Raw genomic sequence first — 142934 nt, 5'->3', positions numbered from 1 at the left:
ATGGAGCACAATAAAGTGAAGCACAGTAAAACTAGGTGCTTCTGTACTTAATCCCATGTGGAAGCTGGACAGCAGGGCAAAGCTCCTGACCCAGAAAGCTCCCAGGCTTCACGGGAGCTGGGAGCAGGGGCGGGGAGAATCTTTATACTCCCACACCTGTCAGCAATTGGGTAAAAGGTGCTTGGAGGGCAGGGACACACAAGCATATGGTTCCCAGGTGCTTCAGGCCTGCTTTTGCACAGACAGCACAAGGGTAGCACAGTGGCAAAGATGTAGCCATTGGAAGTCAGGCCCAAGTGACTAGAAATGATACAGGGTGTTACCAAGGCGTGTGGGCACGGGACCCACGATGATTATTCAGGCTTCAGATTGGGCTGCAAGCTCCATGCCTGAGTCCTGACCCACCCTGGAATTCTGATTCTCAGAGGAAAGGTTCCCTCATGGGGTTTCATGTAGAAACCATTGCATAGGGCAGTGGGCGATGTTCACCAATAGCACTTTCCTGGGAAGTGCAGTTGAGCATTTCATGTAACTGTTGTCTAGTGAAGACCTTTGATTTAAAAGTCAGAAGAAGGAAAAACATTTTGGCAGTTTCTCCAAAGGTTAAACACAGAATTACCATGTGACTCAGCAATTCCATTCCTGGGGGATGTACTCGAAAGAATTAAAAGCAGAGACTCAGACAGATATTTGTATAGCTATGTTCAGGGCAGCGTTATTTACAACTAGAGGCCAGGTGCACAAAATTCGTGCACCGGGGGCGGGGGGGTGTCCCTCAGCATAGCCTGCATCTTCTCCAACTGGGACCCCTCCAGGGATGTCCGATTCCCATTTAGGCCTGATTCTACCGGGATCCAGGACTGCTGGCTCCCAATTGCTTGCCTGCCTGCCTGCCTTTCTGATTGCCCCTGACCACTTCTGCCTGCCAGCCTGATCACCCCCTAACTACTCCTCTGCCAGCCTGATTGATGCCTAACCTCTCCCCTGCCAGCCTGATTGCCCCTAACTGTTGTCCACAAAGGCCTGGTAACCCCTAACTTCCCTCCCCAAAGGCCTGGTCCCCCCCAACTGCCCTCCCTTCCAGACCTGGTCCCCCCAACTGCCCTTCCCTGCAGGCCCAGTTGCCCCCAACTGCCCTCCTCTGCCAAGCTGGTCACCCCTAACTGCCCTCCCCTGCAGACTTGATTGCCCCCAACTGCCCTCCTCTGCTGGCCATCTTGTGGTGGCCATCTTGTGTCCACATGGGGGCAACCATCTTTGACCACATGGGGGCAGCCACCTTGTGTGTTGGAGTGATGGTCGATTTGCATATTACTCTTTTTTATTTATTTTTTTATTTTATTGATTTTTAACAGAGAGAAAGGGAGAGAGATAGAGAGCTAGAAATGTCGATGAGAGAGAAACACCGACCAGCTGCCTCTTGCACACCCCCTACCGGGGATGTGCCCGCAACCAAGGTACATGCCCTTAACCGGAATCGAACCTGGGACCTTTCAGTCTGCAGACCAATGCTCTACCACTGAGCCAAACTTGCTTTGGCTGCATATTACTCTTTTATTAGATAGAATAGCCAAAAGGCGGAAACAACCCAAGTGTATATGAACAAGTTAATGGATTCACAAAATGCAGTGCATACTTACAATGGAATATTATTCAACTATGAAAAGGTATGAAATTTGATGTATGCTACAACATGGATGATAGACCTTGAAACCATTATACTTAGTAAAATAAGTGAAATATACAGGACAAATATTACATAATGCCACTTGCATGAGGTACCTGACAAATAGATAAATTCCACAGGGACAAAAAGTAGAATAGAGCTTAATGGGTATAGCATTCTTGATGAGGATGATAAAATAAGGTTTGAGTGTACATCATGCTGATGGTGATACAACCATATGAATGTATTTAATGTCGTGGAATTGTACACTTAAGAATGATTAAAATGATAAATATTGGGCATATGTCACCATGATTTAAAAAGTTGGAGCAGAATATGAAGACACACTCAGGGATGCTGATCTTGAAAGAGACTGGTGGTCAGACTTGAAGCAAAAATGAATTTTGAGCCGAAACCGGTTTGGCTCAATGGATAGAGCATTGGCTTGGGGACTGAAAGGTCCCAGGTTCGATTCCGGTCAAGGGCATGTACTTTGGTTGCGGGCATATCCCCGGTGGGGAGTGTGCAAGAGGCAGCTGATCGATGACTTTCTCTCATCTATGTTTCTAACTCTCTTTCTCTCTCCCTTCCTCTCTGTACAAGATCAATAAAAATATATTTTAAAAAAATGAATTTTGAAATCAACCTACAACTCGGAGTAGAAGATTGGCACTGTGACTGGTGAATGATCCTTCTGTGAATGTCTTTTCTCTCAACTATGCTCTTGGCAGGGGTTTGCTTCTGTGTGTTGCCTGTGTATGTATAAATCAGCTTCTGTCCCAAAAGGATCTGAGATCTGTGGCATATAATTTGGTCATGGCAGGCATAGGCATTAGGTTGCCCCTTAACACGACCAGAGTTTATTCACACACATAGCCCACTGTGGGCCTTAACTCCCAGGGTAGCCATCTCCCCGGTGGCCCAGGCTGTTTTTATCTTGTGGCCCAAGAAGGGGGAGAAAGAGCTGAAGAGTGTAAACCAGCAATCAATTGGTCACCACCTGGAAGAGACTCACGTCACCTTACAGACATGTCATTGGCCAAATCAGGTCACATGGCCACACCCACATGCAAGGACACTCCTCCTATGAGTGGATATTGGTGAACAGCACAGACACCTACCCCCCCGCCCCCCCGCCCCGTACATGAGTGCCGTGCACTAAACGGGTACAGTAATAGAGTTAAGACATTGGGGAGATGAGAAGAATAGCAGGATAGGACCCCTAAGCCACAAATTGTCAACACACACAGGTAGCTGCCAGAAGGACCCGCGTCATTGCCAAAGGTGAGCCCTGCATTTGGCTCTGCGTTTTCCAGTTGTCACACTATTAAGAGGTGCAGATAACTACTACTCCCCTTCCCCAGGCTGGCTGCTTGGAAGGCGCCCAGCTTTTTCAGACTTAAATAAAAATTTCTCCTAGAGATTGTCCCGGAGGGGAGTAGATAATGCGGGGAGTCACCGCCTCCACAGCATCTGGGCCGTAAACATGAAAGAGAACCGTGTGTTCCCGCATCCCTAATGCAGATGCGGGTCAGTAACACCCCTCAGCCAAGGCCCAGAGCTACGCGGAGCAAGCATGCAGCTCCCGGTGGCGTGGCCCGGCAAGGACATTGAGAATTTTCCACTGGTGGTTCCCAAGCGTTGGTGTCCATAAGAACTCACCTGGGGGAAGTGTGCTCGTGAAAAGGCAGGTGAGGGGGCCCCTTGCATAGCTCCGGGTGGAGCACCACTTCCCCAGATGGCTCTGGCTCAGGCAGCACAGGGCGCACACAGGAGGCACACATGGTGGGAGGTAGCGAGGGCTGAGCACGGGGATCACTCCTGAGGATCCCGCTACCTGAGAATCTGCGGTACCGGCGGCAGCTGGGGCCTTGTTAGACATGCAGAGTCTCAGGCAGCCCCACACGCACTGAACGCACCTGCTCTTTAATAAAACACCCATGCGAGGTGAGTGGCAGTCCCACTAAGGTTTGATGTTTTGTGATGTGGCTGCCGGGGACAAGATGCCCTGTGCTTCAGACCAGAGCACACCGGTGGCCAGGCGGGAGTGCAGGGGAGGGGGATGTGCTCATTGGTTGCCTCTGTGGACCTCGCCACCCCCGCTGACAGGTTCCTAGGTGAGGATCAACAGCAGCCTGCCCTGGCAAAGGGTTTTGGGTTCAAGTTCCAGTCAAGGGCATGCACTTGAGTTACAGATAGGATTCGGGAGGCAAGAACTCAATGTGTCCATTTCACATCAATGTTTCTCTTGTCTCTCCCTCCCTCACTCCTTCTCCGTCTCTTCCTTTCTCTCTGTCCCCTTCCTCTCTCCCTTCTACTGTCTCTAAAAAAATCAATGGGAAAAATATCCTTGGGTGAGGATTAACACACACAAACACACACACAAACACACAAACACACGAAATTAAGAGCAGCCTATTCAGTCATAGGGATGCACTGGGCTCAGGCTGAGAAGGTGGCCCTGGTTCGTGTGGATCTGAGGAACCCAGACGCAGAGATCCCAAGCTCCAGCTCAGTGATGGGCCAGTCAAGATAGACGACCAGATTTTCAACAACAGTTTTATTCATTTTGATTAAGCAGAGAGAATGGCACTGGTGCCTCTCTTTAGCCCCGGGTGTGGCCGTGATTGGCACTTGGGCAGCAGCATTCTGCATGGTTCCGCGGGGTGGGAGGTGGGCTGACAGGTGTGTGACGTGGCCTGGTCAATATGCAGAATGAAGGGAATATTGTTTTCAGATTCTGTTTGTTCCTGCATGGAAATAAGACTGAGGAAAGAGCTTTTGAAATCAAGTTATATCACATTCAAACAGTAACCTATTGGAAAACACCATTTTACAGTATAAAGCTACAGACTAACATCAAAGATAACCAACAGGCATTCAGAAAGAATAAGACATCCCACTAACACATTAACAGATGTCACACATTAATGGATGCCATACGAGTGTCAATATTTAAATCACTCGGCGAATAGGCACTTTACATTTTGCAAAGCATTTGCACACACACCTTGTGTAGTAGGCAGAGAAGTTATTAATTCCATCTTGGGGATAAGGAAACTGAGAAACAGAGAGCATAAATATCTTGAGACTACACATCTATGAAGTGACAAAGTGAGGAGTAGAAACGGATTTTGTTTTGTTTACCCTCTGGTGATAAGAGAAGTACATATTCATTTTAAAAGACTGGGAATACATGGGAACAAATGGAAAAGAAGGCAGACATCCCTCGTAATCCACCATCCAGCGAGAACCCTCCCACCGGTTTGGTGTATCATAATATGTTGAACTTAAAGTACTGAAGATTTTACTGGATTTAAGATGAGTCATTACTTTAAGTACCATTAAGAAAGAAAAGTATGCTGTCATTACATTCTGACACGAGCAATTGTGAGACCATCCTGATTTAAGAGATACATTAGCGCTGGGAAAAGGCTCATCTTGAAATCACGGAAATAGATCATATCTTGTAAGTTTTCCATATATTCATTATACATGGGAATATTGTTCTATTTAGATAAAAATGGATCTCACGGTAGAACTTCTTTTGTTTATGCTCATATTGACTCATTTTAAATATTTACTTAAAAGACTTCTAGTTCACCCTAGCCAGTGTGGCTCAGTTGGTTGATCATTGTCCTGTGCACCAAGAGGTGGCTGTTTCCCATCAGGGCACACGTCTGGATTGCAGGCTTGATCCCCAGTAGGGGGCGTGCAGGAGGCAGCTTATCAATGGTTCCCTCATCGTTTCTCTTCCTCCCTCTTCCTTTCTCTCTCTCTAAAATCAGCCAAATATATTTTTCAAAAATACTTACAGTTCATATTCTTATTCTTTTTCTCTGGGGAGCAAGGTGGGGGGGGGGATATGTTAGTCATTGTATACGAGTGCTTTTAGATGTTAAGGATTTTAGGCCTTCGTCATCTTGGTCATGCTTTTTACCCATTATTACTTTCTGTTCCGTGTTTATGTAGACACTAGGAGCCCAGTGCATGAATCCGTGCACCTTGAAAGGAACTGTGGGCCGCGAGGCTGCGGTGGGCACAGGAGTGCGTCTCAGTCCATCCTCCGTGCCTCCACCTGGCCCCTACTGCTGCAGCACCTGGTCTACTCCCACCGTGGCTCTTATGCACTCACGACACCAGCCCCACTCACACCTGCTGACGGCATGGAGCAATTGAGGCCAACACTAGCAGTGGGTGTGAGCAAGGCCAGTGCTGACAGCGGGTGCAAGTGGCAGCTGCTGCCCCAATCGCCCCTCACACTCCTGCAATGGAAAGGTCAGCTGCAGGACAGAGCTCGCTCGCTCTCTGCTGCCCAGCATTCCGGCACACACACACTTCATCTCAGCTTGTTGCCTTAAAAATTCTTGTGTATATGACAGAACGTGGCGATTTCCTTTCCTTTATCCTAAACTCCATCCTGTTCTCTCTCCTCCTCCATACCTTTCTCTATGAAGGAGAGAGGGGTTTGGCCTGAGTGTAACCCAAATCTCGCGCTCTTTGGGGTCCTAAGGGTAGTATTCTGTTCCAAGAAGCACAGTCCATTTGCCCAACATAATGAAAAAGTAAATTCAGTTTTTGCTTGCATATCTCCAAAGAGTCTTAGGGTCACCAATATAACACAAAGGGAAGTTCCCTCTCTCCCCTCTCTCCTCTCCGAGCCTCTCGGATCTCAAAGGAGTTCTGGAGCCTTTTATCCCTAATCCTTCCCCTACCCTCTCAGCCCTCAGTCTCCCTGCCCACCCCCCAAACCTGCACCTCCATCCATCTCTCTTCAGTTTCTTATAGCTTTCCATCTTCATCTCAAAGGACCGCCTTGGGGTTGATCCAGCAAGTAATCATCCCCTGGGGAGGAAGAGGGAGAAGATTGGGATCCCCAGTGCATTCCTGATTTTATACGGCATGGGGACGCGCTCATATGGGGACATTCTCGGCCTGAGGAAGGCATTACTATGCTCAGACACAGAAGTGCAGTCCTGCTGAGGATGGGAGACATTCCCATCATTGCACTGCTCCCTCTCCCCCTCGCCCTCCCACTTCCTTCTGAGCAGCCTGTCCACATTGTCAGACTAGACCCCACTTTTCTGCAATGCTGCTCCTGTAACACCACACACACACAAACACACACACACACACACACACACCGCCATCTTCCTTTGGCCCAAGAGCCACCCGTAGAGGCCTAATTATGGGTCCCGATGTTGTTGCCGTTCTCTCATTAATCCCTGCCGTCTCTTCTACAGATCACCTGCTTGGAAAGGAAGCCCTGTGGCCGGTGAACCCAGGGGTCAGACCACGGTGACCCTGGGTGTGACCCAGGGTGTGTGGGTGTTAGGGGGCAGCGGGGCCATTCAGATTTTAATTGTAGAGCAGTGTTGCCGGGGCCGTGCAGGTCTGATGACCGCTGGACTGGCGTCCGAGGGTCCCAGGTAGAGGAGCTGTGATCACCTGTGAGCTCCAGGCTTCCTTCCCTCCAGAGGGAGGAGGTCAGGGCGCTCTGCACATTTCCTGACCAGGGCAGTCCCTGGGTGTGTCCAGTCCGCTTAGTTACCTGTCTGTGCGGGACTCCTGATCACCCCGGAGGAGCCGAGCCCCTGAGCCGTTTCACTGTGTCCCCACTCGTTTCTAAAAGGAGCCACGGCAGCTATCTCTGAACTCGTCTCATTCTGTGCCTTCCTGTAGGCGTTGCAATCCTCAGTGTTTGCATTCTGGTTTCTTCTTTCCTTTTACCTTATTACCACACCCTTCCTCGAGAATTCATGTATTCGTGTTCCTGTGGAAGAGTTTAACCAGACTCAACCAGTTGGATGGGAGAGTTACGTGTGATTTTGTTCACGCTGTGTGTGCTCCCCGGGGGTTAAACACTCACACGCCTGTACATATATTTTGTTCTAACGACACCATGAGGATAGGTCCTGTCCATCCTCCCAGGTCACAGACCAGGAGTCTGAGGCCCAGAGAGCTTCCGTGTGGGTCCGAAGGTACCCAGCGGGTGGAGTGTGAGGCCTTCCTTCAAAGCTTACACTTTGCATCACCCCTCCTTTGCCAATTCTTCCTTTGGGGTCCTTGTGGGAAGCGTTGCCACCTACAGTACTACGACCTATTTTTTCTGCGCAGTGGTCCTGAGGAGGTGGGATACTGTAAGAAGACTGATGGTCTGAAGAATCTCAGGGTTTCTGTGATTTTGTCCTGTCTGATTCCTACCTCCTAGGAGTCCATGGATATGGAGACTTACATCACCACCCACTACATACTTCACAGTCCCCTCAACATCACTGCACTCCTCCCATCACCATGGCAACTAATGTACCTCCCCCCAGGACTTTCATCTCCCATTTGATCCCAGAGGTCACACCCTGACTCTGCCTGTGAGCTCTGGCAGGTCGGCACCAAGGTTGTCTGTGGCTTGAGTTCTTCCCTCGTGTTAAGCAATCGATGAAGATCACAAGGCCTTGGTCTTACAGCCCATCCAGGGCTGTGGTTGTCCAACTGTGCTCCAAAGAGCCACTGAGGTTCTCTGCAGTGTCTTAAGGGCTGTCTCAAGGGCCCCGGGGACCCCTCAACTTCTTATCTCTTACATATTTAGGGTGCCCCCAAAAATGTATACACACTGCCGAAACCGGTTTGGCTCAGTGGTAGAGCGTCGGTCTGCGGACTGAAGGGTCCCGGGTTCGATTCCGGTCAGGGGCATGTGCATTGGTTGCAGGCACATCCCCAGTGGGGGGTGTGCAAGAGGCAGCTGGTCGATGTTTCTCTCTCATCGACATTTCTAGCTCTATCTCTCTCCCTTCCTCTCTGTAAAAATCAATAAAATATATATTTTTAAAAATGTATACACACTTTAAAGCTGGTAGCTCAATATTGAAAATGAAATGTATTTTAGTAAACACCATCTTTATAATTATTCAATATATGTGAATATATTTTTGGGACATCCTATATGTATTTATATATGTTCAAAATATTTATCCTGTTCTGTTACCTTTTAATTTGTTATTAAGTTTTTTTGATATATAAAATAGATTTTTATAGCGCCATATACGCTCATTTAGACAGGCAATTTTTTTTCTTTACAGTTTTTCACGAATTCGGGTGCTGTCCGTGTTTGAGATAAATATTTTTTTTCTTAAATATATTTTATTGATTTTTTACAGAGAAGAATAGATAGGGGTAGAGAGTTGGAAACATCGATGAGAGAGAAACATCCATCAGCTGCCTCCTGCACACCCCCTACTGGGGATGTGCCCGCAACCAATGTGCCCTTGACCAGAATCGAACCTGGGACCTTTCAGTCTGAAAGTCGACGCTCTATCCAAACCGGATATGGCGAGATAAATATTCTTATACATTCTTCGTTTAGCTCTAACTCATCTCAATTTTTGTTCAAATGACTGCTTAAGTGGTTTTGTGTTTGGCTATATAATTATGCTTTGATTTATTTCTAAAATGATCTCATAATGACTTGAGAATGTGCATTTCCCAGAATTCTCCTTCCTGTTTGAGTGTTTCTTTGTGTCCTTATGTCTATATATATTCCAGCTGGGTTTTCTCTTACATTACTGAATTTGGGAACGAAAGGGAACAGAATCTCCAAGGCTAGTGGACACACCCAAAATAACATTTCAGTTGTGTGTTTCAGGACATCTAAATCCAGTGTGATTGATTTCATCACTTGTATGACTTATTAACACTTTTGTGTATCTCTTAATGCTTTATATGGTGACATCTATTTTTAAACTTAGATATGATAAAATTCCTGCAATAGACTAACAGATATTTGCTAACTTTAGATTGTCTTTCTAGTTGTGATTTTTAATAATTTTTTTTTAGTAAACCAGTTAATACATTTTTATATTATTTTTTAATCAGTTTTGGACTTTTCCCTTTATAAGGGACTTTGGCACATATGTTGGGTCTCATTTGCATTATCTTCCTTTCTTTTCCTATTCTCTTTTCAATTCTGTACCTTCCATTACAATGGGCTGGGTATCCTTTTTGGCATTTTAAGTATGATCACATGAAATTTATCAAAATGTCCCTGTAGATTTAAAAAGCTCTGTTGGCCATTGTTTTTCATGTTTATGAATAAAACTAAGACCGCTTTCTCTGGGTGATGACGGAGCCTTGCGACTTTGGGGTCAGCCCCATTCTCTCCGCCCTCATGTGTCCCCCTCGTTGGTGTATCTTGTTCTCTGGAAACACTTTCTGAAATTCCCGTTTTTCCTCTAGAACCTGCCTCACATCTGGTGTCCGAGAGCACATCACCTCCGAGCCCGCTTTCTCCTTAGCGATCTTGGTGCACTTCCTTCTCTTCACTTCCAGTTTGTTACAGTCCCGTCTTCTCCTGCCTCCGGACCTTTAGGCTGTGGTCAGTCATGAACACCATCGAGTTGTCTCAAGCCTTGCTTCTGCTTTTAAACAGAAAAAAATGGCAAGATAACCCTCTAGAAATCGCTTTCCTGTGTGTCTGAAATAGCATCCCATGTGACACTGAGGGGGGGGGGGGTAGGTAAAAGGGGGGGAAGGAAGCAACAGTTTTGTCACCTGCTTCCTCTGTGCTTGGTGCTGCATGCTTCTCTTATGCCCGATTCTGCGCTGCTCTTATTAGTACTCCGTCTTGAGGTGGAATGATTGCTTTCTGTTGCCTACACTGCTCCTTCTTTGTCTCAGTAACTAGAAAGGAAAGGGACCACTAGATCAAGGGCGGGTTGCCTCGGGCAGCTGGAGCAGGAAGCCCGTGTCTGAAGCGCACAGCAGGAAGCGGAGAGACCTGCAGGCCAGGCCTACGGCCGCCCAGTGCTTTCCAGTCTGTGCCCTGGCAGGCTTACTGGAGGCTCGCTCCCTTGTGCTCACAAACAGCTCCTCCAGTTCCAGACACCATGACTGCCACCAAGAAAGGGAGAGAGAGGGAAGAGGAGAGGCAACAGTATGAACCAGCTGAAATGGTCTCTCAGAAAGAACTTTCTTGGAAGCCTCCACTTTTGTTTATTTCTCACGGCCAGAGCCATGCCAGAATAGAATACCCTCTGCGTAGAAACTCATCGCTGTCATGGACACAACGCAGGGTCCTGTACCGAGGCAGGAGGGAAGGACAGTGTTGTGTGGCAACAAAACTGTGAAGGCAACTAATGGTGTATCTCCTGAAAAAGCATTATCTGGGCATTTCCTTCTTTTATGGCTGAACAATATATTCCATATTATGTGTGTGTGTGTGTGTGTGTGTGTGTGTGTGTGTGTGTATATATATATATATATATATATATATATCTACTACCGTGTTTCTCCGAAAATAAGACATCCTCCAAAAATAAGACCTAGTGCATGGAAAGATAAGACATCCCCTGAAAATAAGACTTAGCGCAACTTTGGGAGAAAAAAATTAATATAAGACACTGTCTTATTTTCAGGGAATCAGGGTAGTATATGTATAGATATTAGGTCTAGTAATAATTAATGTCGTTTTCTAATACTTTTTTAAATCGAATTTATTTAAACAATACAACAAAATTTAATCAACAATATAGTTGCTGTTGTTTTCTACTACTTGTGCCCAACGCTCAGGAAGCATTTTAATCCCTCTGTTGTAAAATTCTTGTGATTTTGATGCAAAAAATTCGGTCAATGCATTTTTGAGGCATTCTTCATTATTAAATTTTTTTCCAAGAAGAAAGTTTTGCAAAGAACGAAACAAATGGTAATCGGAAGGGGCAATATCTGGAGAATATGCAGGTTGAGGGAGAACTTCCCATTCCAACTGGCGCAGTTTTCAGCAGTGATTCTTGCAGTATTCGGTCATGCGTTATCGTGGTGAAGAATTACGCCCTTCCGATTAATCAGCGCGGGTTCTTTTTCTCTTAAAGCTTGGGCTAACCTTTCCAATTGGGCACTATACACTGCACTTGTAATGGTTTGGTTAGCTGGTAAAAGTTCATAATGAAGAATTCCTTTAAAATTCCACCAAACACACAACATCACTTTTTTCGCATGCAAGTCAGGTTTTGGCGTGGGCTGTGGAGCCTCATTTTTGTCCAACCATTGAGGCTGCCTTTTCAAATTAACATACAGCACCCATTTTTTTATCTCCGGTAACAATTTGCTCTAAAAACGGCAAACGGTTTTGACGAGAGAGGAGCGAACTGCAAATTGTGATTCTTTGATTACGGTTGTTGTTGGTCAACTCATGAGGAACCCATTTTCCAAACTTTTGGACTTTGCCAAGTGCACGCAATTGATTGGAAATTGTTTTTTTGTGAACAATTTAAAGTTGTCGCAAGCTCTTGTTGGGTAATTTGAGGATTTTGCACCAAAAGAGCTTGAAGAGCTTCTTGATCAAAATTGGACACACGGCCTCGACCACTCTTGTCATCTAACAAAAAATTTCCCTCGCAAAATTTCTCAAACCAACGCTGGCATTTTCTGGCGCTAACTGCATCTTGACCAAGAGCACTACAGATGTTTTTTGCAGCCTCACTTGCTTTTCTTCCTAATTGGAACTCGTAAAGTATGCAGTGCCGAATATGCTCTTCATCCGCCATCTTCTTAGCCCTAGTTTTGCAACAAAAACCAAACCAAACACAAACTTTTTCAAGCAAAACTTGTTAATTGCACTTCACACGTTCTGTAGATACCACGTGTTTGAAGGTTATGTCAATACAAGTCAATGCCAAGCAAGATTTTAAAGGAATGTTTAAAACGACATTAATTATTACTAGACCCAATATATACATGCTTACCACATTTTACATTTGTTGATGGACACTTACATAGTTTCCATGCCTTGGCTATTGTAAATAATGTTATGCATATGGGGGTGCAGCTGTGTTTTGAAGTTAATGTTTTTGTGGAAGTAGAAATGCTGGACCATGTGCTTGTTCTGTCTTTAATTTTTTGAGGAACCTTCATACTGTTTTCCATAGTGGCTGCACCCATTTACATTCCCACCAGCAGTGCACAAGGGTTCCCTGTTCTCCACATCTTTGCCAATGCTTGTTACTTCTTCTCTCTTTGATAACAGCCGTTGTAACAAACGTGAAGCGATAGTTCACTGTGGTTGTGATTCGTGTTTCCCTGACGATTAGTGAAGTGGAGCACCTGTTTCTGAATAGTTGGCCATCTGTCTTTAGAAAACTGCCTGTTCAGATCGTCTGCCCAGTTTTTAATCAGCTTGTTTGTGTGGGTTTTGGGGCTTTTTTTTTTTTTTTTTTTTTTTTTTTTTTTTTCTGTTGACTGTTCTTTATATATTTTGGATGTTAGTCCTTATCAAATACATGATCTATAAATATTTGTATAGATATTTGTATAGCCATTTGGTTATAATTTAATTTTGTTGATAGTTTCCTTTGCTGTGCAAAAGCTTTTTAATTTGATGTAATCCCACTTATTTATTTTTGCTTTTGTTCCCTTTGATTTTGGTGATTTTTATTTATTTATTTTTTTAAATAATAAATCTTTATTGTTCAGATTATTACAGGTGTTCCTCTTTCCCCCTTCTTCCCCCATAGCTCCCCTCCATCTGATCCCCAACTTCACCCCATGCCCTTACCCCCGCCCCTGTCTCCATCCATAGGTGTAAGATTCTTGTCCAATCTCTTCTCTCACCCTCAGACTCTCTTCCCCCTGAGAATTGTTAGTCCAATCCCTTTCTATGTCCCTGATTCTATTATATTCACTAGTCCATTTTGTTCTTCAGATTTTTTATTCACTTGATTTTTAGGTTCGCTTGTTGGTAGGTAGGTATTTTATGTCTTTTTGTTGTTCATAATTTTTACCTTTACTTTTTTCTTCTTCTGCCTCTTCTTAAAGAATACCCTTCAGCATTTCATGTAATTCTGGTTTGGTGTTGATGAACTCCTTTAACTTTTTCTTGTCTGTGAAGCTCTCTATCTGACCTTCAATTCTGAATGATAGCTTTGCTGGGTAGAATAATCTTGGTTGTAGGTTCTTGCCATTTTGAATATTTCTTGCCACTCCCTTCTGGCCTGCATAGTTTCTGTTGAGAAATCAGCTGGCAGTCGTATGGGTACTCCCTTGTAGGTAACTAGCTGATTTTCTTTTGCTGCTTGTAAGATTATCTCTGTCTTTTGCCCTTGGCATTTTAATTATGATGTTTCTTGGTGTGTCCCTCCTTGGATTCCTCTTGTTTGGGGTTCTGTATGCTTCCTGAACTTGTAAGTCTATTTCTTTTACCAGGTAGGGAAATTTTTCTGTCATTATTTCTTCCATTAAGCCTTCAATATCCTGCTCACTCTCCTCTGGCACCCCAAAAATCCGGATGTTGATATGCTTTAAGCCGTCCCGGAGGCTCCTTACACTATCCTCACACTTTTGGATTCTTCTTTCTTTCTGCCTCTCTGGTTGGGTAATTTCTTCTTCCTTATATTCCAGATCTTTGGTTTGATTCTTGGGGTACGTTGATCTATAGTTGAGTTTCTGTATATTCTTTATTTCAGAGATTGTATGCTTAATTTCTGGCTGGTCCTTTTCCATTTTTTTGGTATTCTCTTTAAGGTCCTTGAAGGTCTCACCAAGCTTCTTGGAGGTCTCATCAAGTTTCTCAAAGGTTTTTAGAAGATTCTTGAGTAATCTTATAAATGTGATTCTGAACTCTATGTCGTCCAGTAGTTTATAATACTTTCCCATTCGTGACCTGTTTCTATGTCTCCTCATTTTGGCTGATGGAGTGGCTTTGTGTGGTAGGTGACCTACAGGGTCCAGTAGTTCAGCTTCCCCAATCACCTTGGTATATCCCTTTGTGGGCTGAGTGCAAAGTCTTGGTGTAATTAAGCCTTGATTGCTGTTGGTACACTGGGAGGAATTGATCTCCAGGCCAATTGTCTGTGAGGACCCGCTGTGTCTATAAAGGAAGAACTGCTGTGCTGGAGACACGGTTTGTTTCAGTGGGGACTTTGGTGCTCACTAAGTCCGTCCCCCGAATGCGTCACTTATGGATGTGAGGGGTTGAAACTGACCACTAGGAACACTGGCTTTTGGATCACCAATGGGGTACAGTTCATTTGCGTGTCAGTTTTGTTGCTGGAGCTGCAGTTTATTTTGTTAAGCTGCCACAATACCAGCCATTTATATGCAAAAGCAGCTGTATGGTGCCTGGGTCTGTCTGTAGAGTCTGTGGGCGGGACCTCAGGGCAGGGTCTCAGGGTGGGGCGGGCTCTCAGGACTTCACTAGGTTGGAGTGTGGCTAACAGCAATGGCTGTGCCAGCCCTCTGCGTTTCCAAGTCCCCACTTCCCTGCGATCCAGCGCAGTAAACAATGATTGCTGCGCACACCTCTGCAAGAGTCACCCTCACTTCGACCAATGGCTGACAGACCAGCTTCTCCCCATAGGCGGCTGGGTCCCCCATGTGACCCCAGAAACTTGATTTCAAAAACGATAGGGAGCTTGTTTCTTTTCGGGTTGAAAAGAAAAGCCGTGTGCCCAGTCGTCCACACCAGCCCAATTCGCGTGCCTCCGTACCTAGGCTCCTCAGCTTTTCACCGCTTGCACTCTTTTATCTTTCAGCCAACCTTTCCGTGGTTTTGGATGATAGATGTCCTTTATATTAGTTTTAATTTTTAAATTGTTGTGGGAACGGCAGACCAGTTGCTCCCCTACACTGCCATCTTGGTTCTTTTCTCGATTTTGGTGATTTTTAATTCTTATGTCTCTTTTCTCTATTACATCTCTATTTAGATTGTCTTCATTCAAGCTTGTGCATCTTCAAGGTTCCCCCATCTTAGCTTCCTGTCTATTTCATAAAAGCCATTCCTAGCAGAATCTCCAGGACTTTCTTTGGGACTTAATATTTAAAAACAGAATTGATGTTACATTTAGCATTTTCCTCACCAAGGCCTGTTTTGTTAATTCTGGCTGTTGATATTTTCTGCTCCAGATGTTATATTTTGGATATCTGGTATGGAAGCATGCTCTATTACACATGTGTCAAACACAAGGCCCGCGGGCCAAATCCGTCCCGCCAGGCCTTGCAATGTGGCCCGCACCGCGCTGTCATCACTGCACTCCGCTGCGTTTCCAACACAATGACAGTTTATGACTGTTCAGTAAACCATTTGGCCCGCGATTTAGGCTGGATTTTAGATTTTGGCCCCTTTTCTGATTGAGTTCGACACTCCTACTCTATTACTTCTGAGTCTCCCAGAGAAAGACTTTGTGTGTGTGTGTGTGTGTGTGTTTAATTTAACAGCCTATGTATGACCAGTACCAACACCTATACAGAGAAATGTCTGAAAGGCATGCATTGACCACATTGGGATATACTTGTGTTCCATTGGATGGAATGATGTTGAAGACTGAATTCTGAGAGTTGATAATGTAAGGGGGAAAAATCACCACTTTTTCTTCAATTAATTAAGACAATTCCCTGGAGGATATGGGGTCTGGGCTGGTTGGGAAGAACTGATGATCTGTTCCTTCTCTCAACAATCTTTTGAGTTAGGGGGGGAGGGAAGGCTCAGAGAGAGTTGGTAATTTTCCCAAGTACACGCATCTGGTAAATAAGGGAGTCTATCAATTAGGAATTTTGTTTAGCTTCAAGGTACAAGACCTGAGAAGCTCACAAGGCTTTCCCGTATATCCCAGAAAAGAGGTCTGAGCTGCATGTAGGCTGTCAGGACTGCTATGGTGACTGTGCAAGGTCAACAGGGGGTCGGGCCTTTTCAGCTCTGCTCTCCCTGGACACTGCCCTCAGCCTCAGGATTCGGTCTGGCTATGGGACCTCTGCCCATCACATGGGCACCTTAGGCCCATTCAAGGCGGTAGGATGGGAGAAAGAGAGAGGAAGATGTGTCTTTTCCTTTGCAGGGAGCTTCTTAGGTCCATTTCTCTGAGAAGCTGACTCGGAGCTAAGGGTTCGGCTGGGAGCAAACAAGGAGAGGAGACAGTGGGGGAGTGAGGGTGAGAAAAGGGAAGGAGCCAAGTAGAAGGGTATTTATGTACTTGGACATGAGTTACACCTTGGAGTTTGTCCCACCTTGAGTCAACGGAGCTGGGCTTTTATTCCCACCCAATCCCTCGTTGGCTGGGGTGGGAGGGACCTGACCCTCCCAGGCACGGAGCGATCTGTGGTCACAGTATGGGCTGTTCGCAACCAAGCCTGCAGCACCTGCGTGTGGATCCAGGCCACACCAAACTGGCCCACGGGTCAAACTGGCCCAGGGGTCGAAGGAGATCTGAGTGGGGCACAAACAACGTCCACTACAGAGGGCTGCCCAGAAATCCCGGGCACTGCCCTTCCATGTCATTGTCCAGAACTTTGTCATAGCATCATACCCAGCTGCAACCGTGGCTGGGACATGACATCTTCACTCGGGATTGTAATGTGTCAGGAAACAGCTCCTGAGGAATAACGAGGGAAAGAACCCCGGCGGCAGCCAGGGAGCTCACCACGGGGCTGTGTTCAATGACTGAGTCATGAAGGGCCTCAGCTCTCAGGCCCCGGGATGGGCACTCCACCCACCTGGGGGGACCGGGAGCATCGCATAATAAACAGTGGAATGTTGGGAAGTGAACCAGGCTGCGTGGTCAGATCTCTTCTAAGGAGAGTCCAGGAGCAGGAGAGCAGGGAGGAGTCTGACTACAGCCCAGGGTGTGGAATGGAGGCAAGGAGACAGCAGAGGAGGCCGAGGAGGGGCAGTTGGAGGTCCACAGGGGTGGCCTGGATGCCTCTGCTTCACAGGGAATGGGGCACAGCGTGGCAACGGCAGGATGTAGTGGGAGCTGCCCAAGGCTGGTGGGAGCAGAACCGGTACACGGGGGTCCTTCAGGGCTAGTGGGTGCCATTGCTTCAGCCAGACTTAGCTCTCCTTCCTTCCCTCATCATTCCCCTTCCTCCTTTCCCTTCTTCTCCCCTCCCCTTTTACTCCTCCTCTTTCCTCCTACTCTTCCGCTTCCCTTTTTTCCCTCCCACTCTTCTTTCCTTCCCTTCTTAACTAAGGTCGTGACTAATGTTAGTCCCCAAAGGAAAAACAGTAATGCAAATAAATATTTAATTCTTTATTCCCTGTTAAATCAAGGCCATTAATAAAGTTAGCTCTCTAACTCATGGAAATGAAAAATAACTTATTGACACGAATAACTGAAATGCCCACCTCAGGCTGAATCTATGGGTTCAAGCCATGTCAGTGGATCTCTCTCTGTCACTGTCCTAGCTTTGCTTTTTTCCTGGGCGCGCCCATCTTGGCATCTGTGTCAGAGCAGTGAGGTTGGTCCCAGCCGCTCCCAGCTGCCGTGATGCTTGGCATCTGGAACTCAGAAGAAGACCCTGTCTTCCCAGAGCCCCTGGACAGGGCTCTACAGGGCCCTGCATGGTCTTGTTTGCATGACAGACATCACTAACAAGCATTCAAGTCAGGTCGCACACCCACCTCTGCTGTGGGTGACAGAGGCCGTGTTGGGCTGGCATGCCAGTGAAAGTGAAGACGGGAACTCTTCCTAAAACGATTGGAAGAGAAGGAGGAAAGGAGACAGAATGGGCCCACACTTACACCATCGTGTGTCCCTTAGTGGAGGATGCTTTTCAGAAACCGGGTACCATGCCAAGACCGGTTTGGCTCAGTGGATAGAGCATCTGCCTGTGGACTGAAAGGTCCCGGGTTTGATTCCGGTCAGGGACATGTGCCTTGGTTGCGGGCACATCCCCAGTGGGGGGTGTGCAAGAGGCAGCTGGTCGATGATTCTCTCTCATGGATGTTTCTAGCTATCTATCCCTCTCTCTTCCTCTCTGTAAAAAATCAATAAAATATATTTTTAAAAAGAAAGAAAAGGAAGGAAGGAAGGAAGGAAGGAAGGAAGGAAGGAAGGAAGGAAGGAAGGAAGGAACCAGTACCAAAGTGGGGCCAGTTGAAGGGATCCTGAGTAGAGTTTTGAAAGTGTTGAACTTACAGAGCCACAACCTTGCGACAGCTATGAGGTCACTAGGCAATAGGAATTTTTCGCCCGCATTATGGTCTTATGAAACCACTGTCATACATTGACCTCAGTGCCATTCTGCAGTGCGTGACTGCATACTCAAAAGAGATGTTCACCTGTTTTTTTTCTTTTCTCTTTCTTGTGATACCTTGGTCTTGTTTGGCATCAGGATGATCCTGGACTGTGGGAACAGGTGGGAAGGGTTCACCTATGGCTTTTATAAGATCTGAGGTCACCCAGGATATATGGCGGTTGTTTCTAATTATTTGCTAGTACAACAGCTCTATAAAGCATGTCATTAATTTTTGAAATTAATGTTTAAGTTCTTCATTGTAAATATAGGTACTGCCAAAATCTTTTAAAATATAAACATTATCTTAACTAATTCGCAGGAACCTTGTTATTCTTGCAGGTAACATGCACTGTATTCGCCCTCTTCCTTGGTACTATACTAAACATTCTGGATACATAATATTTCATCCTATGAGACAGGACTATTATTTTCCTCATTCTATGAGTGAAAAAATGGAAGCCTAGGGAGTTAACTAGCTTGCCTGAAGTCACACAGCTAGGAAGTGGTAGAACTTTTTCTTAAAATATATTTTTATTCATTTCAGAGAGGGAAAGAGAGGGAGAGATAGAAATATCAATAATGAGAGAGAATCATTGATTGCCTGCCTCCTGCACACCCCACGGTGGGGATGCCCACAACCCAGGCATGTGTCCTGATCAGGAATCGAACCATGACCTCCTAGTTCACAGGTCGATGCTAAACCGCTGAGCCACGCCAGCTGGGCAGAAGTATTAACACTTGGATTCAAACTTTGTTCAGCCATGATCTAAATTTTGGAGAATAAGTAAGTCAGCCTCTGAAACAGTGAAAGTCTTATGGAAATGGAGTAAAAACCTAGGCCCTAGATCTGTGTTCACTTTGCCATCAATGGATTTCTATTTGATGTCACTGGAGAATACCTTTTGCAAGCTATTGTTTTTGAAGAAACTGGGCTGCCAGCCTGTATAATTAAGACAACATTTAGACGGTCTCACGCTGAGTTTGAACTCGGTCTTTTCTCCCCTCTGATCTCCTTAGGACCACACCGAGTGTCCATCTCCTATCAAATGTAAAATCCAGTTTGGTTCCGTCGAATGTATTGAGTTCTTTGTGCCCAAGCTGACTATAGACTAGGGGGGTTTGGATTACAGATCCATGAGTAGAATTCAAAAGATCTGTCAATTTGAGTGAGAAAATAATTCCATCTTTATGTGCACTGACTTCTAACTAAGCAACGCCCAGCATTTCCCCTAGAAAAGGAGGTAGGCAACAACCCTGGGGTAGCAGAAGCAGCACCTGTGGCTTTGTCACGTGTAGGAATCACAACTGTATTCTTCTCACGTGACCATCTCCCCTCATCACTACGTCAAAATTACCAGACCAGTTCTCCTTCATAACGACGTACATGTACACACATCTGGGTTGTCTTTTAATAACCGCGTTTTCCTAGGGTTGCTTTTGTAACCCTAGGCATATTATTTCAATCACTTGAAAACATTTCGAGAAGGGGCCCATCGGCGTCCCCAGACTGCCCACGGCTCGCCTAACAGAAGCAGGAATTGAGAACCACACATGCGTTTAGGCTGCTTTTGAATGAAGAGAAAAAGGGGAAGGCCTCTGCTCCCAGCATGATGAGCAAAAGAAATCAGTCGCCTGCCGTCTGAAAACTGACTTGAAACACTGTGGTTGCTCAGCCACTGTACACTGGCTCACAGTTTTCTGCTGATTCAGAAGACATTGCAGAATGTTGCAGCGTCTTGAGGGTCAGGTTGGGCATCAGTTGCCACACTCCCTCTGAGCAGTGAGGAAGAAGCTGATGTCCTGTTTAGGGTGCTTGCCTTCCAGGGCAGTAGGCATGGCCCAGAGCTGCCCGCCTGTTCCTTTATCTCTTTGTTCTCAGCCGTTATGATGTCCCTCCCACACTTAGCCCATCGCCTCCACTGTGGTCACAGTGTCACGTGAACTGTGTGTCATACAGACAGACTTGGAAATATACAACATTTCATGGTCATTTAGCGCTACTTATTGTTGATTTTTGTTTTGTTTTTTAATTTATTGATTAAGATATTACATATTGTATATGTCCTCATCCCCCGCTTCCCATCCCAAACCCCTCCCCACGTATGGCCCCACCCCTTGTTGTCCGTGACCACTGGTCCTTTGGTTCATCTCTCCCCCTTATCCCCACCCTCCCCTACCTTCCCTCTGAGGTTTGACAGTCTGATCAATGCTTCCCTGTCTCTGGGAATGTTTTTGTTCATCAGTCTATGTTGTTCATCATTTTCCCTAGATGAGTGAAGTCATGTGATACTAGAAATACACTTATAAGAACTGAAAATGAGACAAGCAATAATGGTTATGCTGAGAGGCAAATGAATCAGTCTGTAGTGTGTTTCTTTCTGGGCCAACAGTTCTTTTGAGTCCCAATTTCAATGTCAAACAGTTCCTTATGTGTACATGTCAGCAATGATATTTCAGTTCTGGATGGTGGACAAATGGTGGTGATGCAGGTCCGACCCTCTCTGATTTGGTCCTGGGCAACCTGCAGTGACGCACAGCTGCTAACTGCTAGTATGGCAAGGCGTTGTCAGCGTCTTCCATCTCTAGACTGTTTCTCTTCTGTCTTCATGGCTGGAGTAGTCCTGTCAATTCCTCTCTGTTTCAGGAATCCACATGGTCTTGGAGTTGTTTTCTGAATATATACAAACATATTCTCGACCAAAAGTTAATAAAGGAACTACTTCTTGTTTAATATTTAAATCAGAAACTACCACTTGGGCCCAAAGCAACATGCTTTGTTCGGCCTCTAGATGGCGATATGCTGGTAAATGTGAAACAACCAGATTTTTTTTTTTTTTTTTAATCCCAATCTGTAGTGTTTGCCTATTTCTGTGATGTAAATGTTCCCCACTGTGGCTGATTTTCAAGCTATGAACATGACATCACTGAAGGTGGAGGCCTAGCAGAGGAAAGGTGTGCAGAATGGGCTCTGTGGGCCTCTCCAGCCACTACCTCGGCCACAGAGTGTCTGAGAAACATACTGTCAGTGTTTAAACATCAGACTCTCCAATCAAAATCTAGATGTCTGATTTCTCTCCGAAAAACGAGGAATCTGGGTATTCTAGGTACACATACCTACTAGCCAACTGCGTACAGAAGAGGAGCAATGGATGCTCCCTCTGGGGGAGCCCCCTGGTCCCACCCCACTGAGGCCGAGTGTCCCCTGCCACCTGTCACCAAGCTTGACTTCTTCCCTGGCTCCTGGCTTCATGGCTGAGGTTCCTCTTGTCCCGCTGAGATACAAGAACCAGGTGATCTCATCCCCTGCCTCCTTCAGATATTTCATCAGTGAGAATCGAGCCAGGAAAGCATGGAGTTGGAGACAGGCTAAAGGTTCTGTGGGAAATGAAGAACCAGTAACGGGAAAAGTGCTGAGTTCAGAGGAAACTTGGAGAATGAGTAAAGACGGAGCACACCCTGTGTGTAGGTGGAAGAAAAATGGCACCTCTGGGGTATCACTGGGCTCTGTCCTGGCTGACTTTGGATCACACCCATGTGTCCTGGGGAAGACTTGCTCTGAAGCCTGGAATGCAGACCAGCCCCGCCGGGGTGACTGTACCATAAATACCTCATTATTTATGGGCACGAGGGGACCCATAAAGGGTATTAGACATTTTAATACCCTGTTCTTGGGTGGGGTGGCGTGCTTCTGCACATGATTTAGGAAGATGAGGTTCAGAAAGGGACTGAGGGAGAGTCTGAAGAGTTTCCAGTGCTGGAGGGTTAGGGGGAAACGGTCAGAGAAGCACTGGGGTGAGGAATGGCTGTGCTGACTTCAACATTGGCAAGGGTGTTACTTGAGAATAAAGTCAATTTCACGTTGGGAAAGGGAACTCTGTTTTAGTGAACATTAACCCAGTGCGTGTTTTTAGTGACTCCTCTGCAAAAACCCCACGTCCTTCTCGCCTGTGTCTGGGGGAAGGTAGGAGCTCGGGATAGAGGACACCCATCCATTCAGGTTCTTCTTCCCAACCATATACGTTAAATAAAGAGAGGAGCCCTAACCGATGTGGTTCAGTGGCTAGAGTGTCGGCCTGCAGGCTGCAGGCTGGGCTGAGGGACCACCCCCACCCTGGGGGTCTGTGCATGAATTTCGTGCACCGGGTCTCTAGTTAAATAACAAAAACCACCCATTATCTCCCTAATCAGAGTTACTGCTTTCATTTTCATATATTTCCAAACAGTGTGCATAAGGTTTTCACATAGTTAGACAGATTATTTCTAAAGTATGTTAGTTAGTCCACCGTACTGAGTTTTTGGGCTTCGGTTTGGCCTCCAGCACCGGTATGAACGCTCTCCACCTCATTCGCGCGACCCCGTGGGTGCCTTTGAGAGTGTCCTAGATAAACCGGATGCACTTCGTGTCTTGTTAATGGCCTCCTTTCCCAAAAGTTGAGTATTTTACAGACCCCAAGAAAAATAGAATGTCCATTAGCTGGGTTCCAGGAAACTGAGAATTGATTCATCCATCCGCATTACTGGAAACATTGCCTTTGCCTCCCCTGATGGCCTCATATGTACCATCGAGTTTTCTGTTTGAGACAACGGGGAAAGGAAAGCTGGTTGTGGAGGCAGGTTTTGAGGACCCTGGATCCTCAAATGGATAAAGGCATGATGGTCCCCAGAATATTTCAGAGGGGGCTGGAACATCTGCTTAAGAGAGTTAAGTTTCCGATCACATTTTCTCCCACCCCAACAAACATGCTTTTGCTTTTTCCCTTCCAGGGGAGGCAATTTGTGAGAATGGTCTAAGAATTGTGTGTATTTGGTTTTTGACATAGCAGAACGGTTTCTACCCCCAGCAAATTTCCTTCCCTGATAGGTCACTACACCTGACCCAGGCTTTCCGTTTGCAACTCAGGATTAAAATGAATTTGTGCCCTAGCTGGTTTGGCTCAGTGGATAGACTGTTAGCCTGTGACTGAAGGGTCCCTGGTTCGACTCTGGTTGAGGGCACATGCCTGGGTGCTGGGCTCAATCCCCAGGAGGCAGCCAATCAATGATTCCCTCTCATCATTGATGTTTTTATCTCTCTCTCCCTCTCCCTTCCTCTCTGAAATCAATACAAATAACAAAATTAATTTGCTTTTTTTATGTTGGGAAGTACCTAAGGGCTGGGATACAGTTTCTTTGGAGTTAACCACACTGATGCATAGGTAGTATAGCTCGCCTATACCTGGCTAATTAGAGATTGGCCACGGTAAAAAGGAACTTAAGAGAAACGAAAAAGGGCTTCGTGTAGAAACCCTGATGAAAAAAAGTGAATTCACTTTTTACCCTAAAAACTCCATAGCAGGTGCCGTGGCTGCATTTTTGTGACTTGATATTTTTTGTCAATTGGCCCATCCTCAAACCTCAGCATTGTTAGATCCCTGATGAAGCCTACACGGGGAGTGGGTTCTGCATCATGAAATTAGATTTAATAAGCCACTTGGTAGCTGGCGTGGGTGACCTCCCGGACATAAGACCTTTTCTGTTTCCTGGAGAGAAAATTACGTGCGTCAGAGAAGACAAAGGTCTAATCAACCCAGAGTTATTTAAGCATGAAGCGGTGGATGGGACAAAGAAAACAGTGATTTCTTCACGTTAGCGGTGATTATTTTCAGCGCTTTGATTTGTCCTCGTGCAAAGTAGAATGACTCTGAAAAATACCCCGAAAATGCTGCCACTTTGAAAACCGCATCTGCAGCTCAAGTTAGATATTTCATTCCTTACACGACGGAGGGCTGCAGCTTGCCAATGGAGTTACCTTGCAAGTGCCACTCCCCTCTGTGCCTCAGTTTCTCCCCCTGTAACGGTGGGGGGCGGGGTTGAGAGTAGTAATAGCACCTCACCGATTTGAGCTGAGGAGCAAAAGAATGATGTAGGCAAGGCGCTTTGAGCCTGTCCGCTGTCCAGTGAGCACCCAATTCCTATTAGTTTCGATTGTACTCTCTTACTGAAGTCACTGACCGGGTAGGGGACTTGATCAGAAGTGCCCACTTGTCTCCACTCTGATACCTGGATGGGATGAGATGGATGAGATTGCCCTGGATCAGTGATGGCCAAAGCAGCGCTGAGACCAGGGGACTGAGTCTCACTCAGGAATGGCCCATGACATAGGTTTCTCGGGATGGATGTGGGTGCTCCATCTGGGTAAAGGTGGACGCGTACCCCTGTGGTGTGGTACTGCTAAGGACCCATGAAGAAAGCCCCCCAGATGCCAGGCTCAGTGCACAGCTCTTCCATCTGCTGGAGCCGAGGTCGGCAAACTGTGGCTCGCGAGCCACATGCGGCTCTTTGGCCCCTTGAGTGTGGCTCTTCCACAAAATACCACGGCCTGGGTGAGTCTATTTTTGAAGAAGTGGCGTTAGAAGAAGTTTAAGTTTAAAAAGTGTGGCTCTCAAAAGAAATGTGAATCGTTGTACTCTTGATATTTGGCTCTGTGGACTAATGAGTTTGCCGACTGCTGTGCTAGAGCATCCTCACAGGCGGATGAGGAAACTGAGGCTTACGGGAATTAAGGAAGAACTCTTGCATTTGCTCAGATGCCTAGTAGCAAAGGCAGAATTTTTTTAAAAAAATATATTTTACAGAGAGGAAGGGAGAGAGAGAGAGTTAGAAACATCGATGAGAGAGAGTCATCGATCAGCTGCCTCTTGCACACCCCCTACTGGAGATGTGCCCGCAACCAAGGCACATGCCCTTGATCGGAATTGAACAGGGACCCTTCAGTCCGCAAGCTGACGCTCTATCCACTGAACCAAACCGGTTTCAGCCAAAGGCAGAATTTAATCCTGGAGGGTGGAACTCGGAATCCATCCAGACATTTGCAGAGTGTCCTCTTCTCTCCCGCCCCCTCCCCCGTTATTTGGAATCAGTGACGGGGACATATATTCTTTCCTGTGTGCCTCCGCCCCCCATGAGATGCCCCCTTTGCCTGTGCTCAGCCCCTGAAAGCAAGTCTCTCCACGGAGCTTCTAAAGCAATGCGGCCTGTCTTATTAGATTACATTTCATTACATTTCTCCCTCTGTTGGCTTGCTGTTTTCCTGTTGAACTGGGAAGTTTAGTCTAAGGTCTATTGGAATTTGAGAAAGTTTATTTCTATCAATACTTGGGGAACTTTAAGGCAACCTGGGCTATTTTTAAAAATATATATTTTTATCGATTTCATTGCCGGGACCGGTTTGGCTCAGTGGATAGAGCGTCGGCTTGGGGACTGAAAGGTCCGGGGTTCGATTCCGGTCAAGGGCATGTACCTTGGTTGCGGGCATATCCCCAATAGGGGGTGTGCAAGAGGCAGCTGATTGATGACTCTCTCTCATCGATGTTTCTAACTATCTCTCCCTTCCTCTCTGTACAAAATCAATAAAATATAATTTTTTAAAAAAATTTAAAAAATAATAAAAAATAAAAATATATTTTTATCGATTTCAGAGATAGGAAGGGAGAGGCAGAGAAACATCAGTGATGAAAGAGTATCATTGATCAGCTGTCTCCTGCACACCCAATACTGGGGACTGAGCCCACAACCCCGGCACATGCCCTGACTGGCAGTGGTTCATGACCTCATGGTTCATGGGTTGACACTCAACTACTGAGCCACACGGGCTGGGCAACCTGGGCTATTTTATCCAGGGTCTTTTCCCATGAAAAATAATGCAGGTGTTTTGGGAGATTGAAAAAGGTATTGTCTTGAACTTGGGAAGTGACTGCTTTCCAACTCCATTTTGCTATTTACAAGTTGGGTCAGGACACTCACCGCTGCTTTCCTCTCTGTTCTTCTGGTCCTTCAAGCTCGCTCCGCGTGGGGCCCTTAGGACTTGCCTTTGCTTCTTTGAGCTCTTTGTGAATCCGGGTCACCGGTCACCATCCTTCAGCCTCACCTGCAGACACCAGAGCTTCTCTGAACCCCTGTGGGGCAGTGTCCCTCCCCTCACTAGCTCCTCTGCATGCCAACCCAAAATGATGGGCATTATAGAGGCAAAACCTGTTGTCCCTTCGTTTCCATATTCAGAACAAAGCCAGTGGCAGAGCAACCCATGTTTGGGCAACGCTCTGTGTATGCAGGTGAGGCCCACCCGCCCTGGGGCCCCGGGGCTGTTGTCCTTAAGAGTGATAGTGTATGAACAGGCTTAGGATCTCAGGCTTTGGGTCTTTAACTATAAAATAAATGGCCTTCCAAAATCCAAAGTTGTTTTTTGTTTTTTTTTTGTTTGTTTTTTTTTGTTTTGTTTTGTTTTTTTTTATCTTGTCATTTCTTTTTGAAGGCCAACACCAAACAAACAAGGAAGGCAGCAATTTGTGTCCAAAGAGAGCCAGGAACAAGGGCTCCATTTATTTGTAATTTCTTTGCCTATAAGGAAAATATTCTGGGTAAAATAATAATTGAGCTTCCTTGTGGTGCTATATGACATTACTGGAGTATGAGAGTGGTTTACACTGGAATTCACTGAGAAAAATCCTTTCTCAATGAAATGTTCTCCCTGCTGGTAAAATTCAGATTAAAACCTGTAAATCCTGCCCTGGCCAGTTTGGCTCGATGGACAGAGTGTCAGCCTGCAGACTGAAGGGTCCCAGTTTCAATTCCGGTGAAGAGCACAGGCCCCGTAGTGGGCTTGATCCCCAGTGGGAGGCGTGCAGGAGGCAGCCAATCAATGATTCTCTCTCATCATTGATGTTTCCATCTCTCTCTCCCTCTCCCTTCCTCTCTGAAATCAATAAAAATATATATTTTTAAAAATCTATAGATCCATAAAGATGGAATTAAAAATGTGTTTCAGGGCAAAGCGCCAATGAGGTCAAATCAAGTCTCCAAAACATGGTGAGTTCCAAAGGAGGCCTGAGGACTGGGTGACGGACCCACGTTGTTGACTGGATCCTGGGGAACAGGAGAAGCACACTGGTGGGAAAATGGGTGAAAGCCAGATGAAGTTTACAGTTCAGTGGCTGGTAATGCACCGAAGTTGGCTTTCATGATGGACCAACGTGCTGTGGTGCTGGTGAGCAGCCTCCTCTGGAGCTTGCCGGCTGTCGTCTGCACCCAGCCCCGCAGGGGAGGGCAGGGAGAGAGGCAGCCTGCCCAGATGCTGGGGCAGGGGTACCACGTGAGGGGACATCTGGAGGAGGTTTGTCTTGGACGAAACCAAACGAGTACAGTCCTGGGCTGCATAACAACATTTCTGTCAACATGGGACCATATATATGATGACAGTGGTCCCATAGATGAGATGGGGCTGAATTTCTGTAAGAAATGGAAGGATAGCCGAAACCAGTTTGGCTCAGTGGATAGAAGGGTCCCGGGTTCGATTCCGGTCAAGGACATGTACCTTGGTTGCGGGGGGGGGGGGGGGGGGGGTGTGTGTGTGCAGGAGGCAGCTGGTCGATGTTTATCTCTCATCGATGTTTCTGACTTTCTATCCCTCTCTCTTCATCTCCTCTCTGTAAAAAAAAATCAATAAAATATGTTTTTTTAAAAAGAAGAAGAAAGAAAAGAAAGAAATGGAAGGATATGTGGTGCAGGAGGAATTTTTCTCTCCGCTGGAGTAATATTTGTGGGACTTGGCAGCAGGTTCCCTCTCACTCGCTGTAGGTTGAGGCACAGACGACACCCCAGCCCGCCAGCCGCTGGCCTGACTCAGCCCAGAGGAGCCCGCCCCCAGCCCCCCACGTGCAGAGGCGCTGTGGCCTCCTGATGCAGCCGGCTGGTCCCCACAGAGCATTGCTCTGAGTTCTTTATGAGGACTAGGGCCCCGTACACGGACGCAGGGCCATGGAGCTTCCTGCACCAGTATGCCTCTGCCACTCGAGTGAAAGCTTTCTGGGGTGGTGTGGGCCAGCCTGCCCTGTACCCTGGAAATATTTTCTGTTGCAACGATGTAAAGCAAGATAAGTCTCATTCCTCCCACCTGCTCGCTGCCAGAGAGAGCCCTTTGGGCCCGCCAGGGTCAGTGGAACCAAAAACAAATCTCCAAAGTCTATAAATACAGAGTTCTCGCTGCTACACCCCATCCCTGTTAAACACACACTCTCTCTCTCTCTCCCCCTCCCTCCCTCTCTCTTTTTTTTCATGAAAGCCACCAAGTTCCTTAATCTGACCACCGCGCCCACATGCAGTAGCCAAAACCACGTTGCCATGGCAACCCCCTATGTTCCTTCATCCTCCCATCCTGGTTTCTCATTCCTACTGATCCCCAGGCCACCTGTCACGCCCTCCTGACGGTCACCGTCGCCACGATCGACGTGTTACCCAGCCGGCTTGTCCTCGGCGTTTCTAACCAAACCAGCCCACCTCTCGTTCGCGGAGCAGCACCCACAGCCCGTGTTCTATTTCTGACCCTGTAAGAGGAAGTGGGGGCGGGCCTGGGGGACAGTGTTGTGAAGTCGCCAGCCATGCACCGGGATGCCCTGGGCCTTCGCACTCCCTCACCGTCGCTCAGGACTCAGAGCAGCCTCCAGGCCCGAGGCTCTGTTCCCGGGCAGTGCCCTGCAGTGGCACGTCATTTTTACCTTTTATGTCATTTATTTACTCCCCTTTTCTGTGTTTAGAGACACACATACCACTGTGTTGCAACCGCCCGCGGTATTCAGTACAGCCACGTGCTGTGCAGGAGCCATCGTCCAGGCCGGCGATTTTCCGCCGGTGTGCCGCAAGAATGTTTAAACAGGCAGCACCTGACCGCGCAGTCAGGGCACTGACCTCTTTCCCTTAAATCACATGTGTCAAACACAAGGCCCGCGGGCCAAATCCGTCCCGCCAGGCCTTGCAATGTGGCCCGCACCGCACTGTCATCACTGCACTCCGCTGCGTTTCCATCACAATGACAGTTTATGACTGTTCAGTAAACCATTCGGCCCGCAATTTAGGCTGGATTTTAGATTTTGGCCCCTTCTCTGATTGAGTTCGACACCCCTACCTTAAATGGTCAAATGAGAAAAATGACAAGGGCCAACCCAATAGCTGTCCAGTGTGAATGCATCAAAATGAAACCTGTATTTAATTTTTTGTCAGATCATATATATATATATATATATACATACATATATATATGTGTGTGTGTGTGTGTATATATATATATATATATCCTATATAATAAGAGAGGAGTATGCTAATTTGTCATTATGCCGAGCCGTAACGAGCAAGCGTGTCACGACCAGAACACGGATCAGCAGGAGGGTAGGCCAGCGAAGAGCTATGGAGAGCTACAGGAGGGGGCAGGGCAGCAAGCTAAGAGGTGGGTAGGGAAGGAAGGGGAGCTACAGGAGAGCGGGGCAGTGGGCAGAGAGCTACAGGAGGGCAGCAGCGACCTACTGGCGTACAGGTTCATGCACAGGCCTATTAGTATATACGTGTGTGTGTGTGTGTGTGTGTGTGTGTGCGCTGTGGAACTTCAGTAATTAGTTCATGTGTGCCACGAGATGGAAAGCGTCGGACGTCTCCGGGCTGGACCACAGAGCCTGGGTGAGGAGCAGGCTGTGCCACCTGGGCTTGTGCAAGTGCATGTGGCAACGTCCGCACGATGACGAAACCGCCGGCGATGCGTTTCTCAGAAAGTCTCTCTGTCGTTCAGCGGCTCATGGCCAGTGTTCCGCACCCACCCGCCCAGTCTGGGAAGTGGAATCGGAGGCCCCGGCTGGGTGCAGTCACACACCAGGGCCTTCGCTGGGGCTGGTCCACACGGATCAGCACCCCCTTTCCCTGGAGGCTGTGTCCTCGGAGCTGTGGCTGGCGCAGGAGAGGCAGCAGGAAGCACAGCCCACGGCACGGGGAGGGAGTGGGTCCAGCTTGGGGGTCACACCAGGGGTCACATCTTGTTGACCTTCCCCAGCACACGGTGATGTGGGATGTCAGCATCGGGGGAAACGGGCAAGGGGGGCAGGAACTCTCTGTGCTCCCGCTGCGACTTTCCTGTAAGCGTAAAGTTATCCCCCAGAAGGTGGTGGGGCCAGAATGCCCTGGACAAAAGAGAGAAAAAAAACTCAGTTCCCACTGACTCTCCGGTGAGCACGGCGGCTCACTTCCCAGTGTGGCCCGGGCTGTGCCACATGGATTTGTTCCATGGGGAGTTCCGCCTAATGCCACACCGGCCCCTCAGCACCCCTGTGGACTTCTGTGCCCTGCCGGCCGCCAGCGTCACCCCCGTCTCTCCTCAGGTCCCAGGCAGCTTTCTCTCGCTCATCCCCAGAGCTGGCTCCCTCGGACCCCACCCGGGTGTGCACCAGGGCCCTGGATTCGGCTGCACAAGGGAACGCCCCGAGGAGCTCTAGCTGCCACCCCCACAGAGTCTGATTGAAGGGGGCGGGGTCACGACCTGGGCTTCTGGATTTTAAAAAAATACCCCAGAAGCCCTAGCTGGTTTGCTCAGTGGTTAGAGCACATGTGTCAAACACAAGGCCCGCGGGCCAAATCCGTCCCGCCAGGCCTTGCAATGTGGCCCGCACCGCGCTGTCATCACTGCACTGCGCTGCGTTTCCATCACAATGACAGTTTATGACTGTTCAGTAAACCATTCGGCCCGCGATTTAGGCTGGATTTTAGATTTTGGCCCCTTCTCTGATTGAGTTCGACACCCCTAGGTTAGAGTGTTGGCCTGCAGACTGAAGGGTCTCAGGTTCTATTCCGGTCAAGGGCATGTACTTCCATTGCAGGCTGATCCCCAGCCCCAATTGGGATGTGTGTGGGAGGCAACCAATTGATACCTCTCTCCCTCTTTCCCTCCCTCCCTCTCTCCCTCTCCTTCCTTCCATTTTCTCTAAAAAAAAAAAAAAAAAAAAAAAAAAAATCAATGGAGCCCTAACCGGTGTGGGTCAGTGGATAGAGGATCGGCCTGCAGACTGAGAGGTCCCAGGTTCCATCCCGGTCAAGGACATGTACGTTGGTTGCCGGCACATCCCCAGTAGGAGGTGTGCAGGAGGCAGAGACCTGTTGGTCTCTGCAAAGCCTGGTGGAGCCCAGCCCTTCTCCGTCCTCCTCCTCAAGTCCCTGGAGTTCACACGTGTTCCAGCACCCGATGCCTGCACATATGGGCATGACACACCCACTCTCCACCACCAGGAGGTGCTCACTCCTGCCCTCAGGATATTCTTGTGAGCCGGCCTCCGGAGCGAGTCTGGCTTGCTGGTTCCCCTCTGAATACAGGTGGCCATGACGTTCCTGGGGGCGCTCATTGCCTTGGCCCCCGGGGACAGTCTGTCCTCCTCTGACCACTCCCTGTGCAGGGCTGAGTGGTTCAGGTGCTCCCCCCACCTCAGTCCCCCTTCCCTCGGCCTGGACTGAGCCTCCTCTCTCGTTGGCTTTCATAGCCAAAGTCAGATCAAAGCCACCTGACCCCACCTGCCCACTGCACCTCCACTTCCAGGGAATGTGCCTCTGAAACATCGGGCTGGGCCAGGTGCATGTCAGCCCTGGATGTAAGAGTCCCGGGCCCCTGGAGGAGTGAGGTGGGTGCTTGTTTCTCCTATGGAGTGGCCAGTCTTACTGACTCCCACTCTCTGAGCCACATGTGTCAAACACAAGGCCCGCGGGCCAAATCCGTCCCGCCAGGCCTTGCAATGTGGCCCGCACCGCGCTGTCATCACTACACTCCGCTGCGTTTCCATCACAATGACAGTTTATGACTGTTCAGTAAACCATTCGGCCCGCGATTTAGGCTGGATTTTAGATTTTGGCCCCTTCTCTGATTGAGTTCGACACCCCTACTGGGGTGGCGGCCGGGAATGCGTTGTCCTAGTTCCTCGGGCGAGGCTGGGGGAGCCAACCCACGGCTGCTGGGAACCGCATCACCCCAGAACATCAAGGCCGCCTCTGCTTCAGAACTAGGGGTTCCTCATAAAAATCTGGAATTTACAAAGAAGCCGTGCCCCAGCCCCGTCCCCGGAGCGTTGGCGTCAGGCTTCCCGGGGGTGCCCGCTTTTATGTGCGTGTTTACGAACTCCCCGGGGGCACAGGTGTGCGGCTGGTCCGGGTCTGATACCACCCGCCCGGCGTTGTCACCGGAGGGGGGGAGGCTGTCGGTGTGCACACCGGATGCTAGAGGCGACACTGCTACAGGGACAGGCAACAGGCCGACCGAGCACGTGGGCGTGGTGTGTGCACCTGACTCGACACCTGGGGAGAGAGAGACACAGTGGCTTTCTCTCCCTGGGCAGTTAACTTAGCTTCTCAGTGGGTGGTGCCCAGGCCTCGGTGTGTCTTTTGTTTGTTTGTTTGTTTGTTTGTTTAAATATATTTTTGTTAATTTCAGAGAGGAAGGGAGAGGGAGCGATAGAAACATCAATGATAAGAGAGAATCACTGCCCGGCTGCCTCCTGCACACCCGCTACTGGGGACCGAGCCCCCAACCCCAGGCATGTGCCCCCGACCAGAAACGAATCTGGGATCCTTTGGTCTGCAACTTACTCTCTACCCTAGGGGTGTCGAACTCAATCAGAGAAGGGGCCAAAATCTAAAATCCAGCCTAAATCGCGGGCCGAATGGTTTACTGAACAGTCATAAACTGTCATTGTGATGGAAACGCAGCGGAGTGCAGTGCCGACAGCGCGGTGCGGGCCACATTGCAAGGCCTGGCGGGACGGATTTGGCCCGCGGGCCTTGTGTTTGACACATGTGCTCTACCCACTGAGCCACATCGGCTAGGGCCCTTGGTGTTTTGTTTTGTTTTTTAAAGCTCTTCAGGTGAGTTTTCCATCACCCAGGATTAAGAACTGTCATTGTAGCCCTGGTCAGTTTGGTTCACTGGATGGAGCGTCAGCCTGGGGCTTGAGGGGTCCTGGGTTCGATTCTGGTCGGGGGCGTATGCCTTGGTTGCAGGCGAATCCCCAGTAGGGGGTGTGCAGGAGGCGGCAGATCGATGCTTCTCTCTTGTCGATATTCCTAGCTCTCTATCCCTTTCCCTTCCTCTATGTAAAAAAAATCAATAAAATATATATTTTTAAAAGAACTGTCATTGCATAAGAAATTCTAAAGAGCAGTGTCTTGCTCTGATGTAAGGTTTAGTCTGCTCCTTCATTTAAAAAAAAAAAAAAAAGTATTGAGATGGAAGTATTCCAAGAATATTGTGCTACGCCTGCCTTGCACCAGGACTTTTGGGATGTGCCCATCTGAGCCAGATGTTCCGCCCTGAAGTAGGAAGTGTCCAGGCAGCACGGACACTGATGAGAATGCAGTGTCTAAGGCATGTTCATCTTAAAGGAAAATGGCTACTAATAGCCATTAGGATCACTTGAAGTGCTACTTCATTCATTCCTCACAACCGCCTTATGAGGTAGACTTCCTACTCTATATCCGAAGCAATGGGCATAAGGAAATTAGTAACAGAGGTTGTAAGTGATAGAGCTGAGACAGAGGTCTCACTGGGATGGCTTGGAGCCCCACAGCCCTTTCCATTGCTGCCCACGTAGGTGAAGAAGTCGATGTGGATTCAGGAAGTGTCCCTTGGCTTGGAAATTTCACTCCCTCTACTCTTTGGTACCCCTACCGGCATAACTGGCCATCTGTTTTTCCTTTTGTTAATTGTTGCGTATGTTTTTCAAGCCCACCAGGCATGCATTCCACTCCCACTGTGTGCTCAGAGCCCCCGCGTTGAATGCACTTTGATTCTTGGTTTCCATTGTTCATTCCTCAGGTAGATGTGTGTGTTGTATTGTGCCGTGTGTGCATACTTGCACTGTTCCACTGAAGATGATGAAGTAATCCCCTCTGAGAGTTTACCTCACCTTGTATCTACTTCCTTTTACTCACAATAATCACCTTATGCATATGATACGTATAAAAGTAGTGCCGCTGGCTTTGTGTTGCTTTGTTTTTCCGATGGCGGGGTTGGCAATGTTTGTCTTTAGCCCTGTGGCAGCTTCTGGTCAGAATGTAACATTTGGAGCCATTAAGAGACCTTTCTTATGGCCAGGCACCCATGTTGACAGCCAGAGTTTTGGATCTTGGGCCTGATGAACTGCAAACAAACACCTGTGGCCGGGCAGTGCAGGGAAGGGAATGAATGAGCTGGGGATCGAGGAGTCTGGCTGTTTTTCCTTGTCACTTTGGTGGCGTTGGCCGAGCCATTGAAAAACTCTCTTGCCCTAGCTTCATGGATGGCAAACTGCAGCTCACAAGCCACATGCAGCTCTTTAGCCCCTTGAGTATGGCTCTTCCACAAAATACCACGGCCTGAGCGAGTCTATTTAGAAGAAGTTGGAGCTTAAAAAACTTGGTTCTCAAAAGAAATGTCAATTGTTGTACTGTTGATATTTGGCTCTGTTGACTAATGAGTTTGCCGACCACTGCCCTAGCCTGTTTGGCTCAGTGAATAGAGCATCAGTCTGCGGACTGAAGGGTCCTGGGTTCAATTCCAGTCAAGGCCACATGCCCAGGTTGTGGGCTCAATCCCCAATAAGAGGCATTGATTCTCAACATTCATGTCTCTCTCTCTTCCCCTCCCTTCCTCTCTGAAATCAATAGCAATATGTTTTTTAAAAAAAACAAAAAAACATATTTGTTCTATTGATTTTTAGAGAGGAAGGGAAAGGGAGAGAGAAAAACATTGATATGAGAAAGAAACATTTATCAGCTGCCTCCTGCAATCCCCCTCCTGGAGATTGAGCCACAACCAGGGCATCTGCCCTGACTGGGAATCAAACTGGCAATATTGGACGACGCTCCGCCAACTGAGCCACACAGGCCACGGCTGTGTGCTTTTTTCTAAGTGGCAGTGGTCCCAGTTCTTTTCGGAGGCTCTCCTACTAAAGAAGTAGGGGAGGATGGATGAAAAGGAAGGCGGTCGCTAGCTCAGAAGGTTATTGCCTTTGTGCAGGGAGAGATGGTGGTGGCCTTGGCCACAGCGGGACGTGGGCTGTTGCAGGCATATTTGGAGACTTGCAGCAGCAGCACTCGGAGGGCTGGTGGGGCCGTGAGGGCAGGGAGGCCACGAGCTAACACCTGCTCTTCTGGCTCGTGGAGCGGAGCGGGTGGCTGTGTCACTCCCGGCCCAGGTAGGGGCTGCCACGGAGAGCCTGCTGCAGAGGGTAGGAGTGACGTATGTGCCTTATCAGGATTGCAGGCCTAGGGAAACTGTGCCGACCATCGACAGGTTCTGGTAAGTTCATTAAGGAGAATGTTTTGCTAAAGGCATAGAAGTCGCTGAAGCAGCACTTGGCAGCTCCTGCCCTTTGCCTCCCTCTACGCACCCTGACTTCCTTCGGATGTGCCTCCCACCCACACCAGGAAGAGGGGCTGGGGAGGGTCGCCTTCATGCCGGGCCCGTCCCCAGCTCAGCAGCATCCATCATCTGCGTGTTAGAACAGGAAGGCGGACTCCCCACGCCACACGGTCAGAGGAGGGCCCTGGCACAGGTATTTTTTTAAAGCTTCTTGGTGAGCCTGGCCGTGGTGGCTCCGAGGATTGAGCATCGTCCTGTGCACTGAGCAGTCGAAGGCTCCGGGCACATGCCTGGCTTGCAGGCTTGGTCCCCGGTGGGGGCGTGCAGGAGGCAGCCGATCAATGTCTCTCTCATCAACGCTTCTATCTCTCTGCCTTCCTCTCTCTCTAAAAATAAAATAAGAACTTTTTTTAAAGCTCCTTGGTGATTTGAATGTGCACCCAGGACAGAGAATCTGTAATTGAAACACTGAAGACGCCTGAGTTGCTCTCATTATTCCAAACTGTCATGCTCCCTGCCTAGCAAATGCTTAGCTCTGCTTACAGAACACCTTCCAATGGCAAAATATCAAAATATCAGTGCAGCCCTAACCAGTTTGGCTCAGTGAATAGAGCGTCAGCCTGTGGGCAGAAGGGTCCTAGGTTCGATTATGGTCAAGAGCATGTACCTTGGTTGCGGGCACATCCCCAGTAGAGGATATGCAGGGGGCAGCTGATCGATGTTTCTCTCTCATCGATGTTTCAGACTCTCTCTCCCTCTCCCTTCCTCTCTGTAAAATAATCAATAAAATATATATATTTTAAATATATCAGTGCAACAGCTCACTTTCGAGTCTCCGGTTCACATCCGCGTGCAGCATTCTTTTGCTCTTTCACTCATTAAGATTGTCATTAGTGCCGAAACTGGTTTGGCTCAATGGATAGAGCGTCGGCCTGCGGACTGAAAGGTCCCAGGTTTGATTCCAGTCAAGGGCATGTACCTTGGTTGCAGGCACATCCCCAGTAAGGGTTGTGCAGGAGACAGCTGATCGATGCCTCTCTCTCATAGATGTTTCTCTACCCCTCTCCCTTCCTCCCTGTGAAAAATCAATAAAATATATTTTTTAAAATGCTTCTACAGAGGAGAGCTGGGGTCCTTGCCATCCTATGACCCCAGGCCCAACCTTGTGGCTGCCACCGGCCGCATGTGTTAGGTGCTGAGGCTGTGGCAAAGAGCACGGGGTGCAAGCCAGCCCCTGCCACAGAGCATCCTTCCCTGAAGACATGTCTCATCCCGGCTAGGATGGCTCAGTGGTTGAGCGTTGACCCATGAACAAGGAGCTCATGGTTGGATTCCTGGTCAGGGCATAGGCCCAGGTTGCAGGCTGGATCCCCAGTGGGGGGACATGCAGGAGGTAGCCGATCCGTGATCCTCCCTCATCATTGATGTTTCTATCTCCCTCTCCCTCTCCCTTCCTCTGTGAAATCAATAAAAACATAGTAAAGGACCAAAACCGGTTTGACTCAATGGTAGAGCGTCAGTCTGCGGACTGAAGGGTCCCAGGTTCGATTCCAGTCAAGGGCATGTACATTGGTTGCGGGCACATCCCCGGTGGGGGGTGTGCAAGAGGCAGCTGGTCGATGTTTCTCTCTCATCGATGTTTCCAGCTCTCTATCTCTCTCCCTTCCTCTCTGTAAAAAATCAATAAAATATATTTTAAAAAAAATACAAAACAAAACAAAAAAAACATAGTAAAGGAAAAATAGAAAGCAATGGTCCCTGGGGGCACTTTGTGGACACAGTCGGACTGGGGAGTTTGAGTGATGAGCTCTTCACAGGGGCGAACCCAGTGGCCAGGCCAGTCCCCCCGGGGGCCACCGAGCCCTGCTCTCTGTGGCTGCAAATGGAGCCTCATTCCAGACAGCGTTCCGGCAAAGCCCGTGCAGTGAGGTAGGAGACTAGATAAGGATGTGTACGGTTCGGGAAAGACACGTCACTGCCTGTGGGGAAATACGTGCAGGTTCATGTCCGCGTGGCAGGCAGGAAAGATTCCCGCACACACAGAGGTAACACTGCCTCGCTTCATTCTCGTTCTTCCTCCCAGTGACACGGGGCACAGTGTGGAAGCTTTAGTCAGAACTCGACTGAAATTGGACACAGGTAGGGATTTTCAGAGAAGTTAAATTTCTCTATCAGAAAGGCCCAAAGGGCCGGAACTGGTTTGGCTCAGTGGATAGCGCGTCGGCCTGCGGACTGAAAGGTCCCGGGTTCGATTCCGGTCAGGGGCATGTACCTCGGTTGCAGGCACATCCTCAGTAGAGGGTTTGCAGGAGGCAGCTGGTTGATGTTTCTTTCTCATCGATGTTTCTAGCTCTCTATCCCTCTCCCTTCCTCTCTATAAAAAATCAATAAAATATATTTTAAAAGAAAAAGAAAGGTCCAAAAACGTAGTAAAAGCACGCGTGCCAAGACTGAAAAGACAGGCGTCAGGAAGTTATCAGTCACGGCCGCTCACAGGAGCCAGCTCCAAAGTACGTACCAGGTTCTCTCCACACTCACGTCACCCTCCCGCCCTCCTCCTGCTGTGGGTCCCCACTTTGCCCGCGGAGGGACCCCAGTCTGCGCGGGCTTCCTGTTCTGCATGGCACGGTCACGAGTGCTTTTTTAATTGCTCCTCTCCGCTTGTCTTTGTGTTTCGAATTTCTTACCGTGATATGTCAAAGATTAGGAATAACACCTATTAAACGCTACTATAAACAAATTGTCATTTAAAAACAAACCAAAGAAGGCACCCTGGCTGGTGTGTTGTTCGGTGGTTAGAGCGTTGGCCCCTGCACCAAAGGGTCGTGGGTTCAATTCCCGGTCAGGGGCCTCGTACCTGAGTTGCAGGCCAATCCCTGGTCGAGGCACGTATAGCACATGCTAGAGGGAACCTGTCCGTGTGTCTCTCTCATATCAACGTTTCTCTCCCTCCCCCTCTCTCTCTCCTCTCTCCCTCTCTCCCGCCCTCCCTTCTCCTTGCTCTGAAAACCAATGGAAAAAATATCTTCGGGTGAGGATGAACAAGACAAAACAGAACAAAGAAGGTAGCCACTGCTGGACAGAAATGCTTTTCCAGGTGGCGGCTGCCTTGCACTGGGAATGGGGGCTCACGATAGCCCGTGAACCGACAGCGGGACTGACCTGAGCATCTGACCGCGGACTCATCCCGGGGGCCCCTCCCTCCAGCTGCTGACCCAGGTCTTCCCATAACAACCCCGATCTCCGCCTGCCCTCCCCCGGGGACTCCTTCCACCGAAAACAAAGATAAAGCTGGAGAGGTTGATGACTTCTCGGCACAGGAAGGACGGGAAGTGTGCGGCCGGCGGGCGCCTTCTCGGGCCTCCCCGGGCCCGTCCCGGCCATGCAGCGTGGGGTGGGGTCAGCATTCCTCCCTGAGGTCCACGGGAAGGGAGGTGCTGGGGTTCACTCACACCCAGGCTGCTTCCAGGCTGATAAAGGTGCCGGGCCCGTGGTTTCTCAGGTTTTCCAAACACAGAGCCGTGGAGGTTACATTGTTTTACATCGGAGGACCGCCGGCTGTCCAGGGTCAGGTCTGAGGAGGCCTTCCTCCCTCCGGCCACCTCCGGGGAGCGCTCTGCACTGATGCACAGGCGGGCTCTGAGGAAGCCAGCCTGTAAGGTCATCGGTGGGGCACGGCCCCTGCCTCCCAGGGGGGCATGAGACATGGCTGGCCTATTCGGGGGCACTTGCTTGCACCTCAGTTCTACATCGTTTCTGCCAAGTCTTAGGAAGGTCCACGTCGCTGTGATAGAAGGGGCTGCAGACGAGCCACCTTCTTCCCCGAGGAGGGGTAAGAACATGCATCCAGCCGGAGCAGGTGTGGCTGCGCGGATAGAGCGTCGGCCTGCAGACCGAAGGGTCCTGAGTTTGACTCCAGTCAAAGGCACGTACCTCGGGTGCAGGCTCCTCCCCGGCCCAGAGTAGGCAACCAGTCAATGTGTTTCTCTCACATGGATATTTCTCTCTGTCTTTTCTTCTCTCTTCCACTCTCTCTGAAAAGCAATGGAAAAACATCCACGGGTGAAGATTAAAAAAAAAAAAAAAATCTGATCTAGCTGTTGAAAGTTTTCCGCATACGGGGAACCACGCCACTGGTGCTGGAAGTGCAGGCGGGCCTCGGGGTCACGCACCGCGGCCTGCGTCAGCCAAGGCCAGGGCCACACCTGGGTGAACAGACAAGCCAGGTGGCGCCTGGAAATAGAAGCCTGTTACCCAAGAGGGAGGTTGGTCTGAGAGTCATGAAACGTGATCAGGCTGTGGATGAGGGCAGATGCGTTGGGGACAAGCGAAGGCGGAGCATCTGGGAAGTCTGTGCCCGTTGGGCCAGTGCGCACACTCTGTATCTCTGGCCAGCCCTTCCTCACTTCCTGCAAAACTGAGCGGGTACTCTAGACCGGTGGTTCCCACATGGGGGGAGGGGGGGGATTTGATTTTTAAGGGGGACAATTCGAGAATGAGTTATGAACAGTGAGTTTTTTTGCATTTCTTATGGTTCTAGGGGCCTCATATACAGTATGTAAATGTATTTTGTGGCATATCTATGGTCTCTATTACATGTTCTGAATCTTTATTGGCTACTTTTTTCATATCACTTCATATTATTATTATTATTATTATTATTTTTAAATATGTTTTATTGATTTTTTACAGAGAGGAAGGGAGAGAGATAGAGAGCTAGAAATGTCGATGAAAGAGAAACATCATTGACCAGCTGCCTCCTGCACACCCCCCACTGGGGATGAGCCCGCAACCAATGTACATGCCCTTGACCGGAATCCAACCTGGGACCTTTCAGTCCGCAGACCGACACTCTACCACTGAGCCAAACCGGTTTCGGCCATATTATTATTTTTAAAACAATTTCGTAGTGATTTCTTTCTCCGTACTTAACTGCCCTTCCGTTCTTTTATTTTTCTCGTTCCTGGATGCCATGTTCTTTGGAAGCCTGTTTAGACCAATTCACTGGCCTTTTAGGCTTCCTCCGCGTGAATAGGAGTTCGCTTTTTGAATAATAAAATTCTATGTCACGGCGGGGGGGCAGGGAGGGGGGCGGGCATCAGGATGATAGAGATGCTTAGGTGGGGCGTGGCCACAACAAGGTAGGGAACGACTGCCCTGGAGGGTCCCGATCTGTGTGCAGGTCTCCTGCTTGCCCATCGCTGAGCTGTGCTTCAGCACTTGTGGGTCCAATGCAGCAGGCCACTTCTGAGTGGGAACAGGCAGCTGGGAGCAGGAGACAGAGACCGAGGTGGGGTTTGAAGGACAGGGTATCTGGAGACTCTTTTAAAAAAAAATTATATATATATATATATATATATATATATATATATATTATTGATTTTCCACAGAGAGGAAGGGAAAGAGACAGAGAGTTAGAAACATGGATGAGAGAGAAACATCGATCAGCTGCCTCTTGCAAATCCCCACCTGGGGATGTGCCCGCAACCAAGACACATGCTCTTGACTGGAATCGAACCCAGGACCCTTCAGTCCACAGGCCAACGCTCTATCCACTGAGCCAATCCGGTTTTGGTGGTATCTGGACACCCTTATCGAGCAAATCCTGAATCCAGAAGGGAGTCCCCTTTAACAAGGGCCCTGTGGGGAGCACTCCATCCACAGGCCCCTCCCTTAGAGCAGGGGCACAGACTTAGTGATGACAGGTTTGTTTTTAATCTTGCTAAAACTTGAACTGTCTAAGGTTCTACTAAAGATCAAATAGTGCCAATGGTTGTCCTTGGAATAAACCCAGCACACAGCATCGTTGGACAGAACGGTTCCTTCCTTGGCTGTCTGTCTGTCCAGCTAGGTCCTGAGCTGTTTGAGGGCAGGACCTTCCCTCTCCTTCCTCAGTGTCCAGCGGGACAGAAGTTGGAGGAAGGCTCCAGGATGGATGGAGACAGGGAAGGTACTCCCGTCTCTGCTCCCCTCATCCCAGGCTGAGCCGAGGGTGCCTGCAGGCTCTCTAACACCCCTTGGGATGCTGGAAGGCTACCACAGGCTACGTTCATTCGTATGTTCGTGTGTACTTCCCTGGCCATGACGAACAGTGAAAGAGAAATGAGAAGAAGAACAGAGCCCGGTCACAGGTTGTGAAACTGGCAGCGAAAGTGATTGCTAGCACGCGTGAGAGGTCACGGAGCAGTTTTGTGGGTTCTTCTGACTCACGTTTCTTCTTTTTATGTTTTCGCTCATTTAAAAGGAGCCAACGTAAACATACAGAAAACAGGGTGAACTTCCTGCTGGCCTTTGGTTTCCTCCCTCCGAGCTGCAGGGGGGTCATCGGCCACTTCATCCCACATACGTTTTCCCGCCGGTAATGAGGTCCACACTCCACATTCGCCGAGGCCTCTTTCGCCTGCTCTTCTGCAGCGTGGCCAGCCCTCCTATTCTTGTTTTATTTTATTTTATTTTTTTAAAATATATTTTATTGATTTTGTACAGAGAGGAAGGGAGAGAGATAGAGAGCTAGAAACATCGATGAGAGAGAGTCATCCATCAGCTGCCTCTTGCACACCCCCTACTGGGGATATGCCCGCAACCAAGGTACATGCCCTTGACTGGAATCGAACCCGGTTTCGGCCTATTCTTGTTTTAAAAAAACAATACATGGGGGCCCAGCTGGCGTGGCTCAGGGGTTGGGCATCGAGCTATGAACCAGGAGGTCACAGTTTGATTCCCGATCAGGGCACATGGCCAGGTTACAGGCTCCAACCCCAGTAGGGGGCATGCAGGAGGCAGCCAATCAATGATTCTCTCTCATCATTGATGTTTCTATCTCTCTCTTCCTCTCTGAAACCCATTTTTTTAAATTGTTTTTTAAGTTAAAAATGACACATTGGGAACAAATGAAAGGCAACTCGTAATTGTGAAGTTATTCCTGAACACGGAGGGGAGAAATGAGCTGTGAAAACGTGAACACTCTAATTGACTGTGAGCTGTGTGCTTACCGCGTCAGAATTGCAGATGTCAGAATCCATTTTCCCGCTCAGTGGCCTGACGCAGTGGTAATGAGCTGCTTACACACACAACTGTGCGTTTAAAAAGCCTGCCTCGTCTCATAATCAGAGGCTGGCTTCGCTGCCAGCCTGGCGAGCGGTCTGACTTCCTTAAAGACGGACGGCTTCGGCCTTTGAGCAGCTGCTGTCCTCCGGGCGGAGTGGGAGGTTTTGGGCCTGATTATTCAGCCCACGGCGGACTCTCCTCTCCGACCTGGGTCATTTGGGGTCATTTCCCTGCTTGCCAGCACCCGTGGCAGAAAATAAAACAAGAGACTTTACTTATAGTTACTTTTATTTTATTTATTTAAGAGCTTGAAGTTCAAAACAATGCATTTGACTTTTTACTTACAGTTTTTTAAAATAATATTAAGCCCGGCCAGCATGGCTCAGTGGTGGAGCATCGATCTATGGACCAGGAGGTCCCAGGTTCGATTCCCAGTCCGGGCACATGACCAAGTTGCAGGCTTAGTCCCTGGTAGGGGGCGTGCAGGAGGCAGCTGATCAAAGATTCTCTCTCATCATTGATGCTTCTAACTCCTTCTCCCTCTGACTCCTTCCTCTCTGAATTATATATATATGTTCCTTGAAGGCCCCCTAACAGGCAATGAATTTAAACATTTTCACATGCCATAATTTAGATCCTGGGGATTCGGGGCCAGGGAATAGTATTATTCATTGTCCAGTGTTGGTGGAGGGGCTCAGATCCTGGGTTACCCTCCCTTCCACACCAAACCCCTCTCTCCAAAGAGATAAATCTGGTGCTACGACTGGACAAGCACCGAAATAAGCTGAAACCCATTTCACTGTAATGTTTCTCCTGTGGCAGTCCCACTGGATTCCCTGTCAGATCCCTCTGCATTCTCTGAGAAATGAATGATATCCCGTAGAGTTTGAGGGTTAAGGATGTGGGCTGGGAACTGGAGATAAATTTGCCAGTGACTTCTGCAGGTAACTGGTTCTGTGGTGAGCAATCAATCAGCAAAGGTTCATGCTCTCCCTGGGCCGTGCATTTCTTGTGATCATTTCTCAGGCCACTTCTGGCCAAGCTCTGGCACCTCCTGGAGAGTGAGTAAATGATAGCAATGTAGAAGCAGCATGGGGGGCCCTGACCGGGTAGATCAGTGGGTAGGGCATCATCACAGTAAGAGGAGGTTGCCATTAAAGAGGAAATAAATCATAAATTATTTTAAATGTTAGGACCATAAGTGAATGTTGGTGTATTTCTGAGGTGAGGAAGGACTTCTCTCGCCATGAATCCCAAAGCCAAATGCCAGTAAAGGAGAAATGGATGAATTTGCCCACATCAAAAATAAACTTTGGCTTAGCAACAAAACATTTAGGTAAAAAATAAATGGTCCAGCCTCATGTGTTAGCCATGAAATCTGACCCCCTCAGCATCGGCAGCATGATGGACAAGAAGCACATCCAATGTAGGGTGGACCTGGACCCTGGTTTGCACTGGGTGCCTAAGACTTGTTCTGATTTCACATTTCATTTTTTAAAAATAACTTACTAAAGCCCCTCGCATTTGGGTTAGCAGCCAGAGTTCAGGGGAGGTGTGCTTTAAAAAAAAAAAAAAAAAAAAAATATATATATATATATATATATATATATATATATATATATATATATTTATATATATTAATTTTTTTCACAGAGAGGAAGAGAGAGGGATAGAGAGTTAGAAACATCAATGAGAGAGAAACATCGATCAGCTGCCTCCTGTACACCTCCTGCTGGGGATGTGTCCGCAACCAAGGTACATGCCCTTGACCGGAATCGAACCCTTCAGTCTGCTGAGCCAAACCGGTTAGAGCAGGGGGAGGTGTTCCTGTTCCTCGGTGGGAAAATAAAGCCTGGTGAGCCAGCCCGTTCTTTCCCCGTGACCAGCTGGCATACCATGGTGGTGGTACTTTCAAGCATTTCCTTCAGCAGTTCAATATGTGCTGTTGGGGAAAATATCACAACATATGTAAAAGACAAGTTAATTAAAAATGCATATAAATGAAGAGCTCTCACAAATCAATAAGAAACACAATAAATACTTTATCAGGAAGATGGACTAGGCATGAATAGGAATTCACAAAAGAAGACATACAAAAGGCCAAGAAACACATTCAAAAAATATGGGCAGTGGAACACTGGTGGAGAAAGAAAGAATAAATTCTAGAAGAAATACAGTGGAAGGCAGCTGAGAGGCGATGTCTTCTTTGCTGATAACGATTCGCTCAGAGTCTGGCACAGGGCACGCACTCCACAAACGTTTGTCGGATGAATGAGTGAGCAGAGATGAAGAGCACGGGAAGAGGCTGTTTTTAAGGGGGAAAAGGGCAAACTGGGTCAACTTTTCTTGGAGAGCCTGTTTTGCCAGTAAAACTAGAGATGACGTCATCCGAAGACCATCCTTCCTGTGGGCTCCTGGCGGCCTCCAGGGAGCATGCGAGCCTCAGAGCTAGCACTCAGGGCTCAGACCGTCCTCCGCAAGGCCTTTTGTCTGGGTGTGCAGCTGCTCGTCCTCGTCCATTCCCCGCGGATGACAGTGACGTGGCCCTTTTCCAGCCTCGTGTGTTGGCCATGAGATCCGACCCCCTCAGCATCGGCAGCCTGATGGACAGGAAGCACATCCGATGCAGGGTGGGCCTGGACCCCGGTTCGCACTGGGTGCCTACGACTTGTTCTGATTTCACATTTCTGGTTTTTGTTTGTTTGTTTGTTTGTTTTTAATATATTTTATTGATTCTTTTACAGAGAGGAAGAGAGAGGGATAGAGAGTTAGAAACATCGATGAGAGAGAGTCATGGATCAGCAGCCTCTTGCACACCCCCTACTGGGGATATGCCCGCAACCAAGGTACATGCCCTTGACCGGAATCGAACCCAGGACCCTTCAGTCCCCAAGCCGACGCTCTATCCATTGAGCCAAACCGGTTTCGGCTGATTTCACATTTCTTGTTTGTTTGTTTGTTTGTTTGTTTTAATCATTTACTAAAGCCCCTCGCATTTGGGTTAGCAGCCGGAGTCCAGGGGAGGTGTTCCTGTTCCTCGGTGGGAAAATAAAGCCTGGTGAGTCAGCCTGTTCTTCCCGGTGACCGGCTGGAATACCACGGTGGCGGTATTTTCAAGCATCCGCTCTGGCAGTTCACTTAGGACACTGGTTCCCTCTGGGCCCAGGGTGTCCCAGAGCTCCCTGACATGGGTTCTTCTCTACTGGCTTTGAGCAAAGATAGATATATATATATGTCATATATATATGACTGCTTCCTGGAACTCACAATGTCAAAACTAAATGTCTTTAAGGAGAGGGCCCAATAGAGCCCCCTCGAAGAGTAGTTTATGCAGAACAGTGGTTCCTTCAGACACAGCCCAGAAGGAGCCTCAAAAGAGAACAACGTCTGCCTAGCCGGCACGGCTCAGGGATTGCGTCAACCTACGAACCCGGAGGTCCCAGTTCGATTCCTGGTGGAGGCACGTGCCCGGGTTATGGGCTCAATCCCCTGTGTGGGGGCATGCAGCAGTTGATGAATGATTCTCTCTCATCATTGATATCTCTCTCTCCCTGCAGTAATATATATATTTAAAATTAAAGAAATAAAAAAGAACAAGGTTTGAGTGGTAGGTCTCTAACGAGCCTTTTAAAGAAATGGAAGGAAGCAAGGAAGAGAGGGAAGGAGGGAGGGGACTGGAAGGGAGGAGGGGAGAGGAAAATTGGATTTTCCACAGGAAGCTTTGGTTTCCTAGAGCTGATTTCCATAGCAAACAGGAGACTGTGTACCGACTATCTCTAGGAAGCTCTAGGTAACGTAGAGTTCGTCTCGATGCCATGGCAACATACTGTCTTAGCTCAGGCCGCAGCAGCCAGTTCCACCGGCTGGGTGACTAATGACCAGTGGAAGTGTGTTTCTCACATTCCGCAAGGGCCAGGTCCGAGGCCCACACAGTTGGCTTCTGGGTGCGAGCCCTGTTCTGGGGGCAGCCTGCCAGCGTCTGGCGTATCCGCACGTGGCAGAGAGGGGCAGAAAGGCCACCCTGCTGACTCCAAGGGCACTAATCGCATCACGAGGGCTCCCCCGTCATGACCTCAGCGAACCCTGCTTACCTCCGGAAGGCCGCCTCCGCACGCATCGCGTTGAGGGGTCGGCTCCCAGCATACGCACTTTGGGGGGACGTTATATACAGGAAATGTCACGAGTTAGTAGAGAAGAGGTGCAGACTGGGGAAGGACCCGGATGATGATATTATAAATAACATTTATTCCTTACGTCCTAAATGATCTGTCCCTTAACTTACCCAGGTCATGCTTCATTCCTTTTTTCCTTTTTTTAGTATGTTCTTTATGGATTTCAGAGAGGAAACTGAAAGGGGGGAAGAGAGAGAAGAACATCAATGCCCCCGCGACTCTGTTTCTCAGGGAAATGATGCCGTTTGTAACATTTCCTCTTCGGAAGCTGGAGTACTCTGATTCCCTGGAGGCTGATTTCTGAGTAGGATAAACGTGACGGTGGCTTGTACTCATGCACACGATGTAAAGAGGTCTCTGTCACCCCTACGTTTTCAACGTGGCAGTCCTTGGTTGCTTCATTCCTGTCTGCAAGGACCCCAGGGAGTTCCCTGGGGGTCATGGTCACATAAAACAGGCCGGAAATGGTTCCGGGGAGCTAGACTGCTGTGGACTGCCAGGTGAGCTTCCGCGGCCTCCAAACCAGACTTGTGCACCTTTGGTCCCCAGTCGGCTGGCTCATCTCCTCCCAAACTCCGGGGTTGGACACACATAGATGCCTCCGGCTGGAAGCACGGGGAATAAACTGAGCATTCAGAAGCAGCTCCTGTGACAATCCGTTCATTTCTGTGCCTGTGAAACACAGGGAGACCGAAATGCACGGAGCATAACAGGTGTTTAAACTGGCGTGTCTACATCACCTGTCGGAAGAGGCACGCCTACACGCTGAACTGTGTGTTTTAGTAACGACTATAGGGTTTTCGCTTCTGACGGCAGCCAGGCTCCTGACTTTGGTGCCAGGTTTGGCAGCCGCTGCAGCGAGGGTGTCCGTGTGGAGCATGGAACTACAGGTGCTGGGTCCATTTCCCTCCCTCAGCTCCGCTCCTCGCGTGTACTCCTGACCGTCGCCTGCACTCACTCAGCAGAGTCAGATGGGGAGAGCACAGGCCTGGGAAACGAGACACATCGAGGTCCTGATTCTGGCTTCCCACCTTTAGGCAAAGTGACTGTATTCCTCCTTTTCTCTTTTGTCCCACGAGGCCAATAGACTGGACACTAACACCCAGCTCCCCAGCGTGGGGGGGAAGGTCCATGGCACCTGGCAGAGCACAGGCCTTGGCCATCCTTGTGTGCTCTCCTTCCGCCAAGGAGGACCCTGAGGCTGGTTATTCTCAGTCCAAGGCATCCTCCGTGCTCAGCATTCTGATCTCAAGAAAGGGGTGGCTTATTGTGGGAGAGCCTGCATTGTCAGCTTACACACGTCTAAGCCCCGAGGGGGTAACAGCTATGGAAACACCTCCACGTGCACACCGAGGAGGCTGTCTGCCATTGCTGCTGGGAACACCCCCATTTTCTGTTATTTTTCAAAAAATATATATTTTATTGATTTTTTTTTTACAGAGAGACGGGAGAGGGATAGAGAGTTAGAAACATTGATGAGAGAGAAACATCAATCAGCTGCCTCCTGCACACCTCCCACTGGGGATGTGCCTGCAACCAAGGTACATGCCCTTGACCGGAATCAAACCTGAGACCCTTCAGTCCACAGGCCGATGCTCTATCCACTGAGCCACACCGGTTAGGGCCATTTTCTGTTATTTCTGCTGATTGAAACAACGGCAGTGATCAATCAAATACAGTAGGTGATCAAACGTCATGGATTACCCTTTCTTAAAAAAAAAATTGAATTCTTTAAAACCAAATAAACAAGGTCAGGTCTAGACATTTTAAATCCCCAGAAGACATCGCAAAATCCTTGAACGTCTCATTCACGGGAAGATCGGTTTGTCAAGCTTGTGCATGGGCTTGAGCAACACACCTGTGTGTGCACAGGTCACTTGTCCAGAGCGAGGCTGCGTTCAGGACACCGATGCCAGGGAAGCCCCCTCACGCCTTCATACTGGCCCTACACTCTGTGCCTAGTTCTGTAGACGGCAGTTTATCTGTCTCGGCCGAGAAGCTGCGCTCCTGGAGGTCCAGGACCTTGGACAGGTCATCTTTGTGTGACCCAGACCCCTACCAGACTCTTGAACTTAGCAGATGCTCAATAAATTACTGCTGCCCAGCCAGTGATTGAGCATAGACCCCTGAACCAGGAGGTCATGGTTAACTTTCCCGTCAGGGCACATGCCCAGGTTACGGGCTCGATCCCCAGTGTGGGGCACGCAGGAGGCAGCTGACCAATGATTCTCTCACATCATTGATGTTCCTATCTCTCTCCCTCCCTCTCCCTTCCTCTCTCTGAAATGAATAAAAGCCTACTAATAAAGTAATAATAATACATGATTACTATTACCGGTGGCTGAGAGCTCCTCATAACACCTCTGGCTGCCCTGCTCTCTTTCCACATGAAACATAATTGTCACCTTTGGGATTGGACGGGAAGATTTCGGAAAAGGAAGCGTGCCCACTTGAATCTCGTGCTACATGAGAGAACTCTCTTCTGATTCTCAGCAAGTGTTATCACTGCTCTCTCTTCTGTTTCTCATTCTTCTTAGTGACATCCAGTGTCCTACAGCTGAATTCTTTTTTAAATATATTTTATTAATTTTTTACAGAGAGGAAGGGAGAGAGATAGAGAGCTAGAAACGTAGATGAGAATCATCGACCAGCTGCCTCTTGCACACCCCCTACCGGGGATGTGCCTGCAACCAGCGTACATGCCCCTGATGGGAATCGAACCTGGGACCTTTCAGTCCGCAGACTGACGCTCTACCGCTGAGCCAAACCGGTTTCGGCCTACTGCTGAATTCTTAGTAACATGTCTGTGTGCCTGGGTAGAAAGGTCAAGAAGGTGGAAATCGAGAACAGGAAAAGACAAAAGGCAGAGAGCCATTTTATATTTTGTCAACCAACACCTCGGTGTTCACTTCCAAAGCATGAGGTGTGCATGGGAAGAATTTGTGTTTAAAAATTGAGAAAATATTGGGCGAATTTCTCAAATCAATATATGCTGGTATCTGCTGTGTCTCTGCCTGGACAGCCCCATCCCCACCATCATCACCCTCATCATCACTCATTCATACACACACAACACGTACACACACAACACGTACACACACACACACGCACACCCTCCTTTTCTACCTAACTCCTCTTTAGCTTTCAAGTCCCCGTGCTTTGTCTTTCCAGAACCCCAGTTCTGAATTGGGCTCCCCTCTATGCAGCTCCCATGGGATCCTAAACCCCCTCCAGCACGAGGCCTACCACACAACAGCCATCACCTCACTGGACGAGAGCTCCCTGAGGGCAGGGCCTGGGTCTGTCTTTTCCCCAGCTCCATCTCTCGTTCCTGGAATGGCACACCACACGCTTATGGAATACGTGAAGTTCGATGAATCTGTATAAACCCTTTCTTTGTAGGAACTTTTGTTTATCTCTCTGAACAACATCGGTCGAGGACAGCTGGTCGGGTTGTGCTGTACTAGGATGTCCCGCAGAGAGGGGAGAGGAGGGGAGGCGGAGATCAGCCCACCTGCCCATCACCAGGCCATTTGCACGGGCCCCACCCGCCTGGAGGACAAGGTGCCTTTTTCCGATTTGCACTGTGGCTCCATCTCTGAACAGCACGTAGCGTCTTCAGAGGCAGTGAGGACTCGCCCTCATGTTCCTAGGAGGACGAGGCCTGGGTGCTTTGATGAAACTGTTCCTGTGGGCCGAAACCGGTTTGGCTCGGTGGATAGAGCATCCGTCTGCGAACTCAGGGGTCCCGGGTTCGATTCCGGTCAAGGGCATGTGTGTTGGTTGCGGGCATATCCATGGTGGTGGGGGGAGGGGGAGTGGGGGGTGGCATGTGCAGGAGGAGGCTGGTCGGTGTTTCTCTCTCATCGATGTTTCTAGCTCTCTATCCCTCTCCCTTCCTCTCTGTGAAAAATCAATAAAATATATATTTTTTTAAAAAAAGAAAAGAAAAGAAACTGTTTCTGTGGGTCCTCGGACCCCATCAGCGCCGAGCCCCGACCCCACCCACGGCCCCGCTCTCCCTCACGCCTCTCTCCTCTGGCTCTTGTCTCCCTCAGGGTTCGGGATGACGACCCCCGCGACCGTCGGAGGAAAGATCTTCCTCATCTTCTACGGCCTCCTCGGCTGCGCGAGCACCATCCTGTTCTTCAACCTCTTCCTGGAGCGGCTCATCACCGTCATCGCCCACGTCATGAAGTGCTGCCACCAGCAGCAGCGGCTCCGGCGGGAGGGCGCCCCGCCGAGGGGGAGCCCCAAGAGCCAGGGCTGCGGCGGGGCGGGCTGGAAGCCCTCCGTGTACTACGTGATGCTCATCCTGTGCCTGGCCTCCCTGCTCGTCTCCGGCTGCGCCTCGGCCATGTACACCTGCATCGAGGGCTGGAGCTACTTCGACTCCCTGTACTTCTGCTTCGTGGCCTTCAGCACCATCGGCTTCGGGGACCTGGTCAGCAGCCAGCACGCCGTGTACGAGAGCCAGGGCCTCTACCGCGTGGCCAACTTCGCCTTCATCCTCGTGGGCGTCTGCTGCATCTACTCGCTCTTCAACGTCATCTCCATCCTCATCAAGCAGTCGGTGAACTGGATCCTGCGGAAGCTGGACGGCGGGTGCTGCGGGCGGTGCCGGGGCGGCCTCCCACGGGCCCGCAGGAACGCGGTCACCCCGGGCCACGTCCGCTCCTCGGGCGGCGGGGGCACGGAGGGCGAGGCGGGCGGGCGGCGGCCCTCGGAGGAGGTGGTCTCCATGAAGGACTTCCTGGCCGCCAACAAGGTGTCGCTGGCCGTCCTGCAGAAGCAGCTGTCCGAGACGGCCAACGGCTGCTGCCCCCAGGCGGGCATGCAGCCCCGGGACAGCGAGTTCTCCGGGGGCGTGGGGGCCTTCGCCATCATGAACAACAGGCTGGCGGAGACCAGCGGGGACAGGTAGGGCCAAGGAGGCCGAGGGGAGGGCGGCGGGGGGAGGAGCGTCACGGAGCTGGCTCTGCCCGGGGCTGGGCTTCCTGAAGCCCAGCTGGAGAGATCTCCTCGTTTGGGCTCCAACAAACAGCTGAAGCCTCGATGCCTTCCTCCTGATCTGTATTCTTTTCGTTTAAATTCAGTCTTTCAAACACAAATCGCAGAGCAGCCCAAGACCCAGAGCTGTTTCTTTGCTCCTCCTGCTCCAGGTTTTTCACTACTTGCTGGAGGGGAAGGGGGAGAGTAAGCCTTGGTTTGCTGCTGCTCTCCTCTTCCTTTGGAAATGGAGCCCTGCATGGCCGCGTTCACTCCAGCAGAGGAAGGGCGAGGCCGGTCTGGGCTCCGGCTGCCTTCGGCGCAGGTTAAACCCTCTGTGGTGCCACGGTCAAGGCAACCATCTGGTTTAGTCTTTACCTAGGTCTCTGCTTTTTTGCATTTTCTTTTCCTTTTTTTAAGATCTTAATGCTTGGCCAAAGTATCATTGGAACTGTTATGCCCAGATTTCATGATCCCCAAAGACCACCAGGGAGCCAAGTCTGATGCAAAAGCAAAGAGCCTTTATTTGAGCTAGCCCAAGCTCAGTCACACACACACACACACACACACACACACACACACACACACACACACAGCAGTGCAGCGGCAAGGTGGGGAGAGAGAGTGAGCTTCAACAGAACAAAGGTTTTATAGGGGTCTGGGGCATGGGGAGGATTGGACCCCTGAGTTGGCTGACCCGGATTGGCCAGTACCAGGTCAGGGTTTTATTCCAGGGTTTTTCAGCAGGGACTTACAGCAGGTTCTTACGGAGCAAAGGGCAGGAAATGACTAACGGATTCCTGGGTCTGAGCCATACCCTGCTACCTCCTGATTGATCAAGGATGGAGCACAAGGCCAGCATCAAGATAACCACTAAGTGCACATAGGGCTAGCTCTTCAACAAAAAGGAAGTTCTGCTTTATAGCCTTGCTCTGCCCTTTTAGGATGTCCGTGTGTTAAGAACATGAAATTCAGCAGCGAAGAGGTTGGGGGGCCTCGCCTTTGAGACTAAAGAATGCGGTTGGACATTCTCGCTGTCTGTGGTCACAGGGACCCCTTGTTCTTACCAGGCCTGGGGGCAGAGATTATGACTGACTAGTTGTTAGAACTGGAAACTCAATAAACCCTCATTTTATTAACTAAGAGTCCATGGCTGCTCACTGGGGATGGGCAGGGGGGAGGCGAAGGGGTTGTCTACAGAAACAGGCCTTGCTTGCACACAGAGGAACAGGAAGCAGGGAATGACTCTTTGGGGACAGGAGCCTCATCTTGGATTCGTGGCTGGAGAAACATTCTGGGCCAGAAAATGAAATGTAGCTTTCCTTGTGGCATCTGCCTCAGCTCTGCCTTCTGGGATTGTAACGAGCCCAGTTGCACAACCTCCCAAGCAGTTAACGTGTCCGCGCGAGGAACAAGGGCTATCCATCTTCACGGGGGCAGGGGGGGACGTCGTAGGGATGGGAGCACAGCGGAGAAGAGACAGCTATTGTTTTTATGTGATAAGAATGGGGCACACGCAGTTCTTCCAGACGTGATGAGGAAAGAGCCGGTGCAATAAAGAAGATAAAGGGGCCCTGGCTGGTTTGCTCAGTGGTTAGAGTGCCGGCCTGCACACTGCATGGTCTCAGGTTCCATTCCCAGTCAAGGGCACATTGTACCTCAGTTGCACGCTCCATCCCCAGCCCCAGTCAGGATGCATGCAAGAGGCAACCAATTGGTTTGTCTCACATCAGAATGTCTCTCTCCTTCTCACTCACCACCCCCCTTCCTCTTTCCACTCTATCTAAAAGCAATGGGAACATATTCACAGATAAGGATTAAAAAAAAAAATGAAGAAGATAGAGGGGGAAACTGAAACTGATGAAACTGAAGTGTTGAGCAGAAACCATCAGAGCTGGGAGGACCGTCAGGGACCATCACATCCAACCACCTTGTTTCTCACACAGGGAAACGGGCACGAAGGGGTTGCTCCATGTCTGAGCGCTCAGGGCCGATGGGCTACACTGCACATGTGTCAAACACAAGGCCCGCGGGCCAAATCCGTCCCTCCAGGCCTTGCAATGTGGCCCGCACCGCGCTGTCATCACTGCACTCCGCTGCGTTTCCATCACAATGACAGTTTATGACTGTTCAGTAAACCATTCGGCCCGGGATTTAGGCTGGATTTTAGATTTTGGCCCCTTCTCTGATTGAGTTCGACACCCCTAGGCTACAGCGAGGGGAGCCCAGGCTTCCGTGCGGGGAAGCCGGGCTCTTCGTCCAGGCTCCATGCAGCCGCGGAGCCTCCTGCAGCCGCTCCCTCTTCAGGCTGACTTGCCTTTTCTGCCAGCCGGCAACCCCAGACATTTCCTCCACAAGGTCAGGCGGGCCCGGCAGCAGAAGTGTGTTGAGTAGCAGCCCGGAGCTCTGCAGCTCCACCATCAGAGGTCTTCAGCCCCAGGAGAAGCACCTCTTCCACGCAGAAGCATTCCCAGGGATAAGCACAGGAGGAACGAGGGAAATAGCTCCCATCAGAACATCAAGGTGACAGGTGCAGTCAGAGCGATCCGCTGGCGGGCGCTGAAATGAGTGATGCGCACATTTAAAGCCGAGTCAGGACACATGTAACCTCAATGGGTCGCCACCAAAACATCTAGTAATTACAAAGGGAAAACAGAGTTCATGTCGAACTCTGGCAGACACCACAGGAACCAAGAGTGTTAACATCACCAGTCTCACAGGCCCACGTCACACATCACCTGACACGGTGCCCTGAGCAGGGCACACCACCTCTGTGGCATCCTTCCCAGGAGCACACACCTCAGTCCCCTGGTCGGCAAACTGCGGCTCGCCAGCCACATGCGGCCATCTGGCCCCTTGAGTGTGGCTCTTCCACAAAATACCACGGCCTGGGCGAGTCTATTTTGAAGAAGCGGCTTTAGAAGAAGGTTCAGTTTTAAAAAAATGTGGCTCTCCAAAGAAAGTTCAATCATTGTACTGTTGATATTTGGCTCTGTGGATGGATGAGTTTGCTGACCGCAGCCTTAGTCTAATAAAGAGAAAACCATAGACCAAGTGGGGCATGCTATCAGGCAAAGCTATCAAGCTAACGAGACACAGGAAGACGGGCGTGCTGTCCCAGCGGGGAAGAGACCAAGGACAGGGAAATTCAACATGGGAGCCGGGACTGGGTGGATCTTGACTTACGGGAAGAACGTTAGTGGGAACGCTGGGGTGGAAGCCCACAACTTGTGGTCTAGGTGGGCATCGTCTTCACTGAGGTTACCTTCTTGGTGTTGATGGCTGCTCTGTGGGTATGTAAGGTGTTAACATCAGGGGAGGTTGGGTTGACAGTGTATGGAAAAGCTCTGTGCTACTTTTGCAGTGGGACCAGACATCCAACATTCTCTCAAAGAAAAACGTTAAAAAAAAAAAATTCAAAACTCTCAGGATTGCACACAGTCAGTCACACCTTCCGCCTCTGCTTACATCCAGGACGCCAACTCATCACCCTCATCTAATGCCTCCTGAGAGCAGCGTCCACGGTGGAGGTCTTGGCGTCCGGGCAAGTCAAGTTCATCAGCCATGGCTCCGAGACCTGAGCACACGCGTGGGACTCCAATTCAGATTTCACATCCTCCTGAGTCGTGGCCAGTGGCCTCCAGCAGTCGCCCCGAGAGTGTGGTCCCAGCCCGGCAGCAGCCCCTGGAACTCGTGGGAAGTGCAGATTCTCCACGCTCCAACCCAACGGGAGGAATCAGAGGCACGAAGGGCAGGGCCTAGCGATCTGCATTTTAAGGCGTCCTCCGGGTGATATTTTCCAGGAAAGAATGTTGTCCTGAGTGTGAGCTGGGACGGACAGGACAGAGGCCCTCCCCCGGAGCCCAGCTCGTGTCCCCGCCATGTTCTGCCGCTGTGACCAGACCCCAGGGCCTCCCAGACTGACTCTCCCGTCTGCATCTCGGAGCCATTGCTGATGAACTTGACTTGCCCGGACGCCAAGACATCTACCGTGGACACTGCTCTCAGGAGGCAGTAGGCGAGGGTGATGAGTCGGCGTCCTGGATGTAGGCCGAGGTGGTGCTGTGCTATGTGGAAGGAACTTCTTAAGAATTGTCACCTCGTGATGGTCCTTGGGGAGAAGATCTCTGTCACCGTAGGCTGTTGGCTGTTGGCTGATTGAATGTTCAGTCTTCCGGGCAGCGGCCTTGGAATTTGAGTCAACGCAGAATCACCTGCCAGAGGCCCTGCGCACCCAACATCCTCAAACCCCGAGAGGCACCGAGGGGCGTTTTTTTATGCATATTTTCAGGCTTTTCCTAGACCTTCTCAATCAGAACCTGTCTGTCTGTCCATCCATCTCCTATTGGCTGTTTCTCTAGAGCACCCTGACTAATGCACGTTCCCACTCACTTTCTCATTCCCTCCTGGATTATTCTGGAGAACATAAACGGTCTTCTCACCGTTTATGAAGAACCATCCTTCCCTTTTTAAAAAAAAAAAAAAAAATTTTTTATTGCCGAAACTGGTTTGGCTCAGTGGCTAGAACATCAGCCTGGGGACTGAAAGTGCCGGGTTCCATTCCGGTCAAGGGCATGTACCTTGGTTGCGGGCACATCCCCAGTAGGATATGTGCAGGAGGCAGATGATCAATGATTCTCTCTCCTCAATGTTTCTAACTCTCTATCCCTCTCTCTTCCTCTCTGTAAAAAATCAATAAAATATACGTTTAAAAAAATAAAAAATAAAAAAATATATTTTTTATTGATTTCAGAGCGGGAAGAGGGAAAGGTAGAGGGAGATGGGAACATCAATGAAGAGAGAGAATCACTGATTAGCTGCCTCCTGCACACCCCCAACTGGGAATCAAGCCCGCAACCTGGTCATGTGCCCTGACCAGGAATCGAACCGTGACCTCCTGGTTCATAGGTGGATGCTCAACCACGGAGCCACGCTGTCCAGGCCCTTTTGAATTATCCACCTTCAAGGAGAAGAGGCCTGTTACTGAATGTAACATGTCTAATTGGCTTCACCAAGGAGAATTCTTCAAAATGATTGCTGGTAAGGATACCAGTATATATTTTAAAGTCAAAGAACTTTCTAGTACGTGGAGTTACTGGGTGCGGGAATATCCAGTTACAACTCTCTGGTTTTGATCCAAAACATTTCTTCTTTCTTCTACTTTTTCTCAGATTAGTGATGGGGCTGGAGGCTGGAATCCTGACGCAGTGTGGAACCCCCGGTTTGAAACCCCCGGTGTGGAACCCCAGTGTGGAACCCCGGTGTGGACCCCCAGTGTGGAACCCCCGTGTGGACCCCCGGTGTGGTGCCCCGGTGTGGTGCCCTGGTGTGAAGCCCCCAGTGTGGAACCCCGGTGTGGAACCCTGGTGTGAAGCCCCCAGTGTGGAACCCTGGTGTGGAGCCCCTGGTGTGGAACCCCCGGTGTGGAGCCCCCGGTGTGGAGCCCCCCGTGTGGAGCCCCGGTGTGGTGCCCCGGTGTGGAACCCTGGTGCGGGGCCCTGGTGTGGAACCCCGGTGTGGACCCCCGGTGTGGAGCCCTGGTGTGGAACCCCCGGTTTGGAACCCCCGGTGTGGAACCCCAGTGTGGAGCCCCCGGTGTGGAACCCCGGTGTGGAGCCCCCATGTGGAACCCCGGTGTGGAGCCCCCGTGTGGAACCCCCGGTGTGGAACCCTGGTGTGCAACCCCCGTGTGGAACCCCGGTGTGGTGCCCCGGTGTGGAGCCCCGGTGTGGAGCCCCCGGGTGGAACCCAGGTGTGGAACCCCGGTGTGGTGCCCCGGTGTGGTGCCCCGGTGTGGAACCCCCGGTGTGGAACCCCCGGTGTGGAGCCCCCGTGTGGAACCCCGGTGTGGAACCCCCCGTGTGGAGCCCCCGATGTGGAGCCCCCCGTGTGGAACCCCGGTGTGGAACCCCGGTGTGGTGCCTCGGTGTGGAACCCCGGTGTGGAACCCCGGTGTGGAACCCCCGGTGTGGAACCCCCCGTGTGGAAATCCCGGTGTGGAACCCCCGGTGTGGAACCCCGGTGTGGAACCCCCGGTGTGGTGCCCCGGTGTGAAACCCCCGTGTGGAACCCCCGGTGTGGAACCCTGGTGTGGAACCCCCGTGTGGAACCCCCGGTGTGGAACCCCCCGTGTGGAAACCCCGGTGTGGTGCCCCGGTGTGGAACCCCAGTGTGGAACCCCGGTGTGGAACCCCCGGTGTGGAACCCCAGTGTGGAGCCCCCGTGTGGAACCCCCGGTGTGGAACCCCGGTGTGGAACCCCCGGTGTGGAACCCCGGTGTGAAACCCCCGTGTGGAACCCCCGGTGTGGAACCCTGGTGTGGAACCCCAGTGTGGAACCCCAGTGTGGACCCCCCGTGTGGAACCCCGGTGTGGAGCCCCTGTGTGGAACCCCCGGTGTGGAACCCCCCGTGTGGAAACCCCGGTGTGGAACCCCCGGTGTGGAACCCCGGTGTGGAGCCCCGGTGTGGAACCCCCGTGTGGAACCCTGGAATGGAACCCCTGGCGTGGAGTAGACAGACGGCTTCCTGTGGAGAGTTTCAGGTGCCCATTCTCTGCGCTGGAAGTGTGGCCACAGCTGTCCTTCAGCCACAGAGACTGCCCTCCCCCAGGCCTGCAAAGGAAATGTCAGACACCTCCTCCATCCGTTCCCTGTGCAAAGCAGACCCTTAACGAGAAGCCTCAGTTGCCCCGTGAGTAGGAGATTTGATAAACGGGCCAGGGGTGTGGGTGCTGACATGACTATTGTGATGACTAAGCTGCTTGATGAGTTTCATGCTGTGAGCCGTGGTCACAGCTCATCGCCAGGCCGATCCCCCGGCCCCTTTGGGTCCAGTCAGGCGGTTGCCTCTCACTGAGCAATTTTGGGGGCCGGGGAGGGAGAGGAAGAGACGGATTTGAAGGTACACCCTTTCTACCCTTGGACGCTCCATTTTCTTACTCAGCTTAACCCCCGCGATCCCTCACTTCTCCCCTTCTCTTAATTACCTGGTCCTTTGACCGCTCCCTGACACAGGGCAGGGTCAGCTGGACCTTCCAGGGGACCCTGGTCAGCTCCCAGCTACTGGCCCTCAGGAGCCTGGAACCCACCACAGAGTGCTGAGGCGGGCCTGGCCTGGGCCCCCAGGAGGGATGATGGGTAAGGGAGGTGGAGGTGGGGGTGTGACCGCTCCATCTGCTCCAACTCTGACCATTCCTTGTCACCCTTTTCTGAATGTGAAGGGACCCGTGTTCAAGTCCTGGTTCTGCCCCTCCCTGCTGTGGCGCCCGGGCCACTTACAGGACCCTCAGTGCTTCAGTGTCCTCAGTTTAAAATGGGGTGAGCGCCCGCGTCAGAGGAGGGACCCGATACTGAAATTTAACCAGCGTGAGGCCTCCGAACACTCCATTTGCCAGTAAGGAGCCAGTACTTCGTGACACCTACTATGTTCCAGATGCGATTCTCAACCGCTTTCCTTTACTACTCAAAGCAGTCGTGGGGAAAACATTTTTATTCTCATTTTACAGGTGAAAATCTGAGACAGAGATTTAAGGAGGCTTCCCAGGTCATCTGGTTATTAGATGCTATTTACGTGGCCATATTCTCAACCCCCAAACCCCCGTGGAGGCTCCAGGGACTCCCTCACTATTTGAGCCCCACTGTGTGTCATAGATCCGGGTGACTCTAGGAATATATGGAAGTTCTTGGGTTTTGGGTGTAGCTGTTCGCTTTGGCCACAATAATACTACACAGCAAACAACATGAGAACTTCAGTGGCAAACCACAGTGAGCTTTGATTTCTGGTGTCTGCTGTCTGCAGCCATGGGGGTTGGCTGATGTGGGCTGGGCTCACTGGAGGTGGCTCTGCCCTCACAGTCTCTCCTCCTCCCCCTGGGATCAGCAAGCTACCCTGAAACAAGCTTCTCCCGCTGATGGCAGAGGCCCGGAGGGCAGGTAGAAATCGGTAGAAATCGGTGAGATTAAGCATACCATCACTCCATCCCATTCTATTGGCCAGTGTGAGTCACATGGTCAACCCAAAGGCCAGGGCAGGGGCGAGGGAGCTGCCAAGTCACGTGGAAGAGATGACTTGGCCGCCCGTTCTTCCCTCCCTCTTGCCCGGTACCTGGCGGCCTCTGGTGACACCAGGAAGCAGCAGGACCATGTCAAGGTCCCCGCAGAAGACAGCAGAGCCCTGGACCTCCCACCGCCCTCTCATCGGGATGAACGGGTGTGGCTTTGACTAACCCCCTCCATGGGCTGTGGGGAAATATTAGCTGTAGCTTTTCTTCACATCATTGTCTCTGATCATGTTAATGATAATATACTTCACAGCTGTCTGGGTCTTGAGATTGCACAAGGTACTCATTATCTTCCTGATCGAAGGGTGCAGAGGAGGGAGAGAGCCTAGGAGAATGTATAATTAATAACAACAGTAACAACAATAGCACCTTTTTCCGCTCTCTCCGTGTTCCAGGCACTAATTCACACAACTGACTCATTCAATAGAAGAGGAATGGCTCTGGGGTCGGAATCTGCTTTGGAATCTCAGGAGTTCTGCTTCTCAGCTGTGCAGCCTTGGGCAGCTTACTGTGTATCAGTTTCCTGAAGCTGCTGGAGCAATGGCCACACACTCTGAGAAATGCACTCTCACAGAGCTGGAGGACAGGGAACCGGGAGGGCTCCTCTGGTTGGGCGGATCTGCCCACCTCCACCTGCTCAGCTGTCTGAAAGCAGCTCCTTTTAAAAAATTTTTATTTTATTGATTTTTTACAGAGAGGAAAAGAGAGAGATAGAGAGCTAGAAACGTCAATGAGAGAGAAACATCGACCAGCTGCCTCCTGCACACCCCCTACCGGGGATGTGCCCGCAACCAATGTACATGCCTTTGATCGGAATCGAACCTGGGACCTTTCAGTCCTCAGACCGACGCTCTACCACTGAGCCAAACTGGTTTCGGCTGAAAATAGCTTCTAATCCCACTGCTGGTGCTGGCTGGGTAGGGCTGACACCCCTGGGTAATGATGTTTAGTTTTTTTTTTGTTTTGTTTTTTAAATATTTTAATGAGTTTTTACAGAGGAAGGGAGAGGGAGAGAGAGTTAGAAACATCTATGAGAGAAGCATTGGTCCAGGAGGTGGATGAGCAAAGAGTGTCAAAGCCATTTGGGAGCGAGGAGCAGGCAGGGACCAGCTCCACAGGAACTTAAATAGGACCACGGCGCAGTATTTGGCTGTGGCTCCCTCTGCTGGTGAGTGCGTGTACTGCACGTGCCCACCGGCCACCAGGAAAACTGGCCACAATTCATTCATTCATTCCTCCTGGATCACCAAGCAGAGGAGACCCACGGACAGCCAAAGGGATGCTGGCCGTCTTCCCGATGTCCTGGTGGGAATGCGAACCTAACCAACGAGGTGCAAGATGAGGACTTTATTGGCGTCATCGCAAGACACAAATCATCCGAAAGGAAAAAAAAAAAAAAAAGATTTAGGTTATTCACCAGACAAAAACATATTCTCAGGTGATTCGGGTTAATGCCAGAGGCCAAACAATAACTTAAATGTTGATGCAAAAGCATACGTCAACCTCGCAGTTCCGGATGCCCGTCCAGTTCTTGGAGCAGTAAAGGAAAAGTTCTTCCCGCTTATGGTTTTTGCACGTTTGAAATAATTTATAGTCTCCCAATTAATCTTGGTTCTCTGACAGTCGAGGCTATTCTTTCCAGTGGTTGAGACAGCCTTTAAACTGCGATTCAGACTTTTTTTTCCCCAAGTAAACTATAAGGTTCACGCGTTATAAGATACCGCGGCCCCAACCCTCCCGCGCTAAGCCTCGGCGCGCGACTGCATCCCGCGAGGTTTGGCTCCTGCGGGCCTCCGTAGCGCCCCGGGCAACTTCCGTTTCTGACGCCAGCCATGCGAGTGCACTTCCGGCAGCGGCGGCGGCGGCAGCTTCTGCGGCCGAGGCAAGATGGTGAGTGACTAAGGCTTTTGGATGGTGGTCGTGATGTGACGGGGTCCGAGCGGCCGGCCCGATCTCCTTGGGGGATGGAGGCTCCGGGCGGCGGTGCCCGGGTGCCCGCGGGTCGTGCCGACCTGCGGGCCGGGCTCGGGGAGCTGGGGCCGCGGCTCGGCGCGAAGGGTCCCCCAGGAGGACCAGGAGGACGGCGGGGCGAGGCGGGCCCGGCCGCCCGGCTCTGGGGCTCTGCTGACCGGCCGGGAGCCTCCTTCAGCACCTGGGATGAGGGGTTTTGAGCCGCTCAGCCGGCGGGATGTTCGCCCTGCGGAAGGGAGGGCTTCGGTGCCGCCGAGCGGGGCCGTGGAAGGCCGCTCCGAGCGGGGCATTTGAAGGCTGACAATTGTAGGGCGGGTGGAAGCCGGAGGGAAAGGCCCCGGGGTGCGTTCTTAGCAAAACACCCAATTCCCTTAGCAAATGTTTATGGAGCACCTGCACTTTTGGGGCGCGGACGAGGCTCTCTTCTAGGCGCTTGGGATGGAGGGGTTGAGCGTGATGGACCTTCTCTGCCTTCGTGGGGCTTCCTTTCTAGGAAAGGCAGCCGAACCGAGAGAAAGATGTACGTAGGTGAAGCCAGAGAGCGGGATAGAGAGGGTTCGTGGAGTGGCCGTGGTTACATGGCCGTTTGATAGGGCAGCCTGGGGTGGGGAGGGACCTCCGGGGATGAGGGTTGAGCTTAGAGCTCAATGAAGCGGGAGAGGAGCCTGTGCACAGAGGGGGACGCGGCCCGGGAGCAGGGACAGCAAGTGCGAAGGGCCGGAGGCGGGACTGTGCAGCCTGCGTCTGAACAGCACGAAGGCGGCCCACTGAGCCTCGCAGGGCTTCTAGGACTTGGGGTGCTGTCGAAGCGAATGCCAGCTACTTACCCAGCATTTCCTCCTCTTCCTCAAAACCGTCCCTTGAGGCAATTCTTATCCTGACTTTACCTGGGAGGAAACCGACACCGGAAGTGGCTGTGCTAGAGCAGGAACCCTGCCCGGCTCTCCTGGAGCCCCTTCTGTGCTGGCCCAGTGGTCCATGTGGTGGAGACACACACGGATACTGTGGACCCGAGTGCGGTTCCCGGCTACAACTCTGACATTGTAGCAATATGTGCTACTTCTCTGGGCCTCGGTGGTTTTGTGTGTCCATTCGAGGGGATGGTAGTGCAAGCTCATGGTGTCTGTGAGAATTGAGGTGATACCCTGAGGCCTTCAGCGCATGGCTTGGCATATAGTGTATCTTTTTACTGAGTCCCATCATGTGAAATGCCCCCGGCGTGAAGAAGTGTGGGATCTGTTCAGGAAAGCGTCCTCTGCTGGGGCCGGACCGGCAGCATCATGAGGAAGGTCGAGGAACCTGGAAAGTTTATCTGAAAGTAGAGGCACCTGCAGCCGCTTTGTCAAGGGCCCAGCATGCTAAGCTGAAGAGTTGGATGCTACTCCTTAAGTCAGTGTTTCCCAAACTTCTCTCATGATGAGAATCACCTGGTGGAGTTGTTAAAATATAGATTCCTGAATCCCAACTAACTAGTGCTCTAAGACAGAGCACTAAGTTAAGTATACAATTTTACCTATATGTTCCCAAAAATTCTAGGTTAGCACTTCATAGTTGGGATTCAAGAATCTATTTTAACAACTCCATCAGGTGATGCTCATCATGAGAGAAGTTTGGGAAACACTGAAGTGCTAGGGAGAGCTGCAGGTGTTTAAGAATTAAAGGATCAGCTGATGGTTTTCAAAGGTCGTGGGTGGATAGGGGAGGGGAGAAACTGGAGGCGGGAGTCTCAGTGGAGAGGCTGAGTCCAAATAAGACACAGTGACCTGGACGGAGACAGAGATAAGGGCTAATAGACGGGGGAGAGTGAGCTGGAGCGGATGGAGTTCAGTGTCCGGATTTGTGACCAGACCAACAATTAAAATGCTGACCCTGGCATTTCTGTCTCACCAATACTGTATTGGTTAGTAGTTCCTGAATCACGTAAATACTCGGTGGTTTATTACGTTACCTCATTTTCAGCAACAGGAGCTAGGATCATCCAGGCTTTCCCGTTAAGGACCCCAAGGCTCTGTCTGGTAGGTGACCTGACTTACCTGAGGTCATAAGCCTATTAGTGATGGAGTCAGAATTCAAGCCCGGATGCATCTAATTCCATGTTGTTAGGCTTGTTGTAGTTCCTCATCTAAAGAGGGGGAATAATGACCCTGCCTGGAGGATTGTGTGGAATTGAGTTAGTGAAGGAAAACGTCTGTACAGACGGGCACATAGTAAGGACCCCACACACATGAGCTGCCCCAGCCAATAGCAGATTTCCTTAAAAGTGATTGTTAAAGACTATCATTTGGACAGCCTGTGGCAGTATAGCTGTTTCCCAAAATTTCTCAGAGCCCTAGTTACCTTCTTCGGAATAAAGCAGAGAGTTTTAAAAAGGCTGCACGTGGGATATATATTGGACTTTAATTCCTTTGGGTAACCCATGATATGGTAGTTTTGTTTGATAGTGAAGCTGGCAGTGAATTTAGATTCCAATGTAGAAGTGATTTGAGGGGATTGAGGCAGTGGACCCCCAGTTAAGTAAGTTCACTAGTACTTGTTTAAAATGCAGTCTTTTCTGAGACATTGCTTTTTGTTATGCATTGTCTTGTAACTGAAGGATCTTTTATTTATTTATTTATTTATTTAAATATATTTTATTGATTTTTTTACAGAAAGGGAGAAGGATAGAGAGTTAGAAACATTGATGAGAGAGAAACATTGATCAGCTGCCTCCTGCACACCCCCCACTGAGGATGTGCCTGCAACCAAGGTACATGCCCTTGACCAGAATCGAACCTGGGACCTTTCAATTTACAGGCCGACGCTCTATCCACTGAGCCAAACCAGTTTCGGCTGAAGGATCTTTTAAAATCAGAAATCCCACTGAAGCTTATTAAAACACTTAAGTTCTTGATACCTTAAGTTGCTTTAGCTTTTCTGGCTTTAGGGGTGATAGGTGTGTAAGCTGCTATTAAAAGGAAGTCTCCTGGATCTGGTGTTAATATTAATAAGTGTAATTAATAATTTACACTAATAAAAGAAATATGCAAATTGTCTGTTACTTTGTGACGTCCACCAGCCATTTAGGAGCAAGTATGCAAATTAATCCAACAAAGATGGCCACGGCCTCGCCCCCCAGCTGCTCAGGGCCTCTGGACAGCACTCATGCAGGCTCGGAGCAGCCAGGGGGGACAGAACATCTGTGAGGAAGAACATATGAGGGGTAGGACGGGGGGCCGGGGGAACTATAGGAGCAGGAGTTCTGGAGTGTAAGCCAGAGCGAAGGCCTGAGCCCCAGGTGCCAGAGGAAAACCAGTCCCAGCAACCTATTGCATGAATCTTCGTGCAACGGGCCTCTGTGATTGTTGAAAAGGGAAAATGATTTAGTTTTCATGGCCTAATTTCACAAAACACACTCTTGGTGGTAGTTCTGTATTAAAGAACTCTGTACCAAACTCTATACCTTCCCCTCAAGAAGGGTGGCCAGAATCTTAGCCTCATTATGATAAATTAATTATGTCTGTTGATGGAATTCTCCTTGATTTATGCAATCAGTTAAAGGCGTACCATTGTGCTAACAGCTTTTTGGAAAAATAAATTGTGCCATGCCAAATGTGCTCATTGACTGCAAGTGTATCTCTAATTCAGAAATGTTAAATGAGGGGGGAAGTGCTGCCAGTGTCTTAGAACTATAGGAAAAGAAGAAAGGTGTTCTTTTGAAATCATGTTCTGAATTTATATCTCTTCCCACACCCCCAGGGTCAAAGTCAGAGTGGCGGTCATGGTCCTGGAGGTGGCAAGAAGGATGACAAGGTAAATGTGCAGCCAGATATGTTTGTGATGTGAACAACTAGTGGGAACTGTCATAGGTCTCAGCTGCGTTCTTTGGGGATTCACCAATCTTAAAACGCAAAATAAATAATCTTGTAGTTATTTAGCCCAGCCTGGCCTACAGATACTGAACCCTTTACATGTTTTTGGAAAGGTTATCAACCTGTCACAAATGTATTTATGAATTAATGACTTTTAAATGTGTAAAAGTAACTTACACATTAGAGGAGTGTTAAAATAAATTGCTTCTAATTTTAGTGTTTAATTTCCTGAGATGTGAAGAATTGTCTCAAGTTATATCACCTCAAACTTTTGGAATGTAACTCTGAATTCTAACTTCTATTCCTTATTGAATAATCTATCATTGTGTGTTATAAAAAGAAAGACCAATTACATTCACGTATTAAAACTGCAGAGATATAAAACCTAGAGTATTTTTTTTAAAGAACAGTTTTTAATAGTATCCTAAAAGATAAGGAAAATTATATCACCTGGAAATAGACAATGATTCTTCAGAAATGTTTGTGTTTTAATATGATTTGTGTGACTCTTTTCCCCCTGCTGTTCTGAAAACTCGAGGACAAGAAGAAGAAATATGAACCTCCTGTACCAACGAGAGTGGGGAAAAAGAAGAAGAAAACAAAGGGACCAGATGCTGCCAGCAAACTGCCACTGGGTAAGGACACGGCTCTTCCTTGCTGCCTTTCCCAGCCCAGGGGAATGGACTGTGTGTGTAGCTCAGACAGGAAACGGGCGTGGCTGAAGCTCCAGCTCCGGGACTGGATTCTAACTCTTGTGCACGGCATGCCTCTAGGTTGGAATAAAAGCTGTATTTTGGGTTTAACAGTTATATGACTATCTCACTTTAGGAATCTTTAACCAGTTCCTCTAATCTATTTAAAAGTAGCTTTAGAGTAGAAAACTCAGGCTGAGCTTGAGGAACTTGGAAACACATTTACTTTATGAAGCGAAGGAATGCCCTGTGTTAAGGAGTAAGAGTAAAAAATGTGCCTGCTGTAATGAATCAATATGTTATTGATAAAGAATAGATTATCAGGTCACCAGAAAAGCATAGAAAGTCAGGATACATGGATAATTAATATATGGTGAAGGTGATATTTTAGTTCTGTGGAAAGATACTGGGTTATTTATTGGCTATTGAAAGAAATAGATCCCTTGCTTTTTGCCAGATGGATTATAGGTATACATATGAAACAAATAAATAAATGAAAATTCCAAGAATAAATCTTAGGGGAGGAGAGATCTTTTGAAGAAGTCAGGAAACCCGACACCACAAAATAAAAGGTTTATTTATATAAATATTAAGAACTAGTGAAACCAAGAGAAACAGCACAAAAGAGTGTGTGGGGAAAATATTTAGCGCATGTTAACACTAGTATTTCACAACCCTACAACGGGAGGGTGTGATACATTAGTGTGCAACACTATGGACGGTCTGCACAGCATGTGCACCATTAGCACTGAGAAACTAAGCCAAAGCAAACTTACCTTCCGCATCTATGACTTATGTACACACACAGTTCACTTAGTGATTTCATTCAGTATTAGCTGATTGGTCAGTGCTCATCCCCATTTTTACAGGCTTGCCTATAACTGCCAAAATCCCTGTCCCCTTTGCATTTAGGCACCTGCTTAATTAGGGTCACCAAACTTAACCCTTTGCACTCCGCTGTCCCCTCTCAGGGGACATCGGAATTCTAGCATATTACTCGGATGTCCCCTCTCAGGGGACATTGCAGTTAATTAGTGATTACGGGGAATTGAGTTAATTCAACGCACGTTTCCGCCTTTAGCATTGAGTAGCTGGTAGCCAATGTCCAGAATGGTTCGGAGTGCAAAGGGTTAACTTTTCAGAGTCTGTACAACTAAAGTGAACTTAGTCTCTCCCTCTCTCTCTCTCTCTCTCTCTCTCTCTCTCTCTCTCTCAAGAATAAACTGAGGGGGAAGGCTGGGTGGAGGTGGGCAAAGATGGGAAATGAGGACATCTGTAATAGTGTCAACAATTTAAAAAAAAAAAGAGAGTAAACAATTGCTAACTTTAAGCTTCAAGTGTAATAAGACTTTATTTTTTTAAATTACAGTGACACCTCACACTCAGTGCCGGTTAAAATTATTGAAGTTAGAAAGAATTAAAGACTATCTTCTCATGGAGGAAGAATTCATTAGAAATCAGGAACAAATGAAGCCTTTAGAAGAAAAGCAAGAGGTAAATTGAGAAATTACTGTAGCTTTCATTTTTACAAATTAAATTCTGTTTAAGCCCTAAAACTATCCGTGGATAAATGAAATTCAAGTAGTGGAATCTTTTAGGCTTTTATAATGATTCATTATTAGCTGCCTTTTAAAAACACCAACTGCACCCTGGCCAGTGTAGTTCAGTGGTTAGACTGTTGGCTCATAGTTAAGAGTCTGTACCAATCGATGTGACTCATTCATGTTTCTCCATCCTCCCTGCCTGCCCCCCCTCCAATCAATGGGAAAAATATCCTCGAGTGAGGATTAACAAAGTAATCTATATATATAAAAGCTTAAGCAACCGTCTGACCGGTAGCTATGATGCACAATCACCATCAGGGGGCAGACACTCCAAGCAGTAGAGGAGGGAGCCTGATTCCTCGTGGAATCAGCCATGAGTTAGATTGCTGCTGGGACAGTGTCGGCCCCCAATCTGCTTCATCCGCACCCCTGACCTAGAGAGGAGGGAGGAGGGTCCCTCAGCCTATGGGGATTGGGCCAAAACCAGCCTGGTACACACATTCTTGTTCCGGTGGGGTCCCCGGGCCTGGCCTGTGGGATCAGGCCAAAACAAGCTCTCTGATGTCCCCGAGGGGTCCCAGATTGTGAGAGGGCACAAATCTGTGTAATCGGCATCTAGTAAGTAAATGTACCAACTGCTTTTTAAATCTAGTGAACTCTCAACTAAACTACTTTTTCTTCTTGGCACACTCTTCCACAGGAGGAAAGATCAAAGGTGGATGACCTGAGGGGGACCCCAATGTCAGTGGGGACCTTGGAAGAGATCATCGATGACAATCACGCCATCGTGTCTACATCTGTGGGCTCGGAACACTACGTCAGCATTCTCTCCTTTGTGGACAAGGACTTGCTGGAGCCAGGCTGCTCCGTCCTGCTCAACCACAAGGTGAGTGGAGTCTCAGTGAAAGCTCTCTCCTTCCTCTTAGATCTGCCCACCCGTCCCATGTAATTACATCTTCCACAATCAAATTCTGTGATCAGCATTGCTTGGCTGTAATGAATGTGTGAGCCTCACACCCTGTATTGAAGCGTGCTGTTCCCTGTTAGGTGCATGCTGTGATAGGGGTGCTAATGGACGACACGGACCCCTTGGTCACGGTGATGAAGGTGGAAAAGGCCCCGCAGGAGACCTATGCCGACATTGGGGGGCTGGACAACCAAATCCAGGAAATTAAGGTACGGCCAGGAGCCAGCGCTGGGTCTTCAGACTTCTGGTTTCTCGTTTAGGATACTTGGAGTTGTTTTGCATGTTTTGTTTTCTTTATTGATCAGACCAATAACTGACTCAGAGCTTACCAGCTGTGGTGTTTTATATTTCTGAATACTGAAGTAATAGAAGTAACTAATTCTGTGGTAGTTCTTGCAGCAGCTGCAGCTTAATACTTTTTACATGTAATGTTTAATGATTCTCTATGTGGGTATATAATGGCCCCATTGTGTTTACTTCAGCCAGTGATGTGTGGGGGAGGGTGAGTGGCACACACTTACACAGTGGTGGGGTCTGGAACATATTCCCTGCCCTGGTCGTGGGGTTGGGGGAGAGCCCATGGGGATGGCTGTGGGCCAGTCCTTGGCAGGTTCTTTCATCTGTAGAGGAGTCCCTCAGAGCTGTCACAGATCTCCCTGGTGACCTCTCGACAGGCGGTAACAGCAATCAGAAAGCCTTGCCCATTCTTATCTGTGAATTTTAAGTTCCATTTGCTGAGGAAGTTTTAGATGTTATTCAAGGCTGACTTCTACAAAGAAGTGAAGGGGAAATCAGGTGCCATTGGGAAGAGAGGGGATGGGTGCTGGGAGCTCCAGTAGGACAGGTGTCTCAGTGTGTCCTTGCCACTAGTGACATCAGCACGTTATCTCCAACAAGAGTAATGGAAAGTTTAGCTTATTTTTTGTTGAAAGTGAGATGCTTGTGACGCCAGTTCATGAATATGGTGGTGATTTCAGTAAGAAAGCTTTTCGCTTTTACGTAGTGTTTGTTTCCTATAGGAATCCGTGGAGCTTCCTCTCACTCATCCTGAGTATTACGAAGAGATGGGGATAAAGCCCCCGAAGGGGGTCATTCTCTATGGGCCACCTGGCACAGGTATGTGTGCTGTGGGTTGGTCACTTCAGGCACTCAGTGCAACCTGAGGAGCAGCGTTAGTTACAAAACCTGTTGAGTGGAGATACCACAGGGTGTTCTAAGCAATATTTTGGAATTTTGGGATGAGCAGCTTCTATGGAAAAACACCTATTGCATTAGAAAGTGTGTTTATCTGTATAACAGATGCACTAAGAAACGGAGGACTTGAAATTGTAGCCTGCACAGAGTCAGTGTGTTAAAAAGAATTGTAGGAACTGCAACAATAAACCAGTAGGCACTCCTTTCAAAAATGCCTGCTCAGTGTGATGTATTTAGTTCCCAAAAACTCCTACACTCAAACACACTAGATGTAGATGCTATAAAAATGTAATTCCTTCAAAAATTTATAAAAGTAATTAGTCTTTTGAAAAGAGGTTGTAAGAAAAGTGAACAAAACAGTGCTTCACCTTGGCTGTGCATTGTAATCACCTTGGGAGCTTTAAAAACACTGGTGTCTGGGCCCCTCCCTGAAGATTCCATTGTGTTGTCTGGAGTATGATCATGCATCAGAGCCATGGCAGAGAGTCATGATTTAAAACCTACCCTGTGCTGTTCAGATTAGGTTCATTTTCCTGGTCCACTGACACTAAGTATTCATATTGGGATGAATAAATGCATGAAGGTTAAAAAAAAAGACCAAAAAAAAAAACCCTATATAATAAAAGCCTAATATGCTGTGTCCAACTGCAGTGTGCATGATGCATACTGACCACCAGGGGGCAGACGTTCTGACCAGTAGGTTAGCTTGCTACTGGGGTCCAGCCCATCACAATGGGACAAGATGGAATGGACGCATCCTGGAGCCCTCCCCGGCCCAATCTTCCACTGTGGGTCCCTCAGCCTGGTCTGTGTCCTCTCGCAATCCAGGACCCCTCGGGATGTCAGAGATCCAGGTTCTGCCCAATCCACCAGTGTACAGTTTGTACACTAGGCCTCTAGTCTATATATATAAAAGGCTAATATGAAAAGTGTCCCCTCTGGAGTTTGATTACTCGCTATGATGTGCGCTGACCACTGGGGGTGGTGCAAAACAAAACCTTGGCCAGCAGCCAGAAGGCCCCATCAGTCCTGATCGCCAGCCAGGCCTAGGAACCCTACCTGTGCATTGGGCATCTATTAATAGTATATATATAATTGACTTGTGTAAGTTGTGCAGTCCAGGACTTAGCATTTCATTTCTATATAAATTACAAAGGAAGAAGGTCATTTGATTGACTTAAAACCATGTACCCAAGAGGGTGGCATGCCTTTTCATCATAGGAATCCATCCATATTTAATATCCATTTAATTGGTAATGACAGAGTTTCTGAGGATTTACCCCCTTTATCTTTTTCAATATAAAATAGGTAAAACCTTATTGGCTAAAGCAGTAGCAAACCAAACCTCAGCCACTTTCTTGAGAGTGGTTGGCTCTGAACTTATTCAGAAGTACCTAGGCGATGGGCCCAAGCTCGTTCGGGAATTGTTTCGAGTTGCTGAAGAACATGCACCATCCATCGTGTTTATTGATGAAATTGATGCCATTGGGACAAAAAGGTAGACTTTCTTTTACCCATTTTGTAAACTTAAGAGGGAAAATGGAGCTCTTCTCTGAGTGACCATTGGGTGCTCCTGTGTGGCCTCAGTGTTTGCCAGTTCCTACTCTGGCTCTCCCTGATGCTGGGTGGTTGTGAACCTGAAGATTGGTCGGTCAATAACCGCATCCTGAGCATCTGCTCTGAGCCGGGCTCCATCTAGACTCAGGTCACAGCCATGACCACAAGTCTCTGGCCTCAAGGAGCACTCAGGTTGGGGGACACCAAACTTGGGAGATAAAACTTTGGCAATGAAAACTGCTACGAAGAAAATAATGAGATATGTAAGCTGGCTATTGGGTTGACAAGAGTGTTGAGGTGTTTTGCTGTAATTTCCCTTTAGCAGGAGATCATTTGGGTCTTCATTCCTTCTCCTTCTTTTCCAAAGATATGACTCCAACTCCGGTGGTGAGAGAGAAATTCAGCGAACAATGTTGGAGCTGCTGAACCAGTTGGATGGATTTGATTCAAGGGGAGACGTGAAAGTCATCATGGCCACAAACCGAATAGAAACTCTGGATCCAGCACTAATCAGACCAGGTCACATTTGCTTTTGCTTCATTGTGGAGAATAGCTGTCATAATTTATGTGTATTTGTGTTTCATAAGCGTTGTTTGGGGAGCTAATGAGATTATAAAATGATACATGTAAAGGCAACATTGTACTGAAATTTGAATAACCTTGAGGTTATAGATAAGAACATAATACAGGCTGTGCAGCGTGGCTCTTTGAATTTTGATGTTATGTAATCTTTTCTTTCCCAGATACTCCCTTTTAAGCCTCAAAGACTTTTTTCCTAAAGAAATGAAGTAATTCATATAATAGTTTAGGTCCAGTTTTTATATTCATTTAGCAGTAAAAGTGGTAGCTAATTTGTTTACTCTCTTCGTAACTTTTTTAACTGGACTGATCTGTCCTTTTGCACTATCTGTGCTGTTCAGAAACCATTCCTTTGATGTGTTGCTGGAGGTAGCAGAGAAAATAAGTGAATTCAGACATAGAACTTACAAACTAGAATGGTGAGTGTTCACCTTTTAAGATTTATACATGGAAATTTAGAGGAAACAGGCAGTGTATGACCATGTCCTCCTTCCAAAGGACACTGACCCTGCACAGGAGGAGACAGGCACGGCTCAGTGGGCCGAGAGCTGCGCTGAAGCCTCTGTACTTACAGGCCGCATCGACAGGAAGATCGAGTTCCCCCTGCCGGATGAGAAGACCAAGAAGCGCATCTTCCAGATCCACACGAGCAGAATGACGCTGGCTGATGACGTGACCCTGGACGACTTGATCATGGCCAAGGATGACCTCTCTGGTGCTGACATCAAGGTGAGAACTGTGCGGGCTGGAACTCTTGGTTTTGTCACATCCGTTTATGAGTTAGAATGGTTCTTCCCAGGTGACCAGGATTTAGAATAAGGCCTGGCAGTGCTGACTATGCTACATCCTGCTTTTTATGGAAGATCTGGTTTCTGTTACATTGAGGGGAGGAGTGGGATAGAGACGTGGTCTTTTCATGCTGCTGCCTGCGCTGTGTCTATAGACTACATTAGTGTCTCAGTTGGAAAGCAAAATCTCTTCTTAAAACAGAAATTTGGTTTTGCACCAACTTTTTTTACTTTGAAATAATTTAAGCCTTCATAACAGTTGCAACAATAGTAAACACCCATTACTTCGATTTATGAAATGTTGCCATTTTACCAGTTTGCTTTATCTTTCTATGGACATATTTTTTCCTGCTAAACCATAACCAAATAGGAACTTCAATGTTAGGATTATTTATATTATTTCATTGTTTATATTTTGTTTTGTAACAGGTAATTCTTAAAAACTCACTCTACTAAATGTTCTCTTATGCCTGTCAGTAAATGAAATGGTCATATGCTGTCTGTTGCCTCTAAATCTCTGTGCATAAATAATCTATTACTTAGAAATGTTACTCCCTTTAAAGTGGGGCTGTGAGAACTCACTGACCTGCCAGGCCACGCCCACACAGCTGGTTAGCACCTGAGCGAGTGCTAGACCCCTGAGCCTTACTTCCGGCCAGTCCTCTGCCTTAGTTACTGCATTCTAAGCCGCCTCAGCCCCTCTGAGAAAACAATTACAATGCTTAACGCATTTTAAAGAATCTAATCTTTTCCTAAATAAATTTGAGTAATTTGTGTCTAAAACAAGTGTCTTCCACCTTACTTCAGAACAGCTCTCTGAATTGTTAGGATAAAAAATAAAAGTATTTCACTTTCCGAACATCCCGTTCTTTCTTACAGGCAATCTGCACAGAAGCTGGTCTCATGGCCTTGAGGGAACGCAGAATGAAAGTAACAAATGAAGACTTCAAAAAATCGAAAGAAAACGTTTTGTATAAAAAACAGGAAGGCACCCCCGAGGGGCTCTATCTCTAGGAGCCTCTGCTGCCTTCGAGGACGTGCCCAGGAGTGCGGCCCCGGGGAGGGGGTGGTGGGAAGTCGCCCAGAGGATCCTTTTCCAGTTGCTCTTCGTTAGCGACCCATTCTGTGTGCTGTGTGCCTCTGAGCACGACGTGTAGGAGCCGACGTGCAGCTCCATTCCCAATAAAGCGAGCTCTTTCTCAAGCACTCGTCTGTCTGGAGCAGCCATGCCACCGCTCGGCAGGTGGATTTGGTGTCAGGGAAGCTTTTGTTCTGGGCGATCAGAGTGCAGCCTTCAATACCTGTGTCCTCGCATCACACCCCAGGCGGGTGGTGGCTGCACCACAGCAGCCAGTGAGGAAGACGTGACCATAGCCACATGCCAGGGATTTCTGAACCCAGGGACAGGGAGGGCAGGTCTGGTAGGAGAGTCTTCACCCCTGACCTTTGCAGGCTTCTCTTATCAGCACCAATGCTTCTTTCCTACACCCCACTACCCCCAAGTGCTGGGAACCCACAGTCACAGGACACAGCCTTTGTTGCTAGGGCCTCAGCCAAAATTCTAGTCTTTCTGGCTTTCCTGGATGAGTGGCCAAATAAATTTTTCTTACGTGATTCTAGAGATTGTGACTTTAAAAAGCCAGAGCAGCTGGGCAGCCCTCACAGAACAGCCCTACCTCAGCGGCGCTGGCACACAGGACACATCTCACAGGCAGGGGTGGTCTGCTGGAAAGCTGGCAGGCTGCGGCCCGGCTCCCCTCAGCAGGACTGTCTCCTCGGGCAGTGCTTTCCCCACTGCACACGAGTCCCCAGGGTCCTGTCAGCAGATGCTGACTCGGCAGAGCTGGGGCGGGCCTGGGCCCACATCTCTTAACAGGCTGGTCCACGCTGGAGGCATCACCAAGAAGGCTGAGGGAATAACAGACTTTCTAAGTGCACCTGATACAGGCCGGAACTCCCAGTTTTAATGACTGCATACTGCCCTGATCTGAAGACAGGGCAGATCTGCTCTCCTAACCGGTCCCGGGGGAGGAGGTGTAGGGGTTGAGTAACCACACCTTTCTAATCACGACTAAACCCAAAAGACTTGGCAAGGACCACCACGGTGCCTCTGAGCGGTCATTCACCCGTGGCGCTGGCTAGGAGAGGAGGAGCGGGACAACGCGCACACACCAAGCACACTAGGTTTGGTTACCACGGCCTGTTCTATGTACATGTAAACACAAGATTCGCATACATAACATGTAAAACGAGGGCTTCTGTCATTGGCACATCCAAAAAAATGTGCAGGAGATGAGACATAACCAGACACAAATTATCTAGAAAACTTTAAAAATGGGTTTGCTGGCACGCATGCTCGCACACCTGGTCCCACTTCGTGCTCCCCCGGCTCCCAGGGCAGGGACAGCCCTGAGGCGGGGCCCATCCCCGGTTCTAGTCCTCCAGCAGCAGCTCCAGCTCCTCCAGGGGCAGGCGCACTCGGAGCTCCTTCTCCGTCATCAGGTCCAGGATCTCCTGCATCTCGTCGGGGAAGTACTCCACGGCGTCCATGTACAAGGCCTAGGGCAGAGAGCCACCGCCCGGTCACCAGCCACTCCCTGTCCCGCAGGCCTGCCCTCAGACCCCTCCACAGCCCACCAGCTCCTCCTGTCCTGCCTCCTTGGCAGCGCCTCAGCACATCAGAGGACATGACCTCAGGGCAGAGGGAAGGAGTCAACTCCAGGTGGGACCAGTTGGCAGGCAGGTTTCTCATGTCTGACTGGACTCTGCAGGGCAGTCGGCCATGGATCCCAACGCCTGCTGTCTCTGGGCGAATGCCAGGAAACCCACAGCAACACCCCTGAACCCCAGCTCCACGCAGAGACCGGCTCAGGCTGCACTGGGCAGTTCCCCAGAGGGGCCTGGATGGGCCCCATCTCCCTGACAGGGACAGGCAGGTGGACAAGGGGACTGACGGGGCAGGAAGGTCCTCGGGTGTCAGGACATACCGTGGCCTTTAGAACTTACCTTTGCCCAAGGACAACTCTGAAGTGCTTTGTAGAACACACCCTTGCTTCTGTCCTTGTTTCCTAACGAAACCTGAGGGGGGAGGAGGGGACACAAAAATGAATTGAAGCAGGTAGGCTGAAGGTCCTCGGCTGCAGCCACCCATGAGGACATCCGCACAGCAGCTACCGGGTGTCTACATACCAGGGGACGCTAGCTATCGGGCCCCTGCTGTGCGGGGTCCATTCCTCCAGCAACAGGCCCAGAGTGCTGACCGGTCACACTTCTGGCCGGCCATCATTTCTCCTGTGGCTGCAGCCTTTCATTCCTAACAATGCCTGGGACCCCCAAGGCCCTGTGTGTGTGGTGAGGCTGATGGCTTTACACGGAGAAGACCTCTGCTTTATCACGTGCCATTTTCTGAAAACTCTCGGAGAAAAGAGAGCCCGGACTGCTGAATGGGTAACACTGAACGTAAGCTTCAGGCAGGCATTTCAGTCCGAGAGGGTGTATGTAGACAGTCGGCAGGTCTCTACAGTATAACATCCTTAGTCTCAATTCAGACATGCCCTCTCTCCACGCCCACTGTGAGAGCCGGAGCTGCAGGTAGCACCCCCCCCCACCCCCCCCCCCTGGGCCTCTCCCTCTTCCCAGGAAGGGACCTGTCGCTTGGCGGCCACTCCATGCACTCAGCCCACCGGAAAGCGCCCCAGGCTGCCAGGCGTCTGCAGCTGTGGTGGGCACAGGCCAAGCTCACGGAGCTGAAGTCTGTTTCTGGACTGCATCCACCCACCCACCTCCTCCAGAATCATTCCCAGAACCTTCTAGGGGACGCCAGGTCTCTGCCAGGCGGCTGGTGCTTGGCATCCGGCATGGCTCAGTGAGGGTTGCTGACCAACCTTCCGGAAACCCTGGCAATGGCCTCTAGAGACTCCAATCTGTGCCCACTTCCTCTTCCATTTTTTCACGTTACCACCCACCATCACTGAGACTGTACCTTTGGGCTGTACCCACCATCTGTGATCAAAGGTTCAAGCCTCCCTATGTCCCTCCACAGAGCCTCCCGGCTGGACACTCCTGCTTCCCACCCTGGCGTGAGCCTCAGCTGTCCCGAGGCTAGACCTCTGCCTCGCACCCCAGGAGCCAGTGTGAGCTGCCCCTACAAAGCACTTCAATGTCCTCTCCTAAAATACTGACAAACTTTTAGAAGATTCACTACTGCAAGTTCTCACCCACCGTGTCTGTGAGACTCAGAGGCCCTGGACCCAGCAGCCCAGTTGCTTCTCTGAGTGGGCTAGCCTCTTTGGAGACCCTCTCTCTGCGATTACCAACCGGCCACCACACTCCCACTGGGCTGTACAGAAGGGTCTCGGCCAGGGGAGAGCCTGTGACACCACTGGTTCTCTCTGTTCGGAACTCCCTATACTACGACGGCCTGGATGTAACTGCTCCTTCTCACTACAGCGCCCACCTTCTAATTTCCTCGTCTTCAACCCGACCCTTGTACAGTTGCCAAGTCAGGGCTGAGATCTAACCAGTGGGTGATGCCCATGCACGCCATGCCCCGTGGGGCTGTGACGGGGAAAGGGTCTCTCCTCGGGCACCTGGAAGCGTCTCGGGGCTCTAACCGGGACCAGGCACAGGACCGAAGTCACAGCTACGGGAGGGGCAGAACTGCAGGTATGGTCCCCACGTAAAAGCCTCCGAGGCCGCCAACAACAGTCCCTAACTACTGACTAAGCCTCACACCATAACGCCCAGCAACTCCTCCTTCCTGTCATTCCCCAAACACCCCACTTAAAACTGCTACGTGCAACCCCGAGAGCCTGACATAGTCCCCGTCCAGGGGCGAGGCACAGGAAGCGCCTCCCTCCCAGCTTTCCCGCCCAGGGCCCCTGGACACCTGCCCTTTCCACATAAAAAAACAAAGACTCCAAGCATTTTCTTACCAAAAAACTCAAGTACATCCTCCACAGTAAGGGGCACTGGCTGCCGTGCTCACTCCGGATGGCGTTCTCAAACAGGGCTCTGATCCGGTGCGTCAAGCCGGTCTCAGGAATCGTGGCGTAGACCTCTCTGCCATCTACCCTGCAAGACACCGGCTCGTGAAACCCCGGGAAGGTCTCACACTGACATCACAAGAGGCAGAGGTGCCTGTGTCCGAGACAAAGAACGTCAGCAGCAACGGGGTCACAGCTGTGGGAGGCAGGCTGTCCCTCGGGTCGGGGGAGCGGGCGTGTGGAGTACAGATGGGACGCGCTCCTCCACAGCCAGAGGGAGGCGGTGTCCAGGGTCCTGTGGTTTCTCACACACCCAGGCCTTGCTTCTCAGGAACCTGTCATAGAGGCGGAGTGGCTTGCCCAAGGTCACACAGCTGGTAACTGGAAGAGCTGAGATGTGCACCCAGAGTCCAACTCCAGGGCCTGGCTCTTACCCATAAGCTTCCACCACAGCGTCTCCGATACCGAAGGCCTGACCATTCCTACCCACAAACCATAAGCGAGGCGCAGGGTCCCAGAAGCCATGGCCTAGGAGGACGACCACAAAAGCCTCTAATGCAAGATGCTGCTCTTTGCAGGTCTCTTCTATAAACCCTACACACCCACACCGGGTGCCAAGCTCGTTTCTGTACCCCTGAGGCTCAGAGGCTGGGGGACGTACATACATTCCATAAAGATGTGGACACATTGCCTGGCCAGTGTGGCTTAGTGATTAGAGGATCGGCCTGTGGACTCGAGTCTCCAATTCGATTCCGGTCAAGGGCATGTACCTTGGTTGCAGGCACATCCCCAGTGGGGGGCGTTCGTTCAGAAGGCAGCTGATTGATGTTTCTCTCATCATTGATGTTTCTAACTCTCTCTCCCTCTCCCTTCCTCTCTGTAAAAAAATCAATATATATTAAAAAAAAAAAAAAAAGTGTGGACACATGAACAAGATGAACTGAATTACCTCTGGACGGTCTCTACCAGTCTCTTCCTCATTTTCTCAGCCTCAATGGCAAACAGCCAAGGCTCCAAGGGTTTCGCAGACCTGGTGACTGCGTCGAAGAACCTCCTGGTCCGGTTGGCGCTGTGGGACTTGCTCTGAATCTGGACGTAGGACCGCCACAGAACCTGGTTGCCTGGATACAACCTCAGAGCCTCCGAGAGCGCCTGCCGCAGGGGAGCCAGAGGGTAGACGCTGACTTTCATGTGGAACCTGAGCAGGCTCGTGTGCATCAGTGTGACCGCCTCGAGGACGCTGCTCACGCTCACGCTCGGGGGGCAGGCACTGGCCTCCAGGCCCGGGCCTTCTGCGGGGAGAGCGCCCTTCAGTTTTGCAAACACCTGCTCGTGTATCTGCACAGCGGCATCGATCCCTGTGGTCAGATACTGGAAGAGCATAAAGCATTTAACCACGCTGACTAGGCGGTTAAGGGAGGCGGCGGCAGCTGGATCAGAGACACAGCTCTCACCCAAACAGTCCTGCAGTGCATGTTCGTAAGCCTTCCGAGCTTTCAGAATGTGAACGGCCAGGACCTGCCCAGTGTAGGGCCCGTAGGGACCACTCTCAGCCAGCCTGGTGAGTATGTGGACAGCTCGGGCCGTGGTGGCCACTCTGGTGTCCGGCGCCAGCTCCAGCTCCAGCGCAGCATAGAGCAGACTAAGCTCACAGACCTCCGGGTCCTTCAGCTCCCGGCTCCCTGCCGAGCTGAGTGCTGTATCGAACACTTTTCTGGCGTCCTCTGTGTTGCCAAGCAACCATTCCAGATGTGCATACTGCTTCCAGAGGCAAACATTGTTGCGGTTTTCTGGCTCCTTAAGGAGGTTCTTGGCTAGTTTTTTGCAGTTCTTTCCTCTTGATTTTAACCTCTTCTTGTTTTTAGTGTGCAGGCACCAAATGACCTAGAGGTGAAAAGGAAAGGTGACTCCATGTGCTCTCGGATGTTAAAGCAATCCCGGGCTATTCTCAGCCTGGGAAAGCCACACGAGGCGGCTACACTTTCTTCCCCACCACATGCTTGGTAAACACTTAGGCTCTCTGAGCTGGGAAACAAATCAGGATTTCTCTTTCCTCTACTGATTTTTAGAGGGAGTGGAAGGGATAGAGGGTGGGGGGAGAAAGAGAGAGAAAGAGAGACAGAGATGTGAGAGACACACATCAACTGGTTGCCTATAGCACATGCCCTGACTGGGGCCTGCAAACCAAGTACATGCTATTAACTGGATATCAAACCCAATACTTCTCAAAGCGCGGCCTGATGTTCTAACCATTGGGCACACTAGCCAGGCACAAATCAGGATTTTTTTACCAAAGCCACAGGAACCCCAAAATGAAACATCCATCGGAAACCTCTATAAACAAGGCTGACATACTCTAAATGTTCTTCTCCAGCGAGGCAGTCTCCCAATTTTATACTTTAGTGTCCCAGTGCATGGGTTTGTGCACATTAAAAGGAAATTAATTAGAAGAAATACTTTAATATTGCTGTTCGCCCTTTCTCTATAATAGAAGTGTCAACCAAATTCATGATCAACAATGACAGATCAAAACACAATCGTGAGATTGGTGCCAGTAAGAACTTTATATGTATCGTGTATGTGCAAGTCAACTTAGCCTTTTATCCTATACTAGAGGCCCGGTGCACGAAATTTGTGCACAAGTGGGGGTGTCCCTCAGCCCAGCCTGCACCCTCTCCAATCTGGGACCCCTCAAGGGATGTCCTACTGCCGGCAAACGAACATCACTCTCACAATCCGGAACCACTGGCTCCCTACTCCTTGCCTGCCAGCCTGACCACCCCCTAACCACTCCCACTAACCGCTTCTGCCTGCCAGACTGATCACCCCCTGACCGATGCCTAGCTGCTCCTCTGCTGACCCAATGGCCCCCAACTGCTCTCCCCTGCCAGCCCGGTTGCCCCCAACTGCTCTCCCCTGCAAGCCTGGTCATCCCTAACTGCCCTTCCCTGCCATCCTGGTCACCCCCAACTGCCCTCCTCTACCAGCCTGGTCGCCCACAACTGCCCTCCCCTGCCGGCCTGATCACCCACAACTGCCTTCCCCTGCTGGCCATCTTATGACAAGGGGATGGCCATCTTGTGCAAGGGTGTGACAGTCAATTAGCATATTACCTATTATATAGGATAATAAAAGGATAATATGCAATTTGACCCTAATGGCAGAACTACTGGGAACTACTGGTTGCTATGACATGCACTGACCATCAGGGGAAGACGCTTAACACAAGAACTGCCCCCTAGTGGTCAGTGTGCTCCCATAGGGGGAGCTGTGCTCAGCCATAAGCCAGCCTGACAGCTGTGAGTGCAGCAGCAGTGGGGGAAGGCTCTCCTGCATCCTTGGCAGTGCTAAGGATGTCCTACTGTGACTTAGGCCTGCTTCCTCTGGGGAGCGGGCCTAGGCCATCAGTTGGATATTCCCTGAGGGCTCCTGAGCTGCCAGAGGGATGTCTGACTTCCAGCTTAGGCTGATCCCCCAGGGAGCAGGCCTATGCTGGCAGGTGGACATCCCTGAGGGCTCCAGGACTGCAAGAGGGTGCAGGCCGGACTGAGGAACTCCCCTTCCCCCTGAATGCACGAATTTTCATGCACCGAGCCTCTAGTATATATAGAATAAACTTGCTTAATTAGACCTGCTTTCTGATTTAGCTAAACTTTTCCCAGCCCAGTGAAGCACCCCAACTTCTCTTTCAGGTAATTGTCAGCAACACAGCAATAAATATCAAAATGAAGCAGATTATTATTGTAGATCACACAGGCAGAACAAGGAGTAAATTATTTAACTGCAGCAGTGCTTGACTATATTCTGCCGAGTGAGAAAACCTAAAGTCATTTTCAAGTTCCACCATTTCTTACTTCTTTTCAGTCAGGTCAAGTTTCTAAGCTTTCTAAATCTGTTTTCCGGCTAATAAAAAGAAAATAGAATTCTACTGAGTCTCCTATCTATCTATTCCAGGACTTCTGTGAGGATCAAATGAGATAAGGCACATGAAAAACAGACATTTGGTTAAACTGTAAAATGTTTCCACCTGGCTATAAAGCAAGCTGGGTTCCTGGGCTGCAGAAACTCCAAGGAGGCTAGTCACTAGGGAGAAGAAGCTGGGCACTGCTACGTGATGTCATTACCCGGCGCCCACAGCGACCGTTGCTGGGCTGGGCTGGGCTGTGGGCTGCATTTTGTGCCACGGGGTCTTGGCAGCACCGGTTGTGATTTGGTGGGGTGTTGCTCTGGGGTGGTGGTGGTGCCCGTGTCCCACTTGGAGGAAGCCGAGTGTTGCTTTGTGGGCACTAGGTCTGTGGTGCCATTTATTTTTAAATGGCCAGTGCACGTCACGGCAGCTCCTGTGATGAGCATCTGACCCCTGGTGGTCAATGTGTGTCATAGCAACCGGCTGACCAGACACTTAGCCTTTTATATATATATTGAAGATAATACAACCTGGTGTGTGCTATCTGTAGTTAAAACGTTGGAACTTTGGGGGTTAAGATTCTATACTAACTTTGGCCAGCAGAGGGCGGAAGAGTCTATTCTAGACAAATTTCTAGCAGATACACAGATAAAAGAGCAGGGTAAGTAGCTTATTTTATCTATTTTAATAAGCCCCGAAACCCTCTTACCCTGCTTAAGCTTAAGCTTGGTTCTTAACACTAAGAGCTCACATAATCACAGGCATCTGCTGATACGAGAATCAACACAAATAGCCCAGTCACTCCTGCGTTCCTCTTGGCTCTGGCCCCTCCGAAAGGGCAGCCACACACCGGGTGCCTTTACGGTCCCCGAAGAACGAGGTGCTGTGGCCCAGGACCCTGAAGAACACCAAGAGCCTTTATCAATACAGACACAGAGGGAGTGCCCACGCAGGGCGGAGGGGCCGGAGTTACCTTTGCGATCTCGTACCGTAGCCAGGAGGAGCAGAGTTGGGACCTCTCCGGGCCTGAGAACAGAGGCATCACCAGGTGGAAGAGGTTGCGGATGAACTCCTCGCCCTCTCGGCTGTGACCCCTGGTCCAGCGCCGACAGCCCAACTGGTCCGTGCGACCGACACAGCTGACGCCAGAAAATGAAAGGTTGGGAGAAGTCAATGGCTGTTCGTCGTAAAGCACGTTGTCGAAGACGCTGTTCTCATCCATGGCCAGGTAGAGGCAGGAGGCTGGAGGGCTGAAGCCAGCAGGCACGCCCAAGAACTGCAGGAAGGCCACAATCAGCTGGAACTGAAGAGCCTGGCTGGAGAGTCGGATTAGAGATTGTCCGATATCATCAAACAGCACCTGCAATCAAGACAGAGGGACCTGTTCAGGGGCTCGGTTTATTTATTTATTTATTGCAATGAACAAAGAAAAATCATCACAGTTCTCCCACAATTCTCTTCACATGAATGTACAATGATTCAACATTAGACAATTTTGAACAGATAGAAGCTAGGTTTTCTGCAAGATGCAAAAAAGCTAGAGGCCTCCCAAGACAACCGAGAGCGCTGCAGAGTAAGTTTGCAATGCTGGTAGGGTTCCCACACTCCTGGGATTCTCAGAAGGAGGGAGGCCCATGGGCAGGCTGGAGCCAAAAATTTTCCAAGTATCCTGTTGGACTCAGAAAATCTAGAATCACTCACTTCTGAAAGGACACACAAATGCTTTGTAGTTACAAGTGTAAATTTTTTTTAAAGAATAACTTTATTATTCTGTTTTTTGGGTTTTTTTTATACAAAACAGCTTTAGGAAATGAAAAATATGTTAAAAAATAGATAAACAGCAGGAAGGGAAGGGAAGAAGGAAACTACAGGAGCAAGGACGTGTTGAGAACAATTTTAAGAGCCTAATACCAACGGTGAGTGTTCGTTGCTGACTTCAGGTATAACTTTAAAATGTAAGGCTTTTTGTTCCAAGGTCCTGTGCATCTGATTGGACTTTGTGGCTCTGAGCAAAGGACTACTACCTAGAGTCAACTAATCAAAACCATCAGTCAATCAGAAATCTCCAGGCTTGGCGAGAGAAAAAGCTAAGTGACAAGACACTGCTTGCAGCAGTAGTGTGCTCCAGAAATGAGCTTCCAGGAAACTGCCCAGATTTTAAGCCGTGAGAACTGACTTCTGGAAGGATAATGAACTCTCAAAACCCTCAACCCCCACCGACCACAGCCAGGAGAGGGAGCTCACGTGCACACTCGCCCCAGGTCAGTCCCTGCACCAAGCTCTGGGGGTTCAGCAGTGACAACATCTTCACCCTCGAGGCATGCATGTAACAGACAACAAACCATTCCAAAGCTGACAAGCCTCCCTACTCTGTCCATACTATCCCATGTTATATAATACATACTTATTATATTACATTTTATCCCAAGCAATATAAAATGTATCTTGTGAAGCTGGGTCAATTCCAGGTATCAAAAGAGAATCTTTTTCTTTATTTTAAAGGAAAGCTCCCAGAGCTGTGGCCACGAGACAGAGCAGCACATACGGAGTCATGCGGTAACAGAGTAACAGGAGCTCAATGCCTGGCACACAGCAGTGAGTGCAATGCTAGTTCCCTCTCCAGCAAGATTAGCTGTACACCAAATGTCCCCAATTGGCCCTACATCCAGTCCCCCTTGTCTTCTGGAGTCAAACCTCTCTGCCAGGTTTCTGAGGGGATAAGGAGGGCGGGGAAAGTGGACACAGTTAAAGAATCTAGGACAGGGATTCGTGTTTTTAAACCTGAGCCCTCCAGCTTCCATGTGAAAAGGTAACCGAACAACCTGGAAGATCATCACTCCTATTCAGGGACAGGAACTACCTGGTCAAGTGCCTCTGAGGTCCTTCATCGCCAGCAGCCAATGAAATCCTGCCCTGGTTTTCAATGAGAGGGAGTTTCCAGACAGGAACAAGAGCCAGGCTAGCATCTCCTAAGCCGGGCGAGTGCTCTGAGAGCCCAAACACAATGGGCATGGGGAGAAGGCAAAGACCCCCTGGCTGAGGTTCCTCCTGGGGTGGGTACTTGCCTGTCTCTCTGGATCCTCACAGTCTTCCTCCGTTTGCTTCTTGGTCTTATCAGGGCGCCACGGCCGCCAGTGCCTCTGGTCTCGGGATCGCTCAGCAGCAAGCCAGATCTGCCATTTGGGCAGAGTCTTATCTCTGATGTCCTGGTCATCCTCTTCTGGTTCATCATCATCCTCATCTAGGCAAAAACAAAACTTCTAGCTCACCTAACCAGCAAATAAAACCATCACCACCAACAACCAAATCCACCTGGATGCCAGCCACTGTGGCACCTGGAATGCCAAGGTGAGAAGGCCTCTCCTGTAATCACAATCAAGGTCCCCCGAAGAACGGTAGGTCAGCTGATGGAATCTGATGATTTTTAACGCTATCACACCACTGAAAGTTCTAAAGGACATATATTCTAGAGCAGCACTGACCAACACAGCTTTCTGTGGTGATCCAACGTTCTATATCTGTGCTGTCTGACAGAGTAGCCACCACCACAGGGGACTTACTGGCACTTGAAATGTAGCTGGTAGAAGAAATTAGTTTTTAATTAACTTTAAAACAGCCACATGTGGCTAGTGGCTACTACTGGACAACACCATTCTAGAATGCTAAATGGCATTTAATGACAACATTGGTTTAGATTTTCTTAAGCCATCAGAATTTTTAGCGAGTAACCGTATGATTATTACCTATGTTCACTTGTTTTAAAAAATGTTAACTCAAGATACCCTTCAGTGATATCCTTTATCCTTTCGTGGTATCCTTTATTTCCCTGTTTCCTGACTCTGAGCATGCAGAGTGGAAGAAGAGAAGAGTCTGAGTCACCTGTAAAGTTCCACATTTACACAGAAACCAACAGGGCATGTAAAATGGTACCGCCACTTGGGAAAGTTTGGCAGTTTCTTATAAAACTAAGCATGCACTCCCCATAAGGCCCAGCAATTGCACTTTTAGGTGCCGATGCCAGAAAATGGAAACCTGAGTTCACACAAAGCCCTATCCACTAATGCCCACAGCAAAGCTTTATTCACAGCAGCTCAGAGCTGGGAATAACATACACAAACTGCTACAGCTATGTCATGGAACTGCTGGGCAAGAGATATGAATGAACTACTGACACACACGACAAGTTGGCTGAATCTCAGGGGAACTATGCTAATTGTGGGGGGAGGGGGGGGTGATCTTCAAAGTTACCCAGAAAACAAGTGCTGGCAAAGTTACCCCAAACACCTGCAGGCCCCGCCTAAGAGGTGACAGACATGCCACCTGGCCTGCAGCTGGGCACTGCCAGGAGATCCCAGCCAATCCCAAGTTCCCGTTTCTCAGATGAGAACTGGAAGGTACTACCTGTGAAAAGAGGCTGGCTGAGCCTGGTGAGTGCCCATCCACCCTCTGTCCCTCACACGTGCAATGAAACCAGGCGATGAAGCACTTCCTGCCCAGCTAAGAGCTGCACCGGCCAACACGCAGTGTTAACATGTGGCTCTCAAGCCCTGAAAGTGGCTGTCTGAGCTGAGATGTGCTGTACATGAAAACACGCGCCAGGTGTCAGAGTTCGTATGGGGAAGCTCGCAAACACCTCGTTAGTTTCTTACTCCTGATTAAATGTTGAAATGTTAATGTCTTTACATACTAGGTTAAACAACACACACTATCAGAATTAATTTCACCTCTTTTCTTTTCGCTTGTTGTAGATGGCTACTAGGTAATGAGAAGTTACACATGTGCTTGAGTTCTATTTCTGTCGGTCAGGGCTGTTTTAGAGGGTAACTGGAAAGTACTTTGGGGTCATTTAGAATGACATTTATAGAAATGCTAGTTAATTTTTTTTTGCTAGTTAATAATTTTATAGTATTCCTTAAAAGGCATGTAATTTTCAAATGATCTGGACACTGCCAAGAAAACAAAAAGACTGCCTTAAATACACACTAAAAGGGGGTGGGGACTAGCAACAAGACCGGCTCTTCAGGAGCCTGAAAAGGAAAAATGAAGCATTTCAACTGGGAGACCTCAAAGCCTCCAAGCAGGGTGCAGAGAGGGTCAACCGCTCCAAAGGCCCGAAGAGGAAAACAGTCTGTTCTCCGGGGACATCTACTTAATGCACTTCTGACATTTGTACCATGTTCTTAAGCTACTGCTAACAGCTTACACACATAAACGGATAACCATGACGACGTAAAAACAAGCTCCAGAAGAAAGACTCGCCCGCGTGCTCTCAGCGAGGGCCTTACCTGGGTTGATGACCACCCAGCCACCCCGCTCCTGCTGGTGCATCCACGCCCGCCAGCCGCGGGCGCCCTTCTCTCCAGCCCGGGGCTCTCCGCTGTCCCAGAAGGGCTCGAAGAACTCCACCTGTTCAGAGGTAAGACGTGGAGGTCAGCCAAAACTGGTTTGGCTCAGTGGATAGAGCGTCAGCCTGTGGACTGAAGGGTCCCAGGTTCGATTCCGATCAAGGGCATGTACATTGGTTGCGGGCACATCTCCATTAGGGGGTGTGCAGGAGGCAGCTGATCGATGTTTCTCTCTCATCGATGTTTCTAACTCTATCCCTCTCCCTTCCTCTCTGTAAAAAAATCAATAAAATATTTTAAAAAAAAAGAAGAAGAATAAAAAAAAGACATGGAGGTTAGCCCAACATGCACAACACTGCTGAGTCACCGGGCAAATGAAGTGCGGACTGGTGTAGGTGGGGCTATGCTTCGAGAAACCTTGCCCGCCATCAGTCTCTGAAATAGATATAACACACACCCCAAAACAGAAAATGTAATTATCTAGTGGGGATTGGGGGGGAGAGGGGGGGAGCGCAGCCTCCAAAGCCCTCAGGGCTGAGGGATTCACACCCCTGAGTATGGGCTGGACCAAGAATATGGCAAAAAGTGATGGGATGACATGCCAAGACTGGGTTTCCAAGACTGGCCTTGGTTGTTGAGAAGAGTAGGAGCAGAATGTTTTCCCAGCTCTGACCCTGGTGGGCCAGTCTAACGGGAAGCACTGGCACTGCCAGGCCCCCTAACTGATACCCGAAGTCATGCTGCTTTGGAGACCTTCTGAGGGAAGGGGAGCCAAGGTTTCATCAGGACAGACGGGAGGTCCTGAGGACATGGCTACATCTCAACTATCTGCCCCTGACACCTGGTACGGCGCCCAGCACCTAGTAGGGACTCATTAAACACTTGCTGGCACAGAGTGAACATGGCAGGCACCCAATGAACAAAAAGCTTGCAAGCCTGGTCCCCCCCTCACTCATCCAGACATTAGGTCTGCAGTGCGTGGTAACCAGTTCAGTGGCAATAATTCCACATGCAACAGAATGTGAACACAGCTAGGAACAGGAAAGCGATCATGCTATCAACCAACAACAAGGACTTTAAAAGAGAGTCAATAACATTGGAGCTTTTGTAGGAAACCTTTGAAGAGGATACCAGGCTTCGAACGGGCACACCGGGGGCCAGCAGCCGCAGGACTATCCAGCCTGAGCCCAGGTAGTGCTCGCACGCCAGGAGGAAGGCGGGGTCCAGGAGAGCCAGGGCGGACATCATGACATGGGCCCTGGGTGCTGAGACCAAGCCAGCCAGCTCAGGAAGACTACACTTCTGCTCTTTTTAAACTTATTTTTATTTTTTGCCAAAACTGGTTTGGCTCAGTGGTAGAGCGTCGGCCTGCAGACTGAAAGGTCCCGGGTTCGGTTCCGATCAAGGGCATGTACCTTGGTTGCGGGCACATCCCCAGTAGGGGTTGTGCAAGAGGCAGCTGGTCAATGTTTCTCTCTCATCAACGTTTCTAGCTCTCTATCTCTCTCCCTTCCTCTCTGTAAAAAAAATCAATAAAATATATTTTAAAATTTTTTTAATTTTTATTTTTTTAAATATATTTTATTTTAAAAAATTATTTTTATTTTTTATTTTTTTTAAATATATTTTACTGATTTTTTACAGAAAGGAAGGGAGAGAGATAGAGAGCTAGAAACGTCGATGAGAGAACATCGACCAGCTGCCTCTTGCACACCCCCTACTGGGGATGTGCCCGCAACCAACATTACATGCCCTTGACCGGAATCGAACCTGGGACCTTTCAGTCCACAGACCAACGCTTACCGCTGAGCAAAACTGATTTCGGCTTAAATTTATTTTTTATTTGTAATTGATTTCAGAGAGGAAGGGAGAGGGAGAGAAAGGTAGAAGCATTAATGATGATCAAGAATGGGGATTGAGCCCATAACAGGGGCATATGCCCTGACCAGGAACCGAACTGTGACTTTCCGGTTCATAGGTCGATGCTCAGTCACTGAGGCACACCAGCCTCGCTATACTCCCTCTTTACAGGTTTTATTTACTCAAAAAAGATGTATTTTTTTTTAAAGTGTGATAAAGGTTATAACCAGTTTATTCATTCCACAGAAGCACAGACCAGTAATACCAGACTCTGCCTGCTATGGTGACAGTTTACCCCTACATACAGAAAGTCATTAAATAAAAAGCTCTATTGATCCCTCTCTCCCCGCAAAAGAGAGATGAGCAGGGAAGGAAAGGGGGAGGGAGAAGAGGGCTGGGAGAAAGGAAAGCGGAGCTCCTACCTGTCCGCGGGCGGGCAGGTCTTTAACGCTGTCGGGTTTGAAGAAGGTGAAGTCGACCATGGCCTGGAACAAGGAGACGGCCTTCTCGGCGTGCCCGGCCTGGCGCAGGAAGTGGCACTGCTGCAGGAAGAGCGCTGGGAGCAGGCAGAGAGCTCTGGTTAGCGCCATCGAGGAAAACCCTGATTTCTAAGATACAGTCACTCTGAGAGCATCTCTCTGAAATCAGTTACTGTTGTATTTTCCAAGTTGTGATACCTACATGTCCTGCTTTAAAAGGACTCACAACATCTCTGTAATCAAAGTCTATTCATTTAGTTTTTATATAAAACCATCACAGAACATAAATATCAACAATAAAAACTACAAATACATAAATGTAAGGCAAGAGGTTGGTCTGAATATTGATTATCAAAAACTCAAAGGAATGTTTCTCAGACAGATGCTAGTAACTCAAGGAAGCTTCCACAATGAAGGTGGTGAAACATGGAGAGAGAAAACAGACTCACTTATGTCCCTTTTCTCCCCTACTTATGGCCCTTGTTTAAATGCTAGTAATTTCCACAGGAAAATTTCTAGAAAAGGATGGCATGGCACATTTTTTTTTTTTTTTTCTTTACCAGAAAGCCAAGATCTGTACTCAGTGGAGCACTAGATGGCATTATTCACCAGCAATTTTCATCATACACTCAGTCGGCTGTAACCAAATCAAGGTTTGATGCCTGAACGTTTCAGTTTGCCTATGTGTGGTGCAATTCCATTTACTAAGTATCGATTTGAGCACATCACAAATGACAGCAAACATACCACTCGTTATGCCACTGTGATAAACGCTTGTTATCTCTAGAGCAGTATATCTAGATCTTTAGAACTTCACTGCAGTAGCAGGATTTTGACCCAATAACTAACTGCCTGTGGTGTGCTAGACACTGAGTTACACTCACCATATATTTTCACCATATAACACTGTAAGGCAAGTAGCATACTATTGTTGCTGAGGGAGAAACAGGAGCTTAAACAGGTTAAGGAACTCATCCAAGGTCATACCAGAACCACTGAAGGGCAAACGCAGGATTCAAGTCAAGAGCGACATTCTCTAGCTCCCGCATACCATGCTGTCTCTAATATCTCACTACTGGACAAATTCATGTTCTAGGCTCCTTTGGGACACACCAAGAATGCTAACCATACAATACCAGAAACCTCTATCCCTATGCAAAGGTTTCCCGTTAATGAGGGCGTCCCACAAGCATTACTGCGCGAAACCCTGGGGCTGGAGGTGATGGGCAGCGCAGGTACCTCAACAGAGCAGGCCGCTGGCAGCCAAAGTGGTGATGAGTGTTGACTGTCCTCCCTGGTTAGTAACCAAAGAAGCTGGAACTTCTGGGCCAGGGATACTTTCCTAACTCTGCTGTCTCTACTACTTCCTACTCCCCACCACCACTAAAAAGTTGGAGGGGAAGAACCCATCATGGTCAAAAGGAGTCATCATGGTTTTTTTTTCTTGATTAATCAATTTTATCAATTTATCAATCAGGTTTATCAACTTCGACTCTTCTAAAATAAATCTTCATTTTCAATTAAAGTCAAAAGTATTATTACCTGCCCAGCAGGTGTGGGTCAGTGGTTAAGCACTGACCAGGAGGTAACGGTTCAATTCCCAGCCAGGGCATCTGCTCAGGTTGTGCGCACAATCCCCAATAGGGGGCCTGCAGGAGGCAGCCAATCCACGATTCTCTCATCATTTACGTTTCTCTCTCTCTCTCTCCGTCTCCTTTAAGAAAAAATAAATAAATAAATAAATGGCAGCATCATTCCTCCCACGTAAATGGATCTGGTCACTATGTCCTTACCAAACATGGCCTCTTCGGTGCCAGGCAGCTCAGGGTGAGATAAGATGCTGCCATCCTTCACAGCAGACAGTGTGCTCAAGCACTTTCCATAAAGGCTGTGAATTTTGGATATCGAAAAGGTGCTAAACTGGCTCTGGCAAAACAAGAGGTATTTCTGCCAAAGGGCTGTGTTGTTGGGGTGCAGGAAGATCAGTTTCTGCCACTCTTTGACCAGCGTGGAGGGCTCCCAGAACTCGGCGCAGAGCTTCAGCTTGGCAAGCTTCAGGTCCACGCTGCTAGGGTTGCTGTCGATGGCCCGCTCCAGGATGGCCAGCTTCTTCTCCAGGATGAGCTTCAGGGAGCGCTTCCGCTTCTCCTGCTCGCCCTCCTCGATGGCATACAGGCCAGGGCTTCTCATGACCTCGTCCTCAACGACAAAAACACCCATTTACACAAGCACAGGGAACCGCAGCCTCCGGATCCCAGCTGCTCAGGCAGCTCCTTACAAGCCCTAGAGGGTTCCTCATCTCTCAAAATGAACTGCAGTTTGGACTTTGGTAATAACCACTAGTTTATCAAATTTCTTCTAATGGCAGCTCAGTTCCCCGGGTGCCTGTGCCACCTAGTATTCTCATCTTGTATTTATTTCACCTGACTGACCTGCCTATTGTCATTTAAAACTTAGATTTATGTATCAATAACTAGCATGCAATGCCTTGAAAACCTTTTTTGGAATCAACTTGACCATTAAAACAGTCAAATGAGGGACAAAATATAATTGTGTAAGTTGTTCAAAAAAAAACGTTGAGTGGAACTAAGACAACCCGTGTATGTTAGAAAGGGCGCACGCAGCCCTAACGAGGTAACTCAACTGTGTAGTACAATATATGCCCTTCTCTCCCACGTTCTGGCTGTCCGCATGGTCTGTCTGGACGTCCCCAAGGCCTCCCCCTCCTGGTGAGCATCCACTCCTCTTTCAAGATTCTGCTCTTGGAAACCCTTTCTTGCTCTCTATGGCAAGTCACTCCCTCATTCCATCCCCAGATTACACATGAAGGCATTCATCTCCCCAGATGACAGCCTCCTCCCTGCACTCTGGGCAGGCTCAGGACAAGGGCTACAGTCTAATCTTTACACACCCAGTGCCTGGGTTCCTCCTGGGAGCTCCCCGAGCACATGGCTTTGCCAAAAGGAGGACTGCCACGCTCCGTGCGGTGGGACAGCTGGGACAGGGATGCTTACCTGGAAAGCAACGAACGCCATCCACAGCTGAGTGTCCCGAGGGTTCTCCCGCACCCTCCTGTTAAACTCCTCCACCCGGGCCTTGAGAAGCGAGCTCTTGTGGTCTGGCTGTGAGTCCGGCTGCTTGGATTCCTGCTCTGTGGGACCTTGTCCTTGTAACCAATGGGTGGTGGACTGATCATAAATCCCCAGAGGGTTCAACCAGGTTGTAACAGGAGGAACCACATCGTCCGAGTCCTTCACAGGGATGAAGGAGCCGGCCGCAGACGAGGGAGGGTCCGCTTTACTGCTAACGGCAACGCCGTCCGCGCTCATCAGCCCAACGTTCTTCTTCGTGAAATAGCGCTCCACGTGCTTGTGTGCCCGCTTCTTTTCCGTGGGCGCCCCCTCCCAGGATATGCACTGCTTCTTAGGGTTAATGCCAAGGCAGGAGTCTCCTTTCCTCTTGTATCTTAAGTTTGAAAAAGAGAGAAAGTTACTGAGGAAATATGTGTACTAGCTCTGAATGGGTGAAGGTTCAGCACACTTAAAACTCTTGTTATGGCCGAAACTGGTTTGGCTCAGTGGATAGAGCGTCGGCCTGCTGACTGAAGGGTTCCAGGATCGGTTCCGGTCAAGGGCATGTACCTTGGTTGCGGGCACATCCCCAGTAGGGGTTGTGCAAGAGGCAGCTGATCGATGATTCTCTCTCATCGATGTTTCTAACTCTCTATCCCTCTCTCTTCCTCTCTGTATAAAAATCAATAAAATATATTTAAAAACAAAAAACAAAACAAAAAAACTCTTGTTATGCAAGCTAAATGCATATATTTAAATTCACCTTACCTTCAAACTGTCTCTGTTGAGGAAAACAGGATTAGCAATGAACTTTTTCTGTCCATTTAACTTACTCCTCTAACACTTCAAGTCTTTGTGAAGGTCTCATGAATTTAAGATCATGCCTGCCTCCTGGATGTTGGTAATTTACACTTTCCTGGAGCTTTGCAGTTCAAGCCCTGTCATCTACATTACATCATTTGATCACAATCACAGGTGACAGGCAAGGCAGGAGCCATCACCCCCTCCTCTGCACTCTTCCTAAATAAGGACACTGAGACCTCAGGTGACACCAAGTCATCTGTCTCCTTTCCCTCAGTATGGTCCTGCGTCCCTACTTAAAAAGATAACATATAGGTCTACGGTTCTTTTTTAATCCTGAAACTAAGTGTGTCAAATAAAATTACATCTGGCTATTTTCTACCGAGAGGAAAAGAGGCTGGGTTCTGAAATGCTTTTATGGAACGTGTAGGCGTCCCCAGAGCCAGGAACACATGACTCCCAACTAGCTGCACAAAAGCTCAGGAAAACTGTGCGCTTCTCTGTATACATGTTATATAAACAACCCAATTTAAAAACGGGCGAAAGATCTGAACAGAAGTCATACAAGAAGACATGAATGGTCAATAAGCACATGAAAAAAAGTGTTGGACATCGTGAGTCATTAAGGAAATGCAAATTAAAACCACAGAGATATGTCACATACCCATCAAAACGGCCAACATTAAAAAGACTGGCAATACCAAATGTTGGTGAGTCATCTGCAGGGTAACCAGGACCCCCATGTGCTGTCGGAGGGAATATACGCTGGTACAAGCACTTTGGGAAAAGGTCTGGCGGTTTCTGTAGAAAACTAAGTATAGACCTACCCTATGACCCAGTCATTCTATTCCTAGGTATTTACCCGAGAAAAAGGAAACCACATGTCTACACAAATACTTGGGCACAAATCTTCTCAGAAGCTTTATTCACAGCAGCCGAATACTGGAGGGAGTCCAGGTGTCTGCCAACTGAAGAAGAGACCAAGGGTGGTAAATGCCACAACCTGGTGGAAGCTCAGAACCATTTCGCTGAGTGAAAGGAGCCAGACACAGGGACTACACACTACACACTATCTGATCCCCTTGAATATGAAATCCTAGAAGGGACCAAGCTGACTGCTGATGAGAAACAATTAGAACGGCCTTGGGGGAGGTCTGTGGACTGACTGGTGTGGACTGACTGGGAAGGAGCATGAGGGAACTCTCTGGGGGCACAGGGTATCCTCCATTTTCACAGAGGTCTGGGTTGTCCAGGGGCATCCCTCTGTCACACTCAGCAAACGAAGATCTGTGTATTACAATATATGCAAATTTTAAATCAAAAGCAAAAATGTGAAACAAATCTTGCACTGTAGTTAAGGATATCCATGCTGAAGTATTTAGGGGGTAGTATATTGACGTTGGCCATTTACTTTGAACTGCATCAAAAACTGATATATAATAAGGAGATATATGATAAGGCAAGTATAATAAAACAAGAGGAGATATATGATAAGGCAAGTATAATAAAACTAGAGGAGATATATGATAAGGGAAGTATAATAAAACTAGAGGCCTGGTGCATGAAATTTGTGCACGGGTAGGGTTCCTAGGCCTGCCTGGCAATTAGGGCTGATCAGGTTCCCCACCTCCCCGCCTCCTTTCCTCACAGCCCATGCCACCACTCTCGCTCCCTCAGCGTGCCACCACCACCACCACCGCCACCACCACTACCACCGCCGCCACCACCACCACCACCGGTTACCCGCCATGTTCCACACCGCTCCCTGGTGATCAGTGCACATCATAGCAAGTGATTGAACTCCTGGTCTCCCGCTCAAACTCCCAAGGGGACAATTTGCATATTAGTCTTTTATTATTGGGTCGGCAGGTAAGTAATTGCGGATTTTTTAAAGAAAATCAAAGACAATTTTTTCATGGAACTAAATAACTTTATTCTGTAATGTATTGCCCATTTTGATCAATGACCTCTTGTCATCTTTCAGGCAGCATCATAATCCCACGTTCAAAAAACTTCTGTTTTTTATTAGCAAAAAACTGAATCAGGTACGATTTGACATCATCATCATTATTGAAATTTTTACCATTCAAGGAGTTTTGTAAAGATCGAAACAAAAAGTAATCAGATGGTGCAAGGTCAGGACTATATGGTGGATGTGGCAAAACATCCCAACCAAGCTCCATTAATTTTTGCCGAGTGACCAAAGATGTGTGTGGCCTTGCATTGTCATGATGGAATACAACACCTTTTCGATTTGTCAATTCGGGCCGCTTTCCTTCAACTGCATTGTTTAATTTCATTAGTTGTTCAATGTAGACATCAGAATTGATCGTTCGGTTGGGTGGTAAGAGTTCAGAGTAGACAATTCCTTTGTAATCCCACCAAACTGATAACAAAACCTTCTTTTGATGAATATCAGCTTTTGATGTTGTTTGAGTTGGTTCACCTGGCCTGCTCCACGATCTTTTCTGCTTGATATTGTTGTAAACAACCCATTTTTCATCGCCAGTTATCAGTCGTTTTAAAAATGGATCATTTTCATTACGTTTCTTTAGCAAATCGCAGCTGCTAATGCGTTGCGTTAACTGTGATTCTTTCAGTTCGTGAGGAACCCATGTATCGAGTTTTTGAACATAGCCAAGTTGTTTTAAGTGATTTTCAATGCATGTATGTGATACATGAAGCTTCTCTGCAATCTCACGTGTTGTACTGTGACAGTCCGAATTGATTATTGCTTTGATTAGGGCGTCATCAACTTCAACTGGACCACCAGAGCGTTTTTCATCTTTGAGTGAAAAATCACCAGAACGAAATTTGGCAAACCAATTTTGACACTGCCGTTCTTTTAAGGCTTCGTCACCATAAACAGCACATAACTTTTTATGAGCTTGCGATGCGTTTTTCCCTTGTGGAAATAAAAAAGCAAAATATGACGAAAATGTTCCTTTTGATTTTCCATTTTTCAACGAACGCCAAACGAAAACTACAAAACAGATCAAAAAACTTTTTTTACTGATTAACAGCTGAATAGCCAACTATCAAATAACAAAATGTGTTTTACATTTTTACTACGTGTGCAAACCTAAAAATTCAACTGAAGCCATATATGTGTGAAACCCGCAATTACTTACTTGCCGACCCAATATATAGGATGGTAGAATGCAGGGGGCAGGTATATGAATGTTCACTGTAAAATCCTTCCAACTTACGCTGTATGTTTTTACATTTTCATAATAAAGTGCCAAGAGGAGAAAAGGCAGGAGACCCGCTGCCATCTTCTGTAACTCCCACCTCCCGGGAGCTCTGTCCCCACCCTGTGGCTGAGCCAGCACCACGTTGGCTTCCCGCTGCCGACAGCCACCTGAGCGGCTCTGCTTGCCTGTGCTCCCTCGCTGCCCGGGTGCAGTGAGTCCACTTTGGAAGAAGCGTGCCTCACACATACGTCCGAGCTGTCTCTCAAACCCTTCTCTTCATCCTCTCTCCCACCTTCTCCTAGATTATCTCCAGATAACCTCTCTCTGTCCCATTTATGAGTTAAAAACAACTTTAACAACAGGGTGAGGAGATAAAATAATGCTACAATTGCTTTAAATAAGCCTATCATTCCCCAAGGAACAAATTTTAAGTAAAAAACTAGTTTTGTTCTCCTTTGTTACTATTTTATTTTCACTAAAAATGAATATTTTAGAAATTCTTATATCTAAAATAGGTTTACTGAGCTTTCTGAATTTAAAACTACACTTTGTAAAACTAATTTTAATAGCTGCATTTCGTAACAAATTAGATGAAAATGATGGAGAAAAAATATTACTGGTCCATATTTTTAAGCATCTTCTTTCAGATATGTGGGTATGTATAGATTTACATGTATACACACAACCCATATTAAAAGTTATATAGCTTCAGACTTTTCTGCCTATTTTTTAAGTATTTTCCCACACCATTAGTCTTAAATATGTAATTTTTATTGGCTTCAAACTGGTCCATTTGAGGGTATGCCATAGTTTATTTAACCATTTTCCTACTGTGGACATTTAGGTTGTAGCCAATTTATTATTTATTACAGAATCTTAATAACTGGACAGGTCCTCTTGGCCTTATATCCCATGAGTCTCTACCTTCACTTCTGATTGATTACCTGTGAGCTGTTTGGGAACAGATTGTGTATTATTGTTCTTTATGTTCCCAAAAGTGTCTCACAAAGCACTAAGTACCTAAAGGGTTTAATAAGTATTCAAATATTTTTTATTAATAGATTAGAGGAGAAAAGCTTAAACTCATTACCGAAGCAAATCACCTAGTTTTATGATTATCCAGTAATGTATGCTGAAAACATTTTGAAAAATTCATCATCATTTAAGGTCATTTTTAAATGGGGGGAGGGAGATAAATAAAGAGCTTTTGCAACTTTTTAAAATGGCATATAGATTAGGTCAAATGGTTTCCAGACAGAATGTCTTAATTATTTCACGGTACTTTTAGATTCGTTCATGCAACAAATACTTACTGAACACCTATGATGCCAGGACTGCTCCCCAAGCACCATGGATAAATAAGATTACTCTGACCTGGATCTCGATCTCAAGGTTTAAGTTTTCATTTTGGAATGTAAGATAAGACATGCCTAAAGAACTTAACAGTGGCTAAAAACCCAACAGCATCTACGGAAGATGGGTATGGCCGGCCAGCCAGAGACAACGCTGAGAGAGTTCAGGAGAGAGAGAGAAAATCAGAGAGAGATCGAATGGGTACCTTGCTATATCTCCCCGGTAGAGAGACTTGTACTCCCAGTTTGCAGGATCTGGTTTCTTATCTGTTCTAAAGGTTTCTCCTGTCAGAGCCTGGATGTCCTCCAGCCAAACACAGCGGGGCCCAGCAGCAGCAGCAGCATTGTCTTGGCTGTGGGACATGGGAGGGTGGAGAAGAGAAAGGGAGAGACACGTAACAACCTTCCAGTTACCATTTCACATTTGCAGCAACATGGAGATCAGTTTCAAACTCCACACAGCATCAAGGGAACGAGGTACCCAAAATGCGTGCATGCCATCCAGACGAGAAGAGGACGCCTGCTGCAAAAATAGGTTTAAAACAGAAAGCAAACCTGTCCACACCAGGTGGCACTTTGCCAGGAAACAACTGGCTCAGAAATTAACCTGAGGGATATGGAGGTGCTCTTTTCCAAGTATTCCATTTAAACTGCTGTAACCTGAATGTCAGGTATATTCATAAACAAGCCATTTTCTTTAATTAATTAATTAATTAATTTTTATTTATTTTTAATTTCTTCATTGATTAAGGTATCACATATTTGTCCTCATGTCCTCATCTCCTCATCCCCATCCCCCACCCCTCCCCACTCATGCCTCCCTCGCCCCCGTTGTCCTTGCCCACTGGTTACGCTCATATGTATACACACAAGTCTTTTGGTTAATCTCTCCCTTTTATCCCCACCCTCCCTCTGAGGTCCAACAGTCTGATCCAGCAATTTTCTTTAAAAAAAGAAAAAAAGGTGGACTGCTCTTAGGTCACCTTATTTGAAAGTGCTCAGATTATTTATTCCAACCCCAAACTCAACAATGACAACAACAAAGGCCCCAGTTGAGAATAGTTCTGCCTCAGATGTCACTTGGGATAAGTCTAAATTGTGCTTTTCTGGCCTGGGCTTGTGCACGGCTCTGCCTGCACGGACGGACCTCCTACGTGAAGGGCAGAGAGCGCCCTCTGTAAGCCCAGACCCTGGTTTATCCCTCTGAACCAGACTGTGAGCTGGCAGACTTTCAGCTCAGATACGAATGGAACCACTTCCCTAGGAGTCAAGTGAGAGGGAGGGGAGGGTTTTCTGGCATCTAACACCACTCCTCCCGTAGAGAAAATCAGTTCATGATGCTGCAGACAGATGCTGCCAAAGGTCACAACAGCCATTAACTGTTGTCCCATCTGCTTTTTAGCTCTCCCGATAGAAATGAAGATTCTGGAGGCTTCTGAATCATTCCTGGCTGGGAATACAAGAGAATGGTATTTCGGGGACACAAAGGGGTGGAAGTGACTAAAAGGAAGATACATCACAATGAGAAGACGTTTCTCTTATTCTTGATAAACATGGAGGCCAACGGCCCCTCGCGTGAACTAGCCCAGACGCCCACTGTGTGCACATCTTTCAAAACTCCCAAGGCTTTTTTGTCTAAATCAGATTTTTACACATCATTACTGTGCCTAACATTTCTCAAATAAAATCATGGCCCTAATTTGTTATAAAATTTTCTTTATGTTGACAAGGTGGTAGAATTCTATTTTCCCCCAGCTTTGTTGAGATATTTATTGACTGTGTTTGACTGAGTCGAGTTAAATAATCATTTAACTGCTTAAGTCATGGCAGCAATCGGGGGAGGAAAATTAACGATTTAGAAGATCGCAGATGTTGGGAGCAGGACACCTACCTCAGTGTCTCCAGTCCTCTGTTACCGCCTCTGAGGCCTCTGGGGGATTTGTCCTTGTCAGAGTCAGTGTCTGGCTCAGACCCACTGCTACTTGACTGCCCACGTTTTCTCTTGGTTTTCTTGTGGTGCTGATGCTTCCTTTTCTTCCTTTTCTCCTTCTTCTTTTTCCTGCTTGCTTGTCGGAGGTTTCTGTTCGAGTCACTTTCATCTGACAGCTCTGATTTCAGAGGACTCCTGTTTGGGAAAATCCACATTAGACTTTTTAGAAAAGGATGAGGGAAAATAATATGCAAATAAGAAATCAAACAAATATGTAAAAGGACATTCTAAAAGTGCTCACACAGACTTACTATTTGCCCATATACTATAAAATATCTCCCTGGATCACAACTCACCTTAAAATAAAAGTTGGATCTACAATAAAACCAGGTAAAGAAATTCTAATAGCCTCTGAAGCTATCCTTTGATATCTATACATTTTTAAATGAAAATAACCGACCAGTTATTTTATCAAGTATAATATTTTTAAAAGCAACATTAGAAAAGGTTTATTTTCTTCATCATTACTGAAATATCTACAAACAACTCCTTTTCATGTGTCAACTACTCTCAACTTCCTAAGGTTTCTTCTGCTTTGGGAGAACATGGCTTCCGGGGGTTCATCACATTAATGGACCATCTAGTCTATACTGGCGGGCAAGTGAGCTCATTTCTGAATTCGATGATCTACAACAATATTCTTTCAACGCTGGGTAGAGATATGTACGATTTTGCTTTCCCCAAAGTTTTCATGAGATTTTCCTATGCTCTTGTGGAGTCTAGAATGAGCTACCCCTAAGAAGTACCTCAGTGAAATGCAGATTGCTTTGAGCTAAAGGCAATTTTAGCTTCAGGCTCAAGAGAAACTTCTCCCCCTTCCCTCTTTCCTTAACTACCTAGAAGAATTTGAATTAGAGATCCTTGCCCATGATAGATTGTCAGAGCTTCTTCTGAGCTACCTATAGAGCAGGAAACTTCTATTTTATTAAAGGTTTGCTCTTATCATCCTGCAATGCCCTTCTGAAGGCACCTCCCCTCACCCCTCCTTTAGGAGGTCTTATACACCCAACATTCCTTCCTATCTCTGAACCTCCCATGCATCCGGGGTCTCTTCTCTCTCCTGTATGGGGGGTTCCCATGCACACAATATTAAATTCTATTTTCTCTTGTCAATCTACCTCCTATTGAAATATTATTTTGCCAGCCAAAAAGAACCAGAGGAGAAAAAGGAAAATTTTCCCCTTCCCCACATTATATTACACAAACTCCTTCTATTTTTACAAAAATGTTGAAAATGCAACTAAAGAAATAGCTGAGTTCTATGTTTATCAATATTCTAAAGATTGCTAATGAGGTTAGTAAATAAGGATCCCAGTGATGCCATTTCCCTCATGGGCTAATTACTGGCAGGTACTGTGTCACGCAGTTGCCACTGCAGTGCAAAGGGGGGGAAGGAATAAGAGTGAGGTAAGGGAAAACAGTCAAAGGTCACCTCATTACAGTGAGAGTTTTACTTAGCTCTTCTATCACAGGGTTTTTTAAGGAGGCTTGTTCAAGGCTAAGCCACAGTGTCACCGACAAAGACTCTCAGACTCCATCCACCAAAAGTCCTACCTCGTCAGCAGTGACTCTTCAGAGACTAGAGCTGCGGCCTCTTCAGCTTGCTGGCTCAGAGATGTGACGGTTTCAACACAAAAGCTTGGGTTGCTCAGCCAATCTAATTCTGCACATGCAAAAGAGAGAAAGACCAATGAAACGAGCTCAGTGTGATTTCTAAAGCAGGAAACCCATCTATCTGACCAGCTGGCATCCTCATTCACAGCCAATGTCAGCCAGACATTCAGAATAGTCCACAGAGGCTGAAGGTAATCCGTGAAATTTTTTATTTCACGGGGCATGAGGCTTTGGCACGCTCTAAAATATTTCAGACTGAAATCCTCTGCGATATGAGGCCGTGGCTTAAGCAAAAGCCATGTAACAAGTGTGGCCTAAGACAACCAGGCTTTATGCATTCCCTCCACCATCCTGGGCACCAAGGCTTCGTGAGCATTAGTGTTGAACGACCTCAAATTTGATCTAGGCAATTCCAAAAAGTTACAAAATCAAGTCACGCGTAAAAGCCCACCATGCTTACGATTATCACGAAAGAGTAGGTATTTTCTTTAAAAGAATATTCTAATGTCCAATCTCAGTTAACATAAACCTGTCCTTATAACAAACACTCCTCTGAAAATAGAAACACAAGGGTGGCTCAGTGGGTTGGTGTATCATCCATCCCAAAAAGTTGTGGGTTTGATCCCCAGTCAGGGTACATATGAGAGGCAACTGATCAGGTGAAGCTTTAAAAACACACACACACACAAGGTGTCAATTTTTCTAAATAAAGATAAAATTATGTAAGATCCTAACAATGACTGCCCTGGCTGGGGTGGCTCCGTTGTTGGAGTGTCAATCCATGCATCAAAAATGGCGAGTTCAATCCCTAGTAGGGCCACTGTAGGAGGCAGTCAACCGATTAATGTTTCTCTCTCTCCTTCTCTTCCTTCCTTTCTGTAAAATCAACAAAAATTAATAATTAGTAACAATGATTATTTATTAAATGTCTGAAACAGTTTTTCTTATCCATTAATTTCTAACTCTTCTAAATGAACTATTTATAAATTACTTATTTTCTAACTTTTAGGTATCTCAGCTATGAAGGAAAGTAAAAAAATTAGGTGAGGAGAAGGAAGGGGGCCCAAGGATGGGTTTATATTTGTCCTACTTTGTTTTAGGGTGGGTGTCAGGGAATATTCATAGCTGAGAAGATGGGTGCAGTTAGAATGGAAAAGGGTATTAGATTTTTTTAACCGTTGTACTGGCATTTTATTTATATACCATAAGGTTTAACCATATAAAGTGTACAATTCAGTGGGATTTAAGAATATGGTGTAAAATTATTTAGGACATTTTCATCATCCCTAAAGAAACCCCAGCCCTGACTGGTTTGGCTCAGTGGATAGAGCGTCGGCCTGCAGACTGACCTGTTAACAGTCACTCTCCACCACCTACCTCCTACCCTCCCACCCCAACTCCAGTCCTAGGTAACCACTTTACCATTTTTCTCTACACACTTGCCTATTCTGGACTTTTAATATAAACAAGATCACACAACACATGGTCTTTTGTTACTGCCTTCTTTAACTTGACATGTTTTCAAGATTCATCCATGCTATAGCATGTACCACCTTTTTATTGCCAAATAATATTTATGGATTACACCACATTTTACCTATCCATCAGTTATTGGACACTTGGGTTGTTTCCACTTTGGGGCTATGTGAATAGCACTGCCATAAACATTCACGTGCAGGTTTTTATGTGAACATATGTTTTCATTTCTCCTGGGGTGATGTCGAGGAGCAGAATTGCTAGGTAACTCATGCTTGGCATTATGAGGAACTGCCAGGCTGTTTTCCAAACCGGCTGCACCATTTTACATTCCCACTAACAATGTATGGGGATTCCAATTTCTCAACATCCTTGCCAACTTGATGCTGTCTACCTTTTATATTACAGTCCTCTGAGAGGTGTGATGTTTTCTCTCATTATAGCTTCGATTTCCATTTCCCTGAGGATTACTGATATTGAGCAACTTCTCATGTGTTCATTGCCGTTCACACTGGACTAGAAATAGCAATTCAAACCCTTTGCCCATTTATTAATTATTTTTATTATTGAGTTAATGAGAGTTCTTTATATATTTTGTATTCTAGTCCCTGGTGACAGGTACTTCGTTTTCTTCACTGCTATACCCCAGCACTGGACCCAGTGCCTGGCATACAGTAGTAGGAGTTTAATAGATGTTTGTGAAAAACAGGAAAGGGAGGAAGGAAAATTCCTAAGGAGGAGAGGTATGCTAAAAAGCATAGGAAAGCCCCAACCCGTTTGGCTCAGTGGATAGAGCGTCAGCCTGCAGACTCAACAGTCCCAGGTTTGGATTCCGGTCAAGGGCAAATATCTTGGTTACGGGCACATCCCCAATGGGGAGTGTGCAGGAGGCAGCTGATTGATGTTTCTCTCATCGATGTTTCTCTCTCTCTCTCCCTCTCCCTTCCTCTCTGTAAAAAATCAATAAAAAATTTTTTAAAAAGAAATTGACCTTTTAAAAAAATAATAAAGCACAGGAAAAGTAGAAATAAGAGAGGATTCTAAGAAAGTGCCTTCAGTAGGCCAAGCACCAGCGAAAGCACTTTCCATCCTTAGCTGCTAATCCTCTATGGGATTACCGTCTCTATTATACAGCATCAGGAACCAGGGCTCAGAGGGAGCAAGTACTTTGTAAAGTCATAGCCAGTAAGTGCTAAACAACCCTTCACACAATCTTTTTTCCACTCTCTCCTTTTTCCTCCTGAGGTTGGTTCCCTTCCCTTGAGCCTAATTCCTGGCAAGAGGCACATGAAAACAGTTCCTGCTGCTCGCTGAGATGACATTTATTTCCACAACAACTGGATGCTATAGTGAACAGAGGAAAAGGAAGCGGGAGAGATGGAGCAAACAACACCCAGGGAGAGGTGCTCTCGAACAATTCCAGTGTGTTTTTAGACGAAGATTCTAGTTGGTGCCAACAGCTGGAGAAAAGGTAAATAAAAACAATGTCAAAAGCAGTGTGCCTCTCCAAAGTCCTTCACAAGGTACAAGAGAAGTTTTTTGTTTTTAAAAAAATATATTTTATTGCTTTTTTACAGAGAAAGGGAGAGGGATAGAGAGCCAGAAACATCGATCAGCTGCCTCCTGCACACTTCCCACTGGGGATGTGCCCACAACCAAGGTACACGCCCTTGACCGGAACCGAAACTGGGACCCTTCAGTCTGCAGGCCGATGCTCTATCCACTGAGCCAAACCGGTTAGGGCACAAGAGAAGTATTTAAGGGTGCAATTAAGGCATATAGGGTTATAGGAGCAGGGGGAGAGTGGGGAGAGAGTATAAAGAACTAAATACTCTTGGGTTTTGAACGCAAATAATCACTGGCCCTCTGTGCTACCTTCCTTTCAAATGACCTTTTGTCTGTAAGCCAAGCATGTCAAACTTGCGGCCCAAAGGCTCTATGTGGCCCACAACGAATATTTTTGTAGCCCAGCCAATATAACGGTATGTAAGAAACGTCTTAATAAAAATTTTGTAATTTAATTTTTACAATGTTCTGTTTTACGTAATTATTAATAACGAACTACAACATTTACTAATGACTGATAGTATAATCGTGTTGCATTCATTTCCCTTCCTCACCTTCCGCTCAGGGACATCATTTCTCTCCACTAATACCAGCAGCGAATATTTTAGCAGCAATGGCCACATAATTAATCTTAGACTGACTTGTTTGGTGTACGCAACAGGAAGTATTTTGCTTTTGGTGAACAAGAAAAATAGGTTTATTTACATTACATTTATTAATCTGTGCAGTTATTCAGTGTATGGTAAGTTAATGTTCAAGAAAAAAATATTAATTTTTTATTAAAATGCTCTATTATTTTAACGATTACTCATTTATTTCAGCCCTTTATATCCAGCATGTCTCTATGGAAATAAACCTACGTTCCATGAAAATTGAAGCTTTTATTTTTTTGCGGCCCACATACACTTAAGCCTTGTTTATCTGGCCCATGTTAGCCTTTGAGTGTGACACGCTTGTTCTAAACCAAAGGTCAACAACTCAAATCCCTACAGGGACCAGGTTAGTGACAATTACTGTGACACTACAGGGAGTGACAATAGGAAAAAGACAAAACAAAAGTACTTTGCCAGCCAAACAAATACACCAACTGCTTTCCAGCTTTTCCCTCTTCTTCCTCCAACTCCTTTCTTCCCAAACTAAAAGCAACATGAGGGCAGAAGCCATGGCCACTCACTCCTGTAGTCCCAACTCCTAGCACAAAGTAAATGGACTCATAAATATTTGTCCTATAATTGAATGAATGAAGATCTGAACCATATCTTTGCATCTTTGTATCCCAGCACCTAAATTTATTGAACAAATGGAAGAGATTTTCAAAACTGTGCCATTAGGTAGGTATAAAGTACAACTATTATAATTCTTCTAGACCTCACTGTAAACAGAGATTTAATAATTTAAAGAACAGAGTATTGAATACTTACTATGTGCCAGGCACCATTCTGGGCTTTGGGGGGTACAGTGGTGAACAAGACAGGCCAGGCCTCTACTCTTATAGGCCAGGCCTCTGCTTATACTTAATCATAACCTTATACTCATCTTAAATTCTGAATCACATTTGGATAAAGTATCCAATTCTATACCCATTCCCCATTCCATTACAACCACAGAGCACTGATGACCAGTTTGTTTAAGTGAACTCAGGTGAAGCCACACCTCCAGAGATGGTAATTCAAAAGACATTTCTAGGGCTCATTGTATCAATAAATTAGCATATGTATTGAGGATGGGGTTGTTTCTTTAAAAAGAATGAGCCAAGCTCTTCATTTTGATCAAAACCCTTACTTTGTGACAAAGAATCTGACAGCACAAACATTCCTACAAAAAACACCAGAAAACGTGGCTCAAAACTTAAACATGGTGAGCCCTGGCTGGTTTGGCTAGAGCTGTGGTAAGCAAACTCATTAGTCAACGGAGTGGCAAACGGAGACTTGCGAGCCACATGTGGCTCGAGAGCCACAGTTTGCCAACCACTGGGCTAGAGCGTCAGCCTCTGGACGGATGGGTCCCAGGTTCGATTCCGGTCAGGGCACATGCCCAGATTGTGGGCTCGATCCCAGGTGGGGGGTGTACAGGAGGCAGCCAATCAGTGATTCTCTCTCATCACTGATGTTTCTCTCTCTCTTCCTCTCCCTTCCTCTCTGAAATCAATAAAAAATATTTTTTAAATGGTTATTAAAGAGAACTTAGGCAAAGTCAGCTCTTGCACTAGTAAACCTACAATATGAAAACACCAAACCCCAAAGATAATGTATAAACAACCAAAACCAGAGCATTCTAATATCATAGTGTGGTTTCTAACACAAGTTCTTGAGTCAGAAGAACCTGTATTCAAATACTGGCTTTATTAGTCAGACAACACTGAATAAAACAATCTGAGTTTCTTTCTTTCATTCAGCACTTTTTTTTTTTTTTTTTTTACTGAGAGCCAGGCACTGTTCTAGGTGCTAAAAACGCAAAAACAGCCGAAACCGGTTTGGCTCAGTGGATAGAGCATCGGCCTGTGGACTGAAAGGTCCCGGGTTCGATTCAGGTCAAGGGCATGTACCTTGGTTGCGGGCACATTCCAAGTAGGAGGTGTGCAAGAGGCAGCTGATCGATGATTCTCTCTCATCAATGTTTCTAACTCTCTATAGACCCTCTCTCTCTTCCTCTCTGTAAAAAAATCAATAAGATATATTTTTTTAAAATGCAAAACCATAAGACAAACCCAACATGACCCTCGGGGAGCTGACACACTGGCAGTCATTGCAGGCAATGGGACAAATGCCAAAACAGAGAAAATACTCAGCATATAATCACAGCACGTTCTTGGGTTCCCTCATCCACACTGGACGTGGATCAGAGAAGGCTGCCTGGAAGAGCGGCTCGGTTAAGACTTAAAGGATGAGAAGGACTTGGGCAAATACGCTCCCGAGAAACATCCAGGCAGAGGAAGTGGCTTATGCTATACTTCCGGGTATCCCAATAAGTGTTGAGGAAAAGTTCTTTATAAAATAACTGAGCTAATAAATATGGGAGGAATGCTAAAATTAGAAAATTACCATTTTGTAACCCCAATGAAATAATAGATCTAATCAATAATCATAAATGACTGCAAACATTATTGGGTGAAGGCTGACAGTGGAAAGTTTATAAGCGGAGTATTGCTCTTGTCATTTATCTTAGCCAGTACTTATTGGACACCTCGGTATCCTGCATGGGTAATGGTTGTAATGTCCGTAAAATGCTGTTTGTAAAATACTGTATTTTAAAAATACAGTGGATGAACCCGGTTGTCCAGGAACCCACTGATGGATCTTCCCGTCATAAGGGAGAGATAACTGGCCGAAACCGGTTTGGCTCAGTGGTAGAGCATCGGTCTGCGGACTGAAGGGTCCCGGGTTCGATTCCGGTCAGGGGCATGTACATTGGTTGTGGGCACATCCCCGGTGGGGGGTGTGCAAGAGGCAGCTGCTCGATGTTTCTCTCTCATCTACGTTTCTAGCTCTCTATCCCTCTCTCTTCCTCTCTGTAAAAAATCAAAAAATATATATTTTAAAAAATAATAATAATAAGGGAGAGATAACTGGACAGCAGATCTTCTTGATCTGACTCAATACCAAGTGCAGAGCACCTCCAAAGAGCTATTTTCAACTAAAAAAAAAAAAAAAGCCTAAATCTAATTAACTCTCTAGATCTAATTACCAGTTTACAGGAAACACGGGGAGAAGCATATTAAATGACACCAGGAGGATTTGGTGGAAATATGTATGGGAGAAAGAAGTGTCCACAACAAATAAACCGCAGTGGAAAACAGAGGAGAGGAAGAAAACTTTCTATTTAAAAGATACCTGAGAGACATACCCACAAAATGCAACGTTGCATCTTTTTTGGGTCCCGACTTAAACAACCCAACTATAAAAAGGCCACTTTTGAGACAAGTTGGGAAGACTGAACATTGACAATGAGATGATACTAAAGAATTATAATTACTTTGATTAATAACGTTGTTTAAATTTTTTAAGATAGTACTTTACAAACAACACTTTTACAAACATTACAAATATTATCCATGCAGATACCCAGATGTCCAATAAGAACCGGTTAAGATAAAAGACAAGAGCAGCACTCCCCAGATGAACCTTTCATGTCACCATTCCACAATAAAAGGATAAGCCCTTGGCCTGGTATTCAGGTCACTACCTTCCCTCAGCACCAGTCCCAACCATATTCCCAAGCCTCCTATGTTTCTCTATATTTCCAGACAAACTGGACTAGTTGCAGTTCTCTGCACAGGTCTCATGCTCCCCTTCCTGCATGCCTTTGAAGGCCCTGGAACGCCCTTCCACTAACTTTGTCTCAACTCGAACCTCTTGAAGACCCGCCTCTAAAGGTTGCTCCTACCTAAAGCCAATATGAAGCTCCCAGAAGTCATTCCTATAGTTCATCTATCCTATATGATCCTATATAATCAAACCCAAATATGCAAATCAACCAAACTGAGGAAAGACCAGTCACTATGGCATGCGCTGACCACCAGGGGGCAGACGTTCAGCACAGGAGCTGCCCCTTGGTGGTCAGTGCGATTCATAGGGGGAGCTCTGCTCAGCCAGAAGCCTGGCTCAAGGATGGAGAGTGCAGCAGTGGTGGCGGGAGCCTCTCCCGTGTCCATTGCAGGCAGGCGGTAAGGGGGCCCTCCACTGAGAGGGCGCAGGCCAAGCTGAGGGACCCCCAAGTGCACAAATTTCGTGCATCAGGCCTCTAGCAACATCTAGAACGTCCCGCCTTGTACTGCTATTTCTTTGTTAAGCACCTATTATTGTTCTCTACATTCAGCAAGTATTTAGTGACCTTCTACTCTATTTTTGACCTATGCTAGGGGCTACGTGTGCTACAGTGAATAGACACTGTTCTGACCACATGGAGGATGACCAAAATTACACTAATTGTATAAGAAGTTACAATTATTGCAAGCATTACCAAAATACAGATGTAAGAGCCATCTGAGGGGATATGTGTACAAAGGAGCCTCGTCAGATACAACTGGACTCCACCACGTTAAGTGCATGACTTAGAATGACTTGGTTACAATTCACTAGAGGTATACCTCCTAATACTGAGCTCCCCTTTAATGTGCTTCACAGGTGTTGAATTTTTTTTTTTTTTTTTTTTTCAAACGGAAGCCCCTCCACCAACAAGAATGAAACTCTCTTAACTACGGGGTGGTCTGGAACCAAACTCAACATCTCGGAGGTACGCCTGGTTGTCAGCGCCTCAATTTCTAACGATACAGACCTCCTGGGGACAATGAAGGCTTATAAAGAACATGTTATGCCATCACCTGGCACACAGCAGGCTCTCAAAAAAATAAATGTTAGTTCTATTCCCAGCAGCTATGCCTGTCGAGAGAGGAAACTGCTTGACTGGGCTTTGGGTCCTAATCCCCTAGCTCTCGGCCTAAAGATACTGAACCAATAAGCATTTCAGAAATAAGTAAAACAGCCAAAACCGGTTTGGCTCAGTGGATAGGGCTCGGCCTGCGGACTGAAGGGTCCCAGGTTCGATTCCGGTCAAGGGGATGCACCTTAGTTGCGGGCACATCCCCAGTAGGGTGTGTGCAGGAGGCAGCTGATTCATGTTTCTGACTCTCTATGCCTCTCTCTTCCTCTCTGTAAAAACTCAATGGGATATATTTTTTAAAAAGAAAAAAGAAATAAGTAAAACGGGAGAGAGGGCATTAGAAGACCCAGCATTTGCGCCAAGAGTTTCCTTGAGACGTGGAGCACCATTATTCCCACTTTATAGGCGAAGTAACTGAGGCTCAAAGGAAGAATGATTCCATCCAGGTCCCAGCACCAGGGTCCCTCCTAGGTCTTTCTCCTTCCGTCACTCTAGGACTCGCGCCCCCAAGCAGCCGGACCGGCCACGGGCCCTTCCCAGGAGGCTTTGCGGCGCCGCGGGGAACTCTGGGACACAGGTGGATCAACACATCCAAAGCAAGGGGGCGGAGAAGCCACGTCTTACGCCCCGCCGAGTATCTTCTTCATCCCTCTTGTGCGCTTACCTTTCCTGGCGCTCCCGCTATCGGGAGCCTCACTAACGCCAGCAAAGGCCGGGAACAGCGCCATTGTCACAGGCCGCACCGCCGTTCCCGGCTACACAAATGGCGCCCGGCGAGCGGACGCCGGTAGTGAGGCCATCGTGGCCGCGGTGCACTCTGGGAAGTGTGGTTTTCCTGACGCTCACTCAGGCGGGGTGGGGCGGGGCTTGAAGGGGCGGGGCTGGCGGGGCGAGGCCACGCCCAGGGATTTTTGATGCCAGCAAGTTTCAGAGAGAACTGTAGAAAAAAATGGAGATCAATAGGTGAAATTGTTCAGAGCGGGGAAATGCTTAGGAAGTTGGGATTACAATCCACCCCCGAACTCACGCCATCGCTTACTAACCGGGTGAAGTTAATCAAACTCTCTAGCTCTAGTTTCCTTGTCTGCAAAAAGTTTGAAAATTGAATGAGCATGTAAGGTACTTAATTAGCATTGTGCCTGGTTCTTGGAAAGCACTTAAAAATTAGTTTATTATGTGAGTAGTAAGGGAGGGAGTTGATGCGTGGAGGTATGGTTGAAACAAGATTGACCCTAAGTTAATTGTTGAAGTTAGGTAATATGTGTATGGGGGTTCATACACTATTTGGAACTTTTTCGTTAGGTATGCTTAAATGTTCCAAAATACAGAAAAATTTTTAAAAATATATTTTATTGATTTTTTTTTTTCAGAGAAGAAGAGAGAAAGATAGAGAGTTAGAAACATCAATGAGAGAGAATCATCCATCAGCTGCCTCCTGCACACCCACTACTGGGGATGTGGCCGCAACTAAGGTACATGCTCTTGATCAGAATCAAACCCTGGACCTTTCAATCCACAGCCAAACCGGTTTTGGCATAATACAGAAACTTTAAAATGTAAGGTTTTAAGTTTCTTTAAGCATAACAATAAATAGGAATAAACTACTGATACAACATGAAAGAATTTCAAAATCTGTATAATCTGGACACCTCCCCCCCCCCCCCAAAAAAAAAAGAAAGAAAGAAGAAAAAAAAAAGCCAGACACAAAAGACTGCTTACTGTATGAATCTATCTCTATAAAATTCTAGAAAATGCAAATAAAAATGTAGTGACAGGAAGCAGATCGGTGGTTTCCTGGCTCCGGGAGCAGAGGCGGGAGCCGCTCTTTGAGGTGATGGAAATGTTTGTTATCTTGATTGTGGTGGTTGTGGTTTCATGGCTGTGTAACCACCTGGTTTTTTAAAAGCCTAAAAACACGCTAAGGTTTTGAGTTTGTTGTTTTAATAAACTGAACACCAATCTTTTAAACTAGGGATCTGGAAAGGCCGACATAGTAAATATTTTAGACAAGCAGGACATAAGGTCTCTGTGGCAACCACACTGATATTTGAATTTCAGACAGTTTTCATGTCTCAAAATATTACTCTCTGGCTCCATTTTTTTTTCGACATTTATAAATGTAAACACAACTTTTAAATCATGGGCCATACAAATTGGAGTAGGCAGATTTGACCTAGGCCATAGTTTGCTGGACTCCTGCAAACTTTTTGCCATTAGACAAAACTAAAAGTAAACTTTTGAATAGTCTTTTCTGTATAGAAAAAACCACCCAGAAGGCACCAAACAGCTCACTTTATTATTATTATTACTAGAGGTCTGGTGCATTAAATTCGTGCCTGGGCAGGGTCTCCATACCTGGCTGGTGATTAGGGCCGATCTGTGGGGCGATTGGGGACTCCACTGGCACTCATCTTGGCTGGCCTGGCACTGCCCACTTGCCGGCCCCATCCCACACTGCTGCTGGTTGCCTCCCTCTGTGGGGTGACCAGCAGGGCGATCAGGGGGCCCCCCCACTGGCACCCACCTTGGCTGGCCTGGGGCCTGCAGGCTGGGAGCAGCTCCTGCTTTGGGCATCTGTCCCCTGGTGGTCACTGTGCATCATAGTGACTGGTTGTTCATCGGTTGTTCTGCTGTTTGGTCAATTTGCATATTAGGCTTTTATTATATTATTATTATTATTATTATTATTATTATTATTATTATTATTTCACCACACAGACACCTTGGGTATTTTCAGTGGCTGTGGCATGGATTCCTTAGAATAAACCAAAAAATGTTTCAAATTATGACTTGGCTTTGTACATGGCTTGACTAAAGGAAGAGAATGCACTACTCAACCACTTTTAAGTATTTCTATTCTTTGTGGCAGAGATTACTCATCTAAATTGGTAAGTTGTTATTCTAACATCTACCTCACTTTCTGTTGTATTCTCATTTAGCTTGCATCTCTCTCACAGATCTTTATTGAGGAGAGAGAGAGAGAGAGAGGGAGGGAGAGAGAGGTTTGTTGTTCCACTTATTTATGCATTCATGAGTTGTTTCTTATGTGTGCTCTGACTGGGAATTGGACCCACAACCTTGGCATATCAGAATGATGCTCTAATCAACTGAGCTACCAGGCCAGGACCCTGTCTCAAAGATTTGATTACCTCTAGACACTCACAAAAAGCTGGAGGAAGAAAACCTGTGTGAAGGAAAAGTGGGAAAGGAGAAATTGTGCAGGAGAGATGTGTGACAAGGACCTTTATTTTAGTAGCAAAGGAGTTGGATGAGAGATGGTGAGGTACAGTCTTGATCTCAGTAAAGTAGACAGCCAGACTAGCCATGGAGAATGCAGAAGAGGTAGGCATGATTAAGGGCTGAAAACTATAGGAAAAGGCCTTTAAGCAATGTCTTGGAGAACACAATAAGAACAAAAGGATTGGCAAGAGGCAGTTAGACCCAAGATAGTTAGGTGCTCGGTACTTGTTTGTTGACAAAATAGCACCTACATAATTCTCATTTACTTTTGCAGGATATAGAAAAGAGAATAGGTAGTGAACACTTTTTTTGGTTTGGTTAATTAGCTTAATTTTTGCTTAATAAGCATCCTGTTTTCTGAATTTACAATGTGGTCATGTTAGTACAATGTGACCTCACTCTCCTGGCCTCATCTGATTGGTTGGTCAGGGTAACTATGTGACTCAACTCAGCCAGGTTTTCGGGTTGTGGGTGCTCAGTCTTGGCTCTTAGCCAAGCCAAGAAAAGTTCCCTTCCAGGAACTTTGGAACCAGAACTGAGAAAGAGAAGCTACACGGTGTCTCTTATTGTGTCTGGACTGCAAGATGCCATAGCTCAGGAAGTAGTGGAGGAGCAGAGGTAGCCTGTCTGTGGAGGGAGAAGGATGAAAGCCGATGTCAGTTGGAGAAGAGGGTCCCAGAAATTCTGGAATGCCAATTCTATTTGTCCCTGGGGCCTACTTCCTATGCTTGGATTCTGAGAAACTTCCCAATATTCTTGTGATACATTCCCCAATTCAAACAGATTCAAGGTGACTTTCCGTCATTTATAACCAGGAGTCCCAAATAATACAGAATGACAGTGTGAGTGAGTCAATGACACCATCTCCGCACTCTGGGGTCTGGATCCCAGTGTCTGGAGGGGTTCCAGCTGGTTTCAGGAAAGAATGGGACTCTTAAAACTGGTCTACCCAGAAAATGTAAAAGCAAACTCCTTTCATCTTAGGAAGGAAAGAATCCTCACCCACCAACTGAGGCAACCTGGAGAAACTGGTCTATCAACTCGTTCCATCTTAAGGAACTTTCTGGTAACCCCTATGAACTCATGAAGTAAAAGAAAATGTGCCTTTGGAGACAGGAGATACCACAAGAAAATAAGAGCCTGAATCACTTCATTGGTATGATCTCCCTTCCTTTTCATTTTATTTTTTTTAGATGGGTGGTGAGGAGGGTAGAAATGTCTTAGGTTGGAAATGCCTACTATCTCAAGTGATAGTCCTTCAGCCATAGCTAAACTAGCCTATTGGTGCCTAATCTCAATTCACAAACTCAAGAATCTCTCTAGCTGAAACCGGTTTGGCTCAGTGGTAGAGCTTTGGTCTGCAGACTGAAAGGTCCCAGGTTCGATTCCAGTCAAGGGCATGTACCTGAGTTGCGGGCACATCCCCAGTATGGGGTGTGCAAGAGGCAGCTGGTCGATGTTTCTCTCTCATCGACGTTTCTAGCTCTCTATCTCTCTCTCTTCCTCTCTGTAAAAAATCAATAAAATATATATATATTTTTAAAAATGCCCAGCTTTTGTTGTGATTGAAGTTCTTCCAGAAAGGAATATATGGGTGGGTTTTTTTGGGGTTTTTTGGTGTGTGTGTGTGTGTGTGTGTGTGTGTGTGTGTGTGTGTTTTTAAGAGATGTGCTGTTAAGTATTTTACACTCCTTTTTTTTAAATATATTTTATTGATTTTTCACAGAGAGGAAGAGAGAGGGATAGGGAGTTAGAAACATCAATGAGAGAGAATCATCGATCAGCTGCCTCCTGCACACCCCCCACTGGGGATGTGCCCGCAACCAAGGTACATGCCCTTGCCCAGAATCAAACCCGGGACCTTTCAGTCCACAGGCCGACGCTCTATCCACTGAGCCAAACCGGTCCCGGCAGGAATATATGTTTTATAAGTTATGTTGATAATGAAAGAGATCAATGAAACAACATAAATTCTTTATTTAAAAAAATATTTTTTAAGTAAATAGTTAAATCCTCTCTATTCAAGCTGCATTTCTTTGATAGGAAAGTGACAGTTTAAGAACTGATTTGATTTTAGTCTCCATTTAAAAAACCCTTTTAGTCAAAACCGGTTTGGCTCAGTGGATAGAGCATCAGCCTGCAGACTGAAGGGTCCCAGGTTCGATTCCAGTCAAGGACATGTACCTTGGTTGCAAGCACATCCCCAGTAGAGGGTGTGCAGGAGGCAGCTGATTGATGTTTCTAACTTTCTATCCCTCTCTCTTCCTCCCTGTAAAAAAAATCAATAAAAATATATTTTTTAAAAAAACCCTTTTACCTGGTTGACTTTTGTCTTTCTGGCAGTTCTCCTCAGTGTGGGGCAGGAGTGGCTGGTGTATTTCCTCCCCCTTCATTCCCATCTGCACCTCTCTTCTCGCCGCCTCCTCTCATCGCCAAAAAAAAGCAAATGTGTGAATCTTCTTACCTGTAAACTTCCAGTTGCAGGTGGAAGTACCTAAGTTAAATTGATTTCACCTTTGCCTACTTCTTTGGGAACACAGAGAGGAACTATCCTCTCCTTATTTTAAGCATGCAATACCTGCTTGATACAGAAAACGTTTTAAAAGCAGGAACATATCTAGAAGATGGGCAATAGTCACCCAATTTCCATTACCCAAAGACGAATACTATTGGAGTATTTCTACACAGGCCTTTTCTTTCTTCCTTTCTTTTATGCTTCTCAGGTGTCTTAGTTTATATATTTTTTTCATCATGATTGTGATTGCTTTTCTTCCAAGTATAATAAATACACAAGCATCTCTCTGTTTTAATTCAAATCTCATAAACATGTTTTATGTGTAAAATACTTCACCTAAGGGATGGGATCATGATATACTTAACCATGCCTTATTTCTAGATATTCAACAAACCTTACTTGTGCTGAGACCAGTTTGGCTCAGTGGATAGAGCTTCGGCCTGCAAACTGAAGGATCCCAGGTTCGATTCTGGTCAAGGGCGTATACATTGGTTTCGGGCACATCCCCAGTAGGAGGTGTGCAGGAGGCGGCTGGTCGATGATTCTCTCTCATCGATGTTTCTAACTATATCTATCCCTCTTTCTTCTTCTCTGTGAAAAAAATCAATAAAAATATATTTAAAAATAAAATAAAACCTTACTTGTGTCATCTCATCAACGTTATCCACGACTTCGCCAAAACAGGAATGGCTAGGCAGGACTGTCAGCCACACATCTTCGATGGCCGCTTTGCTCATCCATCAGAAGCTAAGGGGGGGTGTTTGTAACGATGAACTGCCACTGCGCCAGAGCCTGAGGAGGGAGGTGCCAGAAAGGACAGCGAAGGAGGACCAGAGGACACGTTCTAAAAAGACAAGTATAACTTCCAATAATAAAGGCAAAGCCCCACAAAACACTTGCTCAGGAAAGTCACTACACTATGTACCAGCATACATACAGGCATCCCAACAAACAACTCTGGCCCGAAGATGTAAGTGCAAAGATAATCTACAAATGAACCAGGAGTTCAGCCAGCACTGGGGAGGTGGGGGTTATGTGCCTGGGAGGGCTCCACAGAGGTGGAGCAGCTTACCTGTGTCTTGACAGATAAGGAGGAAGTCTATGGACAGACCAAGGAGAAAGCAAATGTGAGCCGAGAAAATAGCATGGGCAGGGTCTACAACAGCAAGGTGTGTTCAAGGACGCTCAGCCGGGCACTGAAATGAGAGAGGATGGGGTGAGCTGGGAAGAACGGCTCAGGTAGGACCTGAATGTTCTTGTCCCTGGTTCTTCAGAGGGAAGCACCAAATCCTTGGAATTTCCCGAGTGATTCTTTGTTATTTATGGTGGGTCCCTGACCACACCTGAGTTTATGCTAACAATACCACTCAGGATGTGGTCTCCCCACAGACTGTGTGATTAGAAGGTTGGGCTTTGAACCAGCTGACCTCTAGGCAGTGGATGGGCGCTGGAGATGGCGTTCAATCATGCCCACATAATGAAACTCGCATAAAACTCGAGACACCAAGGCTCCGGTGAGCTTCCTGGTTGGTGAGCACATCCGTGTGCGGGAGGGTGGTGCATCCTGATTCCACAAGGAAAGTGCTCAGAAGCCTGACATCCAGGACGCTCCTGATCTCATCCTATGTGTCTCTTCATTGTGTCTGGTCCTGATATGTGCCCTTTCTCATTAAACTATAATCATGCATTATCCACTTTTCTGTTTATCAAATGTTCTAGCAAAGGATCATCATATCTTAGGTAATTAAGGGAACCTCCGAATTTGTAGCCAGTTGGTCAGAAGTGGGCGTAGCCTGGGGATCTCTGAACTTGTGCCTGGCGTCTGAAGCGAGAGCAGTCTTATGAAGGACAGTTCCCATAAGTCTGTGCCAACTCCAGGCGATATGCAGAGGAATCACACAGCAATTATTGCACCATTCTAAGGTGTTTGGATCTTATTTTGAAGGAGTTTAAATACGGGAATCTCAACTATTTGAGTCTTAGAAAAATCACTCTCTGGAAGTATAAAGAATGGATCAGACAGAAAGGAATATGAAGGAGGGGGTGTCATGGATTGCTGGAAATCAGGCAGGAACAATAAACTGGGCCAAGTACAGCATCAGGAGCGAGGATAAATTGCCATCATCTCTGAACAACATGTATGAAGTGGCAGATCAAGGAGCAGCATCCCCATGGGTTGATTCTGCCAGGGTGTGTCCAACCTGTGGTGGAAGGAAGACAAGAGTTTATTGGAAACATCACTTTCAACTATCCAAAAGCTAAAAGATTTAGATCTCCTATATAAACGACTAACAAGATACATTTTCCTTTTGAGTCTTTGGGAAGAGTTTACAGATATAAAGTAATACAACATATTATTGTGTGCTCACCCCTGTCCTCACTTTAGCACGTATTAACAGTTTCTCCTTTTTCCTTAATTTATTCTATTTGTGCTTTTATTATTATTATTATTATTATAAATCCATGGTTCTCATTGGGGTGAAGGGAGTGGCAATTTTCCTCTCCAGGGGACATTTGGCAATGTGTGGAAATATTTTTGGTTGTCATAACTGGGGAGTGGTACTAAAGCTAGTGGACAGAGGCCAGAGATACTGCTAAACATTCTACAATGTACAGGACAGCCCAAGAAAGAATTATCTGGCCCCAAATGTCAAGTGTGCGGAGCCCGAAAACCCCTGATTTAAAAAATATATATATTTTAGAAAAAAATGGAAATCCCTGTGTACCCACTGAGAAAAGAGGAGGAGATTCAACTCTCTTCTCTATACTCTCCTTTCACTGTGGTAGAAAATAAGATCAGGAAAAACCATTTCCAGAAATAAAATTAGAATCAGAACTAGACATGTTTCAGCCCTGACCAAAACATAATGTAACAAACACTCCCTCCTTCATTCGGTCCCTTTAGACACAGCCACTGGGAACCCAACCTGCAAGATCTTCTACAGAATATAGTAAGTGTTTAACATTTGTTGGAATAAAGTCACCAAAGGCAGGCTTATTAAACAAAGATGACCTATTTCAAATCATCTATATATATAAAAGCCCAGCAACTGTAACTGTGGAATGATGCGCACTGCAGCAGCCAACCGGCCAGATCTGGTCCCAGCTGACCAACTGCCTATGACCCTTCCCCCTGCTGGTTTGGCCCAATGGGTGCCCATCGTGCACAAATTCATGCACCAGGCCTCTAGTAGTTTTATAAACAACTTATAAGAATTTTAGATTAATTAACTCAAGAATTTGAGATACTGACATGATGCTTCAATGCAAAATAAAACTTAATCAACTGAAATAAGGGAAAGTTACCAAAACAGATGGGAAATTTAAAAAGCTCCTTATTTTTTATTTAAAAAACACAACATTAATATTTTTCAACTACATGCCAAGTACTATCCTCTACACTGATAATAAAATACCATCTCAGGTGAGAGAAACATCATTTAAGATGCCTTCAAGGACCTCGTAATCCAGGATGAGAAGTGCACACATTAGCAGATAATGTTCATGAGATGATGTGGTGGGACCATGGAAGAGACATTTGTTCAGTATAATTGCAGCCGCGATGAAATAAAAGACTCGACTGGTAATAGCAACACTCTTTTCATCACACCCCAACTATGGTTTATAACTTGCGATATGAACTGAGAATGTCGTTTAAATAGTCAAGTAAGCCTGCCCTACCAGATTTAAAATATATTGCTGTAATAGCCCACAGTAATTTGAATGGTATAGAATTGGTTTAAAACAAGGTAGACATAATAGCTCAGAATACAGAGTACAGAAACAGAACGTACTCTATCATATATATGACATTTCAAATCAGCAAAGAGGTAATAATAATCTCAAAATAAATTTTAATTCAGAGTAATGTAACTTAATTAACACTTAATTCAGAAAATGTTATTGTAGCCCTAGTTCTCCTTAATTTCAAATAGATTCTAATTGGGTCAGAGATTAAATATTTTAACAACACATGCAAAAAATGAGAAAAATATAGGTAATTTTTACATCTTGGGACAAATAAAATCTTTCTAAACATGACACCAAAGCTAGAAATTCTGAAAAGAAAATGTTGATAAGTTTTACCAAATTAAGATTTTAAACTTCTACACTACAAAAATAAACCTGTTAGAAACAAATATAAAAAGTGAAGCAATAAAAAAATGTTTAAGAACTACATCATCTGAGTTAATATCTGAAAACATATAAAGATCTTATAAATAAGAAAAATATGACACTCCCCCATAAAAATGGGAACATGGAATGAAAATGCAATTCACAAACCAAGATATGCAAATAATAATGTAGAAAATGCTCTTTTTAATGTCAAAGAAATGTAAATTTCATCACAATAGATGATAGTGAAGATTTAAAAGACTGAAAATTCCAGTAGGTACAGAAGACAGACATACACCGAGAGTGGGAAGATACCTGGGTAGAAACCTTCTGGATGGGAATTTGGCAATATGTGTAAGAAAGTCAAAGGAGAAAATAATAAAGGCAGATGGAGGGGGAAAGGAGAAGATATGGAGAATACTTTTGAACTAACAAGTTCTTTTCTAGGAATTTACCTCAAATAGGCAGCTATTGGGTTTATAATGGTGTGTTAGACTGCTATGGATGCCATAACTGAAAAACAAACTGTGACTTAAACAACAGGCATTTATTTTTTGGAGGTTTGAGGTCCAAGATCAAGGTGTTGGCAGGGTTCGTTTCTGGTGAGACCTCTTCCTCGCTTGCAGACAGCCAGGTCTCACTGTGTCCTCACATGGACTTTGCTCTGGCGGCGCTTCTTCTTCATATAAAGATGCCATATGAATACTGGATTAAGGCCTTACCCTGTGACCTCATTTAACCTTACAGTCACGCTGAGGTCTTCAACATATGAATTCTGGAGGAACATAATTCAGTCCATAAAAAATAATGAAAATTTAAAAAGACCTAAAGGTCTATACAGTAAAATGTTATGTAGCCTTAAAAGTGATGAAATCACCCTGGCCAGTGTGGCTTAGTTTGTTGGGTGTTGTCCCGTGTATCAAAAGATGGTTCGATTCCTGGTCAGGGCACATACCTAGGTTGCTGGCTTAATCCCCAGTAGGAGGTTTTGAGACAACTATTGATACCTATCAATATTTTTCTCTCACCCTCTGCTTTCCTCTCTCTAAAATCAATAAAAATATATATATACTTTTTAAAAAGTGATGAGATCCATTTATACTTATTAATATGGAGAGCTACTATGATAAAACATGTTTCTTAAAGGTTTTAAGACAATAGGCTTAGTATGACCACACTTGTGGGGAAAATATATGTATATTTGAAAAATAAAGTTTATGCATCCCAAAATAAACAAGGTAACATCTGGGCAGTGGAGTTGTGGAAAATATATGCATTTAACCTTTATTATAATGAATAACATATTATATAATGAATATTCTTACCTTTATAAAAAAGGAGAAAGAAGTTATTTACAAAAGAATAGTCCAGTCCCAAAATTATTTCTTCCAGAATTATTTAAATAAAGTACAATTTCTGGTTAATAATTTTTTTGTATAAATAATTGCAAACTATGAGCCAAAGTGGCTCTACAGAGCGCACCAGCAAAGAGGCCACTGACATGAGGCAGATTATAAGCTTAAGTGCAAGTGATTCATTTGGGGGGAAATTATGAACCTAAATAAATATTAACAAACTGATAGAATTTATGGGTGTACTTAGTGGACACTTGGCAATCATTTTATTATTTTGATCATGCTAGCCTGTTAAACTAGATAATTTAAGCCAAAAGGCCCTATTAGAGCAGAAAAATACAAAACAATATACTGACAAATTTCAGAGACAATTGATTCTTTTTTCAGCAGCTCAGAATCCAGTGCTCAAATTCAACATCAACCACTGGGAATTTTGTGAGTAAATACACTGTACAACTAGGGGAAAACACCCAACACTTCGGTCTATGTTTAGCCCCTGATTGGATTTACCAACTAATCCAGTCCTCAGAGTGACAACTTTTTCCTTTTAGTGAAAAATCATCCTAATTTGCTCCTTATTCTGAGTTAAATTTTGTATTTAAAAAATAAAAATTCAGCCGGGACCAGTTTGGCTCAATGGATAGAGCGTTGGCTTGGGGACTGAAGGGCCCCGGGTTCGATTCTGGTCAAGGGCATGTACCTTGGTTTCGGGCATATCCCCGGTGGGGGGTGTGCAAGAGGCAGCTGATCGATGACTCTCTCTCATTGATGTTTCTAACTCTCTGTCTCTCTCACTTCCTCTCTGTACAAAAATCAATAAAATATATAAATTAAAAAAAATAAAATAAAATAAAAAATAAAAAATTCAGCCCTGGCAGGTAGCTCAGTTGTTTAGAACGTCATCCCCATTCACCGAGGTTGTAGGTTTGATCCCTGGTCAGGGCACATACAAGAAGCAACCAATGAATGCATAAATAAAAGTGTCTCTCTCTTCTCTCTCATCAATACATTTACAAAATTACTCAAAAATTAAAAAATATTTTAAAACCTAAATTCAAGTCAGGTCCCTCAACTTTGAAGAGCTCAGCAATGACATGTCATAGAGTGGTGACAGTCATTCAGACGAAGCGACACTCCCAGTGTGGTTTGCCCTTCTGCATCATTAGTGATGCCTATGCTGTAGGCAGAACTCCATAGCGCAGCTTGATTTGCCTAAACTCGGGAAACACATCTCTCCCTGTTAGGGAAAGTGGCATCAAGGGTGGAACTCACCTCCTGATCTGTCACGAAGTTTGGCTCACTGATTCATCCGAACAAGTGAAGGCATGATGTCTTCCAACCTCTCTTGAGCTGATCAGGCAGCTGATGGCAACCTTGCACGGTCCTTCAGCATATGGGTTGCATAATCTGTGGGGGATTCTGCAGAATTTGTTGATAATGACTTCCTCTGACATTCCAGTTAATTATCACTATTGATTCTGAAATACTTAAAAAATACATGATGCTTAATTTGTTCATGAATCAGTGGTTTAATAAATGCCAGCGTATATATATTAAATTATGTTAATGTTTAATATCTTTTATGAGCAGTCAAGAGTACATTAAAAATTAAAATAAAATTAATTCCCACTTTCCCATTCTTACACTGTAGGTAATGTTAGTTTACACTGTATGAATTGACGTTCGGTACTTTGAATTAATGAACTTTGTGATTTGTTTACTGCCTGGGGTGTTATTCATTACTTTTTCAATTACTGTAAAACTTTATACATCACAGCATGAGACCCTAAGCAATCAGATAAACAGTGCTAGGGAGTTTTTTTTCTTTTAAATGGGATCATGTAATAAAGGCATAAAACTAAATTAACATCTCTAACATGCCAGCCAGAGACACCGGGCTTCGCATCGGTGGGCTTTCGAAGAACCTTCCAGAAGTGAACCTCTCAGAACCAGGATGCTCAGGAAAACCTGGTCTCCTGCCCTGGAGCAATTGAAAAGTATGGTGACCCATCGTCACCCTCAGCACTCAAAGACAAGATTCCATAGGACCCAGTATAATAGCTAGAAGCAACTGAGATTTTTAAATTACTGACATGTATCATCCTACAAACTCTCAGAACTGCCAGGCCCTAAATGTGTCCATGTGTTTGATTCCTTTTTATATTTCTTTTAGTAAGCACGGACCAGATTCCTACCACTGCCCTGGCCTCTAAGGGCTGAGGGAACATACAGAGATGACAACCCCCTCCCCGCCAGGATTTTTGGTTTTTGTTTTTTACCTCCTGGAAACCCCGTGTCATTCCCAGGAGGGGCACCCCATGTAGAACATGGCCCCTGCTGGAAAACTCACAGGGAGGCAAGGAAAGATTAGAGGGGGCCTCGCTGAGCTGCTCCCACGATCACAGGAGAGGGAGGAGAGCAGTGGGGAGTGAGGAGAAGCCAGTGGCAAGGTGACAGAAGCAGCACATGGGCCCAGTGGGAGTCCAGGCTGCACACAGGCCAGCCAGCTGGAGGAGGTAAACACACAGCCAGGAGGGCCCAGGCTCCCTCCAGCAGCTCTGCCCACTCTGCCTGCTGACCCTCAATGTGCCAATAGGAAGGGGAGCTTTGTGCTTGGTTCGAGGGACCACTATTCAATAACAAGAATGAAGGCAGGAAGGAAAGACCTCTCTCCTCCACAAAAAATAGACTTGATGACAAGTTGCTGCATCACTAACGCCCCAGTGGCTGTTGGCTACCAGAGCTGGGACCAGGCGGCACAAAACACCAGAAGGAAGCTGGTGGGAGCTGTGTGGCTAATGAGCACTTATTAGTCCTTTGCAAAATTATACAAAATGCCCATCGCACAAGGAAATGTCAAACTCTAATTTTAGGCACTTTATTTCTGTTTCAAAAATATAACAGAATCTCCATTTTCTAGAATTTTCCTAATTGGTCTGCTCTGGCACATCTTAGTTAGCCATTCTGTGCTCTCCCTTTGGTCATCCTCAATTGGAACAGGTGGCCCCAGTGCCACGACCTCCTCAGTCACAGAGATGGTCCCAGTTCACTCGTCTGTCGTACAAGCATCTATCTGGGCTGAGCCCTCACTTCTTACCCCCCAACCTGCTCCTTGCTTACAGCCTTTCCGAGACCCTTGGACCTCAGATGGCTTCTCAGGGTCTTTTTTTTTTTTTAATATATTTTATTGATTTTTTTTTACAGAGAGGAAGGGAGAGAGATAGAGAGCTAGAAACGTCGATGAGAGAGAAACATCGACCAGCTGCCTCTTGCACACCCCCTACTGGGGATGTGCCCGCAACCAAGGTACATGCCCTTGACCGGAATCGAACCTGGGACCTTTCAGTCCGCAGACTGATGCTCTACCACTGAGCCAAACCGGCTTTGGCGGCTTCTCGGGGTCTTAACCCTTCTACCTGCTTCCTCCCTGACTTAAACCCCTTCTATTGATGAGGCCTTCAAAGGCCCCTCTAGGAGCTCCTTACCCAGGACAGGTCCCCACAAGCCAGCCCAGTCCCTCCGACTGAGCCGACCAAGGCTGTTGTGGATAATTTGCTTTTTGGAGCCAAGGAAACAATTTTCTTCTGCTTCAACCCTTCCAAAGACCCCGTGGTCCTTCCTGGATGTGAGGAAAGGAGTGGGCCTCAGGATCTTCATTCCAAACCTCAGTGAAGGCTCCAGAGTTGTGGTTCGCCCAAAAAAATGGCTCATCTGATAAGAGGGCTAGACACTGGGCTCTTTGGCTTGCGTCACCTCTCTGGTCATTTGATGTTTCCTGATAAGAGACAATATAATAAAGTTAAACAAGCAACAGTGTTCCAGGAGTTGCAAGTTCTGGGGAGTGGAGTTCTTTTAGGCCTGTTATAACTATCTGAATGGGTCCCCAAAGCTAGATAGCTCATGGGAAGTAAAGGTGACTTAGGGCCTCTGAAACTGCGACAATTATTTTGTTAAATAAATCATGGTCTCCATTAGTACTTGTGTTTGACTAAAATAGTTCAGTAAATAGGATGTGGGTTGTGAGAAATCAGAACTAGTGTTCAGTTCCAGGGTAGTTCGTGGCTATAGTGTTTTCGGTCCCAGCTGGACTCATGCAGTCCAGTGACCACTAGACCCTGTGGGAAGGTGGCAACAGGCTGGAAAAGTGACCGAGGGAGGGTTCAGGGTTGTGTCCCACCTCAGTCTCTGGAATAGGTATGCCCCTTGCTCCAGTTAGAAGAACTGGTGAATTCCCAAAGCTGAATGTCAGAGTGCTGATTTCTCAAAAATAGTGGGCAGCAGCCTGGATATTTTGGGAACCACCCATATCATTTCCCTTCTCTCTCCTGGGAGAGCAGTCTACACATCGGTTCCCAGGAGATCAATCTCCAGAAAGCCCCAGTGAGTGCAGGTTACAGGGTCAAGGTCCTGCCGCTTCAGCTGCCAGCTCAGGTGATGCAGGCAGAGAGCCGGGATTACAGAGACACACTATGCGAACGTACACTGCTACCACAGCAACACATAATCACCGTGAAAATGACTGAGAAAAGTTTAGCCATCTTGATGTATCTGTTCACCTAAAGCTCATTTCAACTATCACTTTAAATGGTCAGCTTCTAACCTGATCTGATTCTTACAAGTTGCGTTTGATTTTTAAGCTTTACATATTAATGCAATGATTTACTTAGGAATTCACCTAGTGTCTGTTTTTTTTAGGTATGGTTTTTGCAACAGCAATCCCAAATCCATATATTTATGCTTCCATTATTTTTTATTTATAAAAAGTATACTTTTTTATAATCTATTTTTATTTATTGGTTTCAGAGAGGGAGAGATAAAAACATCAATGATGAGAATCATTGATCAGCTGTCTCCTGCATGCCCCCTACTGGGGATTGAGCCCGCAACCTGGGCATGTGCCCTTGACTGGAATCAAACCCCCACCTTTCAGTCCACAGGCCGATGCTCTATCCACTGAAACAAACCAGCTAGGGCTACGCCTCCATCATTTATTGATTGCTTTCTGCTGTTTTGTTTGTTTGTTTGTTTTTGTTAACCCAGTGAGCTCATTCATTCTCATAATGTAAACTCTTTCAATTGACTCGAATGACTCAGATCTCCTCATCCAGCCATGCGGCCAGGTCTCTCCTCAGAGCTCCAGACACCTGTACAGCTGCCAAAAGCACATCTCCATGTGTCTACATGTCTGTTCCATGAAACAAAACCTGTTCCCTTCTTTCCCAAATGACTTCATTTTCTGAGTCTCCTATTGACTTCTCTCAGCTACCCTGTGCAAATCTTCCTGTTTCCTTTGGGGATCCCAAATCTACTTATTTCATCACCCACTGGGTCCCATGAATTATACATAGTGTCATCGCCTGCTGGGTACATGAGTGCATATTTTTTTGGGAAGAAGACCTCCAAGCTTTCATTCTATTCTCAAAGGGTTTATGATCCTCTCCTCCTCCAAAAGGATCAAAATGGTCTGTCATGTAATCAATGCTATCATGATGTTACACTTTATATTAAAATAGCCCCTTAGCTGAACCCCTTGCCTGATCTCCTTTCAATCCATCTGAACACGGACGCCACCCATCATTTCTTCAGTCAAACACAAATGCTAATGGCTTCAGTTCTCTCTCCCTCCTCCCAGTCTGAAGGGTCCCCAGGAGCTGGGCAGTGCTCCCCCTCTAACACATCCCCCCCCCACACACACACTTTTAAAAATATATATATTTTATTGATTTTTTACAGAGAGGAAGAGAGAGGGATAGAGTTAGAAACATCGATGAGAGAGAACCATCGATCAGCTGCCTCTTGCACACCCCCTACTGGGGATGTGCCCACAACCAAGGTACATACCCTTGACCGGAACTGAACCCGGGACCTTTCAGTCCGCAGACCGACGCTCTATCCACTGAGCCAAACCAGTTTTGGCCACACACACACACTTTTATTCTTAATTCTCTGTTGGCTGCTCTCCTACCAAGAAAACCCTTCTGCCCCTCTCCCCACACCTACCCACACCCCACATTTTACGCAATAGAAGCCTTCCAGACTCAGACTGGCCCAGAGTTAAGAGTTTGGTTTCCGATAGAATACCCACGTGAGTGGGGATGTGGGCCTAGAGGGCTACAGGGCTGAAAACCTTGACTTGAGAGTTGTCTGCACAGAGTTTGAAATCTTGAAAAACAAGATGAGCTCTCGAAAGCTTCGACCTTGAGGATGACAAGAGCTCTTAAAGGGAGATGAGAGCAGAAAGCACTCAAGTGCTTATTCTCAGTTCTATAGCATGGTGCCTGGCCCTGTGCTCGGGAAGGCCACCGCTTACAGAATGAACATGGATGTTCCATTGGAAACACGTCTGATGGGTGGTACGGGGAGTTGCATAGGGTCAAATCTGCCTGAAAATATTGTTGTGGGACAGGAGACCTGGCCCTGAGCAGGTCTGCTCAGGGCCGGCCAGTAGTGTGTCCTTCCTTGATTTTGTGCAGGAAAGATTTCACAAGTCCAGGTGATTTTGAAGGTATGCTTATTAAGCTAGGGACAGTGAGACAAGGAAGTGCTTAGCGCAGAGGAAGTAACAGGAGAGGATGAGACAGCTTCTTTGGCTTACTAGGAAGTCAGAGAAAAGACAGCCTTGGAGACAGGTTCAGGGGGTTATTGCTTCCCTGACTCCAAGTCTTGTAGGGACCTTGAGAGTTTAGAGATGCATGGGGGGGGGGGGGTGTAAAAGGAAGAGAAAGACATTGTGTGAGTCCAAACCAGTTTAGCTCAGTGGATAGAGCGTAGGCCTGCGGACTGAAGGGTCCCAGGTTCGTTTCCATCAAGGGCATGTGCCTTGGTTGCGGGCACATTCCCAATAGGGGTGTGCAGGAGGCAGCTGATTGATGTTTCTAACTCTCTATCCCTCTCTCTTCCTCTCTGTAAAAAATCAATAAAATATATTTTAAGAAAGAAAGAAAGAAAGAAAGAAAGAAAGAAAGAAAGAAAGAAAGAAAGAAAGAAAGAAAGAAAGAAAGCGAGCACATGTTGGGTCTTTTGTTTTGAGGGTTTTTACCTATCTCATGCAGGCGGGAATCTCAGCGGAGGTCTCAGGGAGGGTTTCAGTCAGTTTTCCAGGTGTTCCCTTTCACGGTCATGGTCTCTACTGATTAGTCAACACCTTAGTCATTACAACTGGTCCTGGTGTTGCCCACCTGGTTCTGCTGCTTTTCTGGGCCTGGATCTGAAATACATCGGAGACCTAGATGCTATCTCTAGGGTGGTGACCTTCTCTAGCTGGCTGTAAGTTGGTTGGCCAGTTTGTTCAGCTATCTATCTCAGTTTCCCCATTCCACTTGCCAAGCAATGTTTCTGGTTTTTTTACTATCCTGACTCAGTATTTTGAACAAAGTGGTTGGTAAAAAATAGGTGAATTGTCCTTGCATCAAAAATTGTTATTTATAAAAGCATTATAGTTGATAAACTGTTTTTAAAGTAGTGCATTAAGTCAAGTGACATCCCTAATAGGTGCTCATTAAATATACGTCTTTCTACTAACATTTTTCATAGATATGATAATAAAGTACATCTCAAGTGGAGAGGAAGAAAATAGACTTTGAATTAATAATTGGTAAATAATCATCTCAGGCGTTTGCTTAATTACTGTTATTTATGCAACTACCCCAGGCATAATTTTTCAGGAAATTATTCATGTCTTCTTAGCAACACATTCAAACCAATATTATTGGTCTCTAAGTAGCAAATGCCTCCGCAGTTAAGTTAGGTATTTAATATTATGAGTAAGTATTAGTATTTAAACTTGGAGCTGGTGCACAGACAGATGTATAAGGTCTGTTGTTTTTGCAGGCAGCGGAGTTGCCAAATTAGCTGTTACTGGGATGGAAGACCAAGCAGGAAGCCAGTGGCTCCAGGGGCTGGACTCACTCTCTCTGCATCAGCAATGCTCACCGATATGACTTTCCTGCAATGCTTCCTCTTCCTCGTTTGCAGAGGGTAATGGATAATAGCAAGGCCGAGCAAGTTCGGTTACTTGCACCCGCCTCTAGGCACACAGTTACCATGGAGCCAGTCCTCTACCTGACAATCTACTGCCTCCCAAATCTGCAGCCATGTTTGTGTAAGTTTCCCCCAGGGCTTATTCATGCCCTTTAGACCTGAGAGCTCCTGAGATCTTCATCCCCAAAGCTGCTGCCCAGAGCATTCCCCCGGCATTCGGACCACACAGCCCAACTGTGCCCCAAGTCTAGCAGAGAATTCCCAAGTAGAGAACCCTCACCGATAACCGCTCCTCGAGCTTTACAGGTGACAAAACAGAAGCCTGGGAAATCTAAGAGCTGGCCCAGAACTGTGCCCTTGGCTCTGGTGTGGCTGGGCCAGAACTCTGATCTTCTCCCCCAGAGTTGGGGCCACTGTATCCCAGCTGTTAGTGACGTTAGCTAAGCAGAGCTGGCTTTGCAGCAGGTGAAAGCGAGTCCCGTGGGAGTCCTGAAAAGCATCTGAGACTTTTGTTATTTATTAGAAAGGCATTGCTCCAATTTACAGGAATTTTTTTTTTTCCTTTTACAAATTGACTCCTGTCCTTGCCAAACCCTTCCCATGGATTTCCTTTGGAAATGACCTCCTTTGATACCCTTGACCTTGTTGCCCAGCTGTGGGAATGGGGATTGCTGCTCTCTAGACTCTCTTGTAAAAATAGTGAGCACTGGCAAAGAATGGGAGGAAAAGGCCGGAGAGTCAGAGGTCCTATGATGCAGCCAGCAGCCAAGTCCTTGAGCTGCCAGCAGCCTTGAGTGCCTCTGCTGTCAGGAAAGGCTTGAAGGTGGCTGAGAAATGCCCTTCAAAGGAAAAAGAAAAAGGGAAAAAAGCCCTTCAGCTGGATAAACTTTGGGTAGTCCTTGTCCTGCCTTGTTTCCAATTTAAAGCTCCTTCACGCCTTTCACCCTTCCTCCTGGTTTAGGCAGATGGCCCAATTTGTCAGCAACCCAAGCAAAGACGATGGGCTGAGCTGAGTCATTTAGGAACAGTAACTCCTTTCAGAGAAGAGTCCCCATTCATTTAGGCACCAGAGCAATTATGTGCTGTCTGACAGTTCTAATTACTTTTTACTGCAGGTAGGTAACTGTTCCAGAAGCCGTGCTAATAGGATTACTGGCTTCTGAAGGGCTTTTGGAACAGGTAATTTTCAAGTAGTCAGCTCCGCTTATTCAGTAAACTTTCCACTAGAGGTAAATTCCTTCCTCTGTGGCTCCTCATGGAAGGCAAGCTGTGGGTTCTTGGATGGGGCAGTTTGAAATGCAGGGGTATTTTTCTTCCTTGCACCTTTGTTTGAAAAGGGGACCAGAGCAAATCATGCTTGAAGACTTTTTCATGAGCTTGCACCAAATCATTCTCCTAATTTTCAATTGCTTTAGCAGTTGGTATTAAATTGTATCAGCCAGCCCACCTTTTCAGCAGTAAAATCACCTTCCCGGTCATGGTATCCCATGGTAACTTCTCGCTCCATGCTACCCAATTCTGAAGGGAAGTTAAGGAAACAACCCAGCCGAAACTGGTTTAGCTCAGTGTATAGAGCATCGGCCTGCGAACTGAGAGGTCCCGGGTTCGATTCCGGTCAAGGGCATGTACCTTGGTTGCAGGCACATCCCCAGTAGGGGGTATGCAAGAGGCAATTGATCAATGATTCTCTCTCATCGATGTTTCTAACTCTCTATCCCTCTCTCTTCCTCTCTGTAAAAAAAAAATCAATAAAATATTTTTTTAAAAATAAAATAAAATAAAAAATAAAAAAAGGAAACAACCCAGAAGGCCTTTGAGTTGAGGTTCTTACCAAGATTACCAACTGTTTGATTGCAGATAATGATTTTGCAACACGGTTCTCTATTTGATAAGAAATAACCCTTCTGAATGCCTACCAACATTTGACTCTATCAGTCAGTTTGACATTTAACAGTTTAAAAAGCACACCCATGATCTCTTGGGACAATAGCGTTTTATTCAAGGTGTTTTTGCTGTTGTTATGACTACTTGAACATTTCCACCCTCTGGATTGCCATCCTCTAGTTTGCTGAACTAGGGTTTTGAGTAGGTCATAATTGTTCTGTGTCCCTGAGTTGGCCTATCCTGGCACCTGGCCAGAAGCAGAAAATACAAAGTTATATTATTGGGAGAAGACCAGGCCTAATTTGGATCTTAACAGCTCAAGAAGATGCAGTTCTGCTTTTAAGTAGATGAGAGCACTGAGTTCTGGGAATCAAGAGAGGATGAACTTTATAGACTATTTCTTTTTCTGCTTTATTGAAAGATAATTAACATGTAACAGTGTAAGTTTGAGGTACACAATGTGATAATTTGATATTGTAAAATGTTTACCACAGTAAGGTAAGCTAACACCTCCAATCCCTCACATAATTACCATTGGTGTGTGGTAAGCCACTTCCAGGTATCTATATATATAAAAGGCTAAACAACTGTCTGACCAGGTTTGATGCACACTGACCACCAGGGGGCAGACACTCAATGCAGGAACTGCCGAGCTGTGGTGACTTGGCAGTGGCAGTTCATGGGTGACACAGCCCAGAACCAGAGAGAAGGGAGTCTGACTCTGGGGTGCATCACCCAAGAACCACCCTCTTCCAATCCAGGGATGGTGGAGAGCCGGTTTCAAACAGATCCCCGCAGGCCAGGCCAAGGAAACCCATCTGCCAGAGGGACCCTGATCACTCTGCAGATGTCCTTCAAGCCACAGCACTGCCCCAAATGTGGCCAGCCAGGGAGGGACCTTGGGAGGTTGGCCACATTCTAATTAATTTCCATTCAACGTGCATGAATCCATAGAACATAGTCACTGTGCTGTTCATTAGCTCCAGAAATACACTACTTTATTCTTAAATATTTGTGATCCTTTGTATTTCCCCTTTTATAAATTGCTTACTCATGACTTTTACCCATTTTCTTATAGGAGACTTTGTCATTTTCTTTATTTGTAAGAATTCTTCGTTAGATATGCATATATGATGTTACACAGGTTAAGAAAGGAATTACTTTTTACTGCAGGTAGTTTTCTCATAAACCAAGAGGTCCTTGGTTTGATTCCCAGACAAGGCATGTGCCTAGGTTGTGGACTCGATCCCCAGAAGGGGGCATGCAGGAGGCAGCCGATTGATGTTTCTCTCATAGATGTTTCCATTTCTCTATCCTTCTCCCTTCCCCTCTCTCTAAAAAATCAATAAAAACATTTTTTTTTAAATAAGAAGTTTGAAATGCACATATCCCTGAGATAAGACATTAACCTAAATTTCACTTTAGCATATCAATAACTTACCTTTTCCAGAAAGTGAGCTTTAGGGGAAAGTATATATTTTGAAGGATACTAAATCAAGACCCTGAATGTCCGAGAATGGAAGCCATGACTTGAAGACCAGAGAGGAGAAAGTGGAAACCAGGGTGAATGGTGTAAATCAGTGGTCCATAAACTGTGGCTCACGAGCCACATGTAGCTCTTTGGCCCCTTGAGTGTGGCTCTTCCACAAAATACCACGGCCTAGGTGAGTCTATTTTGAGAAATAGCATTAGAAGTTTAAAAAATTTGGCTCTCAAAATAAATTTCAATTGTTGTACTGTTGATATTTGGCTCTGTTAACTAATGAGTTTGCCGACCACTGGTGTAAACCATGTCATAGTTTTATTAAGGGTCAGTTTACCACTGGTCAGGAACCTCCACATTACTGCTTATCTGGGTCCATGAGACCCCTCCCTGGGGAATTCTAACAGTGCTTCACCAACACTTCACAGGCACCAGCAGACAAGAATCTATTTCCCCTTCAGCTAGATGTATCTTGGGGATCAGTGAGAGAATGTGTAGCTGGTACTCACCCAAAAGGGAAGAATCCTGCCCTTGGGTTCTGATCACAATGTTTTTCTACTGAAAAGAAAATGGAAAAATCTCCACCATCGGTCAACAGACCCTACAGCCGTACCACCACACATAGTCAGTTATCAAAGGATAGTTATCTTTTGGGGAAGATCAAACTCTAGAACCCATTAATAACAGAAAATGATCCACATGTTCTATTAAAAATGACTTGGATATCAGCAGAAAAAGAAGAGAAACTTAAAATGGATTTTTCTCCACTGCCCCAACTTAGGATGTATTTCCAGAATAATTATTAAACACCCTCCAAAATGCCTCCCATTCATAGTCTCCAAAACTGTTATGGTGAATTGCATACAGGATTTTTAAATTAGAAAGTTTCTCTGAGTATATCTGGCCCAACCTCCCTTCTAGTGAAAAAATATAACCTCCAAAATCCCCAACATATGCTTGAGTTTTCACAGAAATAATGACCTGGTGTATTTCTTTTCTATCCAACTTATCCATTATTAAGCATAACAAGCTTTTTAATTCTCTGTGTGTTTGGTGCTATTTCACATTTGCTTTACTTTTATTTCACCCTTATAACAACCAATGAGATAGTTGATACTCTTTCATCTATTTCACAGATGAGGAAAAATAGGTCAGAGGGGTTAATTTGCTCAAATTCACACAGGCTCCGAGTGACAAAATTTGAATCCTGATCTATGAAACTTCAAAGCTCTAATTCTTTATTTCTGTTTTACAGTTTCACACCAGGCTTTGAAGAATAAATGCTGACTTTGCTTTTAACAGTAGCTTCAATTAAAATGTTCACTGGCACCTTATTTTTCCAAAAGTAATTGCCTACAGAAAAATATTGTGATTGCATATTTAAGTGAAAGCCACAGAATGGGTAATGATTTTATTTTTGAATTTCTGTTCACTGGAATAGCCCACTGGCAGAACGGACACTTTGAAATTTAATAGGTAGCTACACACTAACTTTAAAAAAAATTTTAATTTAATAAATTTTTATACATGAACTTTTTAACAAGTAAATTATGCATTTACATTCCTTGCCCCAAAATCAGGTTTCAGCATTAGGATTATCTCAAACTTTATTGGGATCAACAAACAATGAAAATTAAGGTGAGGGACTTAGATTTCTGTGGATTCTTTCCTTAGGGAGCTAAAATTAAGAAAATAAGTTTCAAAATGCTGTATAAATTTCAAAATATACATAAACAAGTATTCTCTTAATCTGTGCAAAAATCATGTCCTGTCACTTACAGATATACTACCTGTGTTTTGGTAGTACCATTTAGGATCCATAAGATAGCACACCTAGTTTGACATTGGGAGTATTTTCCACAAAATTGGTAATTTTCTAGTTATTTGAATAGGTGGTGGGTTCACTTTAATATTTTGCTTAATAATTTACACTTAGCATACAATTTAATAGGTATAAATATTACACAATAAAGGTGTTTTAAAAGAACATAATAGCATTGGCTGGGTGGCTCAGTTAGTTGGAATGTCATACTGTACACCATAAAGGTTTCGGGTTTGATTTCTGGTCAGGGTACATATCCAAGTTGTGGGGGGTTCGATCCGCAGTCAGAGTGCGTACAGGAGGCAACCAATCAATGTTTCTCTCTCTCTTCCTCTCTCTAAAAACCAATAAAAACATATCCATGGGTGAGGATTAATAAAAAAAGAACATAATACTTTCCCTTTAAAAAGCTATGTTGTAAAGGAGCTTTCCTTTTTTCCATTTAACTACTTTCTCTCTCAATGGTTGATTCAAGTATTCAAGATATATTTATTTAGCAACTATTATGTGTCAGACGTGGTTGTAAGGACATAAGTAAATATAAATAACAAACCAGCATAAATAAAAAGACAGTTCCTGTCCGATGCAGGTTACAGCTGGTTAGCTGTGAGCACTGAGCTATGGGGTAATTCTTTGCAAGCCTGGTACCTTTTAGAGTTCCTTGCTCAATAATGTTTCCTAGTGATTTTGATCATGTTTGCTCTGCCTATAGATCATTTTTAGGGGTAGATTTTTTATGTTGTGATCAAATCATTTTACCATTTAAAATAGAGTTCATCCAGCAATAAGGAAATCTGTCTACAGGATTCCTAAAGCCACTTGGAATCTTATCCTTTTGGGACTGTCTATAACCTTGCTTTACTGAAATGATAATCATTGCAATAAGTTTCCAGGTAGAGGTAAGAAGTTGTAGAAGTCTACAAATTTTGTTTTGTGTTCAGTTATCTCATCATTAACTATTCATATATAGAGGAAATTCTCAAATGACAAATTTTACGCAAATTCAGAGATCACAGGTTCCAGATGACAGGATTCCATCTTATCAGTCTTTCTGCAATAAAATTTAGCAAATGCTGGTGTTAATTAGGAAGGGCAGCACATGGGAAGGAATACAAAGCAACCCATGATACACTGCTATGAAAATTACTCATGCAATCACTACGCATTCTCTCAGTGAAAATGTTTTCAAGATAATAAACAAACAAAATCTTATGGGAAAATCTCATGAAAAATCTCATTTATGTACTCCAGATCAGAGTTGAATTTAATTATACGTTTCAGGTAGCACAAAATTTAAAACAAGAGACTAAAACTTTAAAATGTCAAACACCAGGTTTGTCAATGTAGCATATTATAATTTGAAAAACGCTGCTATCAGTGATTAATTAGAATGCCTACCTTAAAGAAAAAAACAATGCTAAAATGTGTTTTGCCTTCCAAATTCTAGTAGCAGAAAGATAGCCAGTTTTTGCCTTAGAGTCTTATTTGATAAAAATAAAAAACCAAACAGTTCAAGTATTGAAATAGTTCCCTTAATATTAGATGATCAATTACATACGCATGACTACATATACACTTGTCGATATAGAGATCATTTGTGTTCACACAGTGGTAAACACTAGCCACATCACACTGAAGAGGATTTCAAGTTTTTTTGTTTTGGCCCTAGCCAGTTTTGCTCAGTGGATAGAGCACTGGCCTACAGACCGAATCAATAAAAATCAAAATAAAAAATAACCCCTCTGGCTTGCAGAGTTGCTAAAACAGTTAGAAAGCAAAGTCCCATCCCTTTCCATTCATTCAACAAATACTTCATATACTCCGTCAATAATCACACCTCGGATAGGTGTTTATTTGTTTTGGTTAATCCTCACCTGAGGACATTTTTCCATCGATTTTTTTTTTTTTTTTTTTTTTTTTTTTTTTTTTTTTTTTTTTTTTTTTTTTAGAGAGAGAATGGGAGGGAGAAAGACTGAAACTAATGTGAGAGATATTAATTGGTTGCCTCTTGCTAAATCCCCGCCCCCATGGCCCCAGATTGATCCTGCAACCTAGGTATGTGCCATTGTTCGGAATCCAACCCATTATCCTTCAGTCTGACTGCAGAAGCACAATCCACTGAACCAAGCCAGCATTTTTTTTTTCTTTTTAAGTTCTCCTCTAAGGATATGTGTTTTTTGTTTTGATTTTTTTTTTTTTTTTTGATTCTACAGAGAGAGGAAGGGAGAAGAAAATAGAAAAACACTGATTAGTTGTACAAGCAATCCGACAGGGATGGAACCCACAACCTGTGTATGTGCCCTCAACTGGAATCGAACCTATGACCCTTTGGTGCATTGGAGGACACTCTAACTACTGATCCACACCGACCAGTGCCTGGAGGTACATTAAATTTTTTTTTTTTTTTTCACAGATCTGCCCTGGCCAGGTGGCTCAATTGGTTGGAGTCTCAACCTGTACATAAAAGGATTTCCTGTTGGAATCTAGATTAGGGCACATACTTAGGTTTAGGTTAGATCTTGGTGGGTCAACAGGTGCAGAGGCAGCCTACTGGTATTTCTCTCTCTAAAAATCAATTTTAAAAACATCCTCAGGTGAGAATTAAATATATGTAATTCATATGTAATTGCTCAGTGGATAGGGCACTGGCCTACAGACCGAATCAATAAAAATCAAAATAAAAAATAAACCCTCTGGCTTGCAGAGTTGCTAAAACAGAAAGCAAAGTCCCATCTTTTTTCTTTTCTTTTCTTTTCTTTTTAATTTTCAGATTACCCTAATCAGTTTGGCTCAGTGGATAGAGTGTCGGCCTGTGGACTGAAGGGTCCCAAGTTTGATTCCGGACAAGGGCATGTACCTTGGTTGTGAGCACATACCCAGTAGGGAGTGTGCAGGAGGCAGCTGATCAATGTTTCTAACACTCTATCCCTCTCCCTTCCTTTCAGTAAAAAATCAATAAAATATATATATTTTTAAATTTTCATATCTAAAATTTTATTTAGTTCTTTTCTAAAATTTTTCATTTACAGTTCAAGTTCAATATTCTATCCTATTTAATAAAACCCTAATATGCAAAATTGACCAAACGGTGGAATGACTGGTCACTATGAACTGACCACCAGGGCACAGATGCTCAATGCAGGAGCTGCCCCCTGGTGGTCAATGTGCTCCCACAGGGGGAGCACCACTCAACCAAAAACCGGGCTCATGGCTGGTGAGTGCAGCAGCGGTGGCAGGAGCCTCCATGGCAGCACTAAGGGAGCAGCAAGCCAAGTGGTAGGGAGCAGCAAGTAAGGAGCAAGGGGTCCTGGACTATGAGGAAGATGTCCGCCTGCCAGCTTGGGCACGCTCCCCTAAGGCAGCAGGCAGACATCCCCTGAGGGGTCCCGGATTGCAAGAGGGCACAGGCCAGGCTGAGGGACCACCCCATCCCCAGTGCACAAATTTCATGCACCAGGCCTCTAGTCCTGTATAATAAAAGGCTAATGTGCAAATAGACCAAAAGGCGGAACCAAACATGACATGGCATGTGCGGAACATGGCAGCCATTGGCCCCAGTGGGATGGTGGAGCAGGTGAGCAGGGGCACGAGACCAAAGCAGGGTGCTGGCTGCTGTCATTGGGGTGAGCCTCTGGTGGTTACGGAAAATTCTTTGCTCCCGTGCCAGCACCAGCCCCATTCACATCAGCTGCCGGCACCACTGCTTGCACCCACGGCTGGTACCCAGCACCAGTCCTAATCACTTGGCACCAGCAGTGGGTGCAAGTAGCGGCTGCCAGCCCTGATCACCTGAAATTTTTCGTTAGATGACAAGAGTGGTCAAGGCCGTGTGTCCAATTTTGATCAAGAAGCTCTTCAAGCTCTTTTGGTGCAAAATCCTCAAATTACCCAACAAGAGCTTGCGACAACTTTAAATTGGTAGGGCTTCTCTACCTCCCCCTGCTCCCAAGAGGCAATTGGGGCTGATAGCGCTGGCCCTGCTCACAACCGCTGCTGGCATCGGCTCCAATCACTCGAGTGGCCCCAGTGGAAGTGGGACTGTTGGCAGACTGGGGACTGGGAGCTGAGGTTGGAGGGGCTGGATGGTAATATGGAAGGTGGGCCGAGACCCGACCTTGTGCCTACCACAGCCCACACTTCCTTTCAAGGTGCACAAATTCATGCACTCATCCCCTCGTGTGTGTGTGTGTGTGTGTGTGTGTGTGTGTGTGTGTATAGAAGATACCTTTTGTCAATCTCTATTCAATCTCTATTTGTCAGTTTTGAATAGATTTCATGCAAACAGTGGAAATAAAGATGTTCTACTTTTCCAGCCAAGTTCATGGACTCCCTGAATTGTCTGTGGGGAACTCTGTTCTTTTCAGCCTCCTTGCTTTGTTCCTGGTATTCCATCTGCATGGACTGCCTTCCCTCTGTACATCCATATAAGTTGCTGACCCTCCAAGCTAGCTCAGGTGCCACCAGCTCCACAAAGCTTTCTCTCATCCCTCTAGAAAAGTGAAGTTTCCCCTACAGAAATTGTTACTTAGGTTCACATTATCTCCCAACCAAAATATAAGTCCTCCAAATCAAAGGTGCCAATCTGTTTCATTTTATATCCCTACTAGAGGCCCAATGCACAAAATTCATACACAGGTAAGGTCCCTAGGCCTGGCCAGAGATCAGGCCAGGCCTAGGGACCTTATTTCATTCCCTCCGCCCCATGGTGGTCAGTGCACATGATAGCAAGCAATTGAACTCATATGCCAGTGGAATTCCCGAGGGGACAATTTGCATATTAGGCTTTTATATATATAGATGGTCCCTAACACAGGGCCACACTTACAAAAGGTGCTTTACAAATATTTATGGAATTGAGTAACCATATACTATCATATTACTAAAAGTAGAATGTGGCTGAAACCGGTTTGGCTCAGTGGATAGAGCATGGGCCTGTGGACTGAAAGGTCCCGGGTTCGATTCCGGTCAAGGGAATGTACATTGGTTGCGCAGGCATATCCCCCGTAAGGGGTGTGCAGGAGGCAGCTGGTTGATGTTCCTCTCTCATCGATGTTTCTAGCTCTCTAGCCCTCTCTGTAAAAAAATCAATAAAATATATGTATTTTTTTAAAAAGTAGAATGTGGTAACAGAAGAGGATGATATGAAGTGCTAAGGAAGCACAGTGGAGGGAGAGGCTATTTTAGCTGACTTTGCATTTGAAGAAAGCTTTATGGATATTAGAACTTTTTGGACGGAGAGGTAGGCCAAGAATGCAAAGTGAATAAAGAATGAGTGGGGAAAGCAAAGACTTAAGAACAATTTATATGGCTGAAGTTTACAAGATGGAAAGGGTACTAGGTTATTAAGAATGAATATGCCAGATTATTGAGGGACCTGAAGGTACTCCTAAGAAATCTGAACTTAATCCTAGAAGCCAGGGGAAGCCAAGGGAGGTTTGAGCAGGGAAATGATATAGTCAGAAGTGTGATTAAAAAAAACTACTCCATCAGCTGGCCATAGATGGAACTAGGTATGGAAGACCAATAAAGATCTTTACAGGGGTTAGAAAAACAGCAACAGGGCCTTGAACTATGATAGTGACAGCAGAAATGTAAAGATGAAAGAATGTCAAAAAGGACAGTGGAAAGAGAACTGCCAATGGGGCAGTGGAAGAACAGGTTTCCCCACAGACAATTCAGGGAGTCCATGTACTTGGCTAGAAAAGTAGAACATCTTTATTTCCACTAAACCCCTACGTGAAATGTATTGTAGCATACCTTCAATTATGGATATGGGCAACAAATTGTGGCAGCATTAGGCTTCATCAGACTGGCAAATAGTAACATGGCATAACAAAGAACTTCTTCACTCTGAAGTGACTACAAGTTTGGTAAAGCCTTTACCAGAGATAAATATTAGAATTAGATAGAAAATTTTAAGTGTATATATATATATAATTTTTATTTTTTTAAAGAACCCATGTGTGGGGATTGAGAGAAGGAATAATAAAGATGAATAAAGTTATCACTTTGATTTTGGATGTGCCGAGTTTCAGGTGTCAGCCCATACTTACTTTATACAAGAACATCCATTTTCCTGTGTCCAGTAACCTCCAGCTGCAGGGAACCCTAATCACCTCTACACACTAACAACCTTCCCATTCTGCTCATCCCCCCAGCTTGTGGCACTGAAAACAGTCCAAGGTTGACCAACTGTCCCAGTTTGCCTGGGACAGAGAGGCTTTCTAGGACATGGGCCTTTGAGGGCTAAAACCAGGAAATTCCAAAGCAAACTCTGATATGCTAGTGACCGCAAGGGCTGTAAATCTGGCAATATATGCTAATAAGACTGTATTACTATCATCCCTTCAATTAAGAAAAAAAAACCTATGATCCCTAAAATTTATTTCGGATCTGAGTCTGTCCATCTGTTCTTCCCACAAAGTAGAAAACCCTGAAGGAAAAATCTTCCTCTCACAAAGTCAGGACAGTTTAGGGCACTCAATAAAAGCTGCATTATGTCAAATAGCATTATGTCAGTAGTTTTTGCAATTTACATAGTGCCGGCAAAATTCACATCTTGTGCAACCTTCACAAGAAGGCTGTGAGAGGGGAGAGACCTGGGCTCTGGGAAAATGCGGTCCTTTGCTATCTACTGCGCACAGCAAGCAAAGTGCCGGCTCCTCGCACTGAGGCTGCCAAAGAACACTGTGTGTTCCACGGAAGCACAGCGACTGTTGCTATATGGAGATTATGCAAAACTGCAGTTTTCTTTCTTTTGCAATGTCCTATGGGCTCAGTGCTCTGACAGCAGACTGATACACAATAACACGGAGTGTACCTTTTAGGGTGCCAGGGATGGTTTACCTATGGGAAAAGGCACAAAAGGCAAGAATTAAAAAATACTCAAAACTGGTGAGGTTAGGTAAGAGGAGCAATAACTTACGAACAAAAAAGCAAACAAAACAAAACAAAAAAAAAAGGCAAGTGGTACAAACACTGTCTTCTCATACCCAGCAGTGAATGTGCCTGTATTCATCATCAATCCGGGATTGAATGGACAGGCCCGTGTGTTGCCTGTATTGATCAAGCCAGGAATTTTGATCGGGGCTGGGAATGGGGAAAGCCCCAGAATGCATCAGCCAGGGTAGTCAACTACTACCAAGGCTTCCTAAGTTGGAGAGGTCTGGCCTTGCTGGGTTTATTGGCCCGCAACTCACCAACCGCCTCTCCCTGTAGCCATGGCAACACCCACGCCACGGCAGCGCCAGAATCCACCTTTGGATAAACCACAATCCACCGAGCTTGCACCTACGCAGCTCAAATAAAACCAGCAAGGACGTCGCCTCCCGCCCCCAACCAAGGCAACCAGAGCTTCTCCGTGTTAACCTGACCCACTCAGGTAACATATTCTTTAATTATTCTTCTTCTTATTATTATTCTTCTTTAATTCTTTACAGCCAAACACCCGGAGGAGGAGAGGGCGAGTCCTGAGCTGCCACCACGTTCGCTCCAGCCACAGATAAGTTTTTTCTCTTTTGCGGGGGTGGACACCAGAGACTGCATGAAAACCGGATGCGCACACACCTACAAACATCAGTTGCCTAAAAAGGCAAGTGAGCTGATAGGATCAAAAAACACTTTTTTTTTCTTTTCTTTCAGCCAACATCTCGTAGCATGTTTGTCAGGCAAGCTCCGTTTTGCCCCTGCAGGCCACTGTTTCTGGAGCGATCAACAGCTTCCAAGACGGCTGCCTAATGTACAGTTCTTTAATAATAATAATAATAATAATAATAATAATAATAAATAAATAAAAATAAAAAACAACAGAAACAAAAAACCGCATTCCGTGCGGGGTGGGACCGCGCACCGCGAGCGCAGCCATGACGTATGCGGGAAAGCGTTCCAGAACCGCTTCCCTGCCGCCAGCAAGATGATGCCGGGGAAGCAAATCTCATGTTTGCGCCTAAAAAAAAAAAAAATGAAAGAGGAATCCATCCATTCGCCCTCCCCGCGCACGGAGAGAGAAAGCAAACCGAGCGGTCTGTCCCTAAAACCCCTGTGAGAACCCCGCACCCTCCTCCTTCTCCCGGGGCGGCCACTCTGCTCCCTGAGCTCCCCGCCGCCAGCCCGTGCGTTCTACCCCCGCCACACCCCTGGGACCTGCGCTAACACACCACCCCCACCGCCAAGGACAAAAAAAAAGGGGGGGGAGGGGGGACCCCAACGAAACTTGGGTCGCGCAACCTCTTTTCTACCGCTCCGAGGGCGCCACGGGCGCGCCCCCGCTGCCCCTAGTAAA

The 142934-nt window shown here is 46.8% G+C and overlaps 4 protein-coding genes and 1 long non-coding RNA gene across 7 annotated transcripts in view; 3 read left to right on the top strand and 2 right to left on the bottom strand.

The window, feature by feature from the left end:
• KCNK13 (potassium two pore domain channel subfamily K member 13) overlaps positions 1–52044 on the top strand; it is a 57227-nt gene extending 5183 nt beyond the window's left edge. The window contains exon 2 of the mRNA XM_036429142.2: positions 51109–52044. Coding sequence (XP_036285035.1) covers positions 51109–51974 — 866 coding nt within the window. The 3' untranslated portion in view covers positions 51975–52044. The remainder of the gene's footprint in view (positions 1–51108) is intronic.
• A 5173-nt stretch (positions 52045–57217) lies between these two features.
• LOC118709211 (repetitive proline-rich cell wall protein 2) lies at positions 57218–58553 on the top strand. The gene is made up of 2 exons (XM_036421139.1): positions 57218–57300; positions 57374–58553. The coding sequence occupies exons 1-2, from the start codon at positions 57218–57220 to the stop codon at positions 58551–58553; spliced, it is 1263 nt and encodes a 420-aa protein (XP_036277032.1).
• A 3372-nt stretch (positions 58554–61925) lies between these two features.
• Positions 61926–74442, top strand: PSMC1 (proteasome 26S subunit, ATPase 1). Its single transcript, XM_036429128.2, has 11 exons — positions 61926–61989; positions 65806–65859; positions 66457–66553; positions 67980–68104; positions 68855–69040; positions 69202–69330; positions 70141–70237; positions 71624–71813; positions 72240–72391; positions 73026–73180; positions 74119–74442. The coding sequence occupies exons 1-11, from the start codon at positions 61987–61989 to the stop codon at positions 74251–74253; spliced, it is 1323 nt and encodes a 440-aa protein (XP_036285021.1). The 5' UTR covers positions 61926–61986; the 3' UTR covers positions 74254–74442.
• Positions 74443–75424: 982 nt separating this feature from the next.
• Positions 75425–111081, bottom strand: NRDE2 (NRDE-2, necessary for RNA interference, domain containing). 3 transcript variants are annotated; one of them, XM_036428991.2, is made up of 14 exons: positions 110923–111081; positions 101778–101886; positions 100125–100358; positions 98440–98586; positions 92830–93280; positions 91609–92014; positions 89759–89892; positions 87417–87537; positions 85197–85372; positions 83105–83491; positions 79174–80108; positions 78174–78312; positions 76246–76317; positions 75425–75798 (listed from the first exon to the last, which is right to left on the bottom strand). In XM_036428991.2, the coding sequence occupies exons 1-14, from the start codon at positions 110984–110986 to the stop codon at positions 75673–75675; spliced, it is 3501 nt and encodes a 1166-aa protein (XP_036284884.1). In that variant the 5' UTR covers positions 110987–111081; the 3' UTR covers positions 75425–75672. The 3 variants fall into 3 exon arrangements, 2 of the variants coding, with proteins under 2 accessions (XP_036284884.1, XP_045428983.1); XM_045573027.1 differs by lacking the exon at positions 110923–111081 and adding an exon at positions 109839–109941; XR_006740066.1 differs by lacking the exons at positions 75425–75798; positions 110923–111081 and adding an exon at positions 109839–109945 and having other exon boundaries at positions 78174–78307.
• Positions 111082–116651: 5570 nt separating this feature from the next.
• LOC118714021 lies at positions 116652–141645 on the bottom strand. Its single transcript, XR_006740040.1, has 6 exons — positions 140411–141645; positions 135642–135704; positions 128524–128691; positions 118108–118214; positions 117086–117209; positions 116652–116857 (listed from the first exon to the last, which is right to left on the bottom strand). It is a non-coding gene; the product is annotated as an uncharacterized LOC118714021 (long non-coding RNA).
• Positions 141646–142934: the final 1289 nt, after the last annotated feature.

This window comes from Pipistrellus kuhlii, unplaced genomic scaffold (assembly GCF_014108245.1).
Source record: "Pipistrellus kuhlii isolate mPipKuh1 unplaced genomic scaffold, mPipKuh1.p scaffold_m20_p_1, whole genome shotgun sequence".
NCBI lineage: Eukaryota > Metazoa > Chordata > Mammalia > Chiroptera > Vespertilionidae > Pipistrellus > Pipistrellus kuhlii.
This window is presented reverse-complemented; position numbering and strand designations above follow the sequence as displayed.

What these genes read in the sequence shown, in the direction of transcription:
- NRDE2 (XM_045573027.1), bottom strand. Translation starts at nt 109,926, where the DNA reads ATGCACTTAACGTGGTGGAGTCCAGTTGTATCTGACGAGGCTCCTTTG. An exon ending in TACGGTACGAGATCGCAAAG is followed by an intron (nt 80,109 to 83,104) that starts GTAACTCCGGCC and finishes TTTCACCTCTAG; the next exon opens with GTCATTTGGTGCCTGCACAC. An exon ending in GGATGTACTTGAGTTTTTTG is followed by an intron (nt 76,318 to 78,173) that starts GTAAGAAAATGC and finishes CTCCCCCCTCAG; the next exon opens with GTTTCGTTAGGAAACAAGGA.
- LOC118709211 (XM_036421139.1), top strand. Translation starts at nt 57,218, where the DNA reads ATGGGGCTGGAGGCTGGAATCCTGACGCAGTGTGGAACCCCCGGTTTG. An exon ending in AACCCCAGTGTGGAACCCCG is followed by an intron (nt 57,301 to 57,373) that starts GTGTGGACCCCC and finishes CCTGGTGTGAAG; the next exon opens with CCCCCAGTGTGGAACCCCGG.
- PSMC1 (XM_036429128.2), top strand. An exon ending in GTGGCAAGAAGGATGACAAG is followed by an intron (nt 65,860 to 66,456) that starts GTAAATGTGCAG and finishes TGAAAACTCGAG; the next exon opens with GACAAGAAGAAGAAATATGA. An exon ending in TCCAGCACTAATCAGACCAG is followed by an intron (nt 72,392 to 73,025) that starts GTCACATTTGCT and finishes CTGTACTTACAG; the next exon opens with GCCGCATCGACAGGAAGATC.